The sequence below is a fragment of the Heptranchias perlo genome, chromosome 20, assembly GCF_035084215.1.
Source record: "Heptranchias perlo isolate sHepPer1 chromosome 20, sHepPer1.hap1, whole genome shotgun sequence".
NCBI classification, from domain to species: Eukaryota; Metazoa; Chordata; class Chondrichthyes; order Hexanchiformes; family Hexanchidae; genus Heptranchias; species Heptranchias perlo.
The window spans coordinates 14,610,431-14,754,609 of NC_090344.1; the positions used below are offsets into that span (position 1 = coordinate 14,610,431).

Genomic DNA, 144,179 nt, shown 5'->3' on the forward strand with positions numbered 1-144,179 from the left:
ACAGTTATACAAAGCTCTGGTTAGACCACACCTGGAGTATTGCCTTCGGTTCTGGGCAACGCACCTTAGGAAGGATATATTGGCTATGAAGGGAGTGCAGCGTCGATTTACTAGAATGTAACCTGGACTCCACAGTTGAAATTACGCGGAGAGATTACATAAACTCGGGTTTGCCTCGAATTCAGTAGATTAAGTGCTGATTTGATCGAACATTTCAAAATATTAAGGGGAACTGATGGGGTAAACAGAAAAAGAAAGATTTCCGCCCGTTAGCGTGTCTAGGACTCGGGGAAGCAGCCTAAATATTGGGGTCAGGACTTTCAGGAGTGAAGTTGGGAAACACCTCTGCAAACAAAGGGAGGGAGAAGTTTGGAATTCTCTTCCACAAACGGCAGTTGATGCGAGCTCAATTGTTAATTTTAAAACTGAAATTGATAGATTTTTGTTAACCAAAGGCATTAAGGGACATGGGGCTAAGGCGATAATATGAAGTTAGGTTACATATCAACCAGGATCTCACTGAATTGCGCATAAGGCTCGAGGGGCGAAATAGTATACTTTTGCTCTTCAGTTCCTCATTGTTACAGAATGATCCTGCATTGTATCGGGAATCGAACCAAGGTCTCCAGCGTAACAAGTAAGAATTCGACCCCAAGCACCATCAATGCGCGCGTTTGTAACAGCAGCATGTGTCCATTTGGAATCCGATCTGAATGAACATGCCGTTTACAGCTGCGGTGGCCGAGTGTTTAAAGCGTTGGACTCAAAATTCAATTGAGGTTTTCCTGCCCAGGTTTGAAATCTGCTCGCAGAGCTACTGTTCAAAGATCCCTTCAGTGCTGAAATAGATTAATTGGAGTTAATTGACCGCATTTATCTCTCTCCCAGAATGAGAGATTCTCCAGCGAGGCCGGTGCTTTTAACTTGTGTCCAATCTTCTCTTGCAAGATTTCAAGACCCAAGAAGGAATCTCTCCCAACCTGTAACATAAATTCTGCCAGTTTGCAAAACCTGACATTTATACTCTTTATTTTCTTTGCATGCATCTCTCCATCTCTCCATGTCTCCGTCTCTTGTCTCTCTGTATTGTCCACAATGGACTTCTCAGGCTTCCTTGAACGGCGATGGCTGATCTCACCTGCAACAATAGCAGAGAAGGGTAAAGAAAAAAAAGACTGAGGAAGTAGGAAAAGGAAAGGTGCAACCCAGCTGATAAATTCGTAGCTAATGTTTCCACATCCGTGGCTCTTCGTTCTCGTGGTGAATGAAAGCAGCAATTTGAGTAAAGTGTACTATGACGATGGGGAGACAGACGACAATGTCGTTTCAGAGTAATTCATTCTGTAAAGTGTTACTTGATAATACAAGTCGTAGATTCAAAACAAATTTGATAAAGAGAGACTAATATTGTTGATCTGAAATAATTAGTTTAGAACCTGATATTGCTCTCCATCGTATCTCGGACAAGAAAGCGAGTTTGGATGGCCATGGTGTTCTGAAAGGATGGCGGATCGGCTGCGTGGCAGCGAAATTTTACAGTGGCTGTACGGCTCTGTTCCCAGTTGGACTTTGGAACTGATTCTCGCTCAGGGAGTTTCACTGGTTCAAATCCCGGATGAGCCCCTTGCGTCCCCATTTTTCGTCAAAAACCACCAATTGGCTTCTCACATCTTTGAAGCAAGTGCAGAAGGCAGGTTTGATTTATCTCCAGCCGAGCATGTTTGAACACCAGAGGAGAGAATGCAAAGGGTTTGTCCACGAAAGACAAGTGGACGAAATGATGATAATCTTTCAAGAAGTTGTGCAGATTGAAGCCGGCACATGAATTTATCCCAATTCAGGCGATCTCATGGGTACAGATGCAAAAGGTAAAGGAAGCTGCATTGGCCTGGAACCAAACCCCTGGTTTCCCGTCTACACTGAACACCAATCCACACACGGCTGCAGGCTGCACGTGTAGCGTTGGATACAAGTCTGGAACATGCAGTCTGGCAGAGTTCCTGTGATGAGCCTGCGCAGTCTACAACCGCGTGCTTCCTGTGGGTGACCAAACGAGTGGGTCAAGCATGGTCTTGAAATTCACTGAGATTCGAAATCACTTCACACCGCCACTGTAAAATGGTTAAATAAATAAGAGCTGTCGTTACCAGGCAGTGGTTACTTTTTTCAGAAATAAAGTTATAATCCAGCCCTATGTTCACCTCTAATATTTCACGACATTCGACGAATTTCCTTGAAGCTGCAGCTTAAATTCTGCTCAATCACAGAATTGGAGATTTATACGATTTTTCTTTGCATGTATCTCTCTATCTCTGTCTGCGTTTCTTCACTTTCGGTGTTGCTCCCTAATGGACTCATCAGGCTTCCTTCAACGGCCAGGTCTGGAAACCCGGGATGGGAAAAGGCTGTCGGATCTTCGTCCAATTGTTGGATTTCGACGGGATGAGTTTTGCTATTTTCCGTCTCCGTTTCCGGAAAATATAAACCCAGATGGGATTTCACATGCTCGGGTCCCGTCACCTTGGGGTATTGGTAATCAACCCGATCTATCACTCGGTCTTAATATCTGTATTCTCATTGCTAAACAATAAAATTACAGTTATTTTCAGGACACATTTTAGAAATTAACACATAACAGACTTATTCGAAAACTAGAAGCACGTGGGATTAAAGGGCCAGTGTTAACGTGGGCAAGTAATTGGCTGAGGGATAGGAGGCAGAGATTAGTGGTGAACGGATGTTTTTCTGATTGGGGAGAAATATGCAATGAAATCCCCCAGGGGTCGGTATTAGGACTATTGCTTTTCTTGTTCTATATAAATGACTTGGATGTGGGAATAGGGGGTACAATTTCGAAGTTTGCGGATGATATGAAAGTTGGCAACGTAGTAAGTAATGAGCAAGATAATAGCAGACTTCAGGACGACACAGACAGACTTGTGAAATGGGCGGTCACGTGACAGATTTAACGCCGATCAGTGTGAAGTGATGTACTTTTGGATGAAGAACATGGAGAGGCAGTATAATCTATATTGAACAATTTATGGGGGGGTTCCAAGTGCAGAGGGACCTGGGAGTTCATATACATAAAACAGGTTAAGTTGATAAGGCGGTTAAGAAAGCGTATGGGATATTTGGCTTTGTAAATAGGGGCATTGAATACAAAAAAAGGAAATCATACTAATCCTTACAAATCATTGTTTAGGCCTCAGCTGAAGTGTATTGTACAGATCTGGGCACCATACTTTTGGATGAAAAGACAGTGAAGAGGATTCAGAGCAGGTTGGCCTGGATGATACCAGTGATGAGGGACTTCAGTTAGTTGGAGAGATTGGAGAAGCTGGGATTGTTCTCCTTACAGCAGAGATGGTTAACGGGAGATCTAACAGAGATATTCAAAATAGTGAGGGGTTTTGAAAGAGCAAGTAGGGAGAAACTGTTTCCTCTGGCAAGTGGGTCGGTAACCGGAGATCACAGATTTAAAATAATTGGGAAAAGAACTAGAGGGGAATTGAGGAGAATTATTTTCACACAGAGGGTTTGTTAATATCAGGAACGCACTTCCTGAAATGGTGGTGGAAGCAGATTCCATAGGATCATTCAAAAGGCAATTGGACATAATTGAAGAGGACTAATTTGCAAGGTTATGGGAAAATCTGGGGTGTGGGTCTAATTTGGACAGGTCTTCGAAAAAGCCGACACTGGCACGACGGTCGAATGGCCTCCTTCTGTGATGTAAGATTCTATGATTCTATGATTACCTTCTGAATCATTGCAATTGAAGCTATTCATTGTTGAGCAACCAAGAAAATTATAACGTGAGATACGGCTTCTCCATTCGCTTATGAATATCGCAGATTATAATGTCCAGGCGGGGGTGGGTCTGAATGGGGGATAGAGTGTGGAGATTGGAATGGAAGCCCAGCAGAATGAACTTGGTCTCATCAGTATTAGTTATTTTTCCTACCAGTTGCCCGAAGCAGGCGGTGAAAATTCTTCTCGAGAGAGGATCGTCATTTCAGTTCAGAAAGAAAAAGGGATCAAGAAAATCGGTTAAAACGCACACAGAATGATCCGGGACTTACAGCACATCCCTTTTAAACAGACACAGACACGAAATGATCCGGACCTAATCATAATTATGGTACATACGTTGACCATAAGATTTACTCGTTTTACAATGACACCAATGTACAATCTGATATTTCGCGACCTTACAATCTCAACACCTTCCTGGAAGGAACTGTTGCTGATTTCAGCAAACAATGCAAAATCCTCCGTCTGCCGTTTCGAGAAGGATGGGACTTTCACTGAACCTTCTGGATGGACTGAATGAGTGAAACAAAACTTAAACACAATAACGACGAGGATGGGATTTGAACCCATGCGTGCAGAGCACAATGGATTAGCAGTCCATCGCCTTAACCTCTCGGCCACCTCGTCACATGCAAAACTACGCGAAAGCCCCTTTATTGAAAATGAAAATACTGAAATAAAAACTGTAAATGTGTATCTCCTCAGCAGGTCTTTATTCATCGAGACAGAGTGAACGTTTCAGGTCGATGACCATCACACGAGTATTCCAACTCACTCAAATGGCGCCTTGTAGATGGTTGATCGGCTTTAGGGAATTAGAAGGTGAGTCACTTGGCGCAGAATATCCAGCCTCTGACCTGCACTTGCAGCCACAGTATTTATGCGGCTGGTCCAGTTAAGTTTCCGGTTAATAGTAACGACAGTTCTGTTGATGGTGGTGGATTCGGCGATGTTAATACCGAATCCCCACAGAAGAGATTTACTGTAAAGATTCCAGGGATGAGGGGCATAAGTTTCATGAATAGATTGGAGAAGCTGGGGTTGTTCTGCTTGGAACAGAGACGGTTCCGAGGAGATTTGATGGAGGTATTCAAAATCATGAAGGATCCAGACAGAGTAGATAGAGAGAAACTGTTCCTATTGTCGGAAGGTTCAAGGACCAGAGAACATCGAGTTAAGGTGTGTTGCAAAAGAACCAAAGGTGGCATGAGGAAAAACTTTTCGACACAGCGAGTGTTTCGGATCTGGAATACACCGCCCTCGGAGGTGATGGAGGCAGATTCAATCATGGTCTTCAATAAGGAACTGGATAAGTATTTGAAACGAAAGAAAATACAGGGCTACAGGGAAAGGGTGGGGGAGTGGGTCTGTCTGGATTGAACTTGCAGAGAGCCGGCACGGACTCGATGTGCCGAATGGCATCTTTTCGTGCTGTGACCTTTCTCTGATTCTATTCTATTTGTGGGAGGCGATGCGAAGCGAACGGAGCGCGACGTAAATCGACCTGCTCATGTACATTCCCTGATAATAAATGCTACTGTCATGCAAATAAGAAATTCATAATTATGGTGCATATCTTTTATATTATACTGACTATAAGAGGTACTCGGTTCACCAGGGCGCCATTGTGCACATTGATTGATACTTCACCGAGATCACACCTTACAATCCCAACACCTCCGTCTAAGAAACAGTTGGGTGGCAATCCAGACTTTGCTGAATTGTGCAAACAGGTGTAAACCAGCAATGCGGAAAAGCACTTCTTATTAAAGAAGGGTTTTTGGTGAGGCGGCCAAAATGAAAAACTCTACAAATTATGGCAGCAGTAAGATTCAAGCTCACATAATTCAGAGATGGAAGCGAGTATCTTAGACAGCGAAGTTACTCACGCACATGGCAAATCCTTCAGTTCTGATGATTCAGGTCATAGAGCTGAAACATTTCCTCTGGTTCTTTCACCACAGGTGCTGCCTGACCTGCTCAGCGTTTTCAGCATTTTCTGTTTTCATTTTTGTGATTTCACAATGGCTGTTTTTCTGAAAACACCCAATTTGACCCAAGAACGCAGCTCGCACTTCACTTTCCTCACGCGCTTTAAAGTCTGCCGTTTCCGAACAAAATCCCCTCCGCGCCGGACATTCAAAGGACCTTTCGCTCATGGTCAATCTCCTGTAATCGATACCTTTTCACCATTGCCGCTCTTTTCATTTCTCCTCATTCCTTTTCAATCGGACATTTCCACAGACCCATTAAGATCAAGCGGAACATTTCCGACCTTCCTGCACCGCCCAGATTGCCAAAAGTGCACCTTTCAGCCGTCATTCGCAGCTGTGGAGCGTCGCCCGTCTCTCCCGCACATCAGCTGCTCGGGGAAAAGCGCCAACGACCATGAAAACAAAACCCAGTTCTTCAGTTAACATCCCCCGTATCACAAGATACCCCATGGAAATTTCACGGAAAAGTATGCGCTGTCCTACCGAAAGCCAGCCCTGCTTTCTTTGAGCTTGTCTCTGGAGCAGATGGAAATGTATCGACTGGTTTCAAGGCACAAATGAACATTGATGCGAACGGGGCATGTGCCCCCGAGAAACAGCGGCCGGTGCAGTGCAAACTTAAAGGTGTACGACTGTGAAAGTGAGTGTTAGAATAGGCAAGGCCGCAGAAAAGTGTCAATGAAATAGACCATGATTGTGGAAGGAAAAAAATCTGGAAGAAGCGGCGGGTCTGAATTATGGATCTTTCAGCAGAGAAACATGAGAGAACAAAGACAGGACACAGACAAAGTTGCTGGAGGCAGAAAGAAAAAGAATGAAATAATAGAAATGAAAAGAGAGTGAAAGAAAGGATAGGATATAAGGCGATGAAAGAAAGAAAGAGAGAAAGAAATAAGGGAGCGAGAAAATCAAGCGTGCAATACTCAGCCCGCAAACGGGCGCTGCTCCCAATCGGCTGCACTTCGCCCCACAGACCCTCATCCCATTCACACCATCCTACAATACACTGTCAATGCTGTGCAGTGAAACAGAGAATTTAAAGGTATAGAGACACTCACACACCGTCCTACAATACACTGTCAATACCTGTGCAGAGAGACAGGGAGTTTAAAGGTACAGAGACACACACACCATCCTACGATACAATTTAAATACACGTGCAGTGAGACAGCGAGTTTAAAGGTATAGAGAAACTCACCTTTTTTTTCAAAAGTAGCACATCCCAGGAAGAAGAGAGAGCGTGGGTCAGTCTCCCTCTCCTGTTGTAGCTGAGGCTTGTCAGCCAACAGTCCCCTCATCCCACTATTGGCTGTGGAGGAAGTACGGTGTAGATTTCATGGGATACCTTCAGCCTGACCGAGGTTGTTCTGACTGGCCAGTAATTACTCGATCTACACCTTTCTCCCTTTTAAACAACGGTACATCTTTAGCAGTCCTCCAATCCTCTGGCATCACACCTGTAACCAGGGAGGATTGGAAAATGATGGTCAGAGCCTCCGCTATTTCCATCCTTGCTTCTATTAACATCCTGGGATATATTTCATCAGGGCCTGGGGATTTAGGTGGAGTGATTTGGGGGCTTTCATTTTCCAGTTTGCAAACGTTTGTACCGCAGGTCAAGATCACAAATCTCGGTCCAAATTAGGACTACTTCCGGGTTTAAACTTCAAATCGTGAATTATCCCCCGACCCCAACGAGACTGGAAAGAAGAACGTGTCCTTAAATGAACATGTTACAGACACATTCTATGAGAGTTCTGTCTGAATAATGAAAGGGCGTTTTTGAGCAGTCATCTTGATATCTGTTTCCGCCTGAAACCTGAACAAGTACAAACACCACAGTGTTATTTTGTCGCTTAATTCCACAAATTAGGTAAAAATAATGCACTATTGGGAGTTGAACCCAGGATCGCCTGTTTACAAGACAGATGCTTTAACTAACTAAGCCACAGCGCCAATTGATTGCAGACTGCCCACACCTCCTCTCACTAACATCTATCAGCGACACGTTATTGTCTGTTCGGGGTTCAGACCGTTTTATTTTGTCCATTTCGCTTGTCCGTTCACCTGTGCATCCCGATACTTCCTGCATGTCTCGCTGTGTTTATCTTTGTGTATCTATCAGTGCGTTAATACACCGATGATTATGAGCGCTTGTGTTTGTTACATTAAATAAATTAGTGGATCAGACAATTCTCTCTCTGACAGTAAAGAACTATTGAGCAGAACTTTATCGCAAAGTATTATTTATTGCGGTGCTGAAACTAAAAACCGGAAGAGGAACAATCAGGGAAAAGGAGAAAAACCTGTGAGGGAAAATGAGGACAACAATCAAGGTTTTTACCAGTACATGAAGAGAAAGCAGGGTGACTAAAAGTAATGTGGGCCCTTTAAAGACAGATGGAGGTGATATTGTAATTGAATATCAGGAAATAGCAGAATTGCTAAATATTTACTTCACAGAAAAGGATGAGGAAAACATACCAGAGACACGAGGACAATTGTAAATAAATCATGGGGATTCAGTGTAAGTAAAATAATGGCAATGGAGAAAATAATTAGATTAAAGATAGACAAATCTCCAGGACCTGATCGTTACCACCCGAGGGGATTAAGAGGAATAGGCGAGGAAATTGTACATGTTTTAGTCATGATCGTTCAAACTCTCTTGATTCAGGAATTGTTCCTTTGATTGAAACATTGTCAATGTCACTCCATTATTTAGGATGGGTAGCAGAGATGAAGTTGGAAATTAAAGACCCATTAGTCTGACGTCTGTTGTGGGGAAGTTACCAGTATCCATTATTAGGGAAAGAATGACTGAGCACTTGGATCAATATGAAGTAATCAGACAGAACGAGATGGATTTGTAAAGGGTAAGTCAAGTCCAACAAAGCTAGTTGAACTTTTTGAAGATATACATAACATGGTAGAGAATGGAGTGTCTATGGCTGTTATTTAATATTGAATTCTAGACGGATTCGATAAGGTACCACAGAAGAGACTGTTAACATAAATGGGAATGCGTAGAATTCAAAACAACCTACTGAAACGGGTAGGGAGTTGGTTGGAAGATGGTAGACAGAGACCCAGTGTATAAATGACGTAGACGACGGAATAGACTGCCGAATACCCACGTTTGTCGCTGACACCAAGTTAGGTGTCACAGTGAGTAGTGTAAATGGAAGCATAAAGTTGCAAAGGGAAATTGAAAGATTAAGTGAGTTGGCAAAATTGTGGCAGATGGAGTAACATAGAATTACAAAGAATGTACATCACGGAAAAAGGCAATTCGGCCAAACTAGATTATGCAGGTGTTTATGCTGCAGACAAGCCTCCGCCAACCCCTCTTCATCGAACCGTATGAACAGACGCTTATATTCTTTTCTCCTCCATTTGTTTTTCTAGCTTCGCCGTAAACGAATCCATGCTATTCACCTAAACTACTCCTTGTGGGAGCAAATTGCACATTCCAACTACTCTCTGGGTGAATGTGTTCCTCTTGAATGCCATATTGAATTAAATAGTGAATACCTGATATTCATGGCCCCAATGATTTGGAGTCCTCACCTCCGCAAGTGCAAACACCTTATCAACGTCCAACCTATCAAACCCTTGCATGATCTCAAAGTCCGATATCAGGTTACCCCCGAGTCTTCTCTTTTCGATACAGAACAGCCCCAGTCTGTTCAAACTTTCAAAATGGGCAAGTGCAAATTAGGACTACTTTCGGGCTTAAACTTCAAATCGTGAATTATACCCCGACCCCAACGAGACGAGAAACAAGAACGTGTCCTTAAATGAACATGTTACAGACACATTCTATGAGAGTTCTGTCTGAATAATGAAAGGGCCTTTTTGAGCAGTCATCTTGATATCTGTTTCCGCCTGAAACCTGAACAAATACAAACACCACAGTGTTATTTTGTCGCTTAATTCCACAAATTCGGTAAAAATAATAAGTTGTATAAAGCACTGCTAGGAGTCGAACAAAGGATCGCCTGTTTATTAGATAGATGTTTTAACTAACTAAGCCACAGCACCAATTAATTCTAGCCCGCCCACACCTCCTCTCACTAACATCTATCAGCGACACGTTACTGTCTGTTCGGGGTTCAGACCGTTTTATTTTGTCCATTTCGCTTGTCCGTTCACCTGTGCATCCCGATACTTCCTGCATTTCTCGCTGTGTTTATCTTTGTGCATCCATCAAGGCGTTGATACACCGATGATTATGTGTGCTTGTGTTTGTGACATTAAATAAATTAGTGGATCAGACAATTCTCTCTCTGACAGGAAAGAACTATTGAGCCGAACTTTATAGCAAAGTATTCTTTATTGCGGTGCTGAAACTAAAAACCGGAAGAGGAACAATCAGGGAAAAGAGAAAAACCTGTGAGGGGAAATGAGGACAACAATCAAGGTTTTTCCCAGTCCTTTAAGAGAAAGAAGGGTGACTAAGAGTAATGTGGGCCCCTTAAAGACAGATGGAGGTGATATTGTAATTGAATATCAGGAAATAGCAGAATTGCAAAATATTTACTTCGCAGAAAAAAATGAAGCGAACATACCAGAGACACGAGGACAACTGTAAATAAATCATGGGGATTCAGTCTCAGTAAAATCATGGCAATGGAGAAAATAATTAGATTAAAGATAGACAAATCTCCAGGACCTATGTAAGGAATCTTACAACACCAGGTTATGGTCCAACAGTTTTATTTCAAAATCACAAGCTTTCGGAGATTATCTCCTTCGTCAGGTGAGTGAGTGAATGAGAGGTTCTCAAGTCGCATATCTTATATTAGGCTGGGAATCAAAGGTGTCGTTGGTGTTCAGACAGGTTAGCCACGGAAAACAGTATGTCCCAGTATACTGAATACACAAGGGTCAAATTACAAAGACAAGGAGAGAAAGAGACCCGAAAGGCAGAGAGAGAGAGAGACAATGTCCAGTTGTATTCAAAACAGATAACTTTTTTTTTCCGCTGGTGGGGTTACGTGTAGCGTGACATGAACCCAAGATCACGGTTGAGGCCGTCCTCGTGGGTGCGGAACTTGGCTATCAATTTCTGCTCGACGATTTTGCGTTGTCGTGTGTCTCGAAGGCCGCCTTGGAGAATGCTTACCCGAAGACCTGATCGTTACCACCCGAGGGGATTAAGAGGAATAGGCGAGGAAATTGTACATGCTTTAGTCATGATCGTTCAAACTCTCTTGATTCAGGAATTGTTCCTTTGATTGAAACATTGTCAATGCCACTCCATTATTTCGGATGGGTAGCAGAGATGAAGTTGGAAATTATAGACCCATTAGTCTGACGTCTGTTGTGGGGATGTTACCAGTATCCGTTATTAGGGAAAGAATGCCTGAGCAATTGGATAAATATGAAGTAATCAGAGAGAACCAGCATGGATTTGTAAAGGGTAAGTTCAGTCCAACAAAGCTAGTTGAACTTTATGAAGATCTATCTAACATGGTAGATAATGGAGTGTCTATGGATGTTATGTAATATTGAATTCTAGAGGGATTCGATAAGGTACCACAGAAGAGACTGTTAACATAAATGGGAGTGCGTAGAATTTAAAACAACCTATTGAAATGGGTCGGGAGTTGGTTCGAAGGTGGGAGACAGAGACCCGGTGTATAAATGGCGTAGACGACGGAATAGACTGCCGTATATCCACGTTTGTCGCTGACACCAAGTTAGGTGTCACAATGAGTAGTGTAAATGGAAGCATAAAGTTGCAAAGGGAAATTGAAAGATTAAATGAGTTGGCAAAATTGTGGCAGATGGAGTTACATCGAATTACAAAGAATGTACATCAAGGAAACAGGCAATTCGGCCAAACGAGATTATGCCGGTGTTTATGCTGCAGACAAGCCTCCGCCAACCCCTCTTCATCTAACCGTATGAGCAAACCCTTATATTCCTTTCTCCTCCATGTGTTTATCTAGCTTCGCCGTCAACGAATCCATGCTATTCGCATAAACTACTCCTTGTGGGAGCGAATTGCACATTCTAACCACTCTCTGGGTGAATGTGTTCCTCTTGAATGCCATATTGAATTAAATAGTGACTACCTGATATTCATGGCCCCAATGATTTGGAGTCCCCGCATTCACAAATGCAAACACCTTATCTACGTCTAACCTATCAAACCCTTGCATAATCTTAAAGTCCTATATCAGGTCACCCCCGAGTCTTCTCTTTTCTATACAGAAGAGCCCCAGTCTGTTCAAACTTTCAAAATGGGCAAGTGTGAGCTCATCTACTTTGGACTGAAGTAAGATAGATCAGAGTATTTTCTAAATGGTGAGAAGCGAGGAGCTGTGGAGGAGCAGAGAGATTTAGGGGTCCAAGTACAGAAATCGCTAAAAGCCAGTGGAATGTTAGAAAAATTAGTTTAAATGTCTCATGGCATGTTGGCCTTTATTTCAGGGAAACCGGTATTCAAAGGGGGGAAGTATGTTACAGATAGAAATCCCTGCTGAGACACCATTTAAAGTATTGCATTCAGTTCTGGGCACCACCTCTCAGGAATGAAATATTGGCCTTGCAGAGGGTGCAGCGCAGATTCACCAGAATGATACCGGGGCTAAAATGGTTAAATTATGAGGACAGGTTATGCGGAGGTCGGTCCTCATTTTTCTCTTATGGATCCGGCCCCATCCGTTTACTGTGGACGGGAGCGCGTCTGATACTAAGTCAGTCAGAATCGGATGCAAATCACATCAGGGTCACAGCGGGTCTGGGACTGGCGACTGGTTTTACATTGAGTCTTTTTTAAGGGATAGGCTGTACATTGTTTGTATAATAATAATAATAAGTTTGATACAATTAAGGTTTTTTTCGGTTATTTCCCATTTCCACCCTCACCAGTTTTATATAGTAACAGGTAACAATGTTTAAGGGATGTGATGTGCAGTGTTGGTGGAATCAGTGTAATTTAACTTGATACATTGAAGAATCTCTTGTCTATCCCAGGCTCTAACCTTATGTTTAGACCCTCACCTAGTTTAAAATCGGTCACTCACTGATATAAATAAACCAATAACAACCCCGAAACCTCAGCGGGTATATTTGTTCCGATAATTAGTGACGGTCGCAATTTCCATTGAAATTACAATCGGCAAATCCCAGAGGCTGTTTCGGGTTTGACAAACTGTGAAACAGATTGTTTTAAAAGCCGAAAAAAGGGAAAACCTGGTGGTAGATATAAAGTTTTATACATTATCTCTTTCTGTTTCAGATTTACAATTTCTCTTTGTGTGTTGCTGACAGGAACGGCTATAATGGAGCCCAGTGACTGGGTAATGAGCTGCACTGAGACATTGGCCTGTGTTACAGACTGGCTCGTTGGACCTGCTCATTTCGACTCATCTCATTGTCAGCAACGGGAAATTACTGAAATTGAGGCTGGTGAATAACTGCTCGAAATACCAATCCTCTCCACCACTGGGGACTGAATCTTCCGACAAACAGGGATTTTCAATCGTGCAAGTTTCATTCACCTATTCTGCTCTTCGTTTCCCTGATCTGATTGGTGCGCCTTTCCCTTCAATTCAGGACTGATAGGAAAAACTCGATTTTACAGTCGATTTTCGGGTCATGACGTATAGTGATATTTCAAATAATTGAAATCGACCTTTATCAATCCCAATATCGTCCCCGACACGTTTGACAAACGCAAAGCGGCTTCAATCACGGTTTTTCTGACACAACTCGTTCAAAGATACTGTCGGTAATTGGAGGGTCTTTCAAGTCATGACACGAACGTAACGGTTCGCACTGCCGTTTTCCCCAAGACACTTCAGATTCATGTGGAATGATTTCGCTTTGGGGGTTAAAACCATTCCCTCTTCACAAATCCGCGTTTGACCCCGTGTCTTTTAATATTTTTGATAAGCGATACCAATTCGGCTTGCCCCGTAGTGTACATTACTTTTTAAATATTACAGATAAGCGGAGCACTTGAGCTGTCACAGCTGTGACTTTGACTTTTCTCCGTCTCCTCTCGATCTCACCGGCAACTGTCACGAACCACAATCTTCTGTCACACTTCTCCATCAGAAAGTTCCGAGCCTCGGTTTTCAAATGAAATAACTCCCATCTCTTCAATCAACGACATCCCAGGGAGAGTTTCCCAATTTCGTCTCACACTTTCCCCAAATCCTCCTTAAAGTACCATCAAAAATTGTCCCTAAGTTAATAATAATATAATTAAAAGTTCTTATCTTCTGGGGTTTTGTTTCAGATTCCATGGCTTTTAAAGGTCACTGCGGATATTTATCGAAGTGCATCTTGATTGGAGGCTTCTTGGAGAAATCGGAGAAAGATCTCGAAGCTCTTGTAGCGCAAGCGGTCAGCGTGCGGCACTTTTATCAGCTTCAGAAATGCCCAGGTTGTGAGTTTCAGCCTCACCGCGAACAGTCGAACATTTTACTCCGAACATTTTGACCGGAGTTCAAGGTACAACTGGTCTGTTCCGTCACGCATCTACTTCTTAGTGTTCCCATGTGGGCACTTGGGTTCCTCTGGCCTACCGTCTTACAACAGTAGGTGCGAGTTTACTTGTTTACAGGGGGAGAGGGGGCGATTAGCGTCAGCTGATATGGCAAAGGCGCCGGTACGAAATCTTTAAATCTGAAGAACCAAACACACAATTCTTCTTTTCGTTCAGCGGATATTCATCGGGTGGAAGTTTCGTGTGGGGAAAATTTGGAAGGGAAATCTGCTGCCTGGTGTCACTGTGTAACGGGTGAAATTATTCAGCTTCCAGATGTTAATACATGAAAGGTCGAGAGGCCTTTACCCGCTCCCGTGTGGGACAAGTTTACCTTTTGAGCCACTGGATAAAGGGTTATTTTAATTGGTGCTAACGAATGAGAAGACATTTGGCACAAACAAGAAGAATTGTAAACTCAAGAGTTCACTGTCCATGTTTCTTACATCATGTTCAACAGGAACAAGGATTCTCCTCAACACGTTACTGAGAATTTTATAAAAGGGATCTTCAACTCAGTTCGACGTTCACGAAGGATAATTCAGAGTCCTACCATAAATTTGTACAATGGATCTTTTTCGTATATTGAGCCTGGGTCGCTCAGTCGGTAGACTCTGAGATTTCTATAAGCGGCTCGTGATTTGAGTGTGCAGAAATCAAATCCTTGTTCAGGCAATAAACTTTGAAACAGCTGGTAAGTATCTATGTTTGCGGGACAAATGATGCCTGCGATGTGTTGTCAAAGCTTCGGTGGTATATTGTTTCCCAGGGATCGGCAGTATTGCGCTGTCTGAGGCGGTATTTGCGGCCTTCCGCCAGCAACCTGTGATTGGAGGGAGCGGGGCCGGACAGGCGGCCTGAATGTCGTTGCTGTCGTGGCCTCACTCAATCCGGGAGCTGGGGAACATCGAACTTCGAAAAACGGATGTGTTTGTTGCCGCGGTTGCCATGCTGTTTAGAACTATAGTTATTAACCGAGGCAGCTCTTCAGGGTCCTTTAAAAATCTCTCACAAATCAACAAAAACCAGTCGCAATGAGTAGCTTTGAGAGGAGATTTCTGCACAGGCAGGGCAGGAAACTGAAGTGAGGGAGATATATTTTCGGTATCTGTGTAATGTTTGAGTGTGTGCACAACTGGACAGAGAAAGGAAAATATACCGGTTCTGTATTTTATTCATATTTCACGACAGAGTGAAATCTTGCGTGTTTTCATATTTATTGATTTTTAGTGGATGACGTTTTGAAAATGTTTCCGCCCGGTTTCGAACCGGGGACCTTTCGCGTGTGAGGCGAACGTGATAGCCACTACACTACGGAAACTCTGCTGTGCAAACGGTTATACGAAATGCTCGGAAGATAGTTGCCGTCTTCAAATGTTCTCAGTGCTGGGAGACGGGGCCGGGTCCCATTCAGGGGATTAAGTTTTACAAAATAGTTTGTTGTATTAATTTCGCAAAACTCATTAAACTCAGTAAAAAGACGAATAGTTGTTCAAATCGCCATTAATCAACCAATAACTTTCTGTTTCAGACTGACGGAAATCCAGCATGTTTTTCATTCATTCATTCACCAGGCTGAATATGGAAAGTTCAGAGGGGAAGTGAAAAAGGAAATGACGGGCAAAGAGAGAGTGTGAGAATAAACTGGCGGCCAACATAAACTGGCATGTAAACATTAAACGGGCAGTAGGAGCCGTACTCTGATAAGGGACCATAAAGGAGAGCTATTCATGGAGGCAGAGAGGATGGCAGAGATATTATATGAATACATTGTATACGTCTTTACCAAGGAAGAAGATGCTGCCAGATTCTCGGTAAAGGTAAATACAGTTGAGATCCTGAATGGTCTAAACATTGATAAAGAAGAGGTACTCGGAAGGCTAGCTGTACTTAAAGTAGATAAGTCACCCGGTCTGGATGGGATGCATCGTAGGCTGCTGAGGGAAGGAAGGGTGGAAATAGCAGGAGGTACTGACCATAATCTTACAAACATCCACAGATACGGGGGTGGTGCTAGAGGACTGGAGAATTGCAAACGTTACATCCTTGTTCAAAAAAGGTTGTAAGGATAAAGCCAGCATCTATATGCCAGTCAGTTTAACCTCAATGGTGGGGGAACTTTTAGAAACGATAATCCGGGACAGAATTAACAGACGCTTGGACGACTGTGGATTGATTAGGAAAAGCCGGCATGGGTTTGTTGAAGGCAAATCGTGTTTAACTAACATGATAGAGTTTTTTGTTGAGCTAACAGAGAGGGTAGATGAAGGCAACGCAGTTGATGTGGTGCATATGGACTTTCAAAAGGTGTTTGATAAAGTGCCGCACGGTAGGCTTATCAGTAAGATTGAAGTCCATGGATTAAAGGGGGCAGTAGAAACATGGATGCAGAATTGGATAAGGGACAGGAAGCAGAGAGTAGTGGTGATTGGTTGTTTTTTGGACTGGAGGGAGGTGTACAATGGTGTTCCCCAGGTGTCAATGCTGGGACCACTGCTTTTCTTGATTTATATTAATGACTTGGACTTGCTTGTACAGGGCACAATTTCAAAATTTGCAGATGACACAAAACTTGGAAGGGGAGTGAACAGTGTGAAGGATGGTGACAGACTTCAAGAGGTTATATATTGGCCTGTGTCATGGGCAGACAAGTGGCAGATGAAATTTAACACAAAAAATGCGACATGATACATTTCGGTAGGAAGAACCAGGAGAGGCAATATAAACTAAAGGGCGCAACTCCAAAATGGGTACAGGCCCAGAGAGATCTGGTGGTTTATGTGCACAAATCGTTGAAGGCTTCAGAGCAGGTTGAGAATGCGGTTGAAAAGGTATACGGGATCCTGGACTTCATAAATAGAGGCATCGAGTAAAAAAGTATGGAAGTCATGATGAACCTTTATAAAACACTGTTTTGGCCACAACTATGGTATTGTGTCCGGTTCTGTGCACCGCAGTTCAGGAAAGATGTGAAGGCCTTACAGAGGGTGCAGGAGAGATTTACTAGAATGATTGCAGGGATGAGGGAATTTAGTTATTTGGACAGACTGGAGAAGCTGGGGTTGTTCTCGTTGGAACAGAGAAGGTTGCGGGGAGATTTGATAGAGGAATTCAAAATCATGATGGGTCTGGACAGAATAGATAGAGAGAAACTGTTCCCAATGGTAGAAGGGTCGAGAACCAGAGGACATAGATTTCAGGTGATTGGCAAAAGAACCAAAGGTGACATGAGGAAAAACGTTTTTAAATAGCGAATGGTTAGGATCTGGAATGCACTGCCCGAGGGGGTGGTGAAGGCAGATTCAAAGGCAACTGGATAAGTGCTTGAAAGGAAAAAAATGCAGGGCTACAGGGAAAGGGCGGGAGAGTGGGACTTGCTGGATTACGATTGCATGGAGCCGAATGGCCTCCTTCCGTGCTGTAAACATTCTACGATTCTATGAGATTTGAGCGTCGCTGGCAAGGCCAGCATTTATTGGCCATCCCTAATTGTGCTTGAGAAGGTGGTGGTGATCCAGCTCCTTGAACCGCTAAAGTCAGTGCGGTGAAGGTTCTCCCACAGTGCTGTTAGGAAGGGAGTTCCAGGATTTTGACCCAGCGACAATGAAGGTACGGCGATATATTTCCTAGGCAGGATGGTGTGTGACTTGGAGGGGAACATGCAGGTGGTGTTGTTCCTATGTGCCATATGCCCTTGACTTTCTGGGTGATAGAGGTCGCGGATTTGGGTGGTGCTGTCGATGAAGCCTTGGCGAATTGCTGCAGTGCATCCTGTAGATGGTACACACTGCAGCCACGGTGCGCTGGTGGTGAAGGGGGTGAATGTTTAGGGTGGTGGATGGGGTGCCAATCAAGCGGGCTGCTTTGTCCTGGATGATGTCGAGCTTCTTGATTGAAGCTGGAGCTGCACACATCCAGGCAAGTGAAGGGTATTCCGTCACACTCCTGACTTGTACATTGTAGATAGTAGAAAGACTTTGGGGAGTCAGGAGATGAGTCACTCGCCGCACAATACCCAGCCTCTGACCTGCTCTTGTCGCCACAGTATTTATGTAGCTGGTCCAGTTAAGTTTCTGGTCAATGGTGACCCCCAGGCTGTTGATGGCGGGGAATTCGGCGATGGTAATGCCGTTGAATGTCAAGGGGAGTTGGTTAGGTTTTCTCTTGTTAGAGTTGGTCATTGCCTGGCACTTGAATGTTACTTGCCACTCATCAGCCCAAGGCTGAATGTTGTCCAGGTTTTGCTGCACGCGGGCACGTACTGCTTCATTAGTTGAGGGATTGCGAATGGAAATGTACACTGTGCAATCATCAGCGAACATCCCCATTTCTGACCTTATGATGGAGGAAAGGCTATTGATAAAGCAGCTGACGATGGTTGGGCGTCGGACACCGCCCTGAGGAACTCCTGCAGTGATGTCCTGGGGCGGAGATGATTTGCCTCCAACAACCACTACCATCTTACTTGGCGCCAGGTAAGATTCCAGCCACTGGAGAGTTTTCCACCTGATTCCCGTTGACTTCAAATTTCCTAGGGCTCCTTGAAGACACATCGGTCAAAGGGTGCCTTGATGTCAAGGGCAGTTGCTCTCACCTCACCTCCGGAATTTAGCTCTTTTGTCCAGGTTTGGACCAAGGCTGCAACGAGGTCTGTCGCCGAGTGGTCCTGGCGAAACCCAAACTGAGCATCGGTGAGCAGGTTATTGGTGAGTAAGTGCCGCTTGATAGCACTGTCGACGACACCTTCCATCACTTTGCTGATGATTGAGTGCAGACTGATGGGGTAATAATTTGCCGGATTGGCTTTTTCCAGCCTATTATGAACAGGACATCCCTGAACAATGCTCCACTTTGTTGGCTTTCCACCTTGGTTAACAAGTGACAGTCTAAACTTAAATGAGTTTGCTGTGTTTTCCCTGTGTTGAATTGTCACCCGTTCTCATTTTACAGGCGGTATTTTAGGACTTGGTTAAAAATGTTCCGTGCTTGTGATACAAGTCGTCTGGATTCCCATCTTAGTAATACAGAAGGGCAACGGCTGCTCCACTCTATCATACAACCCCAACTAGTGCCGCCTCAGTTAAAGTACATTAACTAGTGCCCCCCACTCTTGTACAACCTCAAGTGAGTAGATACAAAGAGTGTGTGTTTGTTTGACTGTGATGTTTATGCAACAGCAGCCGCCATTCTTTCCGTTGCTATGGAAATTTTGTTAGAGACGAAAATCGAATCCCACCCTGACAGTCCTGAAGCATCAATGTCCGGACTCAGTGCACTCGGCCATGCTCTATGTCAGTGTTGTCCAAGAGAAATTGCTGACTAGCCGCAGGTGTGGCTATGGTGGCATTATTTAAGTCACATGAACGAATTTTAGCCGAAAACATCTTGCACGCGCACAATATACAGTGAGGTGTACTTCATATGTGTCTGTTTCATAACAAACATCTCCCACCATTCAGTAACCGAGGAAGTAAAGGACTCACAACGATCAAAAACATTCGCACTCTGCTTTTCACCATTTTATCAACAACACACAAAAAGTTTAAAGTCCACATGCGAATATGAGTATTGAGACCATAGGCCTAAAGGCCGTGTCCATGACTCATTTTTATTTAATAATCGCAATTGCAATGAGCCACATCTGGATTTCCATTTCGCCAGATGAGTCTCGTGGCAAAGGTATTGGAACAACTGGTCAATGCCACAATGGATTGATTCCACGGGCCGTGTTCTACTGACCCCAAACACTACACATTCTTACAACAAATAAAAACAAACCTGCCGGGGACGGATGTCGGGTTGGTTTTCTGGAAGTAGCAAATCAACTGTGCAGAAAAAAAAAACACCTCCAGCCTAAGGCACAAGAAAGAATTTCGTACAAGCAAAGGACTGAATGTGAAGATTGAGGATTCAAAACCTCAACACCAGGGAAACTGCGATCTGAATACAGCGACCTCAACCGCTGGCTCATCCTGACTCCAGAATCTCTAATTTACTGACCCCGATTTTCTCAGTGAGGCCCAATGGCAGTTTCACTCTCTCTGATTCTCGCTAAAACCTGCTGGAAGGCCGTCTGATCAAGATATTAACTCCCCGGAGTTTCCTCTGCCTGTGCTCGGTGTATGGGGACGTTTGGTCGGGCCGTGGTATCCAGTTTCCCAGGGAAGGGCAATAATGCTCGGTCTGAGACTGCATTCGCTGCTTTCCATCGGCAGCCGGTGATTGGAGAGAGCAGGGCCGGACAGGCGGCCTGAATGGTGCTGCTGTCACGGTCTCGCTCACTCCGGGAGCTGGGGAACAGCGAAAAACTGATGGGATTGTTGCTGCATCTGAGATGCGGCTCAGAACTGCTGTTGTTAACGGAGGCAGCGTTGCAGGATCCTTTAATGATCCCTCACAAATCAACTGAAACCTGTCGGAATGTGAATACCATTTTACTTTTCCAAAGTAAGGGGAGTGACATTCATCACGGAAAAATGGGAAACAGTTTGCCTCTCGCTCACTGCAGAAATATCCACGTCACAGCGAGACAGCTCTCCGGCAAACCGTGAGCATTCTCTTCGGATCTGGTCTGTCACGAAGAATTCTGATTACCTTGAAGCCAATCTCGGTTTTTTATTTATTGTTCGTGTGCCTGCTCTCCGACCGCAGGCGAAATGTTGGAATATCAGCCGTTCTCAGCTGATAGCAGCACTTTAGAAACCCGGCAATGCGAGACAATGAATGTTAAGGTAACAGTCACCCTCTGTGAGTGGAATTGAAACACCGACCATTATTAATTAACAGGAACCAATTGCGCGATAGAAACACGACGTCTTGCGCACTGAACCATTAATTCACCGAGCGAAAGCTTCAGCTTGTAGTGATCAATGTAACAGCGGTCTTACCATCAGTTTACTTTTCCAAAATAAAGGGTGTGCAGCTTGCACGAGTGAAAATCTGTGCTGTGTTATTTCTGAACTTCAAACTCCCCTTGCCCCGAAATGTCTGTATGTCTGTATGTTGGAAGACTCAGTCACCCAATGATAGACAACATTGATTTTTCGAGCTGTTATTCACCACCCTCTATTTCAGTAACGTTCTGGTTTGCTGAAAATGAGATGAGTTGAAATGAGAAGGTCCAACGAGCCGGTGTCTACAAAGTTGTCTCTTGCACTTCCAGTGAAACGGACGGCAGTTTTCTCTTTTAAACCAGTGGTTATGATGTTAATGTGCCCGAGAAAGACTGGATTACAGCGGGTGACTCTGGGCCAGAGTAAAGTTCAATTAAAATTTATGATTGCCGAATGGCTGGACGGTGGATTTATCCCAGTTTGAACTCGGTGAAGTTACAAATCTAACAACAAGAGTTTGGGCTGGAGACGGAATAGACTAAATAAGCACATTTAATTACGCTGATTCCATAAACATTGCACACCACAGCCCTTAAAAATTGAGACCTGTTTCTATATAAAACTGGAGAGGGTCTAAATAGAAAGTAACAGAAAAAGCCATTCATTGTATTACACTGAATTATGCTGATTACACAAACTTTGCACACCACACCCTCCAAACATTGATACCTGTTTCTATGTAAAACTCGAGAAGGTGTAAATAGAAAGTTACAGAAAAAACAACATTGAGGTATCAAATTTAATTACACTGATTCCACAAACATTGCTCAGCACATCCCTTAAATACTGATATCTGTTTCCATATAAAACTGGAAAGGGTCTAAACAGAAAGTAACAGAAAAAAAACATTGATGTATGAAATGTAATTTTGCTTTACTGCGCAAATGCTGAACAGCCAATCCCTCAAACACTGTCCCGACTTAAAATCAGTCGCAGAGCCCTGAGCCGCAGTGAAAATGCTGCGACCCAACGTAATTCAAACACTTAGTCTTCGGATCTGAAGTCAGATGCTGCAGTTCTGCCACCAGCTCCACAGGAAACTTGTGGATCCGAAATCCATATGGATGGCGATCGGTACTGACCACCACCGCGCTTCTGGGAGTGCAGGGGACGAAAGCAGCAGCCAACCACACTTCCTCACCAAAAGCGCAGGAATCCTACTCCTGAGAGATTCACTTCTTTAAACGTTGTTTGGATTCAGTGAATTGCGATATAATTCAATCTTTAATTGCCCTCCGCTCTGTCAGTTCAGGATTTTATTTAAACCGATAATTGGAGTTCTGTTTTACAGAGTGCCGGTTGTTTAAGCATTTCTCAGTCCCACTATTACCATTAATAACACTTTTTGCTGCTAACTTCTGTTTGATACAAAGCACCGGTCCTGTGAAATTGATCAGCGGTTGCACCAGGTTACTGGTGTGATAAACACTGAGCATTTTTAAAAATACTTACCGTGTTGCGGTTTCTGTATTATCGCGATTATCACGTTTGCCTCACACGCAAAAAGCCCCCGATTCGATCCCGGGCAGAATTTTTTCATTATATTGGAACTTGCTCCAGGGGCGAGTTTCTTCTCCTGTGTTGATAGGTCGACAATTGGCTGTTCCTGTTCAATTTAACAACGGCTGCACCAAACTTCTGGTCTCATACACACTGAACATTTCCAAACAGTCTCCTAAAATGCAGTCGGAAAAGCGTTTCAAATACAAAACAAATCATTATTAAACTAGTGAGTGTCATTCGGTAACCATGTTAGGGTTTCTTTCAGTCTGCAACAAAATGCTATAGGTTGGTTAATGGTGTTTACAGAAATGTTCCTCTGTTCGTAGAGTTTATTTGGTTTCATGTAATTAATTATATCAGTGTAAGCGCCGAATCATAACCACGAGCCCACCAGGCACCTGTACGGACAGTTCACCCAATCCGGTTACTTTGATCATCTGCCCTAATCTGGCAGAAAAACAATAGGATGAACAGCCCTTGCCTGTGAAAAGGTGTCCTCTCCCGTTGATCAAACTAATATCTGCAATTGATGGACTGGAGCGAATTGCGCTCGAAGCAGTTCTGGAAAATGCGCAATGCAGCCGCACAGGAATTCCAAATGAACTCTCCGTGGAGGAAACGGAGTGACAGAAGCAGAAGGAGATGCCACGTGAAAGATTTGGGCCCAGACCTGCTGCATGAGACTTTAAATGTTGTCAGCCTTTAACTGTAGCTCACAGTGTGAGAACAGTCATTATTATCATTCGCCTTTTATGTATCTTCTTGCACTGCATCTCGTCAATCGCCCCGGGTTATCACAGCATCGCTTTCTGCAAATTAAATCCCAGTGTGAAAACATATACGATTTGAAACCTAAGCAAAGTGTTTGTGATCGGAAGGAGAGTGCGAGTGGGGATCATGGGCCTGGGGGGCAGTGAGATCATCTCTGAATGCTAAGATATTCCGCAAAGCAAAGAAGCAGGGAGATGAGACCTTTGCGTCTATTTTTCCCGGTATGTGCAAAATCCATCCCTTCTCAATGGCCAGCACCATCCTTTCCCTCTCCCTGCTGACCAGGTCAAGATGGGTTTCATGTATTCGCTGTGTTTGCATCAAGCATCTAATTCAACTGGCAGCTGGAGGTGCAGAGGAAGCAGGAAGGAAAGAAGATTCAGAAACAGGAGATTCCACGTGAAACGGGCCGAATCTTGTGTGTGCCAGTTGCTTCAAATGATCCACGGCAGCCCTGCGTCGCCTCACAGATTTCCCAGGAGCTGCATCGATTCGGCCCGTGCGTGCGTGTATTTTGGAAATGGAAACAGAGACACCCGCTGCTTGTGGGAGTATTTCACCTCAATTTTCCATTTCACGCGCAGGCCTATCCGCACTCGGTACTGTCATGGCCTGAACACGTCTTTCGTGTTCTCACAGAAAATGCCACTTTTGCGAGCAGCTCGTCTGGACTGGACTGCACTGAGCTGGGACACTGGGAGCATTCAATGAATGAAATCAGCACTTCAAACAGAAAACATTCTTCACTCACTCATCCTCATACATTCGGGTCTCCATACTTGAATTATTCTTTCATTTATTGGAACATAGGAACATGAGTAGGCCATTCAGCCCCTCGAACATCCAGGTTCATACATCCTTCCTGAGGTGGGGTGCCCAGAATTGAATGCTGTCCTCCAGATGGGGTCTTGCCAGAGCTCTGTGCAGCTTTAACATAACTTCCACCCCTTGGTATTCCAGCGCTCATGAGATAAACGGGGAGAGTGAGAGCACAAGATGGAAAGCGAGAGTGAGCAAATGGGAGAGAGAGAGAGGACTATGCATTGCACAAACCGTCGCTGTGTCGCTTTCTCAGGAGCTGCTTTGAATCTCCACTGAGCTTTTGAACCACTTACTGCACCGCAGCAAAAGTTCCAAAGCAGCATATGGGTAACGTGAAATAACCCAATCGATAGCCGATTTGTGGCGCCATGGGTAGCACGTGGGACTTCTTCTAATCACTGCAAAAGTTGTGTGTCCAAATCTCACCATCGTTGAATTTTAGCTCAGGGTTCGGTGATTTCGGAGCTGGGAAGTGAAATTTTGCATCAAAACCTCAACAGGATCATTAATGCCCTTCAAGGAAGGGAAACAACCCCCTACACTTCCTCTTTTTCAAGTGGCTCCAGTCCCACCCGAATTTATAATGCTTAATCCACTCTGAGTTGGATTGGCGAAACACTCTCAAGAAGGAGGCTCATCATCTGCTCACCGCAAAAGTCAATCTGCTGGACTTCCGGTTCTATCAGACTGCATGTTCCATCAGACAGGTTTCCAACTGGACAAATGCATCCGGCTGCCGTGCAAGCATTGGTGCTTCAGGGGTAGAATTCTTGCTTGCAGTAATTCTATGCTGTAGAAGGAGCTCCTGAAGATCGCAAGATGGAAATTATCGTGGCTGAGCGGTCGAACGCGCTGGTTTAAAGCTCAAGCTAAATCCCATAATTTACAGATGGATCAAAATCATAGTTTGTGGCTCCAATTCCGCAGTCTACCTCCTGTAAACTGATAACACTAAATATCACATCTGCTATTGCAACAAGAGGAACCACGTGGCGAGACAAATAATTGATGCATTTTGGAACACCTCAATTATTCCTTTTGCTCCGTTCGAAATGTTCAAAAGGAAAAAGATTCGTTTATCTCGGTGAGACTCAACTAACAACCTCGCCATTTCCCGACCCTGTACAGTCATAGAAGGACGACGCACTGACTGCGCCGCTGGAGCCCGGTCACTCTGATCAACTGTCCCACTCTGCTGGAAAGAATCTTAAGGTGAGAGACGCTTACCTGTGGAAACGTGTCCTGTCCCCTTGATGAAAATAATATCTGCATTTCACTTTTAGCTTCTTTCACATCCTCTGCTCCATCGCACGACAATCGGGTTTTCTGTCAACAGATCAAAATAAACATTGCCAGAAATTCTAGCATCAGTGGGATTCAAACCCACGCCTCCATAGAAATTTGATGGAACACTTTAGACCGCGAGGCCACGCTACCATAATGTCACAGTAACGTTTAAAGAGCTGTTTAATGCTCAAATTAATGAATTGAAGCTGATTGATCGCATTTACCCCGTGCTGGGGTTGTTCTCCTTCGAGCAGAGAACGTTAAGAGGAGATTTGATAGAAGTGTTCAAAGTCATGAAGGGTTCAGATAAAGTAAATAAAGAGAACCTGTTCCCATTGGCGGAAGGATCGAGAACCAGAGGACACAGATTGACGGTGATTGGCAAAAGAACCAAAGGCGACATGAGGAAACACTTTTTTACCCAGCGAGTAGTTATAATCTGGAATGCGCTGCCTGAAAGGATGGTGGAAGCAGATTGAATCGTGGGTTTTAAAAAGGAATTCGATAAATACTTGAAGGCATAAAAATATAGAGCGACCGGAAGGAGCGGGGGAATGGGACTAACTGGATTGCTCTTGAAATGACCCGGCACGGACTCGATGGGCCGAATAGCCTCCTTCTGTTCTGTAACCATTTTATGATTGTATGATTCTTTTGAAAACCTTTATTTTCTTTGCATGCATTTCTCTTTCTCTCCCTATCTCTGTCTCTTGTGTTGTTGCCTGATGGGCTTTTTAGGCTTCTAATGAGAACCTAATGTATCAGGATGAGTGAGTGAAGATTTTTTTCTGTTTGAAGTACTGATTTCATTAATTGAATACTCCCAGTGTCCCATCTCAGTGCAGTCCAGTCCAGACAAGCTGCTCGCAAAAGTGGCATTTTCTGTGAGAACACGAAAGACGTGTTCAGGCCATGACAGTACCGAGTGCGGGTAGGCCTGAGCGTGAAATGGAACGGCGACGGCTGATCGAACCTGCAACACCAGCAGAGAAGATTAAAGAAAGACTGAGACGGTCGGAAAAGTAAAGGTGCAACCCAGCTGCTGCAGCCAATGTCTACACATTTATGTATCGTCGCTCTCACAGTGAATCAAATCACCAATTTGATTAAAGTATTCTTATGGTAGAGTGTATGTTATCACCATGCCGAGACAGACGGCAATCATATCAGAGAATCAGACAATCTGAAAAATTTACGCCAGTGGAGGCCATTCCGCCGATCATGTTTGTACCGGCCGGAAAAGAGGTATCCAGCATCGCCCGACTTACCAGCGTTTGGTCCGTAGTCTTGTCGGTTATGGCTCTTCAAGTGCATATTGAAGTGCTTTTTAAATCCGATGAGGGTTTCTGCTTCTCCCACCCTCTCAGGCAGTGAGTTCCAGACCCCCACCACCCGCTGGGTGGAACAAAATCCCCTCTGCTCCACTCTAATCCTCGACCAATTACCCTAAATCTATGCGCCCTTTTTATTGACCTCCCTGCTAAGTGAAACAGGTCCTTCCTTTCCACTCTATCCAGGCCCGTCATAATTTTGTACACCTCAATTAAATCTCCCCTCAGCCTCCTCGGTTCCAGAGAAAACACCCTCAGCCTATCCAATCTATTCTCATAGCTAAAATTCTCCAGTCCTCTAAACATCGTCGTAAATCACATCTGTACCATTTCTCGTGCAGTCGCATCTTTCCTGTAATGTGGTGACCACAACTGTAGGCAATACTCCAGCTGTGGCCTAACTAGTGTTATATTCATTTCAAGAACAACCTCACTGCTCTTACATTCTATGCCTGGGCAACAAATGTAAAGTAAATAAAATGTCTCAAGATGATGAAGAGATTGATGCTGAATGTGAATTTCCCCAAAGTCAGGCGGTCCAATTGATATTGGATAACGGGATAGAGAACGACATATCGAAGTTTGCCGATGGACCCAAAATGGGAAGCGATGTAAGCAGTGTAGATGAAAGCATAACATTCCAGAGAGACATTAATATAATAAATGAATGGACAAAACCGTGGCAAATGGATTTCAATTTTGGCAAGTGTGAGATCATCCACTTTGGACATCACAAAGATAGATCAGAATACTTTACAAAAGGTGAAAAATTGGAAACTGTGGCGTTCCATAGGAACTTAGGTTTTCCCTGCACATAGATCAATAACATTTCATGGACCGGTACAGGAAATAATCAAAAAGGATAATGGAATGGTGGCCTATATATTTAGAGGACGAGAATACAAGGGAATAGACATTATTCGACAGCTACAAAAAGCTCTGGTTGGACCACACCTGGAGTACTGTGTTCAGTTCTGGGCACCGCACCTTCGGAAGGATATTCTGTCCTTGGAGGGAGTGCAGTGTAGATTTAGTAGAATGATGCCTGGGCCCGAAGCGTTAAATTACGAGGAGAGATTACACAAACTATGGTTGTATTCACTGCAATTTAGTAGATTAAAGGCTGATGTGATCGAAATTATCAAGATATTATTAGGAACTGATAGGGTAGTTACAAAGAAACTATTTCCGCTCGTTGGGGTGTCGAGGACTTGGGGGCATAGCCTAAACATTAGAGTCAGGACTTTCAGGAGTGAAGTTAGGACACACTTCCACAAGCAAAGGGAGGGAGAAGTGTGGAAGTCTCTTCCACAAACGGCAGTTGATGCGAGCTCAATTGTTAATTTCAAACCCGTGATTTATAGATTTTTGTTAACCAAAGGTATTTAGAGATATGGGAGGAAAGCGGGTCCAGGGAGTTCGGTCACAACTCATTGAGTTGCGGAACAGGCTGGAAGGATCAAAGACTCCAGGTGTGGAGTCCGAAGTTCCTCCTTGGTGCAGAATGCAAAACGATCTTGCATTGGCCGGGAATCGAACCCGGGTCTCCCACGTGGCAGGCGAGAATTCTACCCCTGAACCACCAATGCTAGGTTGTGAAGAATTTGCATGTTTTTAAATGGAATCCTGTCTGAACGAACATGCCGTTTCCAGCTGCGATGGACGAGTGGTGAAAGCTGTTGTCTCAAAACCCCAATGGAGTTTTCCTGCCTTGGTTTGAATTCGGCTCGCAGTGCTCCGGTTTAAAGATCTCTTCAATGCTCAAATACATAAATTGGAATTAATTGACCGCATTTACCTCTGTCCCAGCATGAGAGATACTTCAACGTGGCCGGTACTTTTAATTGGGCGTCCAATCTTCTCTTCCAAGATTTCAAGACCGAGAAGCAATATTTCCCAATCTGTAACTTAAATTCCGCTAGTTTTCAAAACCTGACATTTATACTCTTTATTTTCTTTGCATGCATCTCTCTATCTTTCCCTGTCTCTGTCTCTTGTCTCTCTGTGTGACCCCTGATGGACTTCTCAGGCTTCCTTGAACGGCGAAGGCTGACCGAACCTGCAACACCAGCAGAGGAGGGTAAAAAAATGGACTGAGACGGTAGGAAAATAAAGGTGCAACCCAGCTGCTGTAGCAAATGATTACACACTTATGTCTCTGCTCTCACAGTGAAACAAAGCACCAATTTGATTAAAGTATACTTATGGGAGAGTGTATGTTATCACGATGCCGAGACAGACGGCAATCATATCATCGAATCCGAGAAAGTTAGGCCACAGAAGGAAAACATTCTGCACATCGTGCTTGTGCCGGCCGAAAAAATCGATACCGAGCCTTATCTCACTATCCAGCGTTTGATACCTAATACTTTTAGTAACGGATCTTAACATGCATATTGAAGTTTTTTTTTTCAATGCGATGAAGGTTTCTGCATCTCCCACCCTTTCGGGCAGTAATTTCCCGACCCCCACCGTCCACTGGGTGGGAACAAAATCTTCCTCTCCCCTCTAATCCTTCTACCAATTACCTTAGATCGATGTACCCTGATTATTGACCTCCCTGCTAAGGGAAATAGGTCCTTGCTATCCACTCAATCTCGGCCCGTCATAATTTTATACACCTCAATAAAATCTGCCAACAGCCTCCTCATCTCCAAAGCAAACAACCTCATCCTATCCAATCTAATCTCATAGCTAAAATTATCATGTTCTGGCAACAGTGTCGTAAATCTCCTCTGTACCATCTTTAGTGCAATCACATCTTTCCTGTAATGTGGTGACCACAACTATATGTTGCTTTCTTGCTGAGGCTGAACCATTGTTTTATAAATTTCTACCATAACCTCCATGCTCTTACATTCTATGCGTCAGCTAATAAAGGAGAGTATCCTGTATGCCTTTTTAACCACTTTAACTACGTGTCCTCTTACCTTCAGGAATCTGTGGACATGCACTCCAAGATCCCTCTTTTCATCGACACCTCTCAGTGTCCTCCAAAGTAATGTAGTTTCAGAGCAACTAATTCTGAAACGTCTTGCTTGATAATAAAAGTCGCACAAACGAAACCAATTTAGTAAAGGGAAACTAATATTGGCGACAGGAAATAGTTAGTGTACAGCTTGATATTAGTGCACACCGGAATGGAAAACGAGATTGGATGCACAGAAGAGGTCTGAAAGGATGGCCGATCGGCTTTGGAAGACAACGAAACTTGTCACTGGCTGCACAAAGCAAGTAACAGCGCCTGGTTGATCCAAATGCACGATTCTCGCTTTGGGGCTTTAGTTAATTAAAGTCCGAGAAGTTCCGCGTTCAAATCCCAGATGAGCCTTGCGATTCCACAACTTTGAGTGAAAAGACACCAATTGGCTTCTGACATCTTCTCAGTATTGCTGTTGGTAGGATTGAATTACATGCAGAGCATGTTTGAGCTCCAGAAGACAGAGTGCTGAGTTTCCCAAGGCGCAACACATGTAAAGTAAATAAAATGTCTCTGGATGATGAAGAGATTGATGCTGAATGTGAATTCCCCCAGTTCAGGCGTTCTCATTAATATTAGATGACGGGTTCGAGAACGACATATCGAAGTTTGTGGATGGCTCCAAAATGAGCAGCGTTGTGAGCAGTGCAGATGAAAGCACAACATTCCAGAGAGACATTAATATAATAAATGAATGGCCAAAACCGTGGCAAATGGATTTCAATTTTGGCAAGTGTGAGGTCATCCACTTTGGACTTCACAATGATAGATCAGAATACTTTACAAAAGGTGAATAATTCGAAACTGTGAAGTTCCACAGGAACTTAGGTGTCCATGTACATAGATCAATAACATTTCATGGGCAGGTACAGGAAATAACCAAAAAGGCTAATGGAATGGTGGCCTGTATATTTAGAGGATGAGAATACAAGGGAATAGACATTATGCTACATCAACACAAAGCTCTGGTTGGACCACACCTGGAGTGCTGTGTTCAGTTCTGGGCACCGCACCTTCGGAAGGATATACCGTCCTTGGAGGGAGTGCAGTGTAGATTTACTAGAATGATACCTGGACTCTAAGCGTTAAATTACGAGGAGAGATTACACAAACTATGGTTGTATTCCTTGCAATTTAGTGGATTAAAGGCTGATATGATCGAAATTATCAAGATATTAAGAGGAACTGATGGGGTAGTTACAAAGAAACTATTTCCGCTCGTTGGGGTGTCTTGGACTTGGGGGCATAGCCTAAACATTAGAGTCAGGACTTTCGGGAGTGAAGTTAGGACACACTTCCACAAGCAAAGGGAGGTAGAAGTGTGGAAGTCTCTTCCACAAACGGCAGTTGATGTAAGCTCAATTGTTAATTTCAAACGCGTGATTTATAGATTTTTGTTAACCAAAGGTATTGAGAACGATGGGACGAAGGCGGGTACAGGGACTTCGGTCACAACTCAGCCATGATCTCATTGAGTTGCGGAACAGGCTGGAAGGACTGAAAACCACAATCCTGTTCCGAAGTTCCTCCTTGGTGCAGAATGCAAAATAATCGTGCATTGGCCGGGAATCGAACCCGGGTCTCCCGCGTGGCAGGCGAGAATTCTACCCCTGAACCACCAATGCTGACTTATATAGAAATTGCATGTTTCTGAATGGAATCCTGTTTGAACGAACATGCCGTTTACAGCTGGGATGGCCGAGAGGTTGAAGCGGTGGTCTCAAAACTCCAATGTGGTTTTCCTGCCTAGGTTTGAATTCTGCTCGAAGCGCTACTCTTCAAAGATCTCTTCAATGCTCAAATACATTAAATGGAATTAATTGACCACATTTACCTCTCTCCCAGATGCTTCAACGTGGCCGGTGCTTTTAATCGGGCGTCCAATCTTCTCTTCTAAGATTTCAAGACCCGAGAAGGAATCTCTCCCAATTTTGTAACTTAAATTCTTCTAGTTTGCAAAACCTGACATTTATACTCTTTATTTGATTTGCATGCATATCTCTATCTTTCCCTGTCTCTGTCTCATGTCTCTCTGTGTGTCCCTTGATGGACTTCTCAGGCTTCCTTGAACGGCGAAGGCTGATCTCACCTGCAACACCAGCAGAGAAGGCTGGAGAAGAGGACTGAGACGGTAGGAAAAGTGAAGGTGCAACCGAGTTGCAGCAGCCAATGTCTACACACTTATGTCTCTTCGCTCTCACAGTGAAACAAAGCACCAATTTGATTAAAGTATACTTATGGTAGAGTGCATATTATCGCGATGCCGAGACAGACGGCAATCATATCATCGAATCATAGAAAGTTAGGCCACTGAAGGAAGCCATTCTGCACATCTTGCCTGTGCTTACCGAAAAATCGGTACCGAGCCTCATCTCACTTTCCAGCGTTTGGTCACTAAACTTGTAGGTTACGGATCTTCACGTGCATGTTGAAGTTTTTATTTTTCAATGCGATGAGGGTTTCCTCCTCTCCCACCCATTCAGGCAGTGAATTCCCGACACCCACCGCCTTCTGGCTGGGAATTAAATCTTCCGCTCCCCTCTAATCCTTCGACCAATTATCTTAGATCTATGTACCCTGATTATTGACCTCCCTGCGAAGGGAAATAGGTTCTTGCTATCCACTCTATCTAGGCCCGTCATAATTTTATACACCTTAATTAAATCTCCCAAAAGCCTCATCAGTTCCAAAGCAAACAACCCCAGCCTATCCAATCTATCGTCATCGTTAAAATTCTCCAGTTCTGGCAACGTTGTCGTAAATGTCCTCTGTACCCTCTCTAGTGCAATCACACCTATCCTGTAATGTGTGACCACAACTGTATGCAGTATTCTGGCTGTGGCCTAACTATTGTTTCATACATTTCTTCCATAACCTCCCTGCTCTTTTATTCTATGCCTCGCAAATAAAGGAGAGTATCCTTTGTGACTTCACAACCACCTTATCTACCTGTTCTACTACCTTCTGGGATCTGTGGACATGCACTCCAAGGTTCCACTGTTCATCTACACCTCTCAGTCTCCTCCCAAGCAATGTAGTTTCAGAGCAACTAATTCTGAAACGTCATACTTCATAATTCAAGTCGTACAGTCGAAACCAATTTGGTAAAGGGAGACTAATATTGGTCACTGGAAGTAGTTAATGCACAACTTGATATTGCTGTGCACCAGAATAGAAAACGAGATTGGATGGACAGAAGAGGTCTGAAAGGATGGCCGATCGGCAGTGGGAGGCAGCGCACATTTTAACTGGTGTCCGATTTCAATGTCAGCGGTTCGTGGGTCTCGGCGTATGATTCTCGCTTAGAGCTTTTGCGTTAAATGGTATACGTGAGATCTCAGTTTCAAATTCCGCACGATCTTTCCTATCTCAGTGCTTTTCGTGAAAAGTCAGCAATTAGCTTCCGACATCATTTCGGTGTTGCTGTTGGGAGAATTGATTTTTTTCCAGAGAATATTTGAGCTCCAGAGGACAGGGTGTGGAAGTTTCCAAGGCGCAACACACGTGAAGGAGCGGGTGAGTGGGACGAACTGGATCGCTCTTACAATGAGCCGGCACGGGCTCAATGGACCGAATAGCCTCCTTCTGTGTTGTTACCATTTTATGACTGCATGATTCTATGTATTCTCTTTATTTTCTTTGCATGCATTTCTTTATCTCTCCCTGTCTCTGTCTCTTGTATTGTCCCCTGATGGACTTCTCAGGCTTCCTGAAACGGCGATGCCTGATCGAATCTGCAACACCAGCAGAGAAGGTCAATAAGAAATAGGAGCAGGAGTCGGCCAATCGGCCCCTCGAGCCTGCGCCGCCATTCAATAAGATCATGGCTGATATGATCCTAACCTCAAATCTAAATTCATGTCCAATTTCCTGCCCGCTCCCCGTAACCCCTAATTCCCTTTCCTTCTAGGAAACTGTCGATTTCCGTTTTAAATTTATTTAACGATGTAGCTTCCACAGCTTCCTGGGGCAGCAAATTCCACAGACCTACTACCCTCTGAGTGAAGAAGTTTCTCCTCATATCAGTTTTGAAAAAGCAGCCCCTTATTCAAAGATTATGCCCCCTAGTTCTAGTTTCACCGATACTTGGGAACATCCTTACCGCATCCACCCGATCAAGCCCCTTCACAATCTTATATGTTTCAATAAGATCGCCTCTCATTCTTCTGAACTCCAATGAGTAGAGTCCCAATCTACTCAACCTCTCCTCATATGTCCACCCCCTCATTCCAAGGAGAATAATCCCAATTTCTTCAGTCTATCCATGTAATTTAAGTCCCTCATCCCTGGAATCATTGTAGTAAATCTCCTCTGCACCCTCTCAAGGTCTTCACATCCTTTCAAAAGTGCACTGCCCAGAACTGGACCCAATATTCCATTTGTGGCCGAAATAGTGTTTTATAAAGGTTCATCATGACTTCCTTGTTTTTGTACTCTATGCCCCTCTTTATAAAGCCCAGGACCCCGTCTGCTTTTTAAACCACTTTCTCAACCTGCCCTGCCACTTTCAACGATTTGTGCACATATACCCTCAGATCGCTCTGTTCCTCTAACCCTTTTAGAATTGTGCCCTCTAGTTTATATTGCCTCTCCTCGTTTTTCCCACCGAAATGCATCACCTCGCATTGTTCAGTGTCAAACTTCATCTGCCACGTGTCCGTTCATGCCAACAGCGTGTCCATATCCTCTTTAAGTCGATCCACCTCACTGTTCTCTACCCTTCCAAGATTTATGTCATCTGCAAATTTTGATATTGTACCCTTTACTCCCAAGTCCAAGTCATTAATATCTATCAAGAAAAGTAGTGGTCCCAGCACCGACCCCTATGGAACACCATTGCGCACCTACCTCTAGTCCGAAAAACAACCATTCACCACAACTCTCTGTTTCCTATCATTTAGCCAGTGCTGCATCCATGTTGCTATTGCCCCCTTTATTCCATGGGCTGCAATCTTGATAGCAAGCCTACCACGTGGCACTTTATCAAACGCTTTTTGAAAGTCCATGTACACCACGTCAACTGCATTGACCTCATCTACCCTCTCTGTTACCTCATCAAACAACTCTATCAAGCTGGTTAAACACGATTAGCCTTTAACAAATCCGTGCTGGCATTCCCTAATCAATCCACAGTCGTCCAAGTGACTGTTAATTCTGTCCCAGATTATCATTTCCCAAACTTTTCCCATCACCGAGGTTAAACTGACTGGTCTATACTTGCTGGGTTTAAATTACACCATTTTTTGAACAAGGTTGTAAACTTTGCAATTCTCCAGTCTTCTGTTACCATCCCCATATCTCAGGATGTCTGGAAGATTATTGCGAGCACGTCTGCAATTTCCCCCTTTACTTACCTCAGCATCCTCGGCTGCATCCCATCCAGACTAGTTGACTTATCTATTTTAAGTACAGCAAGCCGTTCTAGTACCTCTTCTTTCTCATTTTTAGCCCATCCAGTGTCTTAACTATATCTTCCTTTATCGAGAATCTGGCAGCATCTTCTTCCTTGGTAAAGACCAATGCGAAGTACTCATTCAGTTCCTCTGCCATGCCCACTGCCTCCATGAGTAGATCTCCTTTATGGTCCCTAATCGTCCCCGCACTTCCTCTTACTACCCGTTTACTGTTAACATGTCTGTAGAAGACTTTTTGATTCCCTTTTATGTTTTCCGCTATTCTTATGCTCTCTCTTTGCCCCTCTTATTTCCTTTTTCACTTCCCCTCTGAACTTTCTCTATTCTCTCTGGTTGGCACTTGTGTTATCAATCTGACACCTGTCATACGCCACTTTTTCCCACTTCATCTTACTCTCTATCTCTCTTATTATCCAGGGAGCTCTGGCTTTAGTTCCCCTACCTTTCTACCTCGTTGGAATGTACCTTCTCCATACCCGAATCATCATTTTAAAAGCCGCCCACTGTCCAATTATAGTTTTGCCTGACAATCTTTAATTCCAATCTACTGGGCCAAATCTATTCTCATCCCACTGAAATTGACCCTCCTCCAATTGAGTATTTTTACTTTCGAGTGGACAGAGTCCATTTCCATAGCTATTCTAATCCTTATGATACTGATCGCTGCTCCCTAAATGCTCCCCCACTGACACTTGCTCCACTTGGCCCGCGTCATTCCCTTGAACCAAGTCCAGCAATGCCTCCTTCCTCAGTGGGCCAGAAAAGTACTGGTCGAGAAAGTTATCCTGAACACATTTCAAAAATTCTTCCCCTTCTTTGCGCCTTATTTTCTGGTTATCCCAATCTATATTAGGATAGTTGAAATCCCCTGTTATCACGACTCTATGGCTTTTGCACCTCTGTGTCATTTCCCTGCAAATTTGCTCCTCTATATCCGCCCCACGAGCTGGTGGCCTATAGAATACACCAAGTAGTGTATTAAGCAGAAGTTAGCAGCAAAAAGTGTTCGTGGTGGGACTGAGAAATGCTTAAACAGTCGGCACCCTGTAAAACAGAGCTCCAAGTGTCGGTTCAAATAAAGTCCTGAACTGACAGAGCGGCAGGCAGATGAGGATTGAATTAAATCCCAATTCACTGAATCTAAACAAGGTTTAAATAAGTAATCTGTCATGAGTTTGTTTGTGAGCTGAAACTGGATCGGTCCCGTTCTCTTAAGAAAGAATGAGAGGCGGCTCCCAGACAGGGCTCAGGCTGGGACTGGCAGCTCTCCGCTGGTCACGGCTGGATGAGAGAGCGGGGCTCCTGCGCTGTTGCTGCTGCTGCTTCCGCCTCTTCGAGTCCCTGTGGCGGTCGGTACCGATCTCCCTCCAATGGATCCGGCTCTAGCTAGCTCCTGTGGGTCTCGTGGCGCAACGGTAGCGCGTCTGATTACAGATCAGAAGGATGCGTGTTCGAATCACGTCCAGGTCGTCTCATTTTCGCAACCTTTCAGCGTCACTCTGTTTTATCGCGGGGCAGTCTTTTCGGGATGGTCCATTCACTGTATGTAAAATAATATTTATCATCGAAAGAACACACCACAGAAGGAGGCCATTCGACCCATCAATTCCTTACCTGCCTTTTGTAAGAACAATCCCATTGGTCCCATTCCCCGTCCCTTTCCCCGTGGCCCTGCATTTTCCCCTTCAAGTATTTATCAAATTCCTTTTTGAAAGCCACGATTGAATCTGCTTCCACCACCCTTTCAGGCAGCGCATTCCAGATCAGAACCATTCGCTGCGTAAAAAAGATTTTCCTCATGTCGCCTTTGGTTCTTTTGCCAATCACCTCAAATCTGTGTCCTCTGGTTCTTGACACTTCCGCCAATAGGAACAGCTTCTCTTTATTAACATTAAACCCTTCATGACTTTGAACACTTCGATCAAATCACCTCTGAACCTTCTCTGCTCGAAGGAGAACAAACCCATCACGGGGTAAATTAGCTCCAATCTATTTATTTCGGCTTTAAACAAAACGTGAAAGACTGGTAAGGCGTTGTGCAACCGGAACTCACTGCTTTTCAGGCAATAAATCCAATCGCTGCGTGGGCGCTGGGTTCAAATCATTCTACTGATAGAATTTCTGGCAATGTTCATATTGACCTGTTCGCAGAAAACCCGATTGTAGTGCGATGGAGCAGAGGGTGTGAAAGACGCTGAAAGTGGAAGTGCAGATATTAGTTTCATCACGGGGACAGGACACGTTTCCACAGGTAAGGATCTCTCACCTTCAGATTCTTTCCAGCAGAGTGGGACAGGTGATCAGAGTGACCGGGCTCTAGCGGCGCAATCGGTCAGTGCGCGGTCCTTATATGACAGGACAGGCTCGGGAAATGCCGAGGTTGTTAATTCGAGTCTCAGCTAGCTTAAACAATCCTTTTGCTTGTGAACATTTCGACCGGAGTTGAAGGCACAATTGGTTTGTTCCAAAATGCATCTACTCATTTTAATTGCAATGTGGTTCCTCCGAACTACGCTGTTACAACAGCAGATGAGATGTTTAGTATTACTTGTTTACAGGAGGGAGGATGCCGTTTTCGAGACACAAACTATTATTTTGATCCATCTACAAATCGTGGGATTTAACTGGAGCTTGAAACCAGCGCCTTTGGCCGCTCAGCCAGGATACTTTCCATCCTACACTTCAGGAGCCAGTTTTACAGGAAAAAAATTACTGCAAGCAAGAATTCTACCCCTCAAGCACCAATATTCGCACGGCAGCAGGATGCATGTCGTCAGTTAGAAACCTGTCTGAAGGAACATGCAGTCTGACAGAGCCGGAAGTTCAGCAAATTGACTTTCGGTCTGAGCCGATGTTGAGTCTCCTTCTTGAGAGAGTTTCGCCAATCCAGCTCAGAGTGGTTTAAGAATCATGAATTCGGGTGTGACTGGAGCCACTTGTGTAAGATGAAGTGTCGGGGGCAGTTTCACCTCCTTGACGAACATGAATGATCCTGTTGCGGTTTTGCTGCAAAATTTCACTTCCCAGCTCCCGATCCCTGAACTAAAATCCAACTCTGGTGGGACTCGAACCCACAACCTTTGAATATCTTTTCCAACCACTAAGTAGAAGTCCAACACGCTATCCATTGCGCCACAGAGTCAGTGATATAATGTGAAGGAGAGCAGGGATACTGTGCTGTGGTTGAGGCCGTCTGACTGCTGCTGCTTCCGCCTCTCACATTCCGAGAGCCGCGGCGGCAGTCTGCACCGATCGCCCTCCAATGGATCCTGCTCCAGCCGCTTGCTTGCGGGCCTGGTACAAAAACAGTCGTGTCTGACTCCACGTCAGAAGGCTGCGTGTTTTGAACCAGGTTGAAATCACAGCATTTTCACTGTGGCTCAGGGTCCTGCCGACTGATTTTAGATCGGGACAGTGTTTTAGGGATGGAATGTTCAGTGTTTGTGCAACAATATCAAAATTAAATTTGATGCATTAATGAGCTTTTTTTCTGTTACTTTCTATTCACACCCTCTCCAGTTTTATGTAGAAACAGATAACAATGTTTAAGTGATGTGGTGTGCAGTGTTTGTGGAATCAGTGTGATTAAATTTGATACTTTCATCTGTTCCTTCTCCAACCCAGACCCTTATCATTAGATTTGTACCTTCACCCTGTTTAAAATAGGTTACTCAGTGATATAAATAAATCAGTTACAACCCCGAAACCTCAGCGGGTATATTTGTTCCAATACCTTGTGATGGTCTCGATTTCCATTCCAATTTTCAATCGGCAAATCCCAACGGGTGTTTTGGGTTTGATAAACTAATTTAAGTACTTGATTGGTTCCTGGAAATGATCCAATGGGGATTTCCTTACCCGTACAGATATAGAAATAAATACATTCCTTCATTTCACAAATGACAGTTGCGTAAATAAATATATCGCGATATCCAACATGGAAAGTTAGCTCTTCATGCTCTTAAACATTCTTCATTTTATTTTATTAATCCACTTCCGTTTCAATGTAGAACATATATTCAGAGCATCTCGCTAAACTTAAAGAATGGTAGAACAATTGCAGATTTTACAAACACATAACACGCTATCGTATAAGTAAGATTAAGGCCTACTTTGTGAAAATTTTTATTCTAATTGTCTTTATGATGGTACGAAAAATATTTCTAGATGTCCGTCCCCAACTTAACGGAGAAACTAAGATGAAAATCGAAAGGATTTTTCAAAAACTATTTGGAGCGATTTGATCGGTTCCACTTCTCCTTTCTTTATTTGTTACATTTTGCTAATTGTTCATCTTGTTCCGTTTGCTTCATTTTTTCTCAGTCATTTATGGTGAATTTTCTATCTGTTAACGTTCTTAAATATTTGATTTGTTTGTTCCCTTCCTCTTGACTTGTGATTTGTTGATCTTCAGGTAAACGTCTGAAGCAGAAATGTGGTTATATTCAGGCGTGACTCTGCAGTATGAGACCGAGAGGTGATGCCGGATGTGTGACCGAGAGAACAATTGCTGGAGGCAGAATTGTCCGTAACCTAACATGTCCCGTGTGCCATTGCTCATGATAGGTCGGATGACAATGTTTAAGATTGACTGAACGGCTATGTATATAACACACAACGGATTTTACTGCTACTTTAACTCCACAAAGTATAATCACCATAAATGCCCAAAGTCTCAGATCAGTTAGAATTGAATTGCTGTTGGTGAGGGGAGTTTGTACATTGGAAGGAGTTTATACATTTACAGCTCCAGGTAAACCTGCAAACCTCCCTCACCTGTAGTTTACGTCACCATGAGGTGTCCACCTTCCTTTTTGCTTCTGGACTTCTGAGGTGTGATTGAACCTGACCAAAAGTTTCCTATAATTAGTGAGGAAGGAAGGTATCAGTGTAAATGTGAGATATAAACGTGGATGTTTCACTGGGTAACCATGGGAACCAGATACACTGCTCATTCCAGTTATTTGTCCAGCAGGAAACAGAAATCATTCTCTTCAACTGCACTCGCCCGAAGGAAAAGAAAACAAACAAAACTGTTCGGTTCTTTGTTTTAGCTTCTTCTGCTGGTTTACGTTCACTCACCGAGAAAGTGACAGATAAAGAGACTGAGAGATTGGATTGGCTTTTTCACTTTGTAATCGATTATACTTCGTACTTATTGTAAGAGACGGTTCCATCCCAATTGTCATGCACCTGACATTCTCATTAATACTAAGATGTGTTCAAAATGAGTTTCTGCTAATTTTACAAATGCTGAACAGCGAAAACTGCTCTGAAACGAGTTTCGCTTCGTAACATTTAATGGAGATGGGTTGCTGGTTGCAACTAAATTAGTTTGTAAAATCAGCCCTCTGGAACAGTATCCTCGAAACGTGTTTCGGCGACATTGTATGAGAGGTCCGTCTGTACAATGAAGGAGCACTTCCGCACTGCAGTTCTGGAATCCTTTCCTTGTTGACTCCGAAACTAATACAAATATTATTTTGTTAAATGTTATTTTGTTGCTCAACTCACAAATTGGGTAAATATCACAGAGGAGGCTTTAGACAATAAAGGACCCGGCGAAACAGGCACTTTGAGCAGCGAAGCCACGGAGCCAAATCAAGCTGCAAAATCACCATCTGCTCTCACTGATACCTGTCAGATACTCGCCACTGTGTGTTGGAGTTTGAGGCCGTTTGGTTCATTTCTATTCCTCTTGTCCATTTCGCTGTGTTTATCTGTCAACCTGTCGGTTGATGCTGAATGAAAAATGAAATAAAACACACTAACTATCATCACATGGGCCAGTGGCGCAATGGATAACGCGTCTGACTACGGATCAGAAGATTGTAGGCTCGACTCCTACCTGGCTCGGGTTCATGCAATTTTATCTCTGACAGTGGGGAACGAAGAATCAAATTTCGTGATAAGATATTGTTTATGGTGAAGCAGCAAAGAAAACATTCCATCTTGAAAGATTTATGTTCAGTTAAAAAAGAAACTTTGACCACAACGTTTTCCAACAAGCCGCCTTTTAGTTTGATGTCAGACACACGAACATTGCAGCACGAGGTGGAGACACCGCGCTGATGATCTTCAGGTGTTTCCGGGCCTTTCAGAAACTTCGTGCGACACAAGAGCTTTCCGACCCCCGCTCGCTCCTGGACGCGGAGGCGTCTGTTGAAATCAGCATTCACCGGCAGGACCGCTATTCTGCTCTCTTTGCCGGTCTGCAGGAAATCCGATGCTGAAAAACACAAATCAGGACGGACAGTCCTGGGAAAACAGTTAAACTTTCAGTGTTCAGACTTTGATGAGAACTCTCAACAAGACTTTGGGTATATATAAAGTGGGTGTGGTTTAGCAGTGCGCTGTTCTTTTATAAACAGTGGGAGTGTAGATATGAGTCTGATGTTATATATGAACTATGGGTGTGTTTATATGAGTGTGATATTTATATCTGAACTATGGATGTGCATATCTGAGTGCGATATTTATATCTGAACTGTGGGAGTGTAGATATGAGTGCGATGTTTATATATGAACTGACGTGTATATGAGTGCGATGTTTATACATGAAGTGCGGAATGACTGGGAGAGGCAATTCCTCCCGGGGTTACATGTTCTTCCAACATAAGGACACAAAGTTCAATTAAAAGTGGGAAGGAAATCGCTCAGTTGGGAGGGTATTAGACTAAAGGTCTTCTGATCTCGTGTTTGGGCAGTTTGAGTTATTTAGTTTCTGCTTCTTTTAATCCTAGAATCATAGAATGGTTTCAGCACGGAAGGAGACCATCCGGCACGTCAGGTCCGTGCTGGCCCTCTGCAAGAGCATTCCAGCTCGTCACACTCCCCCGCAGTTTACCCGTAGCCCAGCACCTTTTCCCTTCAAGTACTTATCCAATTCCATTTTGAAAGCCACGATTGAATCTGCCTCCAGCACTCACTCAGGCAGTGAATTCCAGATCTTAACCACTCGCTGTGTAAAACCGTTTACCTCATGTCGACTTTGATTCTTTTGCAATCACCATAAATCTTTGTCCTCTGGTTCTTGACTCTTCCGACCATGGGAGCAGTTTCTCTCTATCTACTCTGTCTGAACTCTTCATGATTTTAAATACATCGACGAAATCTCCTCTCAACATTCTCTGTTCTAAGGAGAACAACCCCAGCTTCTCCAGTCTACCAACGGAACTGAAGTCCTTCATCCCTACAACCATTCTATTAAATCTCTTCTGCACCCTCTCTAAGGCCTTCACAGCCTTCCTAAAGTGCGGTGCCCAGAACTGGACACAATACTGCAGTTGTGGCCGAAGCAGTGTTTTATAAAGGCTCATTGTAACTTCCTTGTTTTTGCACTCTATGCCTCTATTTGTAAAGCAAATGATCCCGTGTGCTTTTTTAATCGCTTTCAAAATTTGCCCTGCCACCTTTAAAGATTTGTTCACACATACCCCCAGATTTCTCGGTTCTTGCAACTCCTTTCGAATTGTGCCCTTTAGTTTATTCCGCCTCTCCTCGTTCTTCCTGCCAAAATGTATCGCTTCGCACTTCTCTGCATTAAATTTGATCTGCCATGTGTCCGCCCATTCCACCACCCTGTCTTTGTCCTATCACTATCCTCCTCGCTGTTCACTACACTTCCAAGCTTTGTGTCATATGCAAATTTTGAAATTGTGCCCTGTACTCCCAAGTCCAAGTCATTAATATATATCAAGAAAAGCAGTGGTCCCAGTACCGACCCGTGGCGAATACGACTCTACACCTCCCTCCAGTCTGATAAACAACCGTTCACCACTGCTCTCTGTTTACTGTCACTTCGCCAATTTCGTACGGCCACTGCCCCTTTTATTCCATGGGCTTCAACTTTGATGACAAGCCTATTGCGCAACACTTTATGAAACGCCTATTGGTAGTCCATACATATCATGTCAACCACATCGTCCTCATCGACTCTCTCTCTTACTTCAACAAAAAACTCAATCAAGTTAACTAAACACGATTTCCCTTCAACAAATCCGTGCTGCTTTCCTTAATTAACCCACACTTGTCCAAGTGACGATTAACTTTGTCTCGGATCATCGTTTCGAAAAGTTTCCCCTTCACCGAGGTTAAACTGACTGGCCTGTAGTTCCTCGGCTTATCCATACACGCCTTTTTGAACAAGGGTGTAATATTTGCAATTCTCCAGTCCTCTGGCACCACCCCCGTATCTAAGGATGATTGGAAGATTATGGCCAGTAACTCCACAATTTCCACCCCTAATTCCCTCAGCAAACTAGGATGCATCCCATCCGGACCAGGTGACTGATCTACTTTAAATACGCTGGCCTTTCTAATACCTCTTCTTTATCAATTTATAGCCCGCCTCGTATCTCAACTACTTCGTTTACTGTAACTTGGCAGCATCTTCTTCCTTGGTAAAGACAAATGCAACCCAGTCATTTAGTACCACAGCCATGCCCTTTGCCTCCATGCATAGGTCTCCTTTTTAACCCCTAATCGGTCCCACCCCTCCTCTTCCTACCCGTTTACTGTTCATGTGCCAAAATAAGAATTTTGGATTCCCTTTTATGTTAGCCACCAGTCTGTACTCATACTCTCTCCATGCCCCTTTTTTTCCCTTTTCACTTCCCCTCTGACCTCTCCACATTCAGCCCGGTTCTCACTTGTATTATCAACCTGACATCTGTCCTACGCCTCTTTTTTCTGTTTCACCTTACTCTCTATATCATTCGTCATCCAGGGAGCTCTGGCTTTATTTACCCTACTTGTCCCCCTCTTGGGAATGTACCTAGGCTGTACCAGAACCATCACTTCTTTAAAGGCCGCCCATTGTTCAATTACAGTTTTCCCTGTCAATCTTTGATTCCGATTTACCCTGGCCAGATGCGTTCTCAACCCACTGAAATTGGCCCTCCTGCAATTAACTAATTTTACTCTAGATTGTTCCTTGTCCTTTTCCAAAACGATTCTAAACCTTGTGATACTATGATCGCTGTTCCCTAAATGTTCCCCCACTGACATTTGCTTCACTTAGCCCCCCTCATTCCCCAGAACCGGATTTGGGTCCATTCTCGCATTTATTTACACCGAAATTTTACATCCGCCACTGAAGGATTGGGGGTGGAATAGAAACGAATCAAGTTTGGGAAAAATTTCGATCGTATTCCTTTAGCTTTTATTTCTCTGTTCCCCTCTGTCTTTTTTCTCCTAGCTTTTTCTCCCCCGGTGCCAGGTGACCATTTGATTTGATGCATTTGTCGTAAACTGATGCCTTTTCCAGATCTCGGGGCGGTCAGGCCCGCTCTGTCTGTCTGTTACTGCTTCTGACCATTAATGGAAACAGGCCGCGAGTTAAACGTTTATCTGCAAACCAGAGGAAGACAAGTAAAAATAAAGATCTGTTTCTCCGCCACAGGGCAAAGATGCAATCGATGTTAACCAGAAAAATTCCCCTTGACTCTGAGTGTGGATTTGCTTGTAAATGTTGGATTTTAAAGTTGCAAAAAACCGAAAAAAATACATTGAGCTTCTGATGGCCCGTACGGGGATCAAACCCGCGATTAGGACTAACCAAGTGAGCTAACGACCCTTTCTAATACTCCGTTATTGATCTGAATTATGTTTTGAACCTGCACGCTCGTTGGCAGTGGTTTATGTACATGGACCCCTAAATCTGTCTACTCCACAATTCCTAGCTTCTCGCCATTTAAAATATACTCTGATGTATCTTCCTTCGGACCAAAGTGGATGACCTCGCACTTTCCCACATTGAACTCTATTTGCCGCAGTTTTGCCCTCTCAGTTAATCTAAGAACGTCACTTTTCAACTTCCTGCTTCCATCATCATTAATTATTGCGTCACATGAAGGCTGTGTGTTCAAGTCACGCCGGGTAATAGTTGTTTTTAGAGCTGATCGGATTCTGGATGTTCCAGAATGAATGTTTTATTTACCCCATTCTAAATATACAGAACCTTGCTCTAAAGTCTGTCTCCCGAGTTCCCCAGTTTCAGGGAGGTGTCTCATTCTGCGCTCGACTTTTACATCGAGTCTGCAGCACCGAAACAGGCCATTCGGCCCAACTTGTCAATGCTGGCATTTATGCACCACACGAGCCTCCTCTCACCCTTCCACATCTAACCCGATCAGCATATCCTTCTATTCCTTTCTCCTTCGTGTGCTTAACTAGTTTCCCTTTAAATGTATCTATGCTATTTGCCTCAACAACTCTTTGTGCTGGCGTGTTCCACATTTCAACCACACCCTGGGTAAAGAAATTGATCCTGAATTCCCTCTTGGATTTATTAGTGACTATCTTATACTTATGACCACTAGTTTTGGACACCCCCACAAGGCAAGTGGAAAGATTTTCTCTTTGTCTACCCTATCAAACCCTTTCATTATCTTCATTACTTCTATCAGGTCACACCTCGGCCTTCTCTTTTCTAGAGAAAAGAGCCTTAGAGTGTTCAGCCTTTCCTGATAAGTATATCCTCTCAGTACTGGTATCATCCTTGTGAATCTTATTGCACCTTCCCCAATGTCCCTATATCCTTCTTATAATATGGAAACCAGAACTGTGCCCAGTACTCGAAATGTTATCTAACCTAGGTTCTCTACAAGTTTAATATAACGTCTCTGCTTTTCAATTCCATCCCTCTAGAAATGAACCCCAGTGCTTAGTTTGCTTTCTCATAGCCTTATTAACCTGTGTCGTGACTTTTAATGATTTGTGTCCTTGTGCCCCTCGATCCCTTTGCTCCTCTCCTCCATTTAGACTCTTATTATCCAGCAGTATGTGGCCTACTTATTCTTCCCACCAAAATACACCCCCTCACACTTAACTATATTGAAATTAATCTGCCATTTATACGCCCATACTGCAAGTTTCCTATGTCTTCCTGTATTGTTCGCATTTTCCTTTGTATTAACTGCAGCTCCCAATTAGATGTCGTCCGCAAATTTTGAAATTGTACTTCCGATTTCCGTGTCCAAATCATTAATGTAAATTTTGAACAACAATGGCACCAGCACCGATAAACTGTGAACAACAGTGATCGCATCACCGATAAATTGTGAACAGCAGTGGTCCTAGTACCGATAAATTGTGAACAACAGTGGTCCCAGGGCTTTTGTCCTTGAACTGCAGTTGAAACTTTTGAATAAAATGAAAAGAATTCCCCAAATCGCCCCACGTGAATCTCAAACGCTTTGGGAAGAAGTTCAGTGCAAACAATCAGAACTTTAAAGGCACCTCAGTGACCTACACTTGCTTTGAATGAGTTTTGTTCGCCATTACATTCGATCGTGAAATTGCTCTCGGCTTTCACCTCACTGAAGCAGAGAATGGCCGCTTTGTATCTGTCAGCGTGTAAGTGACGAGGTTGGGCTAAGCACGGTTCTTATCCAATTTTTGAAATATCACAAAGCGCCGGGGAAAAGAAACTTAGAGTTGAACTGTCCCTGTAAATGTTGAGCTGAAAGGAATATCGCTCCAAGCGGATCTGGACAAAGCGCAGTGCAGTCTCACAGGAGTTCCAAATCCACCGTCCAGTCACTCGGCAATCGCATTAACTGAACTTTACTCGGGCACATTTTTCTTCACATTTTAACCACTGGTTTAAAAGAGAAAACTGCGGTACGCTTCACTGCAACTGCAAGAGACAACTTTGTGGACAGCGTGTAGTGTCACAGACCGGCTCGTTCGACCTGCTCATTTATTCTCATCTCATTTTCAGCAAACCTGAACATGACTGAAGTAAAGGATGACGAATCACAGCTCGAAAAATCAATGTTGTCCATCACTGGGGGACCGAGTCTTTCAACATGGAGGCATTTATGGGCAAGGGGAGTTTGAAGTTCAGAAATAAGACAGCACAGATTTTCACTCGTGCAAGCTGCACACCCTTTATTTTGGGAAAGTAAACTGATGTTAAGACAGCAGTTATATTTATCGCTGCAAGCTGAAGCTTTAGCTCCGAAAATTAATGGTTCAGTGCGCAATGCATCGTGTCTCTGCAGCGCAATTGATTCCTGTTAATTAATAATGGTTGGTGGTTCAATTCCACTCACAGAGGGTAACTGTTACCTTAACATTCATTGTCTCGCATTGCCGGGTTTCTAAAGTGCTGCTACCAGCTGAGCACGGCTGATATTACAACATTAAGCCTGCGGTCGGAGAGCAGGCACACGAACAATAAATAAAAAAACCGAGATTGGCTTAAAGGTAATCAGAATTCTTCTTGACAGACCAGGTCCGAAGAGAAGACTCGCTGTTTGCCGGAGGGCTGTCTCGCTGTGACGTGGATATTTCTGCAGTGAGCGAGATGCAAACTGTTTCCCATTTTTCCGCAATGAATGTCACTCCCCTTACTTTGGAAAAGTAAAATGGAATTCACATTCCGACAGGTTTCAGTTGATTTTTGAGGGGTCATTGAAGGATCCTGCAGCGCTGCCTCCGTTAACAACAGCGGTTCTAAGCCGCATTTCAGATGCAGCAACAATCCCATCAGTTTTTTGCTGTTCCCCAGCTCCGGAGTGAGTGAGGCCGTGACAGCAGCACCATTCAGGCCGCCTGTCCGGCCCTGCTCTCTCCAATCACCCGCTGCCAATGGAAAGTAGCGAATGCAGTCTCAGACCGAGCATTATTGCCCCTCCCTGGGAAACTGGATACCACGGCCCGACCAAACGTCCCCATACACCAAGCACAGGCAGAGGAAACTCCGGGGAGTTGATATACTGATCTCTCGGCCTTCTAGCAGGATTAAGCGGGAACCAGAGGGAGTGAAACTGTCTTTGGGCCTCACTGAGAAAATCGGGGTCAATAAACTCGAGATTCTGGAGTCACGATGAGCCAGCGGTTGAGGGCGCTGTATTCAGATCGCAGTTTCGCCTGGTGGTGTGGTTTTGAATCCTCAATCTTCACATTCAGTCCTTTGCTTGTACGAAATTCTTTCTTGTGCCTTAGGCTGGAGGCGATTTTTCTGCCCAGTTGATTTGCTGCTTCCAGAAAACCAACCCGACATCCGTCCACGGCAGGTTTGTTTTTATTTGTTGTAAGAATGTGTAGCGTTGGGGGTCAGCAGAACACGGCCCGTGGAATCAATCCATTGTGGCATTGATCAGTTGTTCCAATACCTTAGCCACGAGCCTCATCTGGCGAAATGGAAATCCAGATGTGGCTAATTGCAATTGCGATTACTAAATTAAAATGAGTCATGGACACGGTCTTTAGACCTCTGATCTCCATACTCATATTCGCATGCGGACTTTAAACGTTTTGTGTGTTGTTGACAAAATGGTGAAAAGCAGAGTGCGAATGTTTTTGATCGTTGTGAGTCCTTTACTTCCTCGGTTACTGAATGGTGGGAGATGTTTGTTATGAAATATACACATGTGAAGTACATCTCACTGTATATTGTGTGTGTGCAAGATGTTTTCTGCTAAAATTCGTTCATGTGACTTAAACAATGCCACCATAGCCATACCTGCGGCTAGTCAGCAATTTCTCTTGGACAACACTGACATAGAGCATGGCCGAGTGCACTGAGTCCGGACATTGATGCTTCAGGACTGTCAGGGTGGGATTCGATTTTCGTCTCCAACAAACTTTCCACAGCAACGGAAAGATTGGCGGCTGCTGTTGCATAAACATCACAGTCAAACAAACACACACTCTTTGTATCTACTCACTTGAGGTTGTACAAGAGTGGGGGGCACTAGTTAATGTACTTTAACTGAGGCGGCACTAGTTGGGGTTGTATGATAGAGTGGAGCAGATTTTTCCATTCTGGATTACGAAAGTGGGGAATTTAACAAAGACTGCACCAGATACCTTGCATCACAAGCACGGAACATTTTTAACCAAGTCCGAAAATACCGCCTTTAAATGAGAACGGGTGACAATTCAACACAGGGAAAACACAACAAACACATTAAAGTTCAGACTGTCACTTGGTAACCAAGGTGGACAGCCAACAAAGTGGAACATTGTTCATGGATGTCCTGTTCATAAAAGGCCAATCCGGCAAATTACCACCCCATCAGTCTGCACTCAATCATCAGCAAAGTGATGGAAGGTGTCGTCGACAGTGCTATCAAGCGGCACTTACTCACCAATAACCTGCTCACCGATGCTCCGTTTGGGTTTCGCCAGGACCACTCGGCTCCAGACCTCAAAACAGCCTTGGTCCAAACCTGGACAAAAGAGCTAAATTCCGGAGGTGAAGTGAGAGTAACTGCCCTTGATATCAAGGCAGACTTTGACCGATGTGTCTTCAAGCACCAAGGAAATTTGAAGTCAACGGGAATCAGGGGGAAAACTCTCCAGTGGCTGGAATCTTACCTGGCACCAAGGGAGATGGTAGTGGTTGTTGGAGGCAAATCATCTCCGCCCCAGGACATCACTGCAGGAGTTCCTCAGGGCGGTGTCCGACGCCCAACCATCTTCAGCTGCTTTATCAATAGCCTTTCCTCCATCATAAGGTCAGAAATGGGGATGTTCGCTGATGATTGCACAGTGTTCAGTTCCATTCGCCATCCCTCAAATAATGAAGCAGTCCGTGCCCGCGTGCAGCAAAACCTGGATAACATTCAGCCTTGGGCTGATGAGTGGCAAGTAACATTCAAGTGCCAGGCAATGACCAACTCTAACAAGAGAGAGTCTAACCAACTCCCCTTGACATTCAACGGCCTTACCATCACCGAATTCCCCACAATCAACAGCCTGGGCGTCACCATTGACCAGAAACTTAACTGGACCAGCTACATAAATACTGTGGCTACAAGAGCAGGTCAGAGGATGGGTATTGTGCGGCGAGTGACTCATCTCCTGACTCCCCAAAGTTTTTCTGCTATCGACAATGTACAAGTCAGGAGTGTGATGGAATACCCTTCACTTGCCTGGATGTGTGCAGCTGCAGCTTCAATCCAGAAGCTCGACACCATGCAGGACAAAGCAGCCCGCTTGATTGGCACCCAATCCACCACCCTAAACATTCACCCCCTTCAGCACCAGCGCACCGTGGCTGCAGTGTGTGCCACCTCCAGGATGCACTGCCGCAATTCGCCAAGGCTTCTTCGAAAGCACCACCCAAACCTGCGACAACTATCACCTGGAAAGTCAAGGGCATATGGCACATAGGAACAACACCACCTGCATGTTCCCCTCCAAGTCACACACCATCCTGTCTTGGAAATATATCGCCGTACCTTCATCGTCGCTGGGTCAAAATCCTGGAAATCCCTTCCTAACAGCACTGTGGGAGAACCTTCACCGCACGGACTTCAGCGGTTCAAGGACGTGGCTCACCACCACATTCTCAAGCACAATTAGGGATGGCCAATAAATGCTGGCCTTGCCAGCGACGCTCACATCCCATAGAAATCTTAGAAAGTTTACAGCACGGAAGGAGGCTATTTGGCTCCATGCAATCGTAATCCAGCTAGTCCCACTCTCCCGCCCTTTCCCTGTAGCCCTGTAATGTTTTTCCTTTCAAGCACTTATCCAGTTGCCTTTGAATCTGCCTTCACCACCCCATCGGGCAGTGCATTCCAGATCCTAACCATTCGCTGTTTAAAAAGGTTTTTCCCCATGTCACCTTTAGCTCTTTTGCCAATCACCTGAAATCTATGTCCTCTGGTTCTCGACCCTTCTGCCATTGGGAACAGTTTCTCTCTATCTACTCTGTCTAGACTCATGATGATTTTTAACACATCTATCAAATCTCCCCGCAACCTTGCCTGTTCCAACGAGAACAACCCCAGCTTCTGCAGTCTGTCCAAGTAACTAAATTCCCTCATCCCTGCAGTCATTCTAGTAAATCTCTCCTGCACCCTCTGTAAGGCCTTCACATCTTTCCTGAACTGCGGTGCACAGAACCGGACACAATAGTCCAGTTGTGGCCGAAACATTGTTTTATAAAGGTTCATCATGACTTCCTTACTTTTTTATTCGATGCCTCTATTTATGAAGTCCAGGATCCCGTATACCTATTCAACCGCTTTCTCAACCTGCTCTGAAGCCTTCAACGATTTGTGCACATAAACCACCAGATCTCTCTGGGCCTGTACCCATTTTGGAGTTGTGCCCTTTAGTTTATATTGCCTCTCCTGGTTCTTCCTACCGAAATGTATCATTTCGCATTTTTTTGCGTTAAATTTCATCTGCCACGTGTCCGCCCATGCCACCCGCCAATGTATAACCTCTTGAAGTCTATCACCATCCTTCACACTGTTTACTACCCTTCCAAGTTTTGTGTCATCTGCAAATTTTGAAATTGTGCCCTGCACACCCAAGTCCAAGTCATTAATATAAATCAAGAAAAGCAGTGGTCCCAGCGTTGACCCCTGGGGAACACCATTGTACACCTCCCTCCAGTCCAAAAAACAACCAATCACCACTACTCTCTGCTTCCTGTCCCTTAGCTAATTCTGCATCCATGTTTCTACTGCCCCCTTTAATCCATGGACCTCAATCTTACTGATAAGCCTACCGTGCTGCAATTTATCAAACACCTTTTGAAAGTCCATATGCACCACATCAACTGCGTTGCCTTCATCTACCCTCTCTGTTAACTCAACAAAAAACTCTATCATGTTAGTTAAACACGATTTGCCTTTAACAAACCCATGCCGGCTTTCCCGAATCAATCCACAATCGTCCAAGTGTCTGTTAATTCTGTCCCGGATTATCGTTTCTAAAAGTTCCCCCACCATTGAGGTTTAACTGACTGGCATATAGATGCTGGCTTTATTCTTACAACCTTTTTTGAACAAGAATGTAACGTTTGCAATTCTCCAGTCCTCTAGCACCACCCCCGTATCTGTGGATGTTTGTAAGATTATGGTCAGTACCTCCTGCTATTTCCACCCTTACTTCCCTCAGCAGCCTACGATGCATCCCATCCGGACCGGGTGACTTATCCACTTTAAGTACAGCTAGCCTTCCGAGTACCTCTTCTTTATCAATGTTTAGCCCATTCAGTATCTCAACTGTATTTAACTTTACTGAAACTCTGGCAGCATCTTCTTCCTTGGTGAAGACGTATACAAAGTATCTATATCGGATCTCGGCCATCTCCTCTGCCTCCATGAATAGCTCTCCTTTATGGTCCTTTTTCAGAGTACGGCTCCTACTGCCCGTTTAATGTTTACATGCCAGTTTATGTTGGCCGCCAGTTTATTCTCACACTCTCTCTTTGCCCCTCATTTCCTTTTTCACTTCCCTTCTGAACTTTCTATATTCAGCCTGGTGAATGAATGAATGAAAAACATGTTGGGTTTCCGTCAGTCTGAAACAGAAAGTTATTGGTTGATATAATGGCGATTTGAACAACTATTCGTCTTTTTATTGAGTTTGATGAGTTTTGCAAAATTGATACAACAAACTATTTTGTAAAATTTAATTCCCTGAAGGGGAACCGGCCCCGTCTGCCAGCACTGAGAACATTTGTAGAAGGCCACTATCTTCCGAGCATTTCCTACAAGCATTTGAACAGCAGAGTTTCCGTAGTGTAGTGGTTATCACGTTCGCCTCACACGCGAAAGGTCCCCGGTTCGAAACCGGGCGGAAACATTTTCAAAACGGAATCCACTAAAAATCAATAAATATGAAAAAACACAAGAATTCACTCTGTGGTGAAATATGAATAAAATACAGATCCGGTATATTTTCCTTTCTCTGTCCAGTTCTACACACACTCAAACATTACACGGATACCGAAAATGTCTCTCCCTCACTCCAGTTTCCTGCCCTGACTGTGCAGAAATCCCCTCTCAAAGCGACTCTTTGCAACTGGTTTTAGTTGATTTGTGAGAGATCATTGAAGGACCCTGAAGAGCTGCCTCGGTTAATAACGACAGTTCGAAACAGCGTTGCAGCCGCGGCAACAAACACATCCGTTTTTCGATGTTCGATATTCCCCAGTTCCCGGATTGAGTGAGGCCACGACAGCAACGACATTCAGGCCGCCTGTCCGGCCCCGCTCCCTCCAATCACAGGTTGCTGGCGGAAGGCCGCAAATGCCGCCTCAGACAGCGCAATACTGCCCATCCCTGGGAAACAATTTCCCACCGAAGCTTTGACAACACATCGCAGGCATCATCTGTCCCACAGTGTTCTTACTTCGCTGCAAACACAGAACTCGCCAGCTGTTTCAACGTTCATTGTCTGAACAAGGATTTGAATTCTGCACACTCAACTCACTGGCCACTTTAACGAAGTCCAGTAGTCTACCGACTGAGCTACCCAGGCTCATCATTAAAAAGCGATCCATTATACAGATTTATGGTAGGACTCTGAATTATCCTTCGTAGACGTCGAACTGAGGTGAAGGTCCCTTTCATAAATTTTTCAGTAACGTGTTGAGGAGAATCCTTGTTCCTGTTGAACATGATGCAAGAAACATGGGCAGTGAACTCGTGAGTTTACAATTCTTCTTGTTTTTGCCAAATGTCTTGTCATTCGTTAGCACCAATTAAAATAACACTTTACCCAGTGGCTCAAAAGCGAAACTTGTCCCACACGGGAGCTGGAAACGGCCTCTCGACATCTGTAAGCTGAATAATTTCACCCGTTACACAGTGACACCAGGCAGCAGATTTCCCTTCCAAATTTTCCCCACACTAAACTTCCACCCGATGAATATCTGCTAAACGAAAAAAAGAATTGTGTGTTTGGTTCTTTAGATTTCAAGATCTCGGACCGGGCCCTTTGGCACATCAACTGCCGCTTATAGCCCCCCTCTCCCACTATAAACAAGCAAACTGGCACCTGCTATTGCAAGATGGTAGGCCAGAGGAACCCAAGGGCCCACATGGGAACACTAAGAAGTAGATGCGTTATGGAACAGACCAGTTGTACCTTGAACTCCGGTCAAAATGTTCGGAGTAAAATGTTCGTCTGTTCTCGGTGAGGCTGAAACTCACAACCTGGGCATTTCTGAAGCTGATAAAAGTGCCGCACGCTGACCGCTTGCGCTTCAAGAGCTTCGTGATCTTTCTCCAATTTCTCCAAGAAGCCTCCAATCAAGATGCGCTTCGATAAATATCCGCAATGACCTTTAAAAGCCCTGGAATCTGAAAAAAAAACCCAGAAGATAAGAACTTTTAATTATATTTTTATTAACTTAGGGACAATTTTTGATGGAACTTTAAGGAGGACTTGGCGAAAGTGTGAGACGAAACTGGGAAACACTCCCTGGGCTGTCGTTGATTGAAGAGATGGGCGTTATTTCATTTGAAAACCGAGGCTCGGAACTTTCTGATGGAGAAGTGTGACAGAAGATTGTGGTGATTGACAGTTGCCGGTGAGATCGAGAGGAGAGGGAGAAAAGTCAATGTCACAGCTGTGACAGCTCAAGTGCTCTGCTTATCCGTAATATTTAAAAAGTAATGTACAATACGGGGCAAACCGATTTGGTATCGGTTATCAAAAATACTAAAAGACACGGGGTCAAACGTGGATTCGTAAAGAGGGAACGGATTTAACCGCCAGAGCGAAATAATTCCACATGAATCTGAAGTGTCTTGCGGAAAAGGGAAGTGCGAACTGTTATGTTCGTGTCATGACTTGAAAGACCCTCTAATTACCGACAGTATCTTTGAACGAGTTGTGTCAGCAAAACCGCGATTGAAGCCGCTTTGCATTTGTCAAACGTGTAGGTGACGATATTGGGGTTAATAAGGGTCGATTTCAATTATTTGAAATATCACTGTACGTCATGACCCAAAAATCGACTGTAAAATCGAGTTTTTCCTGTAAGTCGTGAATTGAAGGGAAAGGCGCACCAATCAGATCAGGGAAACGAAGAGCAGAATACGTGAATGAAACTTGCACGATTGAAAATCTCTGTTTGTCGGAAGACTCAGTCCTCAGTGGTAGAGAGGATTGGTGTTTCGAGCAGTTATTCACCAGCCTCAATTTCAGTAATTTCCCGTTTCCTGACAATGAGATGAGTCGAAATGAGCAGGTCCAACGAGCCGGTCTGTAACACAGGCCAATGTCTCAGTGCAGCTCATGACCCAGTCACTGGGCTCTATTATAGCCGCTCCTGTCAGCAACACACAAAGAGAAATTGTAAATCTGAAACAGAAAGTGATAATGTATAAAACTTTGTATCAACCACCAGGTTTTCCATCTTTTCGGCTTTTAAAACAATCTGTTTCACAGTTTGTCAAACCCGAAACAGCCTCTGGGATTTGCTGATTGGAATTTCAATGGGAATTGGGACCGTCACTAATTATCGGAACAAATATACCCGCTGAGGTTTCGGGGTTGTTCCTGGTTTATTTATATCAGTGAGTGACCGATTTTAAACTCGCTGAGGGTCTGAACATAAGGTAAAAGCCTGGGATAGACAAGAGATTCTTCAATGTATCAAGTTAAATTACACTGATTCCACCAACACTGGACATCACATCCCTTAAACATTGTTACCTGTTACTGTATAAAACTGGTGAGGGTGGAAATGGGAAATAACTGAAAAAACCTTCATTGTATCAAAGTTATTATTATTATTATTAGACAAACAATGTACAGCCTATACCTTCAAAAAGACTCAATGTAAAACCAGTCGCCAGTTCCAGAGCCGCTGTGCCGGTTGTGTGATTTGCATCCGATTCTGACTGACTTAGTATCAGACGCGCTCCCGTCCACAGTAAACGGATGGGGCCGGATCCATAAGAGAAAAATGAGGACCGACCTCCGCATAACCTGTCTTCATAATTTAACCATTTTAGCCCCGGTATCATTCTGGTGAATCTGCGCTGCACTCCCTCCAAGGCCAATATATCCTTCCTGAGATGTGGTGCCCAGAACTGAATGCAATACTTTAAATGGGGTCTCAGCAGAGATTTCTATCTGTAACATACTTCCCCCCTTTGAATACCAGCTTCCTTGAAATAAAGGCCAACATCCCATGAGACATTTAAATTAATTTTTCTCCCATTCCACTGGCTTTGAGCGATTTCTGTACTTGGACCCCTAAATCTCTCTGCTCCTCGACAGTTCCTAGCTTCTCACCATTTAGAAAATACTCTGACCTGTCTTGCTTCAGTCCAAAGTAGATAAACTCACACTTCTCCATATTGAAAGTTTGAACAGACTGGGGCTTTTCTGTACAGAAAAGAGAAGGCTGAGCAGTGACCTGATATAGGACTTTAAGATTATCCAAGGGTTTGATAGGTTGGACGTAGATAAGGTGTTTGCATTTGTGGAGGTGGGGACTCCAAATCATTGAGGCAATGAATATAAGGTAGTCACTATTTAATTCAATATGTCATTCAAGAGGAACACATTCACCCAGAGAGTGGTTAGAATGTTCAATTCGCTCCCACAAGGAGTAGTTTAGGCGAATAGCATGGATTCGTTTACAGCGAAGCTAGAAAAACAAATGGAGGAGAAAGGAATCCAAGGGGTTGCTCATAGGGTTAGATTAAATGGGGATGGCGGAGCCTTGTTTGCAGCATAAACACCGGCATTGTCTAGTTGGGCCGAATTGCCTGTTTCCGTGATGTACATTCTGTGTAATTCTATGTTACTCCATCTGCCACAGTTTTGCCAACTCTCTTAATTTATCAATTTCCCTTGGCAACTTTATGCTTCCATCTACACGACTCGCTGTGACACCTATGTTGTTGTCAGCGACACACTTGGATACACGGCTCTCTATTCCTTTGTCTACGTCATTTATATACCGGGACTCTGTCTCCCACCTTCTAACCAACTCCCTGCCCATTTCATTAGGTTGCCTCAAATTCTACGCACTGTCATTGTCGTTAACAGTCTCTTATATGGTACTTTATCGAATACCTCTGGAAGTCAATATCATTTAACAACCATGGATACTCCATTATCTACCACGTTCGTTCCATCTTCATAAAGTTCAACTAGTTTTGTTAGACTTGACTTATCCTTTACAAATCCATGCTGGCTCTCTCTGATCAATTCATGTTTATCCAAGTGCTCAATCTTTCTTTCCCTAACAACGGATACTGGCAACTTCCCCACAACGGATGTCAGACTAATGGGTCTATAATTTCCAACATCATCTCTGCTACCCATCCCAAATAATGGAGTGACATTGAAATTGTTTCCATCAAAGGAACAATTCCTGAATCAAGAGAGTTTGAACGATCATGACTAAAGCATGTACAAAGTCCTCACCTCGTCCTCTCAGTCCCCTGGGATGGTCACCATCAGGTCCTGGAGATTTGTCTATCTTTAATCTAATTATTTTCTCCATTGTCATTATTTTACTTATACTGAATCCCCTTGATTTATTTATAGTTTTCCTCATATCTTTGATATGTTAGCCTCATTTATTTCTGTGAAGAACGAAGCTAAGTAAGTATTTAGCAACTCTACATTTCATGATTTTCAATTACAATATCACCTCCATCTGTCTTTAAGCGGCCCACATTACTCTAAGCCTCCCTTCTTTCACTTAATATACTGGCAAAAATCTTGACTGTTGTCCTCATTTTCCCTAACAGGTTTTTCTCCTTTTCCCTGTTTGGACCTCTTACGGTTTTTTTTATTTTCAGCACCAAAATAAACAATTTTGCTGTAAAGTTCGTCTCAATAGTTCTTCACTTTCAGACCGAGAATTGTCTAAACCGGGAATTTATTTAATGTAACAAACATAAGTACACGGAATCATCCCTGTATCAACGCACTGATGGACACACAAAGAGAGATGCAGGCAGCATCGGGATGCACAGGTGAACGGACAAGCGAAACAGACAAAGATGAAACGGTCTGAACCCCAAACAGACAGTAATGTATCGCTGATAGATATTAGTGAGAGGAGGTAGGGCTAAGTTATCATGGCTGGGCGCTGTGGCTTAGTTGGTTAAAGCATCTGTCTTGTAAACAGAAGATCCTGGGTTCAACTCCCAGCAGTGCCTTATCCAACTAATGATTTTTACCTGATTTGTGGAATTCAGTGACAAAATGACACTTTGGAATTGGTATTTGTTCAGGTATGAGGAGGAAACGGATATCAGATTGACTCTTCTAAAGCGCCCTTTCATTGTGCAGTCAGACCTCTCATAGAATGTGTCTGTAACGGGTTAACTTGAAGACACGTTCTTGTTTCTGGGCTCGTTGGGGTCAGGGTACAATTCACGATTTGAGGTTCAACCCGGAAGTCGTCCAAATTTGGACCGAGACTTGTGATCTTGACCTGCGCTGAAAATCTTTGCAAAGAGGAAAATGAAGTCCCCAAATCACTCCACCTGAATCTCCAGACCCCGAGGAAATATATCCCAGGCTGTTAACAGAAGCAAGGAAAGAAATAACAGAGGCTCTGACCATAATTTTCCAATCCTCCCTGGTTACAGGTGATATGCCGAAGGATTGGAGGACTGCTAAAGTTGTACTGTTGTACAAAAAGGGAGAATAGGATAGATCAAGTAATTACAGGCCAGTCAGCCAAACCTTCGTCAGGCTGAAGGTATTCTATTAAATCTACTCTGCACTTCCTCCACGGCCAATACACGGAGGAGAGGACTCTTGACTGACAAGCCTCAGCTCTATCAGGAGAGGGAGACTGACCCACGCTCTCTCTTGCTTCTGGGATGTGCCACTTTTGAAAAAAAAGGTGAATTTCTCTATATCTTTAAACGATCTGACTCACTGCACATGATTTAAAGTGTATTGTGGGACGCTGTGAGTGTCTCTGTACCTGTATACTCTCTGACTCACTGCACGGATATTTCATGTGTACTGTAGGACAGTATGTGAGTATCTCTGGCTCTCTGCACGGGTATTGAAAGTGTATTGTAGGATGGTGTGTGTGTCTTCATGCCTTTATACTCTCTGTCTCTCTGCACAGCATTGACAGTGTATTGTAGGATGGTGTGTGTGTCTTCATGCCTTTATACTCTCTGTCTCTCTGCACAGCATTGACAGTGTATTGTAGGATGGTGTGAATGGGATGAGGGTCAGTGGGGCGAAGTGCAGCCGATTGGGAGCAGCGCCCGTTTGCGGGGTGAGAATTGCACGCTTGATTTTCTCGCTCCCTTCTATCTTTCTTTCTCTCTTTCTTTCTTTCACCTCCCTCTCTCCCATTCCTCTTCTTTCTTTCTTTTTCTTTCTGCCCCAGCACATTTGTCTGTATCCTGTTTTTGTTCTCACATGTGTCTCTGTTGGATGATCCGAAATTCAGACCCGCCGCTTCTTCCAGCTTTTCCTTACTTCCACAACCATGGTCTATTTCATTGAGACTTTACTGCGGCCTTGCCCACTCAAACATTCACTTTCACATTCTTACGCCTTTAAGTTTGCTCTCCATCGACTGCTGTTTCTCGGGGGCACATGTCCCGTTCGCATCAATGTTCATTTGTGACTTGAAACCAGTCGATACATTTTTATCTGCCTGTCTGCTCCAGAGACAAGCTCGAAGAAAGCAGGGCTGGCATTCGGAAGTACAGCGCATACTTTTCCGTGAAATTTCCATGGGGTATCTTGTGATACGGGGGATGTTAACTGAAGAACTGGGTTTTGTTTTCATGGACGTTGGCGCTTTTCCCCGAGCAGTTGATGTGCGGGAGAGACGGGCGGCGATACATAGCTGCGAATGACGGCTGAAAGGTGCACTTTTGGCAATTTGGGCGATGCAGTCAGGTCGGAAATGTTCCGCTTGATCTTAATAGGTCTGTGGAAATGTCCGATTGAAAAGGAATGAGGAGAAATGAGAAGAGCGGCAATGGTGAAAAGGTGTCGATTACAGGAGGTTGGCCGTGAGCGAAAGGTCCTTTGAAAGCTCGGCGCGGAGGAGATTTTGTTCGGAAACCACAGACTTTAAGCGCGTGAGGAAAGTGAAGTGTGAGCTGCGTCCTTGGGTCAAATTGGGTGTTTTCAGGAAAACAGCCATTGTGGAATCACAAAAATGAAAATAGAAAATGCTGAGCAGGTCAGGCAGCACCTGTGGCGAAAGAACCAGAGGAAACGTTTCAGCTCCATGACCTGAATCATCAGATCTGAATGGTTCAACATTTGCGTGAGTAATTGCGCTGTCTCAGATGCTGGCTTCCTTCTCTGAATTATGTGGGTTCGAATCTCACTGCTGCTAGAATTTGTGCACCCTTTGATTTTGGCCGCCTCACCAAAAACCCTTCTTTGATAAGAAGTGCTTTTCCGCATTGCTGGTTTACACCTTTTTGCACAATTCAGCAAAGTCTGGATTGCCACCCAACTGTTTCTTGGACGGAGGTGTTGGGAGTGTAAGGGGTGATCTCGGTGAAGTATCAATCAATGTGCACAATGGTGCCCTGGTGAACCGAGTACCTCCTATAGTCAGTATAATATAAAAGATATGCACCATAATTATGAATTTCTTCTTTGCATCACACTAGGATTTATTATCAGGGAATGGACATGAGCAGTTCGATTTACGTCACGCTCCGGTCGCTTCGCATCGCCTCCCACAAATAGAACAGAATCAAAGAAAGGTCACAGCACGAAAAGAGGCCATTCGGCACATCGAGTCCGTGCCGGCTCTCTGCAAGTGCAACCCAGACAGACCCACTCCCCCACCCTATCCCTGTAGCCCTCTATTCTCTTTCGTTTCAAATACTTATCCAGTTCCTTATTGAAGACCATGAGTGAATCTGCCTCCACCACCCCCGATGGCGGTGTATTCCAGATCCTAAACACTCGCTGTGGAGAAAAGTTTTTCCTCATGTCACCTTTGGTTCTTTTGCCAAACACCTTAAATCGATGTTCTCTGGTCCTTGAACCTTCCGCCAATGGGAACAGTTTCTCTCTATCGACATCATTCATGATTTTGAATAACTCTATCAAATCTCCTCGGAACCGTCTCTGTTCCAAGCAGAACAACCCCAGCTTCTCCAATCTATCCATGAAACTTATGCCCCTCATCCCTGGAATCATTACAGTAAATCTCTTCTGTGGGGATTCGGAATTAACATCGCCGAATCCCCCACCATCAACATACTAGTGGTCACCATTAACCAGACATTTAACTGGGCCAGCTGCAGCAACATTTTGGCGACAAGAGCAGGTCAGAGGCTGGATATTCTGCGCCAAGTGACTCACCTTCTAATTCTCTAAAGACGTTCAACCATCGACAAGGCGCAAGTTGAGTGAGTTGGAATACTCATGTGATGGTCATCGACCTGAAACGTTAACACTGTTTCTATGTCTAAAGATTCTGCCTGACCTGCTGAGGATAGACACATTTGCAGTTTTTATTTCAGATTGGCAACATAGCCAGTATTTTCATTTTGAAAGGGGTTTCGCATGTTTTCGTATGCGACGAGGTGGCCGAGAGGTTAAGGCGATGGACTGCTAATTCATTGTGCTTTGAACACGTGGGTTCGAATCCCATCCTCGTCGTTATTATGCTTAAGTTTTGTTTCTCTCATTCATTGCACCCAGAAGGTCTGGTCAATGTCCCATCCTTCTCGAAACGGCAAACGGTGGGTTTTGCATTGTTTGCTGAAATCAGCAACAGTTCCTTCCAGGAAGGTGTTGAGATTGTAAGGTCGCGAAATATCAGATTGTACATTGGTGTCATTGTAAAAAGAGTAAATCTTATGGTCAACGTAAGAGAAACTTACGTCCCATAATTATGATTTATGTCCGGATCATTCCGTGTCGGTGTCTGATTAAAAGGGATGTGCTGTAAGTCCGGAATCATTCTGTGTGCGTTTTACCCGATTTTCTTGATACCTTTTTGCTTCTGAAATGAAATGACGATCCTCTCTCGAGAAAAAGGTTCACCGCCTGCATCGGGCAACTATAAGGAAAAATAACAAAAACTGATGAGACCAAGTTCATTCTGCTGGGCTTCCATCCCAATCTCCGCACTCTATCCCCCATTCAGTCCCACACCCGCCTGGACATTATGAGCTGCGATATTCATTAGGGAATGGAGAAGCAGAATATCACGGTTATAATTTTCTTCGTTGCTCAACACTGAATAGCTTCAATTGCAATGATTCAGAAGGTAATCATCGAATCATAGAATCTTACAGCACAGAAGGAGGCCATTCGGCCGTCATGCCAGTGTCGGCTTTTTCGAAGACCTATCCAAATTAGACCCACACCCCAGATTTTTCCCAATAATCATGCAAATTAATCGTCTTCAATTTTGTCCAATTGCCTTTTGAATGATCCCATGGAAGTGCGTTCCTGATCTTAACAACCCTCTGTGTGAATATAATTCTCCTCAATACCGCTCTAGTTCTTTTCCCAATTATTTTAAATCTGTGATCTCCGGTTACCGACCCAGTTGCCAGAGGAAACAGTTACTCCCTACTTGCTCTTTCAAAACCCCTCATTATTTTGAATACCTCTATTAGGTCTCCCGTTAACCATCTCTGCTGTAAGGAGAACAATCCCAGCTTCTCCAATCTCTCCATATAACTGAAGTCCCTCATCACTGGTATCATCCAGTCAACCTGCTCTGGATCCTCTTCAATGCCTTTTCATCCTAAAGTGTGGTGCCCAGATCTGTACAATATACTTCAGCTGAGGCCGAAGAAATGATTTGTCAGGATTAGTATGATTTCCTTTTTTTTTATATTCAATGCCCCTATTTACAAAGCGAAGTATCCCATACGCTTTCTTAACCGCCTTATCAACTTGCCCTGTTTTCCGAATATGAACCCCCAGGTCCCTCTGCTATTGGAATCCCCCATAAATTTTTCCAATTAGATTATACTGCCGATCCATGGAATCTGTCACGTGACTTCCCATTTCACCAGTCTGTCGATGTCATCCTGAAGTCTGCTATTATCTTGCTCATTACTAACTACGTTGCCAACTTTTATATCATCCGCAAACTTCGAAATTGTATTCCCTATTCCCACATCCAAGTCATTTATATACAACAAGAAAAGCAATAATCCGAATACCGACCCCTGGGGGATTCCACTGCATATTTCTCCCCAGTCAGAAAAACATCCGTTCACCACTAATCTCTGCCTCCTATCCCTCAGCCAATTACGTGCCCACGTTACCACCGGCCCTTTAATCGCACATGTTTCTAGTTATCGAATAAGTCTGTGATGTGTTAATTTCTAAAATGTGTCCTCAAAATAACTGTAATTTTATTGTTAAGCAATGAGAATACAGATATTTAGACCGAGTGATAGATCGGGTTCATTCCCATTACTCGAAGTTGACGGGACCCGAGCAGGGGAAATCCCATCTGGGTTTATATTTTCCGAAAACGGAGACGGAAAATAGCAAAACTCATCCCGTCGAAATCCAACAATTGGACGAAGAACCGACAGCCTTTTCCCATCCCGGGTTTCCAGACCTGGCCGTTGAAGGAAGCCGGATAAGTCCATTAGGGAGCAACACCGAAAGTGAAGAAACGCAGACAGAGATAGAGAGATACATGAAAAGAAAAATAGTATAAATCTCCAATTCTGTGATTGAGCAGAATTTAAGCTGCAGCTTAAAGGAAATTCGTCGCATGTCGTGAAATCTTCGAAGTGGACATAGGGCTGGATTATAACTTTATTTCTGAGAGATGTAAACACTGCCTGGTAACTACAGCTCTTATTTATTTGAGCATTTCACAGTGGCGGTGTGAAGTGATTTCGAACCCCCAGTGAATTTCAAGACCATGCTTGACCCACACGTTTGGTCACCCACAGGTAGCACGCGGCTGTCGAGCAGACTGCGCAGGCTTATCACAGGAACTTTGTCAAACTGCATGTTCTAGACACGTATCCAACGCTACACGTGCAGCCTGCAGCCGTGTGTGCATTGGTGGCTCAGTGTGGAATCCTCGCCTGCCGGCGGGAAACCAGGGATTGGTTCCAGTCCAATTCAGCTTCCTTTACCTTTTTGTATTCTGTACCCATGAGATCGCCTGAATTGGGATAAATTCATGTTCCGGGTTCAATCTGTACAACTTCTTGAAAGATTATCTTCATTTCGTCAACGTGTGTTGCGTGAACAAACCCTCTGCATTCTGTCCTCTGGTGCTCAAACAAGCTCTGCTGGAGATAAGTCAAACCTGCCTTTTACATCGCTGAAAAGATGTGAGAAGCCAATTGGTGATTTTTGACCAAACAGGGGTCATCCGGGATTTGAGCCAGTAAAACTCACTGAGCGGGAATCAGATCCAAAGATCAACTGGCAACAGAGCCGTGCAGCCCCTGTAAAATTTCGCTGCCACGCAGCCGATCCGCCATCCTTTCAGAACACGATGGCCATCCAAACTCGCTTTCTTGTACGATATACGATGTAGAGCAATATCAGGTTCTACACTAATTATTTCATATCAACAATATTAGCCTCTCTTTATCAAATTTGTTTTGAATGTACGACTTGTATTATCAAGTAACACTTTACAGAATGAATTACTCTGAAACGACATTGTCGTCCTACTCGGCATCGTCATAGTTTACACTCCACCATAAGTACACTTTACTCAAATTGCTGCTTTCATTCACTATGAGAGTGAAGAGCCATGAATGTGGAAACATTAGCTACGAATTTATCAGCTAGTTTGCACCTTTCCTTTTCCTGCTGTCTCAGTGTTTTTTTCTTTACCCTTCTGTGCTATTGTTGTAGGGTAGATCAGCAATCGCCGTTCAAGGAAGCCTGAGAAGTCTATCGGGGACAACACGGAGAGACAAGAGACAGAGACATGGAGAGATAGAGAGATGCAGGCAAAAAAAATAAAGAGTACAAATGTCAGGTTTTGCAAACGAGCAGAATTTAAGTTGCAGATTGGGAGAGATTCCTTCTTGGGTCTTGAAATCTTGCAAGAGAAGATTGGACACAAGTTAAAAGCACCGGCCTCGCTGGAGAATCTCTCATTCTGGGAGAGAGATAAATGCGGTCAATTAACTCCAATTAATCTATTTCAGCACTGAAGTGATCTTTAAACAGTAGCTCTGCGAGCAGAATTCAAACCTGGGCAGGAAAACCTCAATTGAATTTTGAGTCCAACGCTTTAAACACTCGGCCACCGCAGCTGTAAACGGCATGTTCATTCAGATCGGATTCCAAATGGACACATGCTGCTGTAACAAACGCGCGCATTGATGGTGCTTGGGGTCGAATTCTTACTTGTTACGCTGGAGACCTTGGTTCGATTCCCGATACAATGCAGGATCATTCTGTCACAATGAGGAACTGAAGAGCAAAAGTATACTATTTCGCCCCTCGAGCCTTATGCGCAATTCAGTGAGATCCTGGTTGATATGTAACCTAACTGCATATTATCGCCTTAGCCCCATATCCCTTAATGCCTTTGGTTAACAAAAATCTATCAATTTCAGGTTTAAAATTAACAATTCAGTTCGCATCAACTGCCGTTTGTGGAAGAGAGTTCCAAACTTCCACCTCCCTTTGCTTACAGAGGTGTTTCCCAACTTCACTCCGGAAAGTCCTGACCATAATATTTAGGCTATGTCCCCTCGTCCGAGACACCCCAACCAGCGGAAATAGTTTTTTTTTTCTATTTACCCCATCAGTTCCCCTTAATATTTTGAAATGTTCGATCAAATCAGCACTTAATCTACTAAATTCGAGGCAAACCCTAGTTTATGTAATCTCTCCGCCTAATTTAAACTTTCGAATCCAGGTAACATTCTGGTAAATCGACGCTGCAATCCTTTCATAGCCAACATATCCTTCCTCAGGTGCGTTGCCCATAACTGAATACAATACTTCAGGTGTGGTCCAACCAGGGCTTTGTATGACTGTATCATAATGCCTATCTCCTTGTATTCTAGTCGTCTAGATATAAAGACCAACATTCCATTAACCTTTTAAATTATTTTTTTAACTGTTCATGACATTTTAATGATGTCTGTTCATGGACCCCTAAATCTTTTGGACCTCCACTGTTTCGAACTTTTCACCATTTAGAAACTACTCTCATCAATCCTTTTAGGTCCAAAGTGGATGACATCACACTTGACGAAATTCATATCGATTTGCCACAATTTTGCCCATTCATTTTTTATATTAATGCCTCTCTGCAATTTTATGCTTTCATCTGCACTGCTTACAATGCTGCCCATCTTGGTGTCATCGGCAAACTTGGATATGTGGCTTTCTGTCCCGTCATCTAATATCCGCCTGAATTGGGAAAAATCCAAATTCAGTTTCAATCTCCTCACCATCTTGAGACATTTTATTTGCTTCATGTGTATTGCGTCGACGAAACGTCGGCATTCAGTCCACTGGAGCTCAAACATCCTCCGGATATAATTCAGTTCCACCAACAGCAACACTGAAAAGATGTGAGAAGACAATTGGTGACTTTTCACTAAAAGGCGAAACACATGCGGGCTCGTCCGGGACTTGAACCCGGGATCGCTCGCATATCACTCAATGAAACGCCCGAAGCGAGAATCATACCCCTAGACCAACGAGCCGCTGTTATTTTAGTTTTGTAGCCAGTGTAAAAGTTGGTTGCGTCTCACAGCCGATCGACCATCCTTTCAGACCACTTCGATCCATTCAATCTCGTTTTCTATTCGGGTGGACAGCAATATCAAGTTGTGCACCAACTATTTCCATTCACCAATATGAGTCTCCCTTCACCAAATTGCTTTCGAGTGCACGACTTGAGTTATCAAGTAAGACGTTTCAGAATTAGTTGCTCTTAAAATACATTGCTTGTGAGGATACTCAGAGTCGTGTCGATTTATGGCACGCTCTGTTCCCTTTGCATTGCATCCGATACATAGAATTGAATCATAGAAAGCTTACAGCACGGAAAGAGGCCATTCGCGCCATCGAGTCCGTGCGAGATCTCTGCAAGAGCAATCCAGCTAGAACCACTCCCCTGCCTTTCCCCGAAGCCCTGCATTTTGTTTCGTTTCAAGTACTTATCCAGCTCCCCTTTGAAGGCCATGATTGAATCTGCCTCCATCACACCCTCGGGCAGTGCATTCCAGATCCGAACCTCTCGCTGTGTAAAAAAGTTTTTCCTCATGTCACCTTTGGTTATTTTGCCAATCACTTTAAATCTATGTCCTCTGGTTCTTGACCCTTCCGCCAATGGGAACAGTTTCTCTCCATCTTCCATGCCTTGATCCTTCATGATTTTGAAGACCTCGATGAAGTCTCGACAAAACCGTCTCTGTTCCATGGAGAACAACCTCAGATTCTCCGGTCTATCCACGTAAGTAAAGTCCCTTATCCCTGGAATTATGATAGTATTTTTTTTCTGCACCCCCTCGAAGGCCTTCACATCTTTCCTGAAGTGCGGTGTCCAGAACCCCACACAAAATTTCAGTTGTGTTCGAACCAGTGTGTTATAAAGTTTCATCCTGACTTCTATACTTTTGTACTTTTGTACTCTATACATCTATTTCTAAAGCCCAGGATCTCGTATGCTTTTTAACCGATTTCTCAACCTGCCCTGCCACATTCAACGATTTGTACACATAAACCCCTCTTTGTTCCTCTACCGCTTTTACATTTGTGCCCTGGAGTTTATTTTGCCTCTCCTCGTTTTTCCGACCGAAATGTATCACTTCGCATTTTTTTGCTTTAAATTTCATCTGCCCCGTCTCCGCCCATGCCACCAGCCTGTCTATATCCTTTGAAGTCTATCACTATCCTTATAACTGTTTACTACCCTTCCAAGTATAGTTTCATCTGCAAATTTTGAAATTGTGCTCTGTGCACTCAAGTCCAAGTCATTAATATATATCAAGAAAAGCAGTGGTCCCAGTACTGATCCCTGGGGAACGCCACTGTACACCTCTCGCCAGTTCGAAAAACAACAGTTCACCAGTAATCTGTTTCCTTCTGTTCGTCAATTCTGCATTTATGTTGTTTCTGCCCCGTTTATTCCATGGGCCGCAATCTTGATGAGAAGCCTACCATGCGGCACTTTAGCAAACACCTTTTGAAAGTCCTTATACACCACATCAACTAAATTGCCCTCATCTATCCTCTCTGTTACCTCATCAAAAAACTCTAACAGGTCAGTTAACCACGATTTGCCTTCAACAAATCCTTGCTGGCTTTCACTAGTCAATCCACCCTCGTCCAAGTGGCTGTTAATTCTGTCCCGGGTTATCGTTTCTAAACGTTTCCCCACCACTGAGGTTAAACTGACTGGCCTATAATTGCTGGGTTTAGCCGTACACCCTTTTTTGGACAAGGGTGTAACCTTTGCAATTTTCCAGTCCTCTGGCACCACCCACATATCTAAGGATGTTGGTAGATTATGGCCAGTACCTCCGCAATTTCCACCCTTACTTCCCTCAGCAACTGAGCATGCATCCCATCCGGACCGGGTGGCTTATCTACTTTAAGTCCAGCCAGCCGTTCAAGTGCTTCTTCCTTATCAATTTTTAGACCATCCAGTATCTCAACGATAACTTCCTTTGCTGAGACTCTGGCAGCAGCTTCTTGGTAAAGATAAATGCAAAGTACTCATTTGGTACCCAGGCCATCCCCTCTGCCTCCATGAGTAGACCTCCTTTATCGTGCCGAATCGGCCTCACCCCTCCTCTGACTACCCGTTTACTGTTTGCATGCCTGTCGAAGTCTTTTGGATTCCCTTTTATGTTGGCCGTCAGTCTATAGTCCTATTTCTCTTTGCCTCTCATTTCCTTTTTCACTTCTCCTCTGAACTCCCTAAATTCGGCCTGGTGAATTAACGCATAAAAAAAGTCAGCATTTCTTTCAGCCGGAAACAGAAAGTTACTGGTTGATCAATGGCGATTTGAACAAGTATCCGTCTTTTTTTACAGAGTTGAATGAGTTTTGCGAAATTAATACAGTGAACTAATACAGTAAAGTTGAATTCCTGATCGGGAACCGCCTCAGACCGCGCATTACTGCCCATCCCTGGGAAACAAGATACTATCGAAACTTTGACAACACATCTCAGGTCCCCCGACAAAGTCACAGCTTGCCAGCTGTTCCGAAATTTGGAGCCTGGACAGGGAGTTAAACGCTGGACCTTCAGCTCACTGCCCACTTTAAAAGTCTGATACTCTACCGACTGAGCTACCCAGGCTCGATACTACATAAGCTCCCATCGTACATATTCATGGGAGATCTCTGAATTATCCCTGCAGTCGTCGAACGAGGGTGAGGTCCGTTTGATAAAATTCTCAGCAACGTGTTGAGGAGAATCCTTGTTTCTGTTGAACAAGATGTAAGAAACATGGACAGTGAACTCGTGAGTTTACAATTCTTCTTGTTTGTGCCAAATGTCGTGTCATTCGTTAGCAGCAATTAAAATAGCACTTTACCCAGCGGCTCAAAAGCTGAACTTGTCCAACACGGGAGTTGGAAAAGGCATCTCGACCTTTCAGCGTATTAACATCTGTAAGCTGAATAATTTCACCCGTGACACAGTGAAACCAGGCAGCATATTTCTCTTCCAAATTTTCCAACACGATGAATATCGGTTTAAAGAAAAGAAGAATTGTGTGTTTCGTTCTTTAGATTTAAAGATCTTGTACCGGCCCCTTTGCCATATGAGCTGCCGCTAAAAGCCCCCTCTCCCCCTGTGAACAAGTAAACTGGCACTTGCTATTGAAAGACGGTAGGCCAGAGGAACCCAAATTCCCACATGGGAAAACGAAGAAGTCGATTGTTGACCTCCATACGTTTGTCCCACAAGAGCGTATTGTAAAAACGACTGGTTGTTAACAAGTTGCGTTATGGAAGATACCATTTCTACCTTGAACTCCGATCAAAATGTTCGGAGTAAAAGGTTTGGTTGTTTTAGAAGACGCTCGAACTCACAACCTGGTCATTTCTGGAGCCCATACTGCTATAAATAAGTAACGCACGCTTAACAATTGTGCAACACGAGAGCAGCGAACAACCGACAGCATCAGCGCTCCTGCCAAACAGCTTTATTTTCGGTATCTCAATTATCATGATGTGGAGATGCCGGTGATGGACTGGGGTTGACAATTGTAAACAATTTTACAACACCAAGTTATAGTGCAACAAATTTATTTTAAATTCCAAATTTAAAATACATTTGTTGGACGATAACTTGCTGTTGTAAAATTGTTCTCAATTATCACTTCGAGATCTTTCTCAAACACAAGCCTCCAATCAAGATGCGCTTCGTTAAATAACAATTCCTAAATCAAGAGAGTTTTGATCGATCATGACTAAAGCATGTACAATTTCCTCACCTGTTCCATTTCATCCCCTGGGGTGGAAACCATCAGCTCCTGGAGATTTGTCTATCTTTCGCCTCCTCATTTTCTCCATTGCCATCATTTTACTTGTACTGAATCCCCTTGATTTATTAACAGTTTTCCTCGTGTCTCTGGTATGTTAGCGTCATCCATTTCTGTGACGACCGATGCAAAGTAAAAATTTAGCTACTCTGCCATTTCCTGATTTTCAATTACAATATCACCTCCATCTGTCTTTAAGCAGCCCACATTACTTTCAGCCTCCCTTCTTTCTCTTAATATACTCGTAAAAACCTTGAGAGTTGTCCTCATTTTAAATCATAAGTTTTTCTCCTTTTCCCTTTTTGCTCCTCTTACGATTTTTTTAGTTTCAGCACCACAATAAACAACACTTCGCTGTAAAGTTCGGCTCAATAGTTCTCCAATGTCAGAGCGAGAATTGTCTGAAGCCCTGATTTATTTAATGTCACAAATACAATCACACAGAATCATCCATGTATCAACGCACTGAAGGATACACAAAGATAAACTCAGCGAGAAATGCAGTCAGTGTCGGGATGCACAGGTGAACGGACAAGCGAAATGGACAGAGACAAAACGGCCTGAACCCCCAACATTGAAGTGTCGCTGATAGATATTAGTCAGGAGGTGGGGGCCCCATATCATCAATTGGCGCTGTGGCTTAGTTGGTTAAAGCATCTGTCTAGTAAACAGGAGATCCTGGGTTCAACTCCCAGCAGTGCCTTGTGCAGCTCGTTACTTTACCTAATTTATGGAATAAAGCGACAAAATAACAATGTGGTGTTCGTATTTGTTCAGGTTTCAGGAGGAAACGGATAACAGAATGAATGTTCAAAAACGCCCTTTCATTCCACAGACAGACCTCTCAGAGAATGTGTCTGAAACACGTTAATTTGAGGACACGTTCTTGTTTCCAGGCTCGTTGGGATCGGGGTATAATTCACGATTTGAGGTTCAAAGCCGGAAGACATCCTAATTTGGACCAAGACTTGTGATCTTGACCTGCGGGACAAATGTTTGCAAAGAGGAAAAAGAAGTCCTCAAATCGCTCGACCTGAATCTCCAGGCCCAGATGAAATATATCCCAGGATGTTAACAGAAGCAAGGAAGGAAATAGCGGATGCTCTGACAATCATTTTCCAATCCACCCTGGCAAAAGGTGTCGTGCAGGAGGATTTCATGATTGCTAACGTTGTACCATTGTTGAAAAAGTGAGACAGGGATAGATCGAGTAAATACAGGCCAGTCGGCCTGAACTCGAGCTGAAGTATGAATCGTCATTTAGAAAGGCACGGATTAATCAAGGACAGTCAGCGTGGATTTGTTCAGGGATGGTCGTTTGAATTGCATTAATTGAGGAGGTATCAAGGAGGATCGATGAGGGTATCGCGATTGATGGAGTCAACATGGATTTTAACGAGGCTTTTGACTAAGTCCTACAGGGCAGATTTGTCAAAAATGTAAAAGCCCATTGGATGCAAAGGACATTGGCAAGTTGAATCCAAAATTGGCTGAGCAGCAGGAAGCAAGCGGTTGTGGTCGACGGGTGCTTTTGTGACTGGAAGGCTGTTTCGAGTGGGGTTCCATGCGGCTTCGTACTAGGTCCCTGCTTTTCATGGTACAGATCATTGATTTAGACTGAAATGTAGGGGGCATGATGAAGACATTTGCAAATGATACAAAAATTGTTCCTGTGGTTGAGAGTGAGGAGGAAAGCTGTCGACTGCAGGAAGATATCCATAGAGCGGACAGGTGGATAGAAAAGTGGCAAATGCAATTCAATCTGAAGAAGTGTGAGGTAATGCATTTGGTGGGGGGGGGGGGCAAAAAGGCAAGGGAGTATATAATAAATATTGCAATTAATTTACCATTTACACGCCCATTCTGCAAATTTACTAATGTCTTCCTTTATTATTCGCATTTATCTTTGTATTAACTACAGCTCGCAATTCGGTGTCGTCCCTAAATTTTGAAATTGTACTTCCGATTTCCGTGTCACAATCATGAATGTAAATTTTGAACAAAAGTGGTCCCAGCACCGATAAATTGTGAACAACAATGGTCCCACCACTGATAAAGTGTGAACAACAGTGGTCCCATCACTGATATATTGTGAACAACAGTTGTGCCAGCATTGATAAATTGTGAACAACCGTGGTCCCAGCACCGATAAATTGTGAACAGCAGTGGTCCCAGCACCGATCAATTGTGAACAACTGTCGTCCCAGGAATTTTGATCTTGAACTGCAGTTGAAACTTTTGCACAAAAGAAAATAACGTCCCCAAATCGTCCCACGTGAATCTCAAATGCTTTGGGAAGAAGTTCAATAGAAACAATCAGGACTTTAAAGGCACCTCAACGACCTGAACTTTCGTTGAATGAATTTTGTTAGCCATTGCATTCGAACGTGAAATCGCTCTTGACTTTCATCTCACTGAAGCAGAGTGTGGCCGCTTTGTATCTGTGATCATGTCGGTGGCGTGTTTACATTTGATATTGATCGCTTCCAATTTGTAAAATTTCATCAATCGTCAGGAAAAAGAAACCGAGAATCGAATTGTCCCTCTAAGTGATGAGCTGAAGGGATTGGTGATCCAAGCAGATCTGGAAAATGCGTGGTGCAATCGGTCAGGAGTTCCAAATCCACCCTCCAGCCACTCGGCAATTATATTGAATGAACTTTACTCTGGCCCAGTGTCGCCGCACTGAAATCGAGTATTTGTGCGGCATGTTTTTCTTCATAGTTGCTTGTTTAAGAGTGAAGACTGGCTGGTTGGATTTTCACTCCTCCAAGCTTTAATCATTCATTTTTCACTGACTGTAGACAGTTGTTATATTGGTCGCTGCAATCTCAAAGTTTAGCCCAGTGAATTATTGGTTTAGCAGGTGATCTCTTCACCTGTTCTCGGCGGTGTTATCCGTTAGCGTGAAAGTTTGATTGTTCGAACCCTTATTTTATTTTTCCTTAGGATTCAACACCTCAAAGTTCCAGGGTTTCAACGCATGTTTTGGAGTCAAGAAAATGTACCGGAATCATTGCCAGCTGAGCAGGGCTGATATTCTACCATTTACCCTGCGGTCGGGAATCAGGCACATGAATCATATAAAGGAATGGAACATTGGCTTCACGGTAATCACAATTCTCCTTGACAGACAAGCCCCCGAAAGGCCCGAAGGGAGGCCGCATTCGCAGCAGGAGAGCTGGTTCGCTGTGACATGGAGATTTCTGTAGTGAGTGAGACCAGACTGTTCCTATGTTCAGAGAATAAATTTCACACCCTTTATTTTGGAAAAGCAAAACGGTGGGGATTTTTGTCATAGCCCGATGCCTTTCGTGTTGTATCAGATGTTCCTCGTTGCGTTACTTTCATCTTGATCGGAGAACCAGTTCGGGCGCTCCTGTGATAAACAGCGACAATTGCCAGTTAATGTTAAATTTAACAACGACTCCACTGCGTTTTTAATCCCACTCTTAAGATGCAGTCTATAAAATGAAAAAAAATCATCACATTCAAAGCACAACAATCTTATTAAAGTTTTGACTGTCTCTCGGTAACCACGTCAACATCGCCTTCAGTCTGAAATAGAAAGTTATCGATTGATTCATGGTGATTAAAACAGGGATTCAACTACGAACAGGATTTAATTAGCTTCATGTAATTAATTTAATAAGTTCATAACTCTTTTTAAAGTTAATTCCCTAACTGGGAATCGAACCTCGCGGTGGTGACAGGACCGAATTCTCACCACCAGGCCATTGGGGAGCTCCCAAGATTGCGCACGAGACAAAGTGGAACTGATGACATTAGTTTTTCTTTCGCTCTTTCATGATTCATTCAGCTCTGTGTTTATACTCAGGCCTCTTATCTCTCCTTCTTTTCAGCTTCTGACCGCGGATATTCCTGTGGCGAAATATCAATAATATAGAACATCTCACAGCCCCGGTATATTTGCTGTTTCTCTGTGCAGTTCTGTGCAAAATCAAACTGCACGCAAATACCGACAGTGCCTCTCTCTCACTCCCCACAGAAGCAGCAGGAGATGCCACTTTAAACTGTCAGTTGCTTCAAACGATTCACGATGGACCTGCGTGACCTTGCAGTTTTCCAAGGAGCTGTATTCGGTGCGTGAATTTTGGAAATGGAAACATGTCCATCAGCAGCTTGTGGTCGTATTTTACCTCACTTTCCATTTCATGTACATGCCTACTTGGTGATGTCATTGCCTGAACATCACCTCTGTCGCGATATTATTTCGAACAGAAAATGCCATTTTGTGCGAGCAGCTTGTCTGGCAGGAAAATGACCTGAATTACAAAGAGGCCAAGTAGGAAAGGCCGCGTTGCTCTGCTTGTTCGCAGCAAACAATTTTCAGCGTTTCCTTGGGGTTTAGTGTTTAGGATTCGGCGCTTTCATCACCACGGCAAAGGTTCGATTGTCGGTCTCAACATCCGCATATTATACACTCTACCATAAGTGTTCTGTACTCAAATTGCTGATTTTTTCATTGTGAGGGGAAGAAACATAAACGTGTGGACATTAATTACGAATTCATCAGCTGGGTTGCACCTTTTCTTTTCCTACCGTCTCAGTCTTTCCATCTTTACCCTTCTCTGCTGGTGTTGCAGGTTCCATCATTCTTCGCTGTTCACGATGCCTGAGAAGTCCATCAGGAGAAAACAGGCAAAGTCAAGAGACAGAGACAGGGAGAGATGAAAACATAGAAATAAATTGTATAAATGTCAAGTTCTACGAACGAGCAGAATTTAGAATGGAGCTTGGGAGAGATTCCTTCACGTGTCTTGCAATTTTGCAAGAGATCATTGGGCTCCGAGTTAAAAGCGTCGTTGGCGATGGAGCACCTCTCTGAGGGAGCGAACAAGGTCCGTTCGTTCAAGTTCATATTAATTTGAACACTGAACAAACTTTAAAAAGTAGCGCTGCGAACAGGATTCGAACCTGTGCAGGGAAACCCCATTGGATTTCAAGTCCAACGCCTTAACCACTCGGCCATCGCAGCGGCAAACATCGATCATGCACAGCTATAAATCAGAATGCGTAGGGTTATCACACGAGATCTGTGACACTTTGTTCTCTCAGACAGGTTTCCAACTGGAAACTTACAGCTTGTTCATGTGCTGACTTTGCTGTTTCGGTGATAGAATTCTCATTTATCACGTGAGAAACCGGGGTTCGATTTCCGGTTCGTTTCGGATTATTTTCATTCTCCATTCATACGATCGCGTGAATTGTACGACATTCGCCCTCAGCTTCAATCTGCGCACCATTTCGAGACATTTTCCATTCTCCACGTGTGTTGCGTCGAAGCTGGGTTGGAAAATCACATTGCAAGTCCCACTTCTTAATCATTGGGTCATCGCAGCTGCAAGCGACAAATCCGACACGGCTGCAGAAGAGAATGAAGAAGGTTATGACAGGAGAACTCTGAGACTGTATGTTCTTTTAGACAGGTTTCGAACTGAACACATGCCGCCGGATGCTCTGCGGACTTTGTGATTTCAGTGATAAAATTCTTGCTGTCTGCGCGGGAGGCCCGGGTTCGATCACCGCCCAATGGAGGAGCATTTTTCATTCTCCATTCATGAGGTCACGTGAATTGGGATACGTTCACATTCAGCTTCAATTTGAACACCATCTTGTGACATTTTCCTTTCTCCATGTGTGTTGTCGTCGACAGAACCTCTGCATTCTGTCCTCCATGCACTGGAATTAAGACAATCCTGCCGACTACACAGCTGACAAGACGTGAGAAGCCAATTAGTGATTTTGAACTAAAAATGGTAACACCGCAGGGCTCGTCCGGGATCTCTCACATAACAATCAGCAAATCCCCAAAGCGAGATATCATACCCGAAGACCAAAGTGCCACTGATAACAGAGGGGTGCAACCAATGCAGAATTCTGTGCCACCCACAGCCGATCGGCCACCATTGCTCTTAAAGAGAGCCGGGGAAGGCTCACTTTTTCTATTCCGATGTACGGCAATGTGAAGACGTACATTAACTATTTCATATCAACAATATTAGCCTCTATTTACCACATTCTTTTCGAATGTGCGAGTTGTATTATCAAGTGAGACTTTGCAGAATTAATTGCTCTAAAGCTACATTGTTGTCTGTCTCGGCATCCGCAGATTATCCACTCTCCCACAAGTATAACAGTGACCACACTTCAAAAATACTTCATTGGCTGTCAAGCGCTTTGGGAAGTCTTGAGGTCGTGAAAAGCGCTTTATAAATACAAGACTTTGTTTTTATACTGGGCTAAAAGTACTGATGATTTCACTATGAGGACGAAGAGACATCAATATGTGGACATTGGCTACGAATTCATCATCTGGGTTGGTCCTTTACTTTTCCGACCGTCTCAGTCTTTCGATCTTCACCGTTCTCTGCTGGTGTGGCAGGTTCGATGCGCTTTGGACGTTCAACGAAGCCTGAGAAGTCCATCAGGGGAAAACAGAGAGGGACAGAGACAGGGAGAGATAGAGAGATCTAAGTATAGAAAAAAAGCTTGATTATCAAGTTAGCAGAATTTGAAATGAAGCTTGAGAGAGATGGAATCATACATTCATAGAATCGTTACTGCACAGAAGGAGGCCATTCGGCCCATTGAGCCTTACCCGGCTCTCTTTAAGAGCAATCCAGTTCGTCCCATTCCCCCGTTCTTTCCCTGTAGACCCGCTAATATTTTCCCTTCAAATACTTATCCAATTTCTTTTAGAGAGTCACGATTAAATCTGCTTCCACCACCCTTTCAGGCGATGCATTCCAGATTATAACTACTCGCTGATTTAAAACGTTTTTCCTTCTATCGCCTTTGGTTCTTTTGTCAACCACCGTAAATCTGTGCCCTCTCGTTCTCGACCATTCTGCCAACGGGAGCAGTTTCTCTTTATTTACTTTATCTAAACCCGTCATGATTTTGAACACTTCTATCAAATCTCCTCTCAACCTTCCTGCTCAAAGGATAACAACCCCAGCTTCTCCAGTCTATACACGTAACTGAAGTCCCTCATCCCTGGAACCATTCCAGTAAATCTTTTCTGCGCCACTTCTAAGGCCTTCACATCCTTCCTAAAGTGCGGTGCCCAGAATTGGACACAATACTCCAGTTGTGGATTATTGTGAAGTTTCCTTCAAGCACCTTGAAGTTTTGCAAGAGACCATTGGGCTCCCAATTAAAAGGCTCTGCCGCGGTGGAGGATCTCTCTGAGAGAAGGAAATGCGGCCCGTTATCTCCAGTTCATATTTATTTGAGCATTGAACAAAACTGTAAACAATAGCGCCGCGAGCAGGATTCCAATGATTCACCGAAAGACCCTGTTGAGTTTTAGATGTAACGCCTGAACCACTCGGACATCACAAGCAGTGAGTGCTAGTAATGCACGGCTGTAAATCAGAATGCGCAAGGTACTCAGAGGAGATTTGTGAAATTATATGTTGTTTCAAACAGGTTTCCAACTGGAAACAGAGAGCCCGATGCCATGCAAACGTTGCTGTTTCACTGGTAGAATTCGCACTTACCACGCGAGGGAACAGGGTTCGTATTCCCGACCAATTAAGGAGCATTTTTATTCTGCACCTCTGAGATCGCCTGAATTGGGATAAATTCAACTTCAGTTTCAATCTGCACACCGCCGTGAGGCATTTTACTCTCTCCGTGTGTGTTGCGACGACAAACCGGCTGCATTCTGGCCTATGGACCTCAAACATGCTCGAGGATTAAATCAATCCTGCTTTCTGCAACGCTGAAAAGAGGTGAGAAAGAAATGAATGAATCTTCACTGGAAATAGTGAAACAGGAAGGTTCTGGGATTTCAACTGGGGACCTCTCACATATCAATCAGTGAAACGCCCAAAATGAAATCCATAATCCGAGAACAAGGAGCCGTCAGTAACACAACCGGACAACCAGTCGAAAATTTCCATGTTACCCACAACCGATCGCCCATTCATTCAGACCGCTTCTGTCCATCGAATCATAGAATAGTTACAGCACAGAAGGAGGCGATTGGGCTCATCGAGCCCGTGGCGGCTTTTCATAAGATCAATCCAATTATTCCCATTCCCCGGCCCTTTCCCGGTGCTCTTCATTTTTTCCCTTCAAATTCCTTTTTTAAGTCACGATTGAATCTGCTTCCACCAACCTTTCAAGCAGCGCATTCCAGATCAGAACTACTCGCTGCTTAATTAAGTTTTTCCTCTTATCGCCTTTGGTTCTTTTGCAATCACCTCAAATTTGTGACCTCTGGTTTCCGACCATTTCGCCAATTAAAACAGCTTCCCTGGATTTACTTTATCCAAACCCTTCATGACTTTGAACGCTTCTATCAAATCTCCTCTGAACCTTCTCAGCTCGAAGGGGAACAACCCCAGCACGAGGCAAATACGGTCAATTAGCTTCAATTAATTTATTTGATCATTAAACAGACCTTTAAAGACAGACTTTCTTTTGTGGAAGTGTGAGCTGGTGGTTTAAATCGCTGGTTTCAATATCGGTTTCTCGATTCGAATTTTACCACTGACAGAATTTCTGCAAATGTCCATTTTGACCTGTTCACAGAAAACCCGATTGCAGTGCGATGGAGCAGAGGATGTGAAAGAAGCTGAAAGTGAAAGTGCAGGTTTATTTTCATCACGGGGACAGGACACCTTTCCACAGGTAAGGACATCTCACCTTAAGATTCTTTCCAGCAGAGTGGGACAGGTGATCAGAGTGACCGGGCTCTACCGGCGCAATCGGTCCTTATATGAGTTACAGGCTCAGGAAATGCCGGGGTTGTTAATTCGAGTCTCACCAAGATCAAACAATCCTTTTGTTTGTGAACATTTCGACCGGAGCTGAAGGTGGAATTTATGTGTTCCAAAATGCATCTACTTATCTGAATTGCCATGTGTTTACTCCGGTGTACGCTGTTGCAATAGCAGATGAGATGTTTAGTATGACTTGTTTCAGGAGGGAGGCTGCAGTTTTGTAGACACAAACTATGATTTTCATCCATCTACAAATCGTGGGATTTAACTGGAGCTTTAAACGAGCGCCAGAGGCCGCTCAGCCAGGATACTTTCCACCCGACACTTCAGGAGCTAGTTTTACCGGAATAGAATTACTGCAGGCAAGAATTCTACCCCTGAAGCACCAATGCTGCCACGGCAGCAGGATGCATGTGTCCAGTTGGAAACCTGTCTGAAGGAACATGCAGTCTGACAGAGCCGGAAGTCGAGCAGATTGACTTTCGGTCTGAGCAGATGTTGAGTCTACTTCTTGAGAGAGTTTCACCAATCCAGCTCAGAGTGGTTTAACAATCATGAATTCGGCTGGGACTGGAGCCACTTGTGTAAGATGAAGTGTCGGGGGCAGTTTCACATCCTTGACGGACATTAATGATCCTGTTGCGGTTTTGCTGCAAAATTTCACTTCCCAGCTCCCGAACTAAAATCCAACGCCGTTGCAACTCGAATCCACAACCTTTGAATGGCTTATCAAACAAAACAAGTAGAAGTCCAACACACTCGCCATTGCGTCACAGGGTCAATTGCCAAAAAATCCCGAATAAAAAGAAAGACGTGTTTCTCCGGTCCAGGGGCAAAGTGACAATGGATGTTATTCAAAAAACTGTCCCCTCGAATCTGTCTTGATATATCTTTTTGAAAAGCTTCGATTTCAAAAGTTATAAAAAGCCGAAATAAATAATGTAAATTATAAGAATCGAATCCGTGATGAAGGCTTTACAACATACTCTAAGCAACTGAGTTAACCGGCCACACTGACGGTCCATTAGACATTTTGATTAATTTCTGTACCTGTACGCTAGCTGGTAGCGCTTTCTGTACTTGGACGCCGAAATTTCTCTGCTCCTCCACAAATCCTAGTTTCTCACCATATAGAAAACATTCTGATTTATCTTTCTTAGATTTAAAGTGGATGACCTCGCTCTCCCCCACATTGAACTATATTTGTCGCAGTTTTGTCCACTCACTGAATCTATCAATTCCCACTTTTCAACTTCCTGCTTCGATCTTCATGACATTTTGCGTCACCAGAAGGCTGCGTGTTCAAATCACGGGGTAACGGTTACTTTTAGAGCTGATCAGATTCTGGATCGTTCCGGGATGAATATTTTATCTGCTTTTTCTCAATAAACAGAACCTTGCTCTAAAGTCTGCTTCCCTGGTTCTCAAATTTCAGGAAAGCGTCTCATTCTGCCCTCGACTTTTGATTTTGACCTGCGGTTGAAACTTTTGCAAAGATGGAAAAGAAGTCCCCAAATCGCTCCACGTGAATCTCAAACGCTTTGGGAAGAAGTTCAGTGCAAACAATCTGGAATTTAAAGGCACCTCAATGACCCGCATTTTCTTGGAATGAGTTTTGTTCACCGTGAAATCGCTCCCGGCTTTCATCTCACCGAAGTGAAGAGTGTGACCGCGTTACATCTGTCAGAGTGGAAGTGACGAGTTTGGGGTCGGTATGGGTCTTTTACAACTTTTGAAATCTCACCAAGCAGCAGAAAAAAAGAAACTTAGAATCAAATTGTCCCTGTCAGTGATGAATTGAAGTGAATATCGCTCCAAGCAGATCTGGACAACTCGCAGTGCAGCCGCACAGGAGTTTCAAATCCCCCTTCTCGCCGCTCGGCAATCGCATGAACTGAACTTTACTCTGACCCAGTGTCACCGCGCTGAAATCGAGTATTTCTCGGCCACAATTTTTCTTAACATCATGGTTACTGGTTTAAGAGTGAAAACTGCCGTCCGCTTCACTGTCAGTGCAAGAGACATCTTTGTAAACACCGAGTCGTGTCACAGACCTGCTCGTCGGACGTGCTCATTTCATCTCATCTCATTTTCAGGAAACCTGAATGTTACTGGAATAGAGAATGGCGAATCACAGCTCGAGAAATCAATCCTCTCGACCACGAGGGGACTGAGTCTTCCAACACACAGGTGTTTCATGGCAAACTGATAGTAGAGAGAGGTTATATTAATCGCTGCAACCTGAATTTTTAGCTCGTTCAATCAGTGGTTCAGTAACAAACGTGTGCTGTCTCTGTGGCGCAATCGGTTAGCGCGTTCGGCTGTTAACCGAAAGGTTGGTGGTTCGAGCCCACCCAGGGACGGTGGGGTAATTTTTATCTTCGTGGTCTCGCATTTCCTGGTTTCTGATGTTTGTTTTGGCTGCAAAACAAATGCCCGGTTTCGATGGCCAGCTGAGCACGTCCGATCTTCCACCATTTAATCTGTGATTGGCTTCGCCGAAATCTGAATTCTTCTTGACAGACAAGGTCCGAAGGTTGCAGGAGAGCCGCTTCACTCTGACATGGATATTTCTGCAGTGAGCGACACCAGACTGTTTCCACAATGAATGTCACTCCCTTTTATTTTGGAAACGCAAAATTGTATTCACATTCCGATGGGTTTCAGTTGATTTGTGAGAGATCATGAAAGGATCCTGCAGCGCTGCCTTGGATAATAACAACAGTTCGAAGCCGCATTTCAGTCGCGGCAACAAATCCTCACATCCGAGTATCTGCACCCTTAAATCCGAGTATTTGCACCCTTACACCGGAATATCTGCACCTTTAAATCCGAGCATCTGCACCTTCACAGCAGAGTCTCTGCACCCTCACACCGGAGAATCTGCATCCTCACACCGGATAATCTGCATCCTCACACCGGAGGATCTGCGCCCTCACACCGGAGTATCTGCGCCCTTACAACCATTAACTCATCAACTGTCCCCAATCATCTTTATCAGCGTCAGGAGCCCTAAAAAAAACCAACAGAGAAGAAATTGGCTTTATGATTCTTCACTAATGTACGGACACATTTGTATTTACGGTACTTTAAGGAAGATTTGGGGAAAGTGGCCGCTGATACTCAGAAACTACTTCTTGTTGCTTTTTTTTCCAGCGGGCTCGTTGGTCTAGGGGTATGATTTTCGGTTCGGGTTTGTTGCTTGAAATATGTGACAAATCCCGGACGAACCCTAATTTTTTCCACCAGACTTTTGATCTTGAGCTGCTGTTCAAACTGGCAGGGTGTTTGGAGGTATCTCATTGATCTCACGTCCTCTGAATGCATTCTACTTGCAATTGCAATTGACCTTGAAACCGCTCTCGGATTTCATCTCACTGAAGCAGAATGTGGCCGCTTTTTATCTGTCAACGTGGAGGTGACGAGGTTGTGGTTGATAACCGCGGGCACACCTGTCCGGATATTGGTATTCAGAATGTAAAAAATGCTGTCTGAAATATTCTGTTGTCATCCAGGGAGCTCTAGTTTTTCATGCCCAACCTTTCCCCGAGTAAGAATGTGTCCAGTCTGTACCCGAACGATCTCCTCACTCAAAGACTCCCATTGCTCATTTACAGTTTTACCTGCCAATTTTTGATTCCAATCCACCTGGACCCGATCCCTTTTCAACTTGCTGAAATTCGCTCTTCCCAGTTGAGTATTTTCATACTTGATTTTTCCTTGCATTGTCCATAACTACACTAAACCTGCTTTAAATGCTCCCCCACTGAATCGTGCTCCACTTGCCCCACGTCTTTCCCCTAAATAAATCCAACACTGCTTCCTTCCTCGTTGGGCTGAAAACATACGGATTAAGAAAGTTCTCTTGGACACATTTCAGGAATTGCTCGCCCTCTTTGTCTTTTACACTGCTATTTCCCAGTCTATATTCGGATAAATGAAGTTCCCTTTTATCACGACTCTAAAATTATTGCATCTTTCTGCAATTTACCTGCCAATTTGCTCCTCCAACTCCTTCCCACTATTTGGTCGCCTATAGAATGCACCCAGCAGCTTAATAGCTCCTCAATTGTTCCTTAATTCTAACCAAATAGATTCTGCCTTTGGACCCTTTCTACCGCTGTAACAGTATTTTTGATCAATAGTGCCTGCTCCACTCTAACCCCTCCCCCCACTTTTTTTCCCTGCCTTTCCTGAATACGTTGCAGCCAGTAATGATATCGTGTATCATTAAATAAAGTGGCCCCTCCTCCGCTTGTTTGAGCCAGCTCTCCATTATTTTCACGATATCATAATCCCATGTTGCCACTTGTGTCTGCAGTTCACTAACCTGATTTACCAAGTGTGTTAAACACAACATCCGGGCATAAGGGCAGGACAAGTTTTATTGCCCAATTAAATGTTCGATGCACTAATACACGTAGCATAAGACATAAAACAAATGAATTAGAAGCGTTAATTCAGCTTATAATGCATGACGTAGTGCTCATCACTGAGACCTGGCTACAAACTGGGCATGACTGGGAGATAAATATTTCAAGTTATAAGCCGTTTCGAAAGGATAGGGACATTGGAAAAGGTGATAGAGTAGCGATATTGAGGAGGGATATTATTACAGCATTGGAAAGAAGATATATCAGTAAAGGTGAGCACGCAGTCGAAACGCGTTGCGTAGAAATGTGTAACAGAATCGAATACAATACTTTGGTGGGAGTTGTTTATGGACTTCCGGATAGCAGTGATAAAGTAACAGGATACACAGAAGCGGACAGGGTGTTAGGGGTCTGGAACTCACTGTCTGAATGGGTGGTCGAGGCAGAAAACTTCAACTCATTTAAAATTACTTGGATGTGCATTTGATGTGCCGTAACCTACAGGGCTATGGACCAAGTGTTGGAAAGTGGGATTAAGTTGAATAGCTCTTTTTCGGCCGGCACAGACACGATGGGCTGAATGGCTTCCTTCTGTTCTGTAACTTTCTATGATTCCGTGTGTGTGTGAAGGGATTCGTTCAGTCATCACACATGCTGAGACACCAGCGAGTTCACAAGTGACTGCAAGGGTAGGATTCTGCTGTTAATCACATCCAGGACTGAACCATGTTCATTCTGACATTTGGGGTTTGTTTCTGCTGATGTTAATAACCCCTATAACTGGGCTGGAGTTTAATATTCTGGATATCTGTTATATGAATCAGCTTTGTTTTAAACACCTTGTTGTAGATTTTGGTTTTTCCCACGTGAGTGTTTAGCATCACCTGACTGGAGCTCAGAAAGGACAATCTGGGGGGAGGATCGTCCGATGGGAACAGAACTTCAGCCTGGAGACAGTGCTTCATGGCCACAGTGAAAGGGGCAAATGGCACTTTGGACTTTCCCGTCTCTCTTCACTGACAGCAAAGTCGCCGTGCGGCGTCCAGTCTAAAAATGACTGTGGTAATTATTCTATGAAGATTTAACCTGTTTGTGTGACAGTTCTGAGTCTACTATTTCAGGCAGGCGTTAACTCATTTAAAATAAACCCGCTTAAAAGAAATGGGTTATGAATTGTGATTTCCGTGAAGCCAATGTTCCATTCCTTTATATGTTTCATGTGCCTGATTTCCGACCGCAGGGTAAGTGGTGGAATATCAGTCCTGCTCAGCCGGCTATGATCACGTTACATTTTCTTGCAGACCAAACACACATTGAAACCCTGGAACTTTGAGGCGATGAATCCTTCGGGAAAATGAAATAAGGGTTCGAACCATCACACTTTCTCGCTAAGTGATAGCACCAGCGAAACAGACGAAGAGATCACCTGCTGAACCAATAATTTACTGAGCTAAACTTTAAGATTGCAGCCACCAATATAACAGCTGTCAACTGTCAGTTTACTTCTCCAAAATGAATGGTTGAAGCTTGCAGGAGTGAAAATCCAACGAGCCGGTCTTCACTCTTAAACCAGCAACTGTGAAGTTAAGAGAAACGTGCCGGAGAAATACTCGATTTCAGCGCGGTGACACTGGGCCAGAGTAAAGCTCAGTTAATATGATCGCTGAGTGGAGAGGGGGTGGATTTGAAATTCCTGAGCGACCGCACTGTGCATTTTCCAGATCTGCTTGGCGCACCAATCCCTTCAATTCTTCACTTGCAGGGACAATTCGATTCTCGGTTTCTTTTCCCTGAGGCTTGGTGAAATTTTTAAAATTGAAAGAGACCAATATCAAAGCAAAACCCGTCAATGATATGCTCACAGATACAAAGCGGCCAGACTCTGCTTCAATGAGATGAAAGGCCAGACCGGTTTCAAGGTCGAATGCAATTGCAAGCAAAGCTCGTTCAATGAAAGTGTAGGTCATTGACGTGCCTTGAAAAGGTAGTGATTGTTTGAACTGAACTTCTTCCGAAAGCGTTTGAGATTCAGGTGGAGTGATTTGGGGACTTATTTTCTCTCTTTGCAAAGTCTGAACCGCAACTAAAGATAAAAATTCTCAGGCTAAAATGGGGATTCTCCGGAATATGAACCTCGAATCGAGAATTATACCCCGACTTCAACGAGCCAAGAAACAAGAACGTGTCCTTATATTAAGATGTTACGCTCACATTCTATGAGAGGTCAGTCTGTAAAATAAAAGGGCATTTTGAAGAGATATTCTGAGAAGTTCCATATTGGACCCTGAACAAAGTACAAACACCGCACAATGTTTTTGCTGGTCAAATTCACTACATATCATAAATTCCACAAAAGCACCACGGGGTGTTGAATCCAGGACCGGAGTTCTTTAACCAACTGAGCCACGGAGCCAATCCACGGGAACGCTTCTCACTTCCTCTCATTAATATCTATGCTACACGTCATATTCTGTTGGGGGTTCAGTCTGTTTTATCTTTATCAATTTCATAGAAACATAGAAAATAAGAGCAAAAGTAGATCATTCGGCCCTTCGGGCCTGCTCCGCCATTCAAAATGATCATGGCTGGTGTCTAACTCAGTAACCTGTTCCCGCTTTTTCCCCAGATACCTTGAGCATTAAGAAATATATCTATCTCCTTCTTGAATACATCTAATGACTTGGCCTCCACTGCCTGCTGTGGTAGAGAATTCCACAGGTTCACCAGCCTCAGTGAAGAAATTTCTCCTCATCTTGGTTCAAAATGACATACCCCCTATCCTGAGACTGTGACCCCTGGTTCTGGACTCCCCAACCAACGGGAACATCCTCCCTGCATCTAGTCTGTCTAGTCCTGTTGGAATTTTATATATTTCGATGAGATCACCCCTCATTCTTCTGCACTCTAGTGAATATAGGCCGAGTCAATCATCATCCTGCCATCCCAGGAATCAGTCTGGTAAACCTTCATTGCACTCCCTCCATGGCAAGGACATCCTTCCTCAGATATGGAGACCAAAACTGCACACAATACTCCAGATGTGGTCTCACCAAGGTCCTGTACAACTGCAGTAAGACATTCATGCTCCTGTACTCAAATCCTCTTGCAATGAACGCCAACATCCCATTCGCCTTCCTAACAGTTTGCTGCATCTGAATGCTCGCTTTCAGCGACTGGTGTACAATGACACCCAGGTCTCGTTGCACCTCCCCATTTTCCCAATCTATCACCATTCAGATAATAATCTGCATTTCTGTTTTTACAACCAAAGTGGATAACCTCATTTATCCACGTTATACTGTATCTGCCATGTTCTTGCCCACTCACCCAACTTATCGAAATCACATTGGACCGCCTCTGCGTCCTCCTCACAGCTCACATTCCACCCCAGCTTTGTGTCATCTGCAAACTTGGAAATGTTACATTACGTTCCCTCATCCAAATCATTGATATATATTGTGAACAGCTGGGACCCCAAGCACTGATCCCTGCGGTGCCCCACTCGTCACTGCCTGCCACCCGGGAAGAGACCCATTTATTCCTACTCTTTCCTGTCTGTCAACCAATTCTCAATCCATGCCAGTATATTCCCCCTATCCCATGTGCATTAATTTTGCACACTAACCTCTTGTGTGGGACCTTATCAGAAGCCTTCTGAAAATCCAAGTACACCACATCCACTGGTTCACCCCTATCTATTCTACAAGTTACCTCCTCAAAAAAGTCTCGTAGATTTGTTAAGCATAATTTCCCTTTCATAAACCTATGCTGACTTTGTCCAATCCCGTTAATGCCTTCCAAGCGTTCTGTTATCGCATCTTTTAAAATAGACTCGAGCATTTTCCCCACGACTGATGTTAAGCTAACTGATCAGTAATTGCATGTTTTTTCTTCCTCGTTTTTTCAATAGTGGGGTAACATTTGCCACCCTCCAATCTGTAGGAACTGTTCGAGTCTGTAGAATTTTGGAAGATGATCACCAATGCATGCACTATTTCCAGGGCCATTTCGTTTAGTACTCTGGGATGTCGATTATCAGGCCCTGGGGATTTGTCAGCCTTTAGCCCCATTAATTTCCCGAGCACTTTTTCTTTAAAACTAATCCTGGTTTCCTTCAGTTTCTCCCTCAGTGGACCCTTACTTCCCTATCATTTCTGGAAGGTTGTTTGTGTCCTCCTTTGAAGACAGAACCAAAGTATGTGTTTAGTTGTTCTCCCATTTCTTTGTTCCGCATTTGACTGTAAGGGACCTACATTTGTCTTCACTAATCTTTTTCTCTTGACATTGATAGAAACTTTTACAGTCAGTTTGTATGTTGCCGGCTAGATTACTCATACTCAACTTTTCCCCCTCTTAGTCCACCTTTGCTGAATTCTAAACTGCTCCCAATCCTCAGGCCTGCAGCTTTTTCTGGCAATTTTACATGTCTCCTCTTTGGAACTAATGGCTAATTTCTTTTATAAGCCACGGTTGAGCCACCTTTCCTGTTTTATTTTTGTGCCAGACAGGAATTAATAATTGTTATAATTTCTCCACATGTTCATTATATATTAGCTATTGCCTATCCACCGTCATCCCTTTTTGTCAAGTTCTCCAATCTATCCCAGCCAACTCACTTTCGTAATTTCCTTCATTTAGATTCAGCACCCTAGTTTCGGATTTAACTACTTCACTCTCCATCTTAATGATGAATTCTATCATGTAACGGACGCTCTTCCCTCAGGGATTGTGAATCAATCCTTTCTCATCGCACAATACCCAATCTCAGATCGCCTGTTCGCTAGTTGGTTCCTCAATGTATGAGTGTACATAATTTATTTCTAGACTCCAGGAATTCCTCCCCCACTGTATTATTGCTAATTTGGTTTGACCAAGCTGTATGTAAATTTAAGTCTGATTATGGTTTACCTTTCTTGCCTGTTTCTCTAATTTCCTGTTTAATGCCCTCTCCTACATCTCCACTACTGTTTGGGGCCAATAGACAACTCCTAACAACGTTTTCTGCCCCTTGGTGTTAACTCCATCCATAGATTCCAAATCGTGATTTTCCGAGCCAATATCCTTACTCACTATTGCATTGATTTCCTCCTTTACTAACAACGCTACCCCACCTCCTTTCCATTTTTGCCTGTCCTTCCTAAATATTGAATACCCCTGGATGTTCAGTTCACATACTTAGTCACCATGCAGCAATGTCTCCATAATCGCAACTATATCATACCCGTTAATACCTATCTGCGCTGTAAATTCATCGACCTTATTGCAAATGATGCGCACATTAACACCTTTAGACTGTTCAAGATTGCTATTCATCTTATTATTTTGCACTATGGACCCATTTGTTTATCAGTATGTTTTCTCTGCCTGCCACTGTTGCTTCTTCCTGTTCTGTTTCGTTTCTATCATTGTTTCCCTCTCCGTCTTCCTGTTCTGGTTCCCATCCCCCTGCCATTCTAGTTTGAACCTGCCCCAAAAGCACCAGCAAACAGCCCCCATGAGGACATCGGTCCGGTCCGGTGTTACCCGTCCCATCTTCCGCAGAACCGGTCCCAAAGTCTCACGAATTTAAATCCCTCCCTCCGACACCATCCCTGTAGCCACGCAATCATCTCGTCTATTCTCCTGCTCCTGTAGCCGGAGAGAGACCAGCAGCCAGTGGTCGTGCAAGGAGAGAGCCCAACATTCTCCCGGCTTGGCAAACTGGTCAATCGATGCCCTCAGGGAAGTGGCAATTCATGAGATATGGGCCCAGAACCAACCCACAGGAGCAGAGTTAGAGACAAGGGAACGAGTAATTCCTTCCCGGCACCATTTTACGACAAACCCACTACAGCTTTGACCCGGATCTCATTCCGAATTGGGGAAGGTTGCAATTGTTGGCTGCAGCAAAAAATTCTCAAACCAGACACCAAGTTAACTCACTGCAAAGAGTACAACCCAGCGAGCATTTGGAAGATAACACGAGACCAGCAATCATCTATAACAGGATTTTATTATCCAACAGACATCTACAGTTCCATGGAGCTGCACTCGGAGCCCACCCTGCGGCCCTGCTCCATTTTCCAAATAGCAACAGTCCCGACCAACAGGGCCACGGAGAGCAGCGCTACCCCAACCGCGAATCCAGGAACACGGAAGGGGGAATCAACAGCAGTATCTGTGGGGAGAAGCCAGGGTTAGATGGGCACCAGTTACTCCATCACTAGACACAGGTGGAGCTCCCTGCTTTACCTTTCTCGTCCTGGTGGATCAGAGCAGCCAATCTCGCCTCACCTTCCAGGAAAAGGATGGGTCCATCAGCGGTCACCAATACCCCAGACTGGTCATCGGCGCTTCTTCGCCTCTCTGGGGCGAAGGACAGAAAGAGACAAGAGTTCATGGTGAATGATTAAATCTTCAGCTGTCTGGAAATCCTGAATCAGATGGCCTCATGCAAAACACGTCAGGGCCCTGGGTACCGGACAGAGTTTGGAGATTACAGTTCCGGCTATAATTCCATCCGGTTCTCACCAAACGGATTCTCAGAAGGACGTGCAAACTGAGCAGAGTTCGCAATTGCTGCTGCCACAATGGCCAGTCTGGGCTCCTGGTGAAGGAGACACTGTTCGATGCACTACTTTGACCCGCAGTTTTATGAGACACTCACGATTGGCCAGGTGTCCGGCCCCGGGACAACGGTTCGGTTCCACCCTGAATTCCCAGTGTCAGAATGATGATAGTTAGATGCTGGTTTAATGTTCTCCAAGGCCAAGGGTGGACTACTCCGAACCGGATGTGGAACACACCCATGCCAAAAATGGGAGGATTCTGCTCCTCAGGGGTCGGCAAGGAGGGCAGCTCAGCATCCGGGCAAGTAGCAAGGAACCAAAAATACCTCATTCATCCCAGCTCAAGGATCAGAGCATCCTTCACAATTACTGACCCGCTGCCCTAGATTGCTATTCGAATGGAAACCTGCACCGAATGGAACTGGACAAGTTCCCAGAACCGCCAGGTTCGGGACATTCACCCTGTGCCCAGTGTTCGGCCCCTTGCTGTGGGAGCCCCATGTCCAGATGTCCCACACCCACTCCTCCCCATCAGGGTGGAGTCTCTAGTCAGATCACAGGTACTTACTGGGGCTGCAGGGAGCCGTGCAGTTCTCTCCGGTGGAAGGGTAGCAAACCTCAGCACTGCAGTGGAAATAAACCTGCAAAGGGACAGTGCGGTATGGTCAGTCCCACAGGTTACAGTCAGCAGATTAATGCTTCTAGTCAACCGACTCACTTAAGAGCCAGGGAACAAGTGATACCAAGTGACCGGGAAAGAAGCACTGAAGGAAACTCACCTCCCCGGTCAGAGCCCGGCCCGAAACTCGGTCCCAGAAAGCGAACGTGCGGACTACAAAACGATTATGGTGAGTTGGGAACAGCAAATGGGAAGCAGCGTTTACCGGGAGGAGGCGGGTTTTGTAGTTATCACCAGCAAAGGGGCACCTGGAACAGAGACAGAGAGGGAGTCACACGGTTACATCAAACCTATTCCACCAGCGTCTGGAACAAAATATCAACTTCGAAGGACTATCTCTCCGCGCCCCCCCCCCCCCCCCCCGCCATCATTAACTCGGACGCCAGTGACGATCTGTATTAACATCCGCCCATGTCGCACCCTCCCCAATCCCCACACTCCCTCACCTGTCCACCAGGAGGTCCCATCGGATCCCCGAATACGGCTCGGGGGTGGGGGTCGCCCAGCAGTCATTGAGCACCAGCACAAGGGACGGATCGTTCCGGTTCAGAACACGAACCTCCACAAACACGGGGTCCCGGAGCACACTCACGATCGGGTAGTCACTGGCCACGTACCAGCTCCGGTAGCCACCATCTGAAAAGAGAAAGATGAAGGGCGGGCACTATTTGGAGAGAGCCTGAAGTTGGACACTAGCCATCAGCGAGCACTCGTTACCTCTCGCTATTCTCAGCTCCAGAAGCAGGATCCCGGCCTCAGTGGCAGGCAGTGGTGGAGAAAGGGTGTAAACTCTGGGCTTCACCTGCAGATCAGACTCCTGGCTTCCCTTGTAATTGCACTGGACATGGAGCCTGCAAGAGAACGGACACGGCTGCAGAATCCAGCTCCTCACTGTCTCCACCCGCTGAATGTGCTCCTATTCTCACCTGAAAGGGCTGTCCCGGGTCACCGATCCCAAAGCGCCATCCAAGATCTCAAACTCACCCAACACATCCGTTTCATACAGGATGTTCACCCCGTCCAGCTACAAGAGACAGAAGACCATCAGTCCCGAACTGAGCCATCGATGGGGCTCCCAGCCCGCAATACCTACCCGCTGAGTAGCGCCACATTCAGTGACTGCGAACTGAAAGAGCACAGTGTCTGCAGAGGCCACGGTTGGACTGCACTCAGCTCCGTCTCCATCCTTCAGATGGAGGGTTGTTAGGTTTACAGGAGGCAGCGTCAAATCCTTGGAGATCGCGATCAGGACCCGCCCATCCTTGGTGCAGACTGCAAGAGAGTCAATGAAAGGCGGTTAGTTGCCCCACGGGGAGGGTCAAGGGAACCGTTACCGGGAGGGGGGGACAAACCCCATCAATGTTTCAGTTTCTATCCCGTCCCGTCCCATTATCTGTCTAATGGAAACCAGTGGACCAACTACAGCTCATCACCGCGCTGCTTGGATTTAAATTGCCCGCATCTCCGATAGAAATCAAATATCAAATCCAAATGGTCAGTGACAGCAGGGGCCGGAGCTCGTTCACTCTGCCCTTCCTCAGTGTGACTCCCAAGACACGGAGCAACAGTAGAATGATTCGAACTGCAGATACTGGGTCAAAGGGCGATTAACTATTGCCCTTTCTGTATCTGATGAACAGCACCCCCCCACCCCCAAATCCCACCATCAAATCTGCTCTGCGGGATTGGAAGCTCCCAATCCCACCACCAGTTCCACTCTCCGGACTGGAAACGTTTGAATTTCCAACTGGCGTTGTCGGACAAGGAGAGAGATGAAACTGTCCAGGGAAGCAGAGCAGCTGGATTGCGGGTGACCCTGGAAAGTCCTGGCCCAGAATATAGACGGACCAAGAATACACCCACCTGGCAGATTGTCCAGTGAATAGAAACACGGCGGCGCATCCCGATTCCCCGCATCGAAGCAGCAGCCTCTCTGCATACACTCAATGGCTTCAATTCCCGGAAATCCGCAGTCTTTGCGGTTTTCAGGAGAAAACCAACATTTATCGGCGGGGAAAAGAAGAGAGGGCGGCTGAGCTGAACAGATTACAACAAATAACAAACCGAGCATCCCCAACCCCTCCATTATAACAAGCGAACTCTCCTAAGTAAATGATAATAGAAAGCCGACTTCCCCTTTTTATAGCAGCGCTGTTTAACCCGCAGTAACGGAATGTCCCAATCAGCCTGAGGCAGAGTCCGTGGCCCACGGGCTCCCGAACATCAACCCGCATTCGCACGGCTCACACGGATGGGCCTGTTTTCAATGGCAGAATAAAGGTGAGACTGGGTCCAACGACAACTTTATTTCTTCATCACAACCAAACTGGAACCAAATCGCATTATTTGTTTTTTTTTGCTTTTTTACTCACCTTTATTTTTTAGACCCAACGTCACCTATAATAGTTTATTAAACATAGGCCCCATCTCCGTGTGACCGGTGGGAATGCGGGTCTTTTAATACTAATTAATAAACAGAGTGAAATCAATATGTTATTGTCCAGATACGGTACGGTAGCAGAGTGGTTATGTTACTGAAATAGTAATCCAGCAGGCCTGGCTGAATAATCTCCAAGTCATAAGTTCAAATCCCGCCACGGCAGCTGAGGAATTTAATTTCAATTAATTAAATAAAATCTGGAATTAAAATACTGGTATCAGTAATGGGTTACTATTAAACTACCGGATTGTCGTGAAAACACATCTGCTTCACGAATATCCTTCAAAGAAGGAAACCTGCCGTCCTGACCCGGTCTGGCCGACATGTGACTCCAGACCCACAGCAATGTGGTTGATTCTTAATTGCCCTCTGAAATGGCCCAGCAAGCAACTCAGCTGTATAAATCCCGCTGAAAAAAAAGTCATAATAAGAATTAAACTGGACGGACCACTCGGCACGGGACACGACAAAGGTCAAAACAAGCCCAGCTACCCTGCAAAGCCCTCCTCACTAACATCTGGAGACTTGTGCCAAAATTGGGGGAGCTGTCCCACAGACGAGTCAAGCAAGAGCCTGACACAGCCATGCTCACAGAATCATGCTTTTCAGCCAACGTCCCAGATTCTTCCATCACCATCCCTGGGGTTGTCCTGTCCCACCGGCAGGACAGATCCGACCAGAGGTGGCGGTACAGTGATATACAGTCAGGAGGGAGTGGCCCTGGGAGTCCTCAACATTGAAACTGGACCCCATCAAAACTCATGGCATAAGGAGAAACATGGGCAAGGAAACCTCCTGCTGATTACCAGCTACCGTCCTCCCTCAGCTGATGATATCAGTTATCCTCCATGTTGAGCACCAGTTGGAGGAAGCAATGAGGGCAGCAGGGGCACGGATTGTACTTTGGGTGGGAGACTTCAATGTCCACGACTGACCGAGCTGGTCGAGTCCTGAAGGATACAGCTGCGAGGGTGGGCCTGCGTTGGGTGTTGAGCGAACGAACACGAGGGAAAAACTTACATGACCTCGTCCTCACCAATCTACCTGTCGAAAATGCATCTGTTCCATGACACCACTGCACAGTCCTCATGGTGACGAAGTCCCGTCTTCGCACTGAGGATACCATCCAACGTGTTGTGTGACACGACCATTGTGCTAAATGGGATAGATGCAGAACAGATCCAGCAGCTCAAAACTGGGCATCCATGAGTTGCTGTGGGCCATCAGCAGCAGCACAATCTGTAATCTCATGGATCGGCATATCCCTCACTCTACCATTACCAACAAGCCAGTGGATCAACCCTGGTTCAATGAGGAGTGTAGAAGAGCATGCCAGGAGTCACACCAGGCGTCCAAATAATGAGGTTTCAACCTGGTGAAGCTACAACTCAGGACTACATGCAAGCTAAACAGCGGAAGCAACATGCTATAGACAGAGCTAAGCGATTCCACAACCAACGGATCAGATCAAATCTCTGCAGTCCTGCCACATCCAGTCGTGAATGGTGGTGGATAATTAAACAAGTCATGGGAGGAGTCGGCCCTGTAAACCTCCCCATCCTCAATAATGGCAGAGCCCAGCACGTGAGTGCAAAAGACAAGGCTGAAGCGTTTGCAACCATCTTCGACCAGAAGTGCCGTGTGGATGATCCATCTGGGCCTCCTTCCGATATCTCCAAAATCACAGAAGCCAATCTTCAGCCAACTCGATTCACTCCACGTGATATCAAGGAACGGCTGGAGTGCACTGGATACAGCAAAGGCGATGGGCCAGGACAACATCCCCACTGTCGTGCTGAAGTCTTGTGCTCCAGAACTAGCCGCCCCTCTCGCCAAGCTGTTCCAGTACAGCTACAACACTGGCATCTACCCGACAATGTGGAAAATCGCCCAGGTATGTCCTGTCCAAAAAAGCAGGACAAATCCAATCCGGCCAATTACCGCCCCATTAGTCTACTCTCGATCATCAGCAAAGTGATGGAAGGTGTCGTCGACAATGCTATTAAGCGGCACTTACTCACCAATAAACTGCTCACCGATGCTCGTTTCGGTTCCGCCAGGACCACTCAGCTCCAGACCTCATTACAGCCTTGGTCCAAACATGGACAAAAGAGCTGAATTCCAGAGGTGAGGTGAGAGGTACAGACCCTTGATATCAAGGCAGCATTTGACCGAGTGTGGCACCAAGGAACCCTAGTAAAATTGAAGTCAATGGGAATCAGGGGAAAACTCTCGAGTGGCTGGATTTATACCTAGCACAAAGGAAGATGGGAGTGGTTGTTGGAGGCCAATCATCTTACCCCCAAGACATTGTTGCAGGAGTTCTTCAGGGCAGTGCATTAGGCCCAACCATCTTCAGCTGCTTCATCAATGACCTTCCTTCCATCATAAGGTCAGAAATGGTGACGTTCGCTGATGATTGCACAGTGTTCAGTTCCATTCGCAATCCCTCAAATAATGAAGCAGTCCGAGCCCGCATTCAGCAAGACCTCGACAACATCCAGGCTTGGGCTGATAAGTGCCAAGTAACATTGGCGCCAGACAAGTGCCAGGCAATGACCATCTCCAACAAGTGAGAGTCGAACCACCTCCCCTTGACATTAAACGGCATTACCATCGCCGAATCCCCCATCATCAACATTCTGGTTTCACCATTGATCAGAAACTTAACTGGACCATCCATATAAATAGTGCGGCTACAAGAGCAAGTCAGAGGCTGAGTATTCTGCGGCGAGCGACTCACCTCCTGACTCCCCAAAGCCTTTCCCCATATACAAGGCACAAGTCAGGAGTGTGATGGAATACTATCCACTGGCCTGGATGTGTGGAGCTCCAACAACACTCAAGAAGCTCGACACCATCCAGGACAAAGCCGCCCGCTTGATTGGCACCCATCCACCACCCTAAACATTCACTCCCTTCACCACCGACCCACAGTGGTTGCAGTGTGTACAATCTTTGGGATGCACTGCAGCAATTCGCCAAGGCTTCTTCGACAGCACCTCCCAAACCTACGACCTTTTCCACCAATAATGACAATGGCAGCAGGCACATGGGAACAATACCACCTGCACGTTCCCCTCCAAGTCACACACCATCCCGACTTCGAAATATATCGCCGTTCCTTCATCACTGCTGGGTGAAAATACTGGAACTCCCTGCCTAACAGCACGGTGGGAGAACCTTCACCACACGGACTGCAGCGGTTCAAGAAAGAGGCTCACCACCACCACTCAAGGGTGATTAGGGATGGGCAATAAATGCTGGCTTCGCCAGCGACGCCCACATCCCATGAACGAATATATATAAAAAAACTGAAATACTGTGGCTACAATAGCAGGTCAGAGGCTGGGCATTCTACGGCGAGTGACTCAGCTCATGACTCTCCAAAATCTTTCTACTATCTACAAGGCACAAGTCAGGAGTGTGATGGAATACCCTCCACATGCCTGGACGAATGCATCTTCAACAACAATCAAGAAGCTAGGCACCATCCAGGACAAAGCAGCCCGATTAATTGGCACCCTATCCACCATCTTTAACATTCACTCCCTCCAGCGCACCGTGGCTGCGGTTTGTACCATCTACAAGATGCACTGTAGCAATGCAATTCGCCAAGGCTTCTTCGACAGCACCACCCAAACCCGCGACCTCTACCAGCTGGAAGGACAAGAGCAGCAGGCGCATGGGAACAACACCACCTGCACGTTCCCCTCCAAGTCACACATCATGCTCACTTGGCGCTGGATCAAAATCCTAGAACTACCTGCCTAACTGCACTGTGGGAGAACCTTCACGACACGGACTTCAGCGGTTCATGAAGACGGCTCACCGCCACCTTCTCAAGGCCAATTAGGGATACACAATAAATGCTGGCATTGCCAGCGACGGTCAAATCCCATGAAATCATAGATTTCGGAGAAAGGTTGCAGCACGGAAGGAGGCCATTCGGCTCAAAATAACAGCAATCCAGCTCGTCCCACTCCCCCACCCTTTCCCCGTAGCCGTGCAATTCTTTTCCTTTCAAGTAATTATCCAGTTCCCTTTTGAAGGCCATGATTGAATCTGCCTCCACCACCCCCTCGGGCAGTGCATTCCAGGTCCTAGCCATTCGCTGTGTAAAGAAATTTTTCCTCATTTCATCTTTGGTTCTTTTGCCAGTCACCTGAAATCTATGTCCTCTGTTTCTTGACCCTTCTGCCAATGAGATCAGTTTCTCTCCATCTATTCTGTCTGGACCCATCATCATTTTGAATACCTTGATTAATTCTCCTCGCAACCGTCTCTGTTCCAAGGAGAACAACGCAACTTCTCCAGTCTATCCAAGTAACTAGAGTCCCTCATCCCTGGAATCATTCCTGTAAATCTCTTCTGCACCCTCTCGAAGGCCTTCACATTTTTCCTAAAGTGCGGTGCACAGAACTGGACACAATACTCCAGTTGTGGCCGAATCAGTGTTTGATAAAGGTTCATCATAACGTCCATGCTTTTTTACTCTATGCCTCTATTTATAAAGCCCAGGATCCCGTATGATTTTTAACGGCTTTCTCAACCTGCTCTGCCACCTTCAAAGATTTGTGCACATAAACCCCCAGAACTCTCTGAACCTGTGCCCCTTTTAGATTTGTGCCCTCTAGTTTATATTGCCTCTCCTCGTTCTTCCTACCGAAATGTATCACTATTCATGTTTCTGCGTTAAATTTCATCTGCCATGTGTCCGCCATGCAGCCAGTCTGTCTATCACCTCTTGAGGTGTATCACTATCCTTCACAGTGTTTACCGCCATTCCAAATTTTGTTTCATCTGCAAATTTTGAAGTTGTGCCCAGTACACCCAAGTCCAAGTCATTAATATATATGAAGAAAAGCAGTGGTCCCATCACTAACCCCTGGGGAACAACACTGTACACCTCCCTCCAGTCCACAAAACAACCGCTCACCACTACTTTCTGTTTCCTGTCCCTTAGCCAATTCTGTATCCATGTTTCTATTGCCCCCTTTATCCATGGGCCGCAATCTTACTGATAAGCCTACAGTGGGGCACTTTATTAAATGCCTTTTTAAAGTCCATATACACCGTATCAACTGCATTGCCTTCATCTACCCTCTCTGTTATCTCATCAAAATATTCCATCAGGTTAGTTAAACTCGTTTTGCCTTTAACTAATCCGTGCCGGCTTTCCCTAATCAATCCACACTCGTTCAAGTGATTGTGAATTCTGTCCCGGATTATCGTTTCTAAAAGTTTCCCCAATACTGAGGTGACCTGACTGGCCTCTTGTTGCTGGGTTCACCCTTGCACTCTTTCTTGAACAAGGGTGTAACATTTGCAATTCTCCGCTCCTCTGCACCACCGCCGTATCTTTGGATATTTGGATGATTATGGCCAGTCCCTCTGCAATTTCCCCTCTGACTTATATCAGCAACCGAATATGCATCCCATCCGGATCGGGTGACTTATCTACTTTAAGTGCAGATAGCCTTTCAAGTACCTCTTTTTTACCAATGTTTCGCCCATCTGGTATCTCAACTATATCTTCCTATACTGAGACTCTGGCAGCATCTTCATCTTTGTTAAAGACAAATGCAAAGTATTCATTTAGTCCCCGAGCCACCCACTCTGCCTCTATGAGTAGATCTCCTTTATGGTCACTAATCAGAGTAGGGCTCTTACGACCCATTTAATGTTTACATGCCTGTGGAAGACTTTTGGATTCCCTTTTATGTTGGCCGCCAGTCTATTCTTATACTCTCTCTTTGACCCTCTTATTTCCTCTTTCACATCCCCTCTGAACTTTCTGTATTCTGCCTGGTGAATGAATACATAAAAAAAAGTTAGGATTTCCGTCAGCCTGAAACAAATAGTTATTAGTTGATTAATGGCGATTTGAACAACTATTCGTCTTTTTTCAGAGTTTAATGAGTATTGCGAAATTAATACAGTAATCTATTTTGTAGAAGTTAATCCCCTGAACGGGAAAGGGACCCGTCTCCCACATTGAGAGCATTTGCAGACGGCAGCTATCTTCTGAGGGTTTCCTATAAGATCGTGTGTAACAGCGTTTCTGTAGTGTAGTGGTTATCACGTTTGCCTAACACGCGAAAGGTCCCCGGTTCGAAACCAGGCAGAAACATTTTGAAAACGTGACGCACTAAAATTCATTAAGTGTGAAAAAAGCAACAATTCAGTCTGTGGTTAAATGTGAATAAAATACCACACCTCACAGAACAGGTATATTTTCCATTCTCTGCATAGTTCAATACAAACTCAAACACTACACATATACAGACAGTGTTTCACTCTCTCACGTTTCCTGCACTGACGGTGCAGAAAGCCACTCTCAAAGCTGCACATTGCGAATTATTTAAGCTGATTTGTGAGAGATCATTAAAGGCTCCTGCAGTGCAGCTTCGGTTAATAACCACAGTTATAGACAACATTGCGGGAGCTGGGGAACATCAGTTTTTCGATGTTCGATGTTCCCCAGCTCCCGGATTGATTGAGGCCACGACAGAAACAAAATTAAGCCCCTCTTTCGGCCCCGCTCTCTCCAATCACACGTTGCTGCCGGGAAGCTGCAATTCCCGCTACAGACAGCGCATTACTGGGAAACAAGACACCACCGAAGCTTTGACAACACATCGCAGGCATCGTCTGTCCCGGAGCTGTTGCTCCGCAACAAAGGCAGAACTTACCAGCTGTTTCCAAATTTATCGCTTGAACACTGGACCCTGATATCACTACCCGCTTTAAAAGTTTGATGCTTTAACGAGTGATCCCCCCAGGCTCGCTAGTCGTTAAGTTCCTATCTTAAATATTCATAAGAGGACTCTGAATTATCCCTCGAAGACGTCGAACAGGGGGGAGGGTCCCTGTTATAAAATTCTCAGTCACGTGTTGAGGGGAATCCTTGATTTTACTGAACATGATTTAAGAAACATGGACAGCGAACTCTTGTTTGTGCCAAATGTCTTGTCATTCGTGAGCACCAATTAAAATAACACTTTACCCATTGGCCCAAAAGCTGAACTTGTCCCACACGGGAGTTGGAAAAGGCCTCTCGACCTTTCAGCGTATTAATATCTGTAAGCTGAATAATTTCACCCGTTACACAGTGAGACCAGGCAGTATATTTCCCTTCCAAATTTGCCCCACACGAAAATTGCAACCGATGAATATCCGTTTAATGAAAAGAATAATCGCATGTTTGGTTCCTTCGATTTAAAGATCTCATCCCGGCCCCTTTGCCATGACAGCTGACGCTGAGATCTCCCTCTCCCTCGAAAACAACGAAACTCGCATCTGCTCAAGCAAGACGGAAGGCCAGAGGAACCCAAGTGCCCACACGGGAACACTAAGAAGTAGATGCATCATGGAACTTACCAGTTGTACTTTGAACTCCGGTTAAAATGCTCGGAGTGAAATGTTTGATTGTTGATGGTGAGACTCGAACTCCTAACCTGAGCACTTCAATAGCCCATACTGCTTATTTTAGTACCGAAATAACAGAGTTTCTGACAAACAGCTTGATTTTCGGTCTCTCAATGATCGCTTCGGCATCTTAATAAAAGAGAAGCCGCCAATCAAGAGGCGCTTCATCAAATATCCGCAATGATCTTTAAAAGCCGTGGAATCTGAACAGTGAAACTCCCTGAGCGAGAATCAGACCGAAAGGCAACGGAGATGTTCAGCCAGGGTAAAATTCCGTTCCCATATACCCGATCCGCCATCCTTTCAGAACGCTCTGTCCATCCAATCTCGCTTTCTTGTACCATGTACGATGTAGAGCAATATCAGGTTCGACACCAATTATTTCATATCAACAATATTAGTCTCTCTTTATCAAATTTGTTTTGAATGTCCGACTTGTATTATCAAGTAACACTTTACAGAATGAATTACTCTGAAACGACATTGTCGTCTGTCTCGGGATCGTCACAATATACACTCGACCACAAGTCAACTTTACTCAAATTGCTACTTTCATTCACTATGAGAGTGAAGAGACGTAAGTGGACATTTGCAAATAGCACATGTGCCAGCATTGATGGTTCAGTGGTAGAATTCTCGCCTCCCACACGAGGGACTCGGGTTCGATTCCCGGCCAATGCACGATCGTTTTGCATTCTGCACCAATGAGCAACTTGGGAACTGGATTCAGCCATTTTACCCCTCGAGAGTGTTCTGCAATTGAATGAGATTATGGCTGATCTGTGACCAACTTCCATATAACCGCCTGAGCATCATATACCTTAATTCCTCTGGTTCACAAAAACCTATCAATCTCAGGTTTAAAATTAACAATTAAGCTAGCATCAACTGCTGTTTGCGAAAGAGAGTTCCAAACGTATACCTCCCTTTGCTTGTGGAAGTGTTTCCCAACTTCACTCCTGAAATTGCTGACTCCAATGTTTATGCTATGTCCCCTCGTCCCAGGCACCCAACGAGCAGAATTAGTTTCTCTCTATTTGCCCCAACAATTCCCCTTAATATCTTGAAAACTTCGATAAAATCAGCCCTTAACCTACCAAATTCCAGGGTAAACAACCCTAGTTTGTGTAAATCTCTCGTCGGAATTTGACCCTTGGAGCCCAGGTATCATTCTAGTAAATCTACACTGCACTCCCTCCACAGCCAATATATCCTCCCTCAGGTGCGGTGCCCAGAACTGAACACAGTACTCCAGGTGTGGTCTAACCAGAGCTTTGAATAGCTGTAGCATAATGTCTATTCTCTAGTATTCTATGCCTCTAAATATAAAGGCCAGGATTACATTCGCCTTTTTGATTATTTTCTGCACCTGTCCATGACATTCTAAAGACTATGTAGCTGGACCGCTAAGTCCCTTTGGACCTCCACAGTTTCGAGCATTTCATCATTTAGAAAGTATTCTGAAATAACCTCTTTAGGTCCAAAGTGGATGACCTCACACTGGACTAAATTGAAATCCATTTGTCACAGTTTTGCCCATTCATTTATTATATTAATGTCTATCTGTAATATTGTTCTTCCATCTGCACTGCGTACAATGCTGCACATCTTGGTGTTATCGGCTAACTTGGATATGTGGCTTTCTATCCTGTCATCTAATATCAATGAGGCCGCCTGAAGGTAAATTCACATCGAGCTTCAATCTCCTCATCAGCTTGAGACATTTATTTACTTCACATGTGTTTCGCCTTGGAAAGTTCCGCACTCTCTCCTCTGGATCTTAAAAATGCTCTCGATATAATTCAATTCGACCAACAGCAACACTGAAAAGGTATCAGAAGCCAATTGGTGACTTTTCACAAAAAGCATTCGAGTTGTCAGGGCCGTCGTGGATTCGAACCCGGGACCATTCGTATCATTAATCAATAAAATCCCCCAAGTGAGAATCATACCCCGAGAAAAACAAGCCACTGGCTGTTGCACAGCCAGTATAAATGTCCGCTGCCTCCCACAGCCTATCAGCCATCTTTCAGACCGTTTCTGTCCATCCCATCTCGTTTTCTATTCTGGTGTACAGCAATATCAACTTGTGCACGAACTATTTTCAGTCACTAATATTAGTCTCCCTTTACCAAATGGTTTTGACTGTACGACCTGTATTATCAAGTAAGACGTTTCAGAACTAGTTGCTCTGAAACTACCTTGCTTGGGAGGATACTGCGAGGTGCAGATGAACACAGGGACGTTTGAAGTGCATGTCCACAGATCGTTGAAGGTAGATGGACAGGTAGATAAGGTGGTTAAAAGGCATACCGGATACTTTCCTTAATTAGCCGAGGCATAGACTGTAATAGCAGTGAGGTTATGCTTGAACTGTATATAACATTAGTTAGGCCACAACTTGAGTACTGCGTGCAGTTCTGGTCATCACATTACATGAAAGCTATGATTGCACTGGAGACTCGTGACTCCCCGAAACCTTTCTAACATCTACAAGGCATAAGTCAGGAGTGTGATGGAATGCTCTCCACTTGCCTGGATGTGTGCAACTCCAACAACACTCAGGAGGCTCGACACAACCCAGGAAAAAGCAGCCCACTTGATTGGCACCTCATCCACCACATTAAACATTCACTCCCTCCACCACCAGCGCACCGTGGCTGCAGTGTGTACCATCCACAAGATGCACCTCCCAAACCCGCGACCTCTACCACCTGGAAGGACAAGGGCAGAAGGCACATATGAACACCGCAACCTGCACGGCCCCTCCTAGTCACACACCATCGTTACTTGGAAATATATCGCCGTTCCTTCATCGTCACTGGGTCAAAATCCTGGAACTCCCTACATTGCAGCACCGTGGGAGAACCTTCACCACACGGACTGCAGCGGTTCAAGAAGACGGATCACCTCCATGTTCTCAAGGGCAATTAGGATTGGGCAATAATTGCTGGCCTTTCCACCGACGCTGACATCCCATGAATGATTAAAAAAATGTTAGGATTTCCTTCAGTCTGAAACAGAATGTTGCTGGTTGATTAATGGCGATTAGAACGAGTATTCGTCTTTTTTACAGAGTTTAATGAGTTTTGCGAAATTAATACAATAAACTATTTTGTAAAACTTAATTCCCTGAACGGGAATCTGACCCGGCTCTCGCACTGAGAGCATTTGTAGACGGCAGCTATCATCTGAGTTATGCCAATATGCATTTACACAGTGAACTTTTCGTCGTGCAGTAATTATCACGCACGCCGAACACATTAAATAACTCCGGTTCGAAACCGAGCGGAAACATTTTGAAAACGTTATCCACCAACAATTAGTGAATATAAATGAAGCAAGAATTCACTCTGTAGTTAAATATGAAAAAAACACAACACCTCATCGAAGCTCTGTACAGTTCTACACAAACTCAAGCATTACAGAGTTACCGACAGTGTCTCTCCCTCACTCCCGTTTCCTGCCCTAACGGTGCAGAAAGCCCCTCTCAAAGCTGCACATTGCGACTGTTTTCAGTTGATTTGTGAGAGATCATTAAAGAATCCTGCAGCGCTGCGTCGGTTAATAACTGCAGTTCTAAACAGCACTGCATCCATCAGTTTTTCGATTTCGATGTTCCCCAGCTCCCGGATTGAGTGAAGCCACGACAGCAACAACATTCAGGCCGCCTGTCCGGCCCCGCTCTCTCCAATCACACGTTGCTGGCGGAAAGAAGCGAATGCCGCCGAAGAAGGCGCATTTCTGTCCATCCCTGGGAAACAGGATACCACCGAAGCTTTGACAGCACATCGCAGCATCGTCTGTCCCGCAGTTGTTGCTCCGATGCAAAGACAGAACTTGCCAGCTGTTTCAAAATGTACAGCCTAAAACAGACTTTGAACCTTCAGATCATTATCGGTTGTAAAAGTCCGATGTTCTCCCGATTGAGCTACCCAGACTCGCGATTGAAAAAGTTTCCACTATGCAGATTCCTGTACTCGGAATTATCCCTCGTTGACGTCGAACCATGATGAGGATCCCTTTTTGAAAATACTCAGTAACGTGTTGAGGAGAATCCGTGTTTCTGTTGAACATGATGTAAGAAACATGGACAGTGAATTCATGAGTTTACAATTCTTCTTGTTTGTGCCAAATGTCTTTTCATTCGTTCGCACCAATTAAAATAACACTTTACCCAATGGCTCAAAAGCTAAACTTGTCCCACACGGGAGCTGGAAAAGGCCTCTCGACCTTTCATGTATTAACATCTGTAAACTGAATAATTTCACCCGTTACACCTTGACACCAGGCAGCAGATTTCCCTTCCAAATTTTCCCCACACGAAACTTCCAACCGACGATTATCCACTTAACGAAAAGAAGGATTGTGTATTTGGTTCTTTCGATTTAAGGACCTCGTATAGTACCATTTACCATATCAGCTGTCGCTAATCGCCTGCTCTCCCCCTATAAACAAGTAAACTCACACCTGCTATTACAAGACGGTAGGCCAGAGGAACCCAAGTGCCCACATGGGAAGACTAAGAAGTCGATGTGTTATGGAACATACCAGTTGTGCCTTGAACTCCGGTCAAAATGTTCGGACTGAAAGGTTTGCTTGTCCTCGGTGCGACTCGAATTCATAACCTGGGCATTTCTAGAGCCCATATAACTACCGGCGAGTGATCGATTGCACCACAACCTTATATACCCATCGACGCTACTCACTGTGATATCTAACTTGATGTTAGGGACAAACGTGGTGACACGGCTTCCTATTCCTTCACCTACGTCATTTATACATGCAGTCAAAAGTTAATGCCCCAGAACTGATCACATCCTGCCAATTCGAGTACATACCTTATTATCCGGGGTCTCTGTCTCCCTCCTTCTAACCAACTCCCTACCCATTTCAATAGGTTGCCTTAAATTCTACGCACTCTCATTGATGTTCACAGCCTCTTATGTGGTACCTTATCGAATGCATCTGGAAGTCAATATTATCTAACACCCAAAGAAACTCCATTATCTATCACGTAGTTACGTCTTCAAAAAGTTCAACTAGTTTTGTTAGACTTGACTTACTCTTTACAAATCCATGCTGGCTCCAGCTGATGACTTCATATTTATCCAAGTGTTCAGTCATTCTTTCCCTAATAACGGATACTGGTAACTCCCCCACAACAGACTTCAGACTAATGGGTCTTTAATTTCCAAATGTATCTCTCCTACCCATCCAAATAATGGAGTGAGATTGACAATGTTTCAATCAAAAGAACAATTCCTGAATCAGGATAGTTTTGAACGATCATGACGAAAACATGTACAATTTCCTCACCTATTCCTCTTAGACCCCTGGGATGGGAACCATCAGGTCCTGGAGATTTGTTTATCTTTAATCTAATTATTTTCTCCATTACCATTATTTTACTTATACGAATCCCCTTGATTTATTTTCAGTTTTCCTCGTGTCTCTGGTATGTTAGCCTCATCCGTTTCTGTGAAGACCGATGAAAAGTAAATATTTAGCAACTCTACCGTTTCCTAATTTTCAATTACAATATCATCGGAATCTGTCTTTAAGGGGCCCACATTAGTCTAAGCCTCCCTTCTTTCTCTTAATATACTTGTAAAAACATTGAGAGTTGTCCTCATTTTCCCTCACAAATTTTGCTCCTTTTCCCTTTTTGCTCCTCTTACGATTTTTTTTAGTTTCAACACCACAATAAACAACACTCCGCTGTAAAGTTCGGCCCAATATTTCTCCATCGTCAGAGCGAGAATTGTCTGAACCCTTAATTTAATTAATGTAACAAACATAAGCAGACATAATCATCCGTGTATCAACGCACTGATGGATACACAAAGATAAACACAGCGAGAAATGCAGTCAGTATCGGGATGCACGGGTAAAAGGATAAGCGAAATAGACAAAGATAAAACGCTCTGAACCGCTAACAGATTGTAACGTGTCCCTGATAGATATTAGTGAGAGGAGGTGGGGCAGGAGTGCCATCAATTGGCGCTGTGGTTTACTTGGTTAAAGCATCTATCTAGTAAACAAATAATCGTAGGTTTAACTCCCAGCAGTACCTTGTGTAACTTACTTTTTTCACCTAATTTGTGGAATTAAGTGACAAAATAACACTGTGGAATTTGTCTTTGTTCAGGTTCCAGGAGGAAACGGATATCAGAATGACTGGTCAAAAATGCCCTTTCATTTTACAGACAGACCTCTCACAGAATGTGTCTGTAACATGCTAATAAAGGATTCTTGTTTCTGGGCTCGTTGGGGTAGGGGTATAATTCACGTTTTGAGGTTCAAACTTGGAAGTAGTCTTAATTTGGACCGAGATTTGTGATCTTGACCAGTGGTACAAATTTTTGCAAAGAGGAAAAGGAAGTCCCCAAATCACTCCACCTGAATATCTGAGCCCGGATGAAACATATCCCAGGTTGTTAACAGACGCAAAGAAGGAAATGACGGAGGCTCTGACCATCATTTCCCTGTCCTCCCTGGCGGCAGGTGTGATGCCGGAGGACTTGAGGTCTGCCAACGTTGTACCGTTGTTTAAAAAGGGTAAAAGGGATAGATGGAGTAAATGCAGGCTAGTCAAACTAACCTCGGAGGTGGGTAAATTATTGAGCACAATTCTGAGGGAACGTATTGATCGCCTTTAGAAAGGCACGGATTAATCAAGGACAGTCAGCATGGATTTGTTAAGGGAAGGTCGTTTGAATTGATTTTTTCAGAGAAGGTAACAAGGAAGGTCGATGAAGGTCGCGCCTTTGAAGTAGTCTACATGGATTTTAGCGAGGCTTTTGACAAAGTCCCACATGGCAGATTGGTCAAAAATGTAAAAACCCATTGGATCCAAGGGAAATTCGCAAGCTGATCCAAAATTGATTGAGTGACAGGAAGCAAAGTGTAATGGTCGACGGGTGTTTTTGTGACTGCAAGGCTGTTCGGAATGGGGTTCCAGAGGGCTCAGTACCAGGTCCCTGCTTTTCGTAGTACAGATCATTGATTTAGATTTAAATGTAGGAGGCATGATTAAGAAGTATGCAGATGATACAAGAATTGGTCGTACGGTTGATAGTGAGGACGAAAGCTGTAGACTGCAGGAAGATATCAATGGACAGGTCAGGTGGATAGAAAAGTGGCAAATGCAATTAAATCTGGAGAGGTGTGAAGTAATACATTTTGGGAGGGCAAACAAGGCAAGTGAGCACACAATAAATATTGAAATTAATTTGCCATTTATACGACTATTCTGCAAGTTTACTGATGTCTTCCTGTATTTTTCGCATTTTCCTTTGTATTAACTACAGCTCCCAATTAGTTGTCGTCCGTAAATTTTGAAATGGTACTTCCGATTCCTGCATCCAAATCATTGAAGTAAATTGTGAACAACAGTGGTCTAAGCGCCGATAAATTGTGAACAACAACGGTCCCAGCACCGATAAATTTTGAACAACAGTGGTCCCAGCACCGCCAATTTGTGAACAACAGTGGTCCCAGGACTTTTGATCTTGAACTGCAGTTGAAACTTTTGCATAAAAGGAAAAGAATTCCCCAAATCGCTCCACGTGAATCTCAAACGCTTTGGGAAGAAGTTCAGTTCCAGCAATCAGGAATTTAAAGGCACTTCAATGACCTGAACTTTCTTTAAATGAGTTTTGTTAGTCATTGTAGTCGACCGTGAAATCGCTCTCGGCTTTCACCTCACTGAAGCAGACTGTCGCCGCGTTGTATCTGTCAGCGTGTAAGTGACGAGGTTAGGCTATGCATGGGTCCTATCCAATTTTTGAAATCTCACCAAGTGCCATGGAAAAGAAACTTAGAGTCGAACTGTCCCTGTAAGTGATGAGTTGAAGGGAATGTCACTCCAAGCAGATCTGGACAATGCACAGAGCAGTCTCACAGGAGTTCCAAATCCACCGTCCAGCCACTCGGCAATCACAAATTTTAACTGAACATTACTCAGGCGCAGAGTCACCCGCTGAAATCGACTCTTTTTCGGGCACATGTTTTTCTTGACATCATAACCACTGGTTTAAAAGTGAAAACTGCGGCCCGCTTCACTGTAAGTACAAGGGACAACTTTGTAGACACAGTGTAGTGTCACAAACCTGCTCGTTGGACCTGCTCATTTCAACTCATCTCATTTTCAGCAAATCTGAACATTACTGAAACAAAGGATGTTGAATCACTGCTCGAAAATCAATGCTCTCTATCACTGGAGGACTGAGTCTTCCAACATACAGGCATTTAGGGGCAAGGGGAGCTTGAAGTTCAGAAATAAGACAGCACAGATTTTCACTCGTGCAAACTGCACACCTTTTATTTTTAAAAGGTGTACTGATGGTAAAACAGTTGTTATATTTATTGCTGCAGCTGAAGCTTTAGTTCGGTAAATTAGTGGTTCTGTCTGTAATGCGTCGTGTCACTGTGGCGCAATTGGTTACTGTGTATGGGTCTTAATTAATAATGGTTGGTGGTTTAAGTCTACCTAAAGGAGAAGAAGGTTGCTGTTACCAATCATTGTTTCACATTCCCAGGTTTCGAACGTGTGTCTTATTTGCTGCGACTAGCTGATCCCGGCTGATATTCCACTATTTCCCGTGCGGCCGGAGAGCAGGAACACGAACAATAAATATAAAACCGAGATTGGCTTCACGGAAATCAGAATTCTTCTTGACGGACCAGGTTCGAAGAGAAGACTCACTGTCTGCCGGAAAGCTGTCTCGCTGTGACGTGGATATTTCTGCAGGGAGCTGCACCAGACTGTTTCCATGTTTCCATAATCAATGTCACTCCTCTTACTTTGGAAAAATAAAATGGTGTTCACGTTCCAAAAGGTTTCAACTGATTTATGAGAGATCATTCAAGGATCCTGCAGCGCTGCCTCCGTTAACAACAGCAGTTCTAAGCCGCATTGCAGACGCAGCAACAATCCCATCAGTGGTTCGCTGTTCCCCAGCTCCCGGAGTGAGTGAGGCCGTGACAGCAGCACCATTCAGGCCGCCTGTCCGGCCCTGCTCTCTCCAATCACCCGCTGCCGATGGAAAGCAGCGAATGCAGTCTTGGACCGAGCATTACTGCCCCTCCCTGGGAAACTGGATATCACAGCCCCACGAAACCTTCCCATACACCGAGCACAGGCACTCGGCCTTCCAGCAGGATTTACCGAGAACCAGAGAGAGTGAAACTGTCATTCGGCCTCATTGGGAAAATCAGGGTAAGTAAATTAGAGATTCTGCAGTCAGGATACGCGAGTGGTCGAAGGCACTGGATTCAGGTTGTCTTTTCCCTGTTGCTGTATTTTCGAATCTTCAGTTCTTTACATATATGAAATTCTTTCTTGTGCCTTAGACTGGAGGTGATTTTTCTGCCCAGTTGATTCGCTGCTTGCAGAAAACCAACCCGACATCCATTCTCGGCAGATTTGCTTTTATTTGTTGTAAGAATGTGCAGTGTTTGGGGGTTCAGCAGGACACGGCCCGTCGAGTCAATCCATTGGAACAATTCTGCATCCATGTTTCCACTGCTCCATTTCATTCATGGGCCGCAATCTTACTGATAAGCCTACCGTGCGGCTGCGGCACTTTGTGAAAGTCCATATACACTGCATCAACTGCATTGCCTTCATCTACCCTCTCTGTTAATGTATCAAAAAACTCTATCAGGTTAGTTGAATTTGATTGCCTTTAACAAATCCGTGCTGGCATTCCCTAATCAATCCACACTCGTCCAAGTGACTGTTAGTTCTGTCCAGGATTATCGTTTCTAAAAGTTTCCCACCACTGAGGTTAAACTGACTGGCCTATAGTTACTGGGGTAATTTTTGCAGTCTTTTTTGAACAAGGGTGTAACATTTGTAATTCTCCAGTCCTCTGGCACCACCACCGTACCTATGGATGTTTGGAAGATTATGGCCAGCACATCCGCAATTTCCACCCTTACTTCCATCAGCAATCTCGGACGATTCTATCCGGACCGGATGACTTATCTCCTTTAAGTACGGTCAGCCTTTCAAGCACCTCTTCTTCATCAATGTTTAGCCCATCCTGTATCTCAACTATATCTTCCTTTCCTGAGACTCTGGCAGCATCTTCTTCCTTGGTAAAGACAGATGCCACGACCCATTTAATACCTCGGCCATCCCCTCTACCTCCACGAGTAGATCTCCTTTATGGTCCCTAATCAGAGCAGGGCTCTAACGACCCGTTTAATGTTTACATGCCTGTAGTATACTTTTGGATTCCCTTTTAAGTTGGCCGCCAGTCTCTTCTCATATTCTCTCTTTGTACCTACTATTTCATTTTTCACTTCTCCTCTGAACTTTACATATTCAGCCTGGTGAATGAATGAATAAAAAAAGGTTAGGATTTCCGTCAGTCTGAAACAGAAAGTTATTGGTCGATTAATTGGCGATTTGAACAACTATTCGTCTTTTTACTGAGTTTAATCAGTTTTGCGAAATTAATACAGTAAACTATTTTGTAAAAGTTAATTCCCTGAACGGGAACCGGACCCGTCTCCCACACTGAGAGCATTTGTAGACGGCAGCTATCTTCTGAGCCTTTCCTTTAGCTGTTTGCATAGAATCATAGAATCATAGAATCATAGAAGTTACAACATGGAAACAGGCCCTTCGGCCCAACATGTCCATGTCGCCCAGTTTATACCACTAAGCTAGTCCCAATTGCCTGCACTTGGCCCATATCCCTCGATACCCATCTTCCCCATGTAACTGTCCAAATGCTTTTTAAAAGACAAAATTGTACCCGCCTCTACTACTGCCTCTGGCAGCTCGTTCCAGACACTCACCACCCTTTGAGTGAAAAAATTGCCCCTCTGGATCCTTTTGTATCTCTCCCCTCTCACCTTAAATCTGTGCCCCCTCGTTATAGACTCCCCTACCTTTGGGAAAAGATTTTGACTATCGACCTTATCTATGCCCCTCATTATTTTATAGACTTCTATAAGATCACCCCTTAACCTCCTACTCTCCAGGGAATAAAGTCCCAGTCTGTCTAACCTCTCCCTGTAAGTCAAACCATCAAGTCCCGGTAGCATCCTATTAAATCTTTTCTGCACTCTTTCTAGTTTAATAATATCCTTTCTATAATAGGGTGACCAGAACTGTACACAGTACTCCAAGTGTGGCCTCACCAATGCCCTGTACAACTTCAACAAGACATCCCAACTCCTGCATTCAATGTTCTGACCAATGAAACCAAGCATGCTGAATGCCTTCTTCACCACCCTATCCACCTGTGACTCCACTTTCAAGGAGCTATGAATCTGTACTCCTAGATCTCTTTGTTCTATAACTCTCCCCAACGCCCTACCATTAACGGAGTAGGTCCTGGCCCGATTCGATCTACCAAAATGCATCACCTCACATTTATCTAAATTAAACTCCATCTGCCATTCATCGGCCCACTGGCCCAATTTATCAAGATCCCGTTGCAATCCTAGATAACCTTCTTCACTGTCCACAATGCCACCAATCTTGGTGTCATCTGCAAACTTACTAACCATGCCTCCTAAATTCTCATCCAAATCATTAATATAAATAACAAATAACAGCGGACCCAGCACCGATCCCTGAGGCACATAGCAGTGGTTCCATACTGTAGTGGTTATCACGTTTGCTTAATCCAGCTGCAGATTCCCCGATTCAAAACCCAACAACAATGTTATCTACTAAAAATCAATTAATATTTTAAAAAATCAAGAATTCACTTTGTGGTTAAATATGAATAAAGTGCAACACCTCACAGAACCGGTATATTTTCCTGTATCTGTCCAGTTCTACACACATTCAAACACTACACAGATACCGACAGTGTCTCTCCCACACTCCCGTTTCCCGACAGTGTCGCTCCCACACTCCCGTTTCCTGCCCTGACGATGCAGAAAGTCCCTCTCAAATCTGCACATTGCGACTGTTTTCAGTTGATTTGTGAGAGGTCATTAAAGGATCCTGCAGCGCTGCCTTGGTTTATAAATACAATTATAAACAGCATTGCAGCCGCGGCAACAAACACATCAGTTTTTTGATGTTCGATGTTCCCCAGCTCCCGGATTGAGTGAGGCCACGACAGAAACAACATTCAGGCCGCCTGTCAGGCCCCGCTCTCTCCAATCACACGTTGCTGCCGGGAAGCTACAATTGCCGCTTCAGGCAGCGCATTACTGCCCATCCCTGGGAAACAAGACACCACCGAAGCTTTGACAACACATCGCAGGCATCGTCTGTCCCGTAGTTGTTGCTCCGCTGCGAAGACAGTTGTTTCAAAATTCACAACCTCAACACTGGATCTTCAGATCACTCCCCATTTTAAAAGTCTGATGCTCTACCGACTGTGTTACGCAGGCTCGCTATTTGTTAAGTTCCCATCGGAAATATTCAGAGCAGGACTCTGAATTATCCATCGTAGACGTCGAACTTGGGTGAGGATCCCTGTTATAAAATTCTCAGCAACGTGTTGAGGAGAATCCTTGTTTCTGTTGAACATGATGTAAAAAACATGGACAGTGGACTCGTGAGTTTACAATTCTTCTTGTTTGTGCCAAATGACTTGTCATTCGTTAAAACCAATTAAAATAACACTTTACCCAGCGGTTCAAAAGCTAAACTTGCCCCACACGGGAGCTGGAAAAGGCCTCTCGACCTTTCAGCGTATTAACATCTGTGAGCTGAATAATTTCTCCCGTTTCACAGTGACACCAGGCACCATATTTCCCTTCCAAATTTTCCCCACACGAAACTTCCAACCGATGAATATCCGCTAAACGAAAAGAAGAATTGCTTGTTTGGTTCTTTAGATTTAAAGATCTCGTAATGGCCCCTTTGCCATATGAGCTGCCGCTAAAAGCCCCCTCTCCCACTATAAACAAGTAAACTCTCACCTACTATTGCAAGACGGTAGGCCAGAGGAACCCAAGTGCCCACTAAGAAGTAGATGCGTTATGGAACATATCAGTTGTACCTTGAACTCCGGTCAAAATTTTCCACTGTTCTAGGTGAGGCTTAAACTCACAACCTGGACATTTTTGGAGCTCATAAAAGTACCGCACACTGACCGCTTGCGCCACAAGAGCAGCGCACAATCGGTTCTATCAGTGCTCCCGTCAAACAGCTTCATTTTCCGTCTCTGAATTATCGCGTTGTGATCTTTCTCCAATTTCTCCAAGAAGCCTCCAATCAAGATGCGCTTCGATAAATATCCGCAGTGACCTTTAAAAGTCGTGGAATCTGAAACAAAACCCCAGAAGATAAGAACTTTTATTTATATTATTATTAACTAAAGGACAATTTTTGATGGTACTTTAAGGAGGATTTGGAAAAAGTGTGAAATGAAACTGGGAAACTCTCTCTGGGATGTCGTTGATTGAAGAGATGGGCGTTATTTCATTTGAAAACCGAGGCTCGGAACTTTCTGATGGAGAAGTGAGACAGAAGATTGTGGTTAGTGGCAGTTACCGGGGAGATCGAGAGGAGAGGGAGAAAAGTCAAAGTCACAGCTGTGACAGCTCAAGTGCTCTGCTTATCTGTAATATTTAAAACGTAATGTACACAGTACAGGGCAAACCGATTTGGTATCGGTTATCAAAAATACTGAAGGATACAGGTTCAAAGGGGGATTTGTGAAAAGGGAACATTTTTAACCGCCAGACCGTAATCATTTCCCATGAATCTGAAGCGTCTTGAGGAAAATGGCAGTGCGAACTGTGATGTTCGTGTCATCACTTCAAAGACCCTCCAATTACCGACAGTATCTTTGGACGAGTTGTGCAGCAAAACCGTGAGTGAAGCCGCTTTGCATTCATCAAACGTGTAAGTGACGATATTGGCGTTAATAAGGGTCGATTTCAATTATTTTAAATCTCACCATACCTCTTGACCCGAAAATCGACGATAAAATCGGGTTTTTCCTGTAGGTCGTGAATGGAAGGGAAAGCCGCATCAAACAGATCAGAGAAATGAAGAGCAGAAAATGTGGATGAAATTTGCACGAGTGAAAATCCCTGTTTTTCGGAAGACTCAGTCCCCAGTGGTGGAGAGGATTGATATTTCGAGCTGTTATTCACCAGCCTCAACTTCAGTAATTTCCTGTTTGCTGACAATGAGATGAGACGAAATGAACAGGTCTAACGAGCCGGTCGGTAACACAGGACAATGATTCAGTGCAGCTCGTTACCCAGTCACTGGGCTCCGTTATAGCCGCTCCTATCAGTAACATGCAAAGATAAATTGTAAATCTGAAACAGAAAGCGTTAATGTAAAACACTTAATATCAACCATGAGTTTTTCCCTCTTTCCGGCTTTTAAAACAATCTGTTTCACAGTTTGTCAAACCCAAAACAGCCTCTGGGATTTGCTGATCGAGAATTTCAGTGGAAATTGGGACCGTCACTTAGTATCGGAACAAATATACCCGCTGAGGTTTCGGGGTTGTTACTGTTTTATTTATATCAGTGAGTGACTGGTTTTAAACTAGCTGAGGGTCTAAACCTGAGGTAAGAGCCTGGGATAGACAAGAGATTCTACAATTTCTCAAGTTAAATTGCACTGATTCCACCAACACTGTACATCACATCCCTTGAACATTGTTACCTTTTACTATATAAAACTGGTGAGGGTGGAAATGGGAAATAACTGAAAAAACCTTCATTTTATCAAACTTATTATTATTATGCAAACAATGGACAGCCTATCCCAAAAAAAGACTCAATGTAAAACCAGTCGCCAGTCCCAGAGCCGCTGTGCCCGTGATGTGATTTTCATCCGATTCTGACTGACTTAGTATCAGACCCGCTCCCGTCCACAGTAAACGGATGGGGCCGGATCCATAAGAGAAAAATGAGGACCGACCTCCGCATAACCTGTCCTCATAATTTAACCATTTTAGCCCCGGTATCATTCTGGTCATTCTGCGCTGCACCAATCCAAGGCCAATATTTCCTTCCTGATGTGTGGTTCCCAGAGCTGAATGCAGTACTTTAAATGGGGTCTCAGCAGATATTTCTATCTTTAACATACTTCCCACCTTTGTATACCAGCTTCCTTGAAATAAAGGCCAACATCCCATGAGACATTTAAATTAATTTTTCACCCATTCCACTGGCTTTCAGCGATTTCTGTACTTGGACCCCTAAATATCTCTGCTCCTCCACAGTTCCTAGCTTCTCACCATTTAGAAAATACTTTGATCTGTCTTGCTTCAGTCCAACGTCGATGAACTCACACTTCTCCATATTGAAAGTTTGAACGGACTGGAACTCTTCTGTATGGAAAAGAGAAGGCTGAGGGGTGACCTGATATCGGACTTTAAGATTATGCAAGGGTTTGATAGGTTAGACGTAGATAAGGTGTTTGCATTTGTGGAGGTGGGGACTCCAAATCATTGGGGTCATGGATATCAGGTAGTCACTATTTAATTCAACATGGCATTGAAGAGGAACACATTTACCCAGAGGGTCGTTAGAATGTGCAATTCGCTCCCACAAGGAGTAGTTTAGGCGAATAGCATGGATTCGTTTACAGCGAAGCTAGAAAAACAAATGGAGGAGAAAGGAATATAAGGGTTTGCTCATAAGGTTAGATGAAGAGGGGTTGGCGGAGGCATGTTTGCAGCATGAACACCGGCATTGTCTAGTTGGGCCGAATTGCCTGTTTCCGTGATGTACATTCTATGTAATTCTATGTTACTCCATCTGCCACAGTTTTGCCAACTCACTTAATTTATCAATTTCCCTTGGCAACTTTATGCTTCCATCTACACCACTCACTGTGACACCTATCTTGGTGTCAGCGACACACGTGGATATACAGCTCTCTATTCCTTTGTCTACGTCATTTATATGCCTGATCTCTGTCTCCCACCTTCTAACCAACTCCCTACCCATTTCATTAGGTTGCCTTAAATTCTACGCACTGTCATTGTCGTTAACAGTCTCTTATATGGTACCTTATTGAATAGCTCTGGAAGTCAATATCATATAACAATCATGGACACTCCATTATCTACCACGTTAGTTGCATCTTCATAAAGTTCAACTAGTTTTGTTAGACTTGACTTACCCTTTACAAATCCATGCTGGTTCTCTCTGATCAATTCATGTTTATCCAAGTGCTCAATCTTTCTTTCCCTAATAACGGATACTGGCAACTTCCCCACAAAGGATGTCAGACTAATGGGTCTATAATTTCCAACATCATCTCTGCTACCCATCCCAAATAATGGAGTGACATTGAAATTGTTTCCATCGAAGGAACAATTCCTGAATCAAGAGAGTTTGAACGATCATGACTAAAGCATGTACAATTTCCTCACCGAGTCCTCTCAGTCCCCTGGGATGGTAACCATCAGGTCCTGGAGATTTGTCGATCTTTAATCTAATTATTTTCTCCATTGCCATTATTTTACTTATACTGAATCCCCTTGATTTATTTACAGTTTTCCTCATATCTCTGATATGTTAGGCTCATTTATTTCTGTGAAGAACGAAGCAAAGTAAATATTTAGCAACTCTACATTTCAGGATTTTCAATTACAATATCACCTCCATCTGTCTTTAAGCGGCCCACATTACTCTTAGTCTCCCTTCTTTCACTTAATATACTGGTAAAAATCTTGACTGTTGTCCTCATTTTCCCTAACAGGTTTTTCTCCTTTTCCCTGTTTGGACCTCTTCCGGTTTTTTATTTTCAGCACCAAAATAAACAATACTTTGCTGTAAAGTTCGTCTCAATAGTTCTTCACTTTCAGAGCGAGAATTGTCTAAACCGGTAATTTATTTAATGTAACAATCATAAGTACACATACTCATCCGTTTATCAACGCATTGATGGATACACAAAGATAAACACAACGAGATATGCAGGCAGCATCGGGATGCACAGGTGAACGGACAAGCGAAACAGACAAAGATGAAACGGTCTGAACCCCAAACAGACACTGACGTATCAATGATAGATATTAGTGAGAGGAGGTGGGGCTATGCTATCATGAATGGGCGCTGTGGCTTAGTCGGTTAAAGCATCTGTCTTGTAAACAGGAGATCCTGGGTTCAACTCCCAGTAGTGCCTTGTGTAACTAATTATTTTTACCTGATTTGTGGAATCAAGCGACAAAATGGCACTTTGGAATTGGTATTTGTTCAGGTTTGAGGAGGAAACGGATATCAGATTGACTCTTCAAAAACGCCCTTTCATTGTGCAGTCAGACCTCTCATAGAATGTGTCTGTAACGGGTTAACTTAAAGACACGTTCTTGTTTCTGGGCTCGTTGGGGTCAGGGTACAATTCACGATTTGAGGTTCAAACCCGGAAGTCGTCCTAATTTGGACCTGGACTTGTGATCTTGACCTGCGGTGAAAATCTTTGCAAAGAGGAAAATGAAGTCCGCAGATCACTCCACCTGAATCTCCAGACCCCGATGAAATATATCCCAGGCTGTTAACAGAAGCAAGGGAGGAAATAACGGAGGCTCTGACAATAATTTTCCAATCCTCCCTGGTTACAGGTGATATGCCGAAGGATTGGAGGACTGCTAAAGTTGTATTGTTGTACAAAAAGGGAGAAAAGGATAGATCAAGTAATTACAGGCCAGTCAGCCTAACCTCGGTCATGCTGAAGGTATTCTATTAAATCTACTCTGCACTTCCTCCACGGCCAATACAGGGAGGAGGGGACTCCCTACTGACCAGCCTCAGCTCTATCAGGAGAGGGAGACTGACCCACGCTCTCTCTTGCTTCTGGGATGTGCCACTTTTGGAATAAAAAGGTGAATTTCTCTACATCTTTAAACGCTCTGTCTCACTACACATGATTAAAGTGTTTTGTGGGACGCTGTGAGTGTCTCTGTACCTGTAAACTCTCTGACTCACTGCACGGATGTTTAATGTGTACTGTAGGATAGTATGTAAGTATCTCTGTATCTATAAACTCTCTGTCTCTCTGCACAGCAGTGACAGTGTATTGTAGGATGGTGTGTGTTTCTTTATGCCTTTATACTCTCTGTCTCTCTGCAAAGCATTGACAGTGTATTGTAGGACGGTGTGAATGGGATGAGGGTCTGTGGGGCGAAGTGTAGCCGATTGGGAGCAGCGCCCATTTGCGGGGTGAGTATTGCACGCTTGATTTTCTCTCTCCCTTCTATCTTTCTTTCTCTCTTTCTTTCTTTCACCTCCATCTCTCCCATTCTTTCATTCACTCTCGTTTCATTCCTCTTATTTCGTTCTTTGTCTTTCTGCCCCAGCACATTTGTCTGTATCCTGTTTTTGTTCTCTCACGTGTCTCTGTTGGATGATCCAAAATTCAGACCCGCCGCTTCTTCCAGCTTTTCCCTCCTTCCACAATCATGGTCCATTTCATTGACACTTTCCTGCGGCCTTGCCGACTCTAACATTCACTTTCACATTCTTACGCCTTGAAGTTTGCTCCACATCGACCGCTGTTTCTCGGGGGCACATGTCCCGTTCGCATCAATGTTCATTTGTGACTTGAAACCAGTCGATACATTTCGATCTGCTCCAGAGACAAGCTCTAAGAAAGCAGGGCTGGCATTCGGTAGGACAGCGCATACTTTTCCGTGAAATTTCCATGGGTATCTTGTGATACGGGGGATGTTAACTGAAGAACTGGGTTTTGTTTCCATGGTCATTGGCGCTTTTCCCCGAGCAGTTGATGTGCGGGAGAGACGGGCGGCGCTGCATAGCTGCGAATGACGGCTGGAAGGTGCATTATTGGCAATCTGGGCGGTGCAGCAAAGTCGGAAATGTTCCGCTTGATCTTAATAGGTCTGTGGAAATGTACTATTGAAAAGGAATGAGCAGAAATGAAAAGAGCGGCAATGGTGAAAAGGTGTCGATTACAGGAGGTTGGCCGTGAGCGAAAGGTCCTTTGAAAGCTCGGCGCGGAGGAGATTTTGTTCGGAAACGGCAGACTTTAAGAGCGTGAGGAAAGTGAAGTGCGAGCTGCGTCCTTGGATCAAATTGGGTGTTTTCAGGAAAACAGCCATTGTGAAATCACAAAAATGAAAACAGAAAATGCTGAAAACGCTGAACAGGTCAGGCAGCACCTGTGGTGAAAGAACCAGAGGGAACTTTTCAGCTCCATGACCTTTATCATCAGATCTGAATGGCTGATCACATGTGTGAGTCACTGCGCTGTCTCAGATGCTGGTTTCCATCTTTGAATTATGTGGGTTCGAATCTCACTGCTGCCAGAATTTGTGCACCCTTCCATTTTGGCCGCCTCACCAAAAACCCATCTTTGATAAGAAGTGCTTTTCCGCATTGCTGGTTTACACATTTTTGCACAATTCAGCAAAGTCTGGATTGCTACCCAACTGTTTCTTAGATGGAGGTGTTGGGACTGTAAGGGGTGATCTCGGCGAAGTATCAATCAATGTGCACAATGGCGCCCTGGTGAACCGAGTACCTCTTATTGTCAGTATAATATAAAAGATATGTACCATAATTATGAATTTATTCTTTGCATCACAGTAGGATTTATTATCAGGGAATGTACATGAGCAGGTCGATTTACGTCACGCTCCGGTCGCTTCGCATCGCCTCCCACAAATAGAATAGAATCAAAGAAAGGTCACAGCACGAAAAGAGGCCATTCGGCACATCGAGTCCGTGCCGGCTCTCTGCAAGTTCAATCCAGACAGACCCACTCCCCCACCCTTTCCCTGTGGCCCTGTATTTTCTTTCGTTTCAAATACTTATCCAGTTCCTTATTGAAGACCATGAGTGAATCTGCCTCCATCACCCCCTCGGGCGGTGTATTCCAGATCCTAAACACTCGCTGTGCAGAAAAGTTTTTCCTCATGTCACCTTTGGTTCTTTTGCCAAACACCTTAAATCGATGTTCTCTGCTCCTTGAACCTTCCGCCAATTGGAACAGTTTCTCTCTATCTCCTCTGTCCACATCCTTCATGATTTTGAATACATCTATCAAATCTCCTCGTAACCGTCTCTGTTCCAAGCAGAACAACCCCAGCTTCTCCAATCTATCCATGAAACTTATACCCCTCATCCCAAGAATCTTTGCAGTAAATCTCTTCTGTGGGGATTTGGTATTAACATCGCCGAACCCCCACCATCAACATACTAGTGGTTATCATTTACCAGAAACATAACTGGACCAGCCACATACATACTGTGGTTACAAGAGCAGGTCAGAGGCTGGATATTCTGAGCCAAGTCACTCACCTTCTAATTCCCTAATGCCGTTCAACCATCGACAAGGCGCAAGTTGAGTGAGTTGGAATACTCATGTGATAGCCATCGACCTGAAACGTTAACTCTGTTTCCATGTCGAAAGATCCTGCCTGACCTGCTGAGGATAAACACATTGACAGTTTTCGCTTCAGGTTGGCAACATAGCCAGTATTTTCATTTTGAATAAAGGAGCTTTCGCTTATTTCAGCATGCGACGAGGTGGCCGAGAGGTTAAGGCGATGAACTGCTAATCCATTTTGCTATGCACGCGTGGGTTCGAATCCCATCCTCGTCGTTATTTTGTTTAAGTTTTGTTTCTCTCATTCAGTCCACCCAGAAGATCTGGTCGAAGTCCCATCCTTCTCGAAACGGCAGACCGTGGGTATTGCATTGTTTGCTGAAATCAGCAACAGTTCCTTCCAGGAAGGTGTTGAGATTGAATGGTCGCGAAGTATCAGATTGTACATTGGTGTCATTGTAAAAAGAGTAAATCTTATGGTCAACGGAAGAGAAACTTATGGACCACAATGAAGATTTATGACCGGATCATTCCGTGTGCGTGTCCGTTAAAAAGGGACATACTGTTCGTCCCGGATTATTCCGTATCTGTGTCTGTTTAAAAGGGGTGTGCTGTAAGTCCCGGATCATTCTGTGTGCGTTTTACCCGATTTTCTTGAGACCTTTTTCCTTCTGTACTGCAATGACGATCCTCTCTCGAGAAGAAGGTTCACCGCCTGTTTCGGGCAACTGGTAGGAAAAATAACAAAAACTGATGAGACCAAGTTCATTCTGATGAGCTTCCATTCCAATCTCCGCACTCTATCCTCCATTCAGTCCCACCCCGCCTGGACATTATAATCTGCGATATTCATAAGGGAATGGAAAAGCCGAATATCACGGTTATAATTTTCTTGGTTGCTCAACACTGAATAGCATCAATTGCAATGATTCAGAAGGTAATCAGAGAATCATAGAATATTACAGCACAGAAGGAGGCCATTCGGCCGTCGTGCCAGTGTCAGCTTTTTCGAAGATCTGACCAAATTAGACCCACACCCCAGATTTTTCCCCATAACACTGCAAATTACTCCTCTTCAACTATGTCCAATTGCCTTTTAAATGATCCAATGGAATCTGCTTCCACCATCCTTTCAGGAAGTGCGTTCCTGATCTTAACAACCCTCTGTGTGAAAAAAATTCTTCTCAATTCCCCTCTTGTTCTTTTGCCAATTATTTTACATCTGTGATCTCTGGTTACCGACCCACTTGCCAGAGGAAACAGTTTCTCCATACTTGCTCTTTCAAAACCCCTCATTATTTTGAATATCTCTATTAGGTCTCCCGTTAACCATCTCTGCTGTAAGGAGAATAATCCCAGCTTCTCCAATCTCTCCACAGAACTGAAGTCCCTCAGCACTGGTGTCATCCAGGTCAACCTGTCCTGAATCCTCTTCAATGCCTTTTCATCCTAAAGTGTGGTGCCCAGATCTGTACAATATACTTCAGCTGAGGCCGAACCACTGATTTGTAAGGATTAGTATGATTTCCTTTTTTAATATTCAATGCTCCGATTCACAAAGCCAAGTATCCCATACGCTTTCTAAATCACCTTATCAACTTGCCCTGTTTTCTGAATATGAACCCCCAGGTCCCTCTGCTCTTAGAACCCCCCATAAATTGTTCCATTTAGATTATACTGCCTCTCCATGTTCTTCTTCCAAAAGTGCATCACTTCACACTGATCGGCGTTAAATCTGTCACGTGACTGCCCATTTCACCAGTCTGTCTTTGTCCTCCTGAATTCTGCTATTATCTTGCTCACTATTTACCACGTTACCAAGTTTTGTATCATCCGCAAACTTCGAAATTGTACTCCCTATTGCCACATCCAAGTCATTTATATATAACAAGAAAAGCAATAGTCCTAATACCGACCCCTGGGGGATTCCACTGCATATTTCTCTCCAGTCAGAAAAACATCCGTTCACCACTAATCTCTGCCTCCTATCCTTTAGCCAATTACTTGCCCATGTTTCCACCGACCCTTTAATCCCACGTGCTTCTAGTTTTCGAATAAGTCTGTAATGTGTTCATTTCTAAAATGTGTCCTCAAAATAAATATATCCCTATAATTTTATTGTTAAACAATGAGAATACAGATATTAAATCGAGTGCTCGATCGGGTTCATTCCCATTACCCGAAGGTGACGGGACCCGAGGACGGGGAATCCCATCTGGGTTCATTTTTTCCGAAAACGGAGACGGAACATAGCAAATCTCATCCCGTTGAAATCCAACAATTGGACGAAGAACCGACAGCCTTTTCCCATCCCGGGTTTGCAGACCTGGCCGTTGAAGGAAGCCTGATAAGTCCATTAGGGATCAACAGCGAAAGTGAAGAAACGCAGACAGAGATAGAGAGATACATGCAAAGAAAAATAGTATAAATCTCCAATTCTGTGATTGAGCAGAATTTAGGTGGCAGCTTAAAGGAAATTCGTCGCATGCCGTGAAATCTTAGACGTGCACATAGGGCTGGATTCTTACATTATTTCTGAAAAAAGTAAACGCTGCCTGGTAACGACAGCTCTTATTTATTTGACCATTTTACAGTGGCTGTGTGAAGTGATTTCGAATCTCAGTGAATTTCAAGACCATGCTTGACCCACTCGTTTGGTCACCCACAGGTAGCACGCGGTTGTAGACTGCGCAGGCTTATCACAGGAACTCTGACAGACTGCATGTTCCAGACTTGTATCCAACGCTACACGTGCAGCCTGCAGCCGTGTGTGCATTGGTGGTTGAGTGCAGAACTCTCGCCTGCCGACGGGAAACCAGGGGTTTGGTTCCAGGCCAATGCAGCTTCCTTTACCTTTTGTATCTGTACCCATGAGATCGCCTGAATTGGGATAAATTCATGTGCCGGCTTCAATCTGTACAACTTCTTGAAAGATTATCTTCATTTCGTCTACGTGTCTTTCGTGGACAAACTCTCTGCATTCTCTCGTCTGGTGTTCAAACATGCTCGGCTGGAGATAAGTCAAACCTACCTTCTGCACTTGCTTCAAAGATGTGAGAAGCCAATTGGTGGTTTTTGGCGAAAAATGGGGACGCAAGTGGGCTCATACCGGGATTTGAAACAGTGAAACTCCCTGAGCGAGAATCAGATCCAAAGTCCAACTGGTAACAGAGCCGTGCAGCCACTGTAAAATTTCGCTGCCACGCAGCCGATCCGCCATCATTTCAGAACACCATGGCCATCCAAACTCGCTTTCTTGTACGATATACGATGTAGAGCAATATCAGGTTCCACACTGATTATTTCAGATCAACAATATTACTCTATCTTTATCAAATTTGTTTTGAATGTACGACTAGTATTATCAAGTAACACTTTACAGAATGAATTACTCTGAAACGACATTGTCGTCTGTCTCGGCATCGTCATAGTTTACACTCCACCATAAGTACACTTTACTCAAATTGCTGCTTTCATTCACCATGACAACGAAGAGCCACGAATGTGGAAACATTAGCTACGAATTTATCAGCTGGGTTGCACCCTTCCTTTTCCTACTTCCTCAGTCTTTTTTTTCTTAACCCTTCTCTGCTATTTTTGCAGGTTAGATCAGCCATCGCCGTTCAAGGAAGCCTGTGAAGTCCATTGTGGACAATACAGAGAGACAAGAGACGGAGACATGGAGAGACAGAGAGATGCATGCAAAGAAATTGAAGAGTATAAATGTCAGGTTTTTCAAACTAGCAGAATTTATGTTACAGATTGGGAGAGATTCCTTCTTGCGTCTTGAAATCTTGCAAGAGAAGATTGGACACAAGTTAAAAGCACCGGCCTCGCTGGAGAATCTCTCATTCTGGGAGAGAGATAAATGCGGTCAATTAACTCCAATTAATCTATTTCAGCACTGAAGGGATCTTTAAACAGTAGCTCTGCGATCAGAATTCAAACCTGGGCAGGAAAACCTCAATTGAATTTTGAGTCCAACGCTTCAAACACTCGGCCACCGCAGCTGTAAACGGCATGTTCATTCAGATCGGATTCCAAATGGACACATGCTGCTGTTACAAACGCGCGCATTGATGGTGCTTGGGGTCGAATTCTTACCTGTTACGCTGGAGACCTTGGTTCGATTCCCGATACAATGCAGGATCATTCTGTAACAATGAGGAGCTGAAGAACAAAAGTATACTATTTCGCCCCTCGAGCCTTATGCGCAATTCAGTGAGATCCTGGTTGATATGTAACCTAACTGCATATTATCGCCTTAGCCCCATGTCCGTTAATGCCTTTGGTTAACAAAAATCTATCAATCTCAGTTTTAAAATTAACAATTGAGCTCGCATCAACTGCCGTTTGCGGAAGAGAGTTCCAAACTTCTACCTCCCTTTGCTTGCAGAGGTGTTTCCCAACTTCACTCCTGAAAGTCCTGACCCTAATATTTAGGCTGCTTCCCCGAGTCCTAGACACGCTAACGGGCGGAAATCTTTTATTTTCTATTTACCCCATCAGTTCCCCTTAATATTTTGAAATGTTCGATCAAATCAGCACTTAATCGACTGAATTCGAGGCAAACCCGAGTTTATGTAATCTCTCCGCGTAATTTTAACTGTGGAGTCCAGGCAACATTCTAGTAAATCGACGCTGCACTCCCTTCATAGCCAATATATCCTTCCTAAGGTGCGTTGCCCAGAACTGAAGGCAATACTCCAGGTCTGGTCTCACCAGAGCTTTGTATAACTGTATCATAATGCTTATCCCCTTGAATCTAGTCCTCTGGATATAAAGACCAACATTCCATTATCCTTTTTGATTATTTTTTGTACCTGTCCATGACATTTTAATGATGTATGTTCATGGACCCCAAAGTCTTTTTGGACCTCCACTGTTTCGAGCTTTTCACCATTTAGAAAGTACTCTGATTTATCCTTTTAGGTCCAAAGTAGATGACCTCACACTTGACGAAATTCATATCGATTTGCCACAATTTTGCACATTCATTTATTATATTAATGCCTCTCTGTAATTTTATGTTTCCATCTGCACTGCTTACAATGCTGCCCATCTTGGTGTCATCGGCAAACTTGGATATGTGGCTTTCTATCCCGTCATCTAATATCCGCCTGAATTGGGAAAAATCCAAATTCAGCTTCAATTTCCTCATCATCTTGAGACATTTTATTTGCTTCATGTGTATTGCGTCGACGAAACTTCGGCATTCAGTCCACTGGAGCTCAAACATCCTCCGGATATAATTCAGTTCCAACAACAGCAAAACTGAAAAGATGTGACTTTTCACCAATTGTCTAAACACATGCGGCCTCGTCCGGGATTTGAACCCGGGACCTTTCGCATATCACTCAATGAAACTCCCTAAGCGAGAATCATACCCCTAGACCAACGAGCCACTGTTACATTAATTGTGCAGCCAGTGTAAAAGTTGGTTGCGTCTCACAGCCGATCGACCATCCTTTCAGACCACTTCGATCCATTCAATCTCGTTTTCTATTCGGGTGGACAGCAATATCAAGTTGTGCACCAACTATTTCCATTCACCAATATTAGTCTCCCTTTACCAAATTGCTTTCGAGTGCACGACTTGAGATATCAAGTAAGACGTTTCAGAATTAGTTGCTCTTAAAATACATTGCTTGTGAGGATACTCAGAGTCGTGTCGATTTATGGCACGCTCTGTTCCCTTTGCATTGCAACCTACACATAGAATTGAATCATAGAAAGCTTACAGCACGGAAAGAGGCCATTCGCGCCATCGAGTCCGTGCGAGATCTCTGCAAGAGCAATCCAGCTGGAACCATTCCCCCGCCTTTCCCCGAAGCCCTGCATTTTTTTCCCTTTCAAGTACTGATCCAGCTCCCCTTTGAAGGCCATGATTGAATCGGCCTCCATCACACCCTCGGGCAGTGCATTGAGATCCGAACCTCTCGCTGTGTAAAAAAGTTTTTCCTCATGTCACCTTTGGTTATTTTGCCAATCACTTTAAATCTATGTCCTCTGGTTCTTGACCCTTCCGCCAATGGGAACAGTTTCTCTCCATCTTCCATGCCCAGATCCTTCATGATTTTGAATACCTCTATCAAATCTCGACAAAACCGTCTCTGTTCCAAGGAGAACAACCTCAGATTCTCCGGTCGATCCACGTAAGTAAAGTCCCTTATCCCTGGAATTATGACAGTATTTTTTTTCTGCACCCCCTCGAAGGCCTTCACATCTTTCCTGAAGTGCGGTGTCCCGAACCCCACACAAAATTTCAGTTGTGTTCGAACCAGTGTGTTATAAAGTTTCATCCTGACTTCTATACTTTTGTACTTTTGCACTCTATACATCTATTTCTAAAGCCCAGGATCCCGTATGCTTTTTAACCGCTTTCTCAACCTGCCCTGCCACATTCAACGATTTGTACACATAAACCCCTCTTTGTTCCTCTACCGCTTTTACATTTGTGCCCTGGAGTTTATTTTGCCTCTCCTCGTTTTTCCGACCGAAATGTATCACTTCGCATTTTTTTTGCGTTAAATTTCATCTGACCCGTCTCCGCCCATGCCACCAGCATGTCTATATCATTTGAAGTTCATCACTATCCTTATCATTTTTTACGACTCTTCCAAGTTTTGTTTCATTTGCAAATGTTGAAATTGTGCTCTGTGCACTCAAGTCCAAGTCATTAATATATAAAAGAAAAGCAGTGGTCCCAGCACTGATCCCTGGGGAACACCACTGTACAACTCTCTCCAGTTCGAAAAACAACCGTTCACCAGTAATCTGTTTCCTTCTGTTCGTCAATTCTGCATTTATGTTGTTTCTGCCCCGTTTATTCCATGGGCCGCAATCTTGATCAGAAGCAGACCATGCGGCACTTCAGCAAACACCTTTTGAAAGTCCTCATACACCACATCAACTAAATTGCCCTCATCTATCCTCTCTGTTACCTCATCAAAAAACTCTAACAGGCCTGTTAACCACAATTTGCCTTTAACAAATCCGTGCTGCCTTTCCCTAATCAATCCACCCTCGTCCAAGTGGCTGTTAATTCTGTCCCGGGTTATCGTTTCGAAACGTTTCCCCACCACTGAGGTTAAACTGACTGACCTATAGTTGCTGGGTTTAATCGTACACCCTTTTTTGGACAAGGGTGTAATCTTTGTAACTTTCCAGTCCTCTGGCACCACCCACATATCTAAGGATGTTGGTAGATTATGGCCAGTACCTCTGCAATTTGCACCCTTACTTCCCTCAGCAACCGAGCATGCATCCCATCCGGACGTGGTGGCTTATCTACTTTAAGTACAGCCAGCCGTTCAAGTGCCTCTTCTTTATCATCCAGTATCTCAACGATAACTTCCTTTGCTGAGACTCTGTCTTCTTGGAAAAGACAGATACAAAGTACTCATTTGGTACCAAGGCCATCCCCTCTGCCTCCAGGAGTAGATCTCCTTTATCGTGCCTAATCGGCCTCACCCCTCCTCTGACTACCCGTTTACTGTTTGCATGCCTGTCGAAGTCTCTTGGGTTCCCTTTTATGTTGGCCGTCAGTCTATAGTCATAATTCTCCTTGCCTCTCATTTCCTTTTTCACTTCCCCACTGAACTCCCTAAATTCGGCCTGGTGAATGAGCGGATAAAAAAAGTAAGCAATTCTTTCAGCCGGAAACAGAAAGTTACTGGATGATCAATGGCGATTTGAACAAATATTCGTCTTTTTTACAGAGTTGAATGAGTTTTGCGAAATTAATACAGTGAACTAACACAATAAAGTTCAATTCCTGATCGGAAACCGCCTCAGACAGCGCATTACTGCCCATCCCTGGGAAAGAAGATACTATCGAAACTTTGACAACACATCGCAGGTCCCCCTGCAAAGACACAGCTTGCCAGCTGTTCCGAAATTTGGAGCCTGGACAGGGAGTTAAACGCTGGACCTTCAGCTCACTACCCACTTTAAAAGTCTGATACTCTACCGACTGAGCTACCCAGGCTCGATACTACATAAGCTCCCATCGTACATATTCATGGGAGATCTCTGAATTAACCCTGCAGCCGTCGAGCAAGGGTGAGGACCGTTTGATAAAATTCTCAGCAACGTGTTGAGGAGAATCCTTGTTTCTGTTGAACAAGATGTAAGAAACATGAACAGTGAACTCATGAGTTTACAATTCTTCTTGTTTGTGCCAAATGTCTTGTCATTCGTTAGCAGCAATTAAAATAACACTTTACCCACCGGCTCAAAAGCTGAACTTGTCCCACACGGGAGCTGGAAACGGCCTCTCGACCTTTCAGCGTATTAACATCTGTGAGCTGAATAATTTCACCCGTTACACAGTGAAACCAGGCAGCATATTTCTCTTCCAAATTTTCCCCACACGAAACTTCCAACCGATCAAAATCGGCTTAAAGAAAATAATTGTTTGTTTGGTTCTTTAGATTTAAAGATCTTGTACCGGCCCCTTTGCCATATGAGCTGCCGCTAAAAGCCCCCTCTCCCCCTTTGAACAAGTAAACTGGCACTTGCTATTGAAAGACGGTAGGCCAGAGGAACCCAAGTGCCCACATGGGAAAACTAAGAAGCCGATTGTTGACCTCCATACGTTTGTCCCACAAGGGCGTGTTGTAAAAACGACTGGTTGTTAACAAGATGCGTTATGGAAGATACCATTTGTACCTTGAACTCCGATCAAAATGTTCAGAGAAAAAGGTTTGATTGTTTTAGAAGACGCTCGAACTCACAACCTGGTCATTTCTGGAGCCCATACTGCTATAAATAAGTAACGCACGCTTAACAATTGTACAATACGAGAGCAGCGAACAACCGACAGCATCAGCGCTCCTGCCAAACAGCTTTATTTTCGGTCTCTCAATTATCACTTCGAGATCTTTCTCAAACAGAAGCCTCCAATCAAGATGCGCTTCGTTAAATAACAATTCCTAAATCAAGAGAGTTTTGATCGATCATGACTAAAGTGTGTACAATTTCCTCACCTGTTCCATTTCATCCCCTGGGGTGGAAACCATCAGGTCCTGGAGATTTGTCCATCTTTCGCCTCCTCTTTTTCTCCATTGCCATTATTTTACTTTTACTGAATCCCCTTGATTTATTAACAGATTTCCTCGTGTCTCTGGTATGTTAGCGTCATCCATTTCTGTGACGAGCGATGCAAAGTAAAAAATTAGCAACTCTGCCATTTCCTGATTTTCAATTACAATATCACCTCCATCTGTCTTTAAGCAGCCCACATTACTCTCAGCCTCCCTTCTTTCTCTTAATATACTCGTAAAAACCTTGAGAGTTGTCCACATTTTCCCTCACAAGTTTTTCTCCTTTTCCCTTTTTGCTCCTCTTACGCTTTTTTTTAGTTTCAGCACCACAATAAACAACACTCCGCTGTAAAGTTCGGCTCAATAGTTCTCCAATGTCAGAGCGAGAATTCTCTGAAGCCCTGATTTATTTAATGTCACAAATACAATCACACATAATCATCCATTTATCAACGCACTGAAGGATACACAAAGATAAACACAGCGAGAAATGCAGTCAGTGTCGGGATGCACAGGTGAACGGACAAGCGAAATGGACAGAGATAAAACGGCCTGAACCCCCAACAGTGAAGTGTCGCTGATAGATATTAGTGAGGAGGTGGGGGCACCCTGTCATCAATTGGCGCTGTGGCTTAGTTGGTTAAAGCATCTGTTTAGTAAACAGGAGATCCTGGGTTCAACTCCCAGCAGCGCCTTGTGCAGCTCATTACTTTACCTAATTTATGCAATAAAGCGACAAAATAACAATGTGGTGTTCGTGTTTGTTCAGGTTTCAGGAGGAAACGGATAACAGAATGACTGTTCAAAAACGCCCTTTCATTCCACAGACAGACCTCTCAGAGAATGTGTCTGCAACACGTTAATGAAAGGACACGTTCTTGTTTCTGGGCTCGTTGGGATCGGGGTATAATTCACGATTTGAGGTTCAAAGCCGGACGTCGTCCGAATTTGGACCAAGACTTGTGATCTTGACCTGCCGGACAAACGTTTGCAAAGAGGAAAAAGAAGTCCTCAAATCGCTCGACCTGAATCTCCAGGCCCAGATGAAATATATCCCAGGTTGTTAACAGAAGCAAGGAAGGAAATAGCGGAGGCTCTGACCATCATTTTCCAATCCACCCTGGCAAAAGGTGTCGTGCAGGAGGATTTGAGGATTGCTAACGTTGTACCATTTTTGAAAAAGGGAGAAAGGGATAGATCAAGTAAATACAGGCCAGTCGGCCTAAACTCGAGCTGAAGTATGAATCGTCATTTAGAAAGGCACGGATTAATCAAGGACAGTCAGCGTGGATTTGTTAAGGGATGGTCGTTTGAATTGAATTATTTGAGGAGGTATCAAGGAGGATCGGTGAGGGTATCGCGATTGATGTAGTCAACATGGATTTTAACGAGGCTTTTGACAAAGTCCTACAGGGCAGATTTGTCAAAAATGTAAAAGCCCATTGGATCCAAAGGACATTGGCAAGTTGAATCCAAAATTGGCTGAGTGGCAGGAAGCAAGCGGTTGTGGTCGACGGGTGCTTTTGTGACTGGAAGGCTGTTTCGAGTGGGGTTCCATGCGGCTTCGTACTAGGTCCCTGCTTTTCGTGGTGCAGATCATTGATTTGGACTTAAATGTATGGGGCATTATGAAGAAATTTGCAGATGATACAAAAATTGTTCCTGTGGTTGATAGTGAGGAGGAAAGCTGTCGACTGCAGGAAGTTATCCATAGAGCGGACAGGTGGATAGAAAAGTGGCAAATGCAATTCAATCTGAAGAAGTGTGAGGTAATGCATTTAGTGGGGGGGGGGGCAAAAAGGCAAGGGAGTGTACAATAAAGATTGTAATTAATTTGCCATTTACACGCCCATTCTGCAAATTTACTAATGTCTTCCTTTATTATTCGCATTCTTCTTTGTATTAACTACAGCTCGCAATTTGGTGTCGTCCCTAAATTTTGAAATTGTACTTCCGATTCCCGTGTCCAAATCATGAATGTAAATTTTGAACAAAAGTGGTCCCAGCACCGATAAATTGTGAACAACAGTGGTCCCACCACTGATAAAGTGTTAACAACAGTGGTCCCATCACTGACATATTGTGAACAACAGTTGTGCCAGCATCGATAAATTGTGAACAACCTTGGTCCCAGCACCGATAAATTGTGAACAGCAGTGGTCCCAGCACCGATAAATTGTGAACAACTGTCGTCCCAGGAATTTTGATCTTGAACTGCAGTTGAAACTTTTGCACAAAAGAAAATAACGTCCCCAAATCGTCCCACGTGAATCTCAAATGCTTTGGGAAGAAGTCCAATAGAAACAATCAGGACTTTAAAGGCACCTCAACGACCTGAACTTTCGTTGAATGAATTGTGTGAGCCATTGCATTCGACCGTGAAATCGCTCTTGACTTTCATCTCACTGAAGCAGAGTGTGGCCGCTTTGCATCTGTGAGCATGTCGGTGGCGTGTTTGGCTTTGATATTGATCGCTTCCAATTTGTAAAATGTCATCAATCGTCAAGAAAAAGAAACCGAGAATCGAGTTGTCCCTCTTAGTGATGAACTGAAGGGATTGGTGATCCAAGCAGATCTGGAAAATGCGTGGTGCAATCGGTCAGGAGTTCCAAATCCACCCTCCAGCCACTCGGCAATTATATTGAATGAACTTTACTCTGGCCCAGTGTCACCTCACTGAAATCGAGTATTTCTCCGGCATGTTTTTCTTCATAGTTGCTGGTTTAAGAGTGAAGACTGGCTGGTTGGATTTTCACTCCTACAAGCTTTAATCATTCATTTTTCACTGACTGTAGACAGTTGTTATATTGGTCGCTGCAATCTCAAAGTTTAGCCCAGTGAATTATTGGTTTAGCAGGTGATCTCTTCACCTGTTCTCGGCGGTGTTATCCGTTAGCGTGAAAGTTTGATTGTTCGAGCCCTTATTTTATTTTATCCTCAGGATTCATCGCCTCAAAGTTCCAGGGTTTCAACGCATGTTTTGGAATCAAGAAAATGTACCGGAATCATTGCCAGCTGAGCAGGGCTGATATTCCACCATTTACCCTGCGGTCGGGAATCAGGCACATGAATCATATAAAGGAATGGAACATTGGCTTCACGGTAATTACAATTCTCCTTGACAGACAAGCCCCCGAAAGGCCCGAAGGGAGGCCGCATTCGCAGCAGGACAGCTGGTTCGCTGTGACATGGAGATTTCTGTAGTGAGTGAGACCAGACTGTTCCGATGTTCAGAGAATAAATTTCACACCCTTTATTTTGGAAAAGCAAAACGGTGGGGATTTTTGTCATAGCCCGAGGCCTTTCGTGTTGTATCAGATGTTCCTCGTTGCGTTACTTTCATCTTGATCGGAGAACCAGTTCGGGCGCTCCTGTGATAAACAGCGACAATTGCCAGTTAATGTTAAATTTAACAACGACTCCACTGCGTTTTTAATCCCACTCTTAAGATGCAGTCTATAAAATGAAAAAAAATCATCACATTCAAAGCATGAAAATCTTATTAAAGTTTTGACTGTCTCTCGGTAACCACGTCAACATCGCCTTCAGTCTGAAATAGAAAGTTATCGATTGATTCATGGTGATTAAAACAGGGATTCAACTACGAACAGGATTTAATTAGCTTCATGTAATTAATTTAAGAAGTTCATAACTCTTCTTAAAGTTAATTCCCTAACTGGGAATCGAACCTCGCGGCGGTGAGAGGACCGAATTCTCACCACCAGGCCATTGGGGAGCTCCCAAGATTGCGCACGAGACAAAGTGGAACTGATGACATTCGTTTTTCTTTCGCTCTTTCATGATTCATTCAGCTCTGTGTTTATACTCAGGCCTCTTATCTCTCCTTCTTTTCAGCTTCTGACCGCGGATATTCCTGTGGCGAAATATCAATAATATAGAACTTCTCACAGCCCCGGCATATTTGCTGTTTCTCTGTGCAGTTCTGTGCAAAATCAAACTGCACGCAAATACCGACAGTGCCTCTCTCTCACTCCCCACAGAAGCAGCAGGAGATGCCACTTTAAACTGTCAGTTGCTTCAAACGATTCACGATGGACCTGCGTGACCTTGCAGTTTTCCAAGGAGCTGTATTCGGTGCGTGAATTTTGGAAATGGAAACATGTCCATCAGCAGCTTGTGGTCGTATTTTACCTCACTTTCCATTTCATGTACATGCCTACTTGGTGATGTCATTGCCTGAACATCACCTCTGTCGCGATATTATTTCGAACAGAAAATGCCGTTTTGTGCGAGCAGCTTGTCTGGCAGGAAAATGACCTGAATTACAAAGAGGCCAAGTAGGAAAGGCCGCGTTGCTCTGCTTGTTCGCAGCAAACAATTTTCAGCGTTTCCTTGGGGTTTAGTGTTTAGGATTCGGCGCTTTCATCACCACGGCAAAGGTTCGATTGTCGGTCTCAACATCCGCATATTATACACTCTACCATAAGTGTTCTGTACTCAAATTGCTGATTTTTTCATTGTGAGGGGAAGAAACATAAACGTGTGGACATTTATTACGAATTCATCAGCTGGGTTGCACCTTTTCTTTTCCTACCGTCTCAGTCTTTCCATCTTTACCCTTCTCTGCTGGTGTTGCAGGTTCCATCATTCTTCGCTGTTCACGATGCCTGAGAAGTCCATCAGGAGAAAACAGGCAAAGTCAAGAGACAGAGACAGGGAGAGATTAAAACATAGACTTAAATTGTATAAATGTCAAGTTCTACGAACGAGCAGAATTTAGAATGGAGCTTGGGAGAGATTCCTTCACGTGTCTTGCAATTTTGCAAGAGATCATTGGGCTCCGAGTTAAAAGCGTCGTTGGCGATGGAGCACCTCTCTGAGGGAGCGAACAAGGTCCGTTCGTTCAAGTTCAGATTAATTTGAACACTGAACAAACTTTAAAAAGTAGCGATGCGAACAGGATTCGAACCTGTGCAGGGCAAACCCCATTGGATTTCAAGTCCAACGCCTTAACCACTCGGCCATCGCAGCTGCAAGCATCGATGATGCACAGCTGTAAATCAGAATGCGTAGGGTTATCACACGAGATCTGTGACACTTTGTTCTCTCAGACAGGTTTCCAACTGGAAACTTACAGCTTGTTCATGTGCTGACTTTGCTGTTTCGGTGATAGAATTCTCATTTATCACGTGAGAAACCGGGGTTCGATTTCCGGTTCGTTTCGGATTATTTTCATTCTCCATTCATACGATCGCGTGAATTGTACGACATTCGCCCTCAGCTTCAATCTGCGCACCATTTGAGACATTTTCCATTCTCCACGTGTGTTGCGTCGAAGCTGGGTTGGAAAATCACATTGCAAGTCCCACTTCTTAATCATTGGGTCATCGCAGCTGCAAGCGACAAATCCGACACGGCTGCAGAAGAGAATGAAGAAGGTTATGACAGGAGAACTCTGAGACTGTGTGTTCTTTTAGACAGGTTTCGAACTGAGCGCATACCGCCGGCTGCTGTGTGGACTTTGTTATTTCAGTGATCAAATTCTTGCTGTCTGCGCGGGAGGCCCGAGTTCGATCACCGCTCCATCGAGGAGCATTTTTCATTCTCCATTCATGAGGTCACGTGAATTCGGATACGTTCACATTCAGCTTCAATTTGAACACCATCTTGTGACATTTTCCTTTCTCCATGTGTGTTGTCGTCGACAGAACCTCTGCATTCTGTCCTCCACGCACTGGAATTAAGACAATCCTGCCGACTGCACAGCTGACAAGACGTGAGAAGCCAATTAGTGATTTTGAACTAAAAATGGGAACACCGCAGGGCTCGTCCGGGATCTCTCACATAACAATCAGCAAATCCCCAAAGCGAGATATCATACCCGAAGACCAAAGTGCCACTGATAACAGAGGGGTGCAACCAATGCAGAATTCTGTGCCACCCACAGCCGATCGGCCACCATTGCTCTTAAAGAGAGCCGGGGAAGGCTCACTTTTTCTATTCCGATGTACGGCAATGTGAAGACGTCCATTAAATATTTCATATCAACAATATTAGCCTCTATTTACCACATTCGTTTCGAATGTGCGAGTTGTATTATCAAGTGAGACTTTGCAGAATTAATTGCTCTAAAGCTACATTGTTGCCTGTCTCGGCATCCGCAGATTATCCACTCTCCCACAAGTATAACATTGACTACACTTCAAAAATACTTCATTGGCTGTCAAGCGCTTTGGGAAGTCTTGAGGTCGTGAAAAGCGCTTTATAAATACAAGACTTTGTTTTTATACTGGGCTAAAAGTACTGATGATTTCACTATGAGGATGAAGAGACATCAATATGTGGACATTGGCTACGAATTCATCATCTGGGTTGGTCCTTTACTTTTCCGACCGTCTCAGTCTTTCGATCTTCACCGTTCTCTGCTGGTGTGGCAGGTTCGATGCGCTTTGGCCGTTCAACGAAGCCTGAGAAGTCCATCAGGGGAAAACAGAGAGGGACAGAGACAGGGAGAGATAGAGAGATCTAAGTGTAGAAAAAAAGCTTGATTATCAAGTTAGCAGAATTTGAAATGAAGCTTGAGCGAGATGGAATCATACATTCATAGAATCGTTACTGCACAGAAGGAGGCCATTCGGCCCATTGAGCCTTCCCCGGCTCTCTTTAAGAGCAATCCAGTTCGTCCCATTCCCCCGTTCTTTCCCTGTCGACCCGCTAATATTTTTCCTTCAAATACTTATCCAATTCCTTTTAGAGAGTCACGATTAAATCTGCTTCCACCACCCTTTCAGGCGATGCATTCCAGAGTTTAACTACTCGCTGATTTAAAACGTTTTTCCTTATATCGCCTTTGGTTCTTTTGTCAACCACCGTAAATCTGTGCCCTCCAGTTCTCGACCATTCCGCCAACGGGAGCAGTTTCTCTTTATTTACTTTATCTAAACCCGTCATGATTTTGAACACTTCTATCAAATCTCCTCTCAACCTTCCTGCCCTAAAGAGAATAAGCCCAGCTTCTCCAGTCTATACACGTAACTGAAGTCCTTCATCCCTGAAACCGTTCCAGTAAATCTTTTCTGCGCCACCCCTAAGGCCTTCACATCCTTCCTAAAGTGCGGTGCCCAGAATTGGACACAATTCTCCAGTTGTGGATTATTGTCAAGTTTCCTTCAAGCACCTTGAAGTTTTGCAAGTGACCACTGGGCTCCCAATTAGAAGGTCTGCCGCGGTGGAGGGTCTGTCTGAGAGAAGGAAATGCGGCCCGTTATCTCCAGTTCATATTTATTTGAGCATTGAACAAAAGTGTAAAAAATGGCGCCGTGAGCAGGATTCCAATGATTCACCGAAAGACCCTGTCGAGTTTTAGATGTAACGGCTTAACCATTCGGCCATCACAAGCAGTGAGTGCTAGGAATGCACGGCTGTAAATCAGAATGCGCAAGGTACTCAGAGGAGATTTGTGAAATTACATGTTGTTTCAAACAGATTTCCAACTGGACACAGAGAGCCCGATGCCATGCAAACGTTGCTGTTTCATTGGTAGAATTTACACTTACCACGCGAGGGAACAGGGTTCGTATTCCCGACCAATTAAGGCGCATTTTTATTCTGCACCTCTGAGATCGCCTGAATTGGGATAAATTCACCGTCAGTTTCAATCTGCACACCGGCGTGAGACATTTTACTCTCTCCGTGTGTGTTGCGTCGACAAGCCGGCTGCATTCTGGCCTCTGGACCTCAAACATGCTCGAGGATGAAATCAATCCTGCTTTCTGCAACGCTGAAAAGATGTGAGAAAGAAATGAGTGAATCTTCACTGGAAATAGTGAAACAGGAGGGTTCTGGGATTTGAAATGGGGACCTCTCGCATATCAAACAGTGAAACGCCCAAAATAAAAACCATAATCCGAGAACAAGGAGCCGTCAGTAACACAACCGGACAACCAGTTAAAATATCCCTGCGACCCACAACCGATCGCCCATTCATTCAGACCGCTTCTGTCCATCGAATCATAGAATGGTTACAGCACAGAAGGAGGCTGTTCGGCTCATCGAGCCCGTGGCGGCTTTATATAAGAGCAAACCAATTAGTCCCATTCCCCGGCCCTTTCCCGGTGCTCTGTATTTTTCCCCTTCAAATTCCTTTTTTAAGTCACGATTGAATCTACTTCCACCATCCTTTCAAGCAGCGCATTCCAGAGCAGAACTACTCGCTGCGTCATTAAGTTTTTCCTCATATCGCCTTTTGTTCTTTTGCAATCACCTCAAATCTGTGTCCTCTGGTTCCCGACCATTCCGCCAATTAAAACAGCTTCTCTTTGTTTACTTTATCTAAACTCTTCATGACTTTGAACACTTCTATCAAATCTCCTCTGAACCTTCTCTGCTCTAAGGGGAACAACCCCAGCACAAGGCAAATGCGGTCAATCAGCTTGAATTAATTTGTTTGATCATTAAACAGACCTTTAAATACTGGCCCTGTTTTGTGGCAGTGTGAGCTAATGGTTTAAATCGCTGGTTTCAATGTCTGGGGCTTTTCTCGATTCGAATTTTACCATTGACAGAATTTCTGCAAATATCCATTTTGACCTGTTCACAGAAAACCCGATTACAGTGCGATGGAGCAGAGGATGTGAAAGAAGCTGAACGTGGAAGTGCAGATATTATTTTCATCACGGGGACAGGTCACGTTTCCACAGGGAAGGACCTCTCAACTTAAGATTCTTTCCAGCAGAGTGGGACAGGTGATCAGAGTGACCGGGCTCCAACGGCGCAATCGGTCCTTATATGAGATACAGGCTCGGGAAATGCCGGGGTTTTTTAATTCGAGTCTCACCGAGATCAAACAATCCTTTTACTTGTGAACATTTCGACCGGAGTTGAAGGCACAATTGGTGTGTTCCAAAATTCATTTAATTATCTGAATTGCCATGTGGTTCCTCCGGTCCATTGTTGCAATAGCAGATGAGATGTTTAGTATTACTTGTTTACAGGAGGGAGGCTGCAGTTTTGTAGAAACAAACTATGATTTTGATCCATCTTCAAATCGTGGTATTTAACTGGAGCTTTAAACCAGCGCCTCCGGCCGCTCAGCCAGGATACGTTCCATCCTACACTTCAGGAGCTAGTTTTACAGGAATAGAATTACTGCAAGCAAGAATTCTACCCCTGAAGCACCAATGCTGCCACGGCAGCAGGATGCATGTGTCCAGTTAGAAACGTGTCTGAAGGAACATGCAGTCTGAGAGAGCCGGAAGTCCAGCAGATTGACTTTCGGTCCGAGCAGATGATGAGTCTCCTTCTTGAGAGAGTTTCGCCAATCCAGCTCAGAGTGGTTTAAGAATCATGAATTCGGGTGTGACTGGAACCACTTGTGTAAGATGAAGTGTAGGGGGCAGTTTCACATCCTTGACGGACATTAATGATCCTGTTGCGGTTTTGCTGCAAAATTTCACTTCCCAGCTCCCGAACTAAAATCCAACGCCGTTGCAACTCGAATCCACAGCCTTTGAATGGCCTATCAAACAAAACAAGTCGAAGTCCAACACACTAGCCATTGCGTCACAGGTTCAGTTACGAAAAATCCCGAATTTAAAGAAAGACGTGTTTCTCCGTCCAGGGGCAAAGTGACAATGGATGTTATTCAAAAAACTGTCCCCGCGAATCTGTCTTTACTTATTTTTTTGTAAAGCTTCGATTTTTAAAGTTATCAAAAGCCGAAATAAATAAAGTAAATTATAACAATCGAATCCGTGATTAAGGCGTTACAACATAGTCTGAGCAACTGAGTTAACCGGCCGTACTGACGGTCCATTAGACTTTTTAAATAATTTATGTACCTGTACACTAGTTGGTAGCGCTTTCTGTACTTGGACCCCGAAATCTCTCTGCTCCTCCACAGTTCCCAGTTTCCCACCATATAGAAAACATTCTAATTTATCTTTTTTAGATTTAAAGTGGATGATCTCGCTTTCCCCCACATTGAACTATATTTGCCGCAGTTACCCACTCACTGAATCAATCAATTCCCACTTTTCAACTTCCTGCTTCAATCTTCATGACTTATTGCGTCACCAGAAGGCTGCGTGTTCAAATCACGGGGTAACCGTTACTTTTCGAGCTGATCAGATTCTGGATCGTTCCGGGATGAATCTTTTATCTGCTTTTTCTCAATAAACAGAACCTTGCTCTAAAATCTGCTTCCCTGGCTCTCAAATTTCAGGAAGGCGTCTCATTCCGCCCTCGACTATTGATTTTGACCTGCGGTTGAAACTTTTGCAAAGAGGGAAAATAAGTCCCCAAATCGCTCCACGTGAATCTCAAACGCTTTGGGAAGAAGTTCAGTGCAAACAATCAGGAATTTAAAGGCAGCTCAATGACCTGCACTTTCATTGAATGAGTTTTGTTCGCCATTTCATTCGACCGTGAAATCGCTCCCGGCTTTCATCTCACTGAAGTGAAGAGTGTGACCGCGTTACATCTGTCAGAGTGGAAGTGACGAGTTTGGGGTCGGTATGGGTCGTTTATAACTTTTGAAATCTCACCAAGCAGCAGAGAAAAAGAAACTTGGAATCAAATTGTCCCTGTCAGTGATGAATTGAAGTGAATATCGCTCCAAGCAGATCTGGACAACTCGCAGTGCAGCCGCACAGGAGTTCCAAATCCATGTTCTCGCCACTCGGCAATCGCATGAACTGAACTTTACTCTGACCCAGTGTCACCGCGCTGAAATCGCGGATGTCTCGGCCACACTTTTTCTGAACATCATGGTTACTGGTTTAAGAGTGAAAACTGCCGTCCGCTTCACTGTAAGTGCAAGAGACATCTTTGCAAACACCGAGTCGTGTCACAGACCTGCTCGTCGGACCTGCTAATTTCATCTCATCTCATTTTCAGTGAACCTGAATATTACTGGAATAGAGAATGGCGAATCACAGCTCGAGAAATCAATCCTCTCGACCACGAGGGGACGGAGTCTTCCAACATCCAGGTGTTTAATGACAAGGTGAGTTTAATGTTCAGGAATAATAGAGCACAGATTTTCGGTCGTGCAAACTTCACACACTTTATTTTGGAAAAGTAAACTGATAGCAGAGAGAATTTATTTTGATCGCTGCAACCTGAATTTTTAGTTCGTTGAATCAGTAGTTCAAAAAGAAACGTGTGCTGTCTCTGTGGCGCAATCGGTTAGCGCGTTCGGCTGTTAAACGTAAAGGTTGGTGGTTCGATCCCACCCAGGGACGGTAGGGTAGCTTTTATCTTCATGGTCTCGCATTTCCTGGTTCTGATGTTTGTTTTGGCTGCAAAACAAATGCCCGCTTTCGATGGCCAGCTGAGTGCGGCCGATCTTCCATCATTTCACCTGTGATTGGCTTCGCCGAAATCTGAATTCTTCTTGACAGACAAGGTCTGACATCGATATTTCTGTAGTGACCAACACCAGACTGTTTCCACAATGAATGTCACTCCCTTTTATTTTGGAAACGCAAAATTGTATTCACATTCCGAACGGTTTCAGTTGATTTGTGAGAGATCATGAAAGGATCCCTAACCCTTGGATAATAACAACAGTTCTAAGCCGCATTTCAGTCGCGGCAACAAATCCTCACATCCGAGTATCTGCACCCTTAAATCGGAGTATCTGCACCTTTGCAGCAGAGTATCTGCACCCTCACACTGGAGTATCTGCACCGTTGCACCGGAGTATCTGCGCCCTCACAACCATTAACTCATCAACTGTCCCCAATCATCTTTATCAGCGTCAGGAGCCCTAAACAAAACCCAACAGTGAAGAAATTGGCTTTATGATTCTTCACTAATGTACGGACACATTTTTATTAACGGAACTTTGAAGGAGATTTGGGGAAAGTGGCCGCTGATACTCAGAAACTACTGCTTGTTTTTTTTGCTCAGGGGGCTCGTTGGTTGAGGGGTATGATTCTCGCTTCGGGTTTGTTGTTTGAAATATGTGAGAGATCCTGGGTTCAAATCCCGGACAAGCCCTCATTCCCCCCCCCCCGCCCCCCCGACTTTTGATCTTGAGCTGCTGTTCAAACTGGTAGGGTGTTTGTCGGTATGTCAATAATCTCACGTCCTCTGAACGCATTCTACTTGCAATTGCAATTGACCTTGAAACCGCTCTCGGATTTCATCTCACTGAAGCAGAATGTGGCCCCTTTTTGTTTCAGCGTGGAGGTGACGAGGTTGTGGTTGATAACCGCGGGCACACCTGTCCGGACATTGGTATTCAGAATGTACAAAATGCTGTCTCAAATATTCTGTTGTCATCCAGGGAGCTCTAGTTTTGCATGCCCAACCTTTCCCCGAATAAGAATGTGTCCAGTCTGTACCCGAACTATCTCCTCACTCAAAGCCTCCCATTGCTCATTTACTGTTTTAGCTGCCAATCTTTGATTCCAATCCACCTGGACCCGATCACTTTTCAACTCGCTGAAATTCGCTCTTCCCAGTTCAGTATTTTCATGCTTGATATTTCCTTGCATTTTCCATAACTATACTAAACCTGCTGCAAATGCTCCCCCACTGAATCATGCTCCACTTACCCCACTTCTTTCCCCTAAATAAATCCAGCACTGCTTCCTTCCTCGTTGGGCTGAAAACATACAGATTAAGAAAGTTCTCTTGGACACATTTCAGGAATTGCTCGCCCTCTTTGACTTTTGCACTGCTCTTTCCCAGTCTATATTCGGATAAATGAAGTTCCCTTTTATCAATGCTCTAAAATTATTGCACCTTTCTGCAATTTGCTGCCAATTTGCTCCTCCATCTCCTTCCCACTAGTTGGCCCCCTATAGTCTGCATCCAGCAGCGTAATAGCTCCTCAATTGTTCCTTAATTCTAAACAAATAGATTCTGCCTTTGAACCCTTAAGCATGGCGACCCTTTCTACCGCTGTAACAGTATTTTTGATCAATAGTGCCTGGCCCACACCCCCCAACTTTTATCCCTTGCCTTTCCTGAATACGTTGTAGCCAGGAATATGTAAGTGGCCACTCCTCCGCTTGTTTGAGCCAGGTCTCCATTATTGACACTATAACATAATCCCATGTTACCACTTGTGCTTTGCGTAGAAATGAGTAACAGAATAGAATACAAGACTTTGGTGGGAGTTGTTTATAGACTTCCGGATAGCAGTGAAAAAGTAACAGGATACACAAAAGCGGAGAGGGTGGTGGGGGTCTGGAACACACTGTCTGAAAGGGTGGTCGAGGCAGAAAACCTCAACTCATTTAAAAAGTACTTGGATGTGCAACTGAAGTGCCGAAACCTACAGGGCTATGGACCAAGTGTTGGAAAGTGGGATTAAGTTGGATAGCTCTTTTTCGGACGGCACAGACACGATAGGCCGAATGGCTTCCTTCTGTTCGGTAACTTTCTATGATTCCATGATTCCGTGTGTGGGAAGGGATTCACTCAGTCATCACACGTGCTGAGACACCAGGGAGTTCAAAAGTGACTGCAGGAGTTGGATTCTGCTGTTAATCTCATCCAGGACTGAACCATGTTCATTCCGACATTTGGGGTTTGTTTCTGCTGATGTTAATAACCCCTATAACTGGGCTGAAGTTTAATATTCTGGATATCTGTTGAATAAATCAGCTTTGTTTTAAACATCTTGTTGTAGATTTTGGTCTTTCCCACCTGAGTGTTTAGCATCACCTGACTGGAGCTCAGAAAGGACAATCTGGGGGCAGGATCGTCCGATGGGAACAGAACTTCAGCCTGGACACAGTCCTTCAGGGCCACACTGAGAGGGGCAAACGGCACTTTGGTCTTTCTTGTCTCTGTTCACTGATAGCAAAGTGGCCGTGAGGCATCCAGTCTACAAATGACTGTGGTAATTATTCTATGAAGATTTAACCTGTTTGTGTGACAGTCCTGAGTCGACCATTTAAGGCAGGCGTTAACTCATTTAAAATAAACCCGCTTAAAATAAATGGGGTTATGAATTGTGATTTCCGTGAAGCCAATGTTCCATTCCTTTATCAGATTCATGTGCCTGCTCTCCGACCGCAGGGGATATGGTGGAATATCAGCCCTGCTCAGCCGGCGATGATCACGGTACATTTTCTTGCAGACAAAACACACATTGAAACCCTGGAACTTTGAGGTGATGAATCCTTAGGGAAAATAAAATTAGGGCTCAAACCATCAAACCTTCGCGTTAACCGATAGCACCACGAGACAGGTGAAGAA

General features: G+C 44.3%; 1 protein-coding gene and 21 non-coding genes across 22 annotated transcripts; 13 read left to right on the forward strand and 9 right to left on the reverse strand.

Moving 5' to 3' along the window:
- Positions 1 to 4,361: 4,361 nt before the first annotated feature.
- trnas-gcu (transfer RNA serine (anticodon GCU)) lies at positions 4,362 to 4,443 on the reverse strand. The gene has a single exon. It is a non-coding gene; the product is annotated as a tRNA-Ser (tRNA).
- An 11,121-nt stretch (positions 4,444 to 15,564) lies between these two features.
- Positions 15,565 to 15,637, reverse strand: trnav-cac (transfer RNA valine (anticodon CAC)). Its single transcript has one exon. It is a non-coding gene; the product is annotated as a tRNA-Val (tRNA).
- A 12,804-nt stretch (positions 15,638 to 28,441) lies between these two features.
- trnag-gcc (transfer RNA glycine (anticodon GCC)) lies at positions 28,442 to 28,512 on the reverse strand. The gene has a single exon. It is a non-coding gene; the product is annotated as a tRNA-Gly (tRNA).
- Positions 28,513 to 31,457: 2,945 nt separating this feature from the next.
- On the reverse strand, positions 31,458 to 31,528 carry trnag-gcc (transfer RNA glycine (anticodon GCC)). The gene has a single exon. It is a non-coding gene; the product is annotated as a tRNA-Gly (tRNA).
- Positions 31,529 to 36,715: 5,187 nt separating this feature from the next.
- On the forward strand, positions 36,716 to 36,787 carry trnac-aca (transfer RNA cysteine (anticodon ACA)). Its single transcript has one exon. It is a non-coding gene; the product is annotated as a tRNA-Cys (tRNA).
- Positions 36,788 to 38,367: 1,580 nt separating this feature from the next.
- On the reverse strand, positions 38,368 to 38,459 carry trnar-ucu (transfer RNA arginine (anticodon UCU)). The gene is given in 2 exon segments: positions 38,368 to 38,403; positions 38,423 to 38,459. It is a non-coding gene; the product is annotated as a tRNA-Arg (tRNA).
- Positions 38,460 to 41,100: 2,641 nt separating this feature from the next.
- On the forward strand, positions 41,101 to 41,173 carry trnar-acg (transfer RNA arginine (anticodon ACG)). Its single transcript has one exon. It is a non-coding gene; the product is annotated as a tRNA-Arg (tRNA).
- An 11,633-nt stretch (positions 41,174 to 52,806) lies between these two features.
- On the forward strand, positions 52,807 to 52,879 carry trnav-cac (transfer RNA valine (anticodon CAC)). The gene has a single exon. It is a non-coding gene; the product is annotated as a tRNA-Val (tRNA).
- A 5,259-nt stretch (positions 52,880 to 58,138) lies between these two features.
- Positions 58,139 to 58,212, forward strand: trnat-ugu (transfer RNA threonine (anticodon UGU)). The gene has a single exon. It is a non-coding gene; the product is annotated as a tRNA-Thr (tRNA).
- Positions 58,213 to 61,584: 3,372 nt separating this feature from the next.
- Positions 61,585 to 61,666, forward strand: trnas-gcu (transfer RNA serine (anticodon GCU)). Its single transcript has one exon. It is a non-coding gene; the product is annotated as a tRNA-Ser (tRNA).
- A 4,926-nt stretch (positions 61,667 to 66,592) lies between these two features.
- On the reverse strand, positions 66,593 to 66,681 carry trnap-cgg (transfer RNA proline (anticodon CGG)). The gene is given in 2 exon segments: positions 66,593 to 66,628; positions 66,646 to 66,681. It is a non-coding gene; the product is annotated as a tRNA-Pro (tRNA).
- Positions 66,682 to 71,105: 4,424 nt separating this feature from the next.
- Positions 71,106 to 71,179, forward strand: trnat-agu (transfer RNA threonine (anticodon AGU)). Its single transcript has one exon. It is a non-coding gene; the product is annotated as a tRNA-Thr (tRNA).
- Positions 71,180 to 75,393: 4,214 nt separating this feature from the next.
- Positions 75,394 to 75,475, reverse strand: trnas-uga (transfer RNA serine (anticodon UGA)). Its single transcript has one exon. It is a non-coding gene; the product is annotated as a tRNA-Ser (tRNA).
- A 6,046-nt stretch (positions 75,476 to 81,521) lies between these two features.
- On the forward strand, positions 81,522 to 81,595 carry trnan-guu (transfer RNA asparagine (anticodon GUU)). The gene has a single exon. It is a non-coding gene; the product is annotated as a tRNA-Asn (tRNA).
- Positions 81,596 to 89,578: 7,983 nt separating this feature from the next.
- Positions 89,579 to 92,923, reverse strand: LOC137335934 (zona pellucida sperm-binding protein 4-like). The gene is made up of 9 exons (XM_068001445.1): positions 92,696 to 92,923; positions 91,926 to 92,104; positions 91,759 to 91,856; positions 91,550 to 91,683; positions 91,279 to 91,468; positions 90,933 to 91,080; positions 90,722 to 90,794; positions 89,837 to 89,950; positions 89,579 to 89,762 (listed from the first exon to the last, which is right to left on the reverse strand). The coding sequence occupies exons 1-9, from the start codon at positions 92,916 to 92,918 to the stop codon at positions 89,614 to 89,616; spliced, it is 1,308 nt and encodes a 435-aa protein (XP_067857546.1). The 5' UTR covers positions 92,919 to 92,923; the 3' UTR covers positions 89,579 to 89,613.
- Positions 92,924 to 99,332: 6,409 nt separating this feature from the next.
- trnav-aac (transfer RNA valine (anticodon AAC)) lies at positions 99,333 to 99,405 on the forward strand. Its single transcript has one exon. It is a non-coding gene; the product is annotated as a tRNA-Val (tRNA).
- A 1,908-nt stretch (positions 99,406 to 101,313) lies between these two features.
- trnag-ccc (transfer RNA glycine (anticodon CCC)) lies at positions 101,314 to 101,384 on the forward strand. Its single transcript has one exon. It is a non-coding gene; the product is annotated as a tRNA-Gly (tRNA).
- A 16,334-nt stretch (positions 101,385 to 117,718) lies between these two features.
- Positions 117,719 to 117,792, forward strand: trnat-ugu (transfer RNA threonine (anticodon UGU)). The gene has a single exon. It is a non-coding gene; the product is annotated as a tRNA-Thr (tRNA).
- A 3,356-nt stretch (positions 117,793 to 121,148) lies between these two features.
- Positions 121,149 to 121,230, forward strand: trnas-gcu (transfer RNA serine (anticodon GCU)). Its single transcript has one exon. It is a non-coding gene; the product is annotated as a tRNA-Ser (tRNA).
- Positions 121,231 to 130,622: 9,392 nt separating this feature from the next.
- Positions 130,623 to 130,696, forward strand: trnat-agu (transfer RNA threonine (anticodon AGU)). Its single transcript has one exon. It is a non-coding gene; the product is annotated as a tRNA-Thr (tRNA).
- A 4,212-nt stretch (positions 130,697 to 134,908) lies between these two features.
- On the reverse strand, positions 134,909 to 134,993 carry trnas-uga (transfer RNA serine (anticodon UGA)). The gene has a single exon. It is a non-coding gene; the product is annotated as a tRNA-Ser (tRNA).
- Positions 134,994 to 141,130: 6,137 nt separating this feature from the next.
- Positions 141,131 to 141,205, forward strand: trnan-guu (transfer RNA asparagine (anticodon GUU)). The gene has a single exon. It is a non-coding gene; the product is annotated as a tRNA-Asn (tRNA).
- The last annotated feature ends 2,974 nt before the right edge of the window (positions 141,206 to 144,179 follow it).

Excerpts from the sequence above, each read along its gene's own strand:
- LOC137335934 (XM_068001445.1), bottom strand. The coding sequence starts at position 92,918 with ATGGAGGGGTTGGGGATGCTCGGTTTGTTATTTGTTGTAATCTGTTCA. Across the intron at positions 91,857-91,925 it reads AATGTGGCGCTACTCAGCGG|CTGGACGGGGTGAACATCCT; the intron begins GTAGGTATTGCG and ends TGTCTCTTGTAG. Across the intron at positions 89,763-89,836 it reads GATCCACCAGGACGAGAAAG|ATACTGCTGTTGATTCCCCC; the intron begins GTAAAGCAGGGA and ends TTCTCCCCACAG.